General features: G+C 50.6%; 1 protein-coding gene across 1 annotated transcript; it reads left to right on the top strand.

The window, feature by feature from the left end:
• Window positions 1-51,033: 51,033 nt before the first annotated feature.
• Window positions 51,034-104,520, top strand: MDGA1 (MAM domain containing glycosylphosphatidylinositol anchor 1). The gene is made up of 17 exons (XM_060164166.1): window positions 51,034-51,149; window positions 79,584-79,723; window positions 84,125-84,299; window positions 85,399-85,595; window positions 86,361-86,493; window positions 86,735-87,004; window positions 88,902-89,231; window positions 92,118-92,411; window positions 93,237-93,521; window positions 95,154-95,305; window positions 96,142-96,319; window positions 96,563-96,586; window positions 97,584-97,736; window positions 98,092-98,226; window positions 102,874-103,004; window positions 103,223-103,331; window positions 104,049-104,520. The coding sequence occupies exons 1-17, from the start codon at window positions 51,083-51,085 to the stop codon at window positions 104,138-104,140; spliced, it is 2,865 nt and encodes a 954-aa protein (XP_060020149.1). The 5' UTR covers window positions 51,034-51,082; the 3' UTR covers window positions 104,141-104,520.
• The last annotated feature ends 38,062 nt before the right edge of the window (window positions 104,521-142,582 follow it).

The following is a 142,582-nucleotide window of genomic DNA, read 5'->3' as shown; positions in this document are numbered from 1 at the left end:
AACTCACAGAAACAGAAAGCAGGATGGTGGTGCCCGGGGCTGGGGGCAGGGGACAGGGGAGATGTTGCTTAATGAGTACAGAGTTTCAGTTTAGAAAGACGGAAGTGTTCTGGAGACTGGTTGCACCATAATGTCAATATAGTTAACACTACTGAACTGTACACTTAAAAGTGGTTCAGATGGTAAATTTTATATTATGTCTATTTTGCCACCATTTTAAAAAATATTAAAAAATAAAGCTCTCAAAATTCGAGACGTTCTGCGGAGTCAAGGGGCGCTCGAGGATAAATGGCCGGCCCTTAATAGTACTGGCCAGGGATTGGCCTCCGGAATGAACTGGCTAGAACTTTGGAGTCTTGAGGTCAGAGAAGGCAAGATTTCTCATTTGATTCTTGAACTCTCTCCTACAACATCCCTGTAGGTGGTTTCCAGCCTGTGCTTAAACACCTTCTAGTGACAGGTGCTCACTCCACCCACGCTTAAGACAAAAGTAATGCAAGCTAGTGCTGGATACTAAGAAGATGCAGACAAACACAGAGAAGAATGTCTGTCCTCTTGTCAGAGCTCTATTACAAAGTCTGTACTTCCTTGTATGAAGCCCACACCTCTGCCCTTTTGTCCGTGTTCCAGGTCGTAGGGCCATGGGAAATGAGTGTCCCCTTCACAGGACCCCCCTGCAGGGTTTTGTCTTGTTTGTTTTGTTGTTTTGTCTTTGGCTCCATACATTTCATACTTGACTTCTTCTCCCCTCTCCAAATACTTCCAGGACACACTCATATATGGACCCCGCTCCTTTGTGTCCCGTTACCAAATGAGTCAGCACAGTCAGCACAGCACAGGAATATTCCCAAATGTCATCCCTGCACCAGGAAGGCTACCAATAAAGCAACTCATATGGAAGTGACGAATCAAATAAACATATGCACTAAACCCTACCTAAGTGGGTCCCTCACTTAATTACCCCTGAGCTGGATCCCATAAATGCCCATGGCCACTCTGATACCAGCCAACATGAGGGAAAGTGTGATGAAGGGGAAGTTACAGAGGAAAGAGACACGGCTCTTAACTGATGAGAGTTAAATTATCTATGTTTGCAAATTTTACAAAGCCATATGACCATGTGAACATTTTTGCCAATACCCCTTGGAGGAGCTTGGAAGGGCCTGTGTAAGTGAGGGGCCCTGAATCAGAAACTACATCAGCTCCATGGTGAATCCATCTCTGCCTGTGAGCTGTGAGTCCCCAGGCGGCTGGGCAGCCCTGTGGGTTTTTGAGGACCCTGACAATCCTCACTCCTGACGCCCTCTCCTCGAACCCCAAGGCTTTTCTTTTGCTGGTGAGACACAGCCAGTGCTTTCCATACTGCCTCAAAGATAGGTCTCTGGTTCCTGTCTGACCCGGTAGCAGTTTGTCTACATCTGTTTACAAGGATCCAGAACTGAGTGACAGGCTGCTGATTCCCTCAGACGGCCTGGGGGCCAGGGTGTCACGACCAGGCACTGCCCCATCCTTCATTCAACGATGAATTTGGTAACTCTTTCTGAGTGCTTTGTCTGAGCCAGGCCCTGAGGTAGGCCCTGGGGATCTGGAGAGAAAACAGGAGGGTCCCTGCCCTTGGGGAGCTCACCCCCTCCACTTGCAGAGCTGCAGCTATAAAGTTATGACTCCCAACCCATCCTGTTCCTAGGAAGTTAGGTTTTAGCCCCTGTTGCAGGGCCTTCCACAGATCCTTGACTCCGTTTCATCTTATTAGGTTTCCTCCACTTGGCCGTTCTGCCAACATCATTTTGGATCTTGCTTCTGCCATGCCCTGTCCTCTCTCTCCCTCCTGGCTTCATGTCATCCGTGAATGTGATAAGCCTGCCTGTTATGTCTTCATTGCAGTCCCTGATAACAGTGCTGGACTGCCAAGGACAAGGACAGAGCCTGGAGGCACTAGAAGTTTCCCTCCAGGTGGACACAGCTTCCTTAATTAGCATCCTTTGGGGGACAGTGGTTCAATCCACCTAATGACAGGGTCACCCAGCCATACGTGTCCATCTTGTTCACAAGGCTATCACAAGATGCCTTGTCACACTCCTCGGTGAAGTCCAGACACACCCCGGCTGACACAGTTTCCTGCCTGTCGGTCTGGCAACCCTGTCAAGAAAAGAAAAGTGGATTTTGTTCTCCAGTCACTGACGCCACACTTTAGAAAAACTTTTTACTGAAGCACGTATTCAGCAAAGGCCCCAAATCATAAGCGTACAGTTTGACAATTTTTCACAAGTGACACACAATGTAATCAGCCTCCAGATGAAGGAATGGAAGGATACAGGCGGCCTGAAGACTCCCTCATTTCTAATATTTCCAGTTACCTCCCCCTGCCAGGAGTGATCATCTTATGACTTCTAACACCATAGGTTAGCTTCTCCCATTTTTGAACTGTGTATAAGTGGAATCATATAAGATGTATTCATTTGTGCCTGGTTTCTTTTGCCCAACATTATCTGTGAGATTCCTCCGTATTATTTTCATAGATGCTTAATACTCCATTATATGAATATAGCACAGTTGATTTATCCGTCTGACTCGATGTTGGGGCTATTATAAGCAGCATGCCTATGAACACTGTTATTTATAATTTGGTGCACATGTGTACTTATATTTTGAGTCTATCCCTAGGCGTGAAACCTCTGGGTCATAATGTATGCATTTTGTAGATTTTGCCAAACAGTTTTTGAAAGTAGTTGTACCACTTTATACTCCCACTAGAAATATGTGAACATCCTCACCAACATTTGGTATTGTCAATCTTTTAAATTTTATCCCTTCTCTGGGTGTGAAGTGGTGTCTTATTGAATTTGCATTTCCCTGATGACTAATGGTGTGGAGCACCTTTTCATGTGCTTATTGGCCACTTGGACGGCCTCTTTTGTGAAGTGTCTGTTTAAATCTTTTGCTCATTTTTCTATTGGGTTGTCTGCCTTTTTCTTGTTGATCTGCTGTAGTTTCTTTTTTGCATGCTAGATGTGCATTGACTCTGCTCTTAACCTCAGCCAATTATTTTTGCAAATGAGTGCATTTGATCCCGGGAGTGAATGAGTGTCCCTTTAGTGAGAAACCACCTCACAGAGGGGCTGGTGATTCCAGTTGTCATGTTCATAATCAAGCCCCCTGTTTACTCTTGAAAAGTGGTCCAGGTGTGTGGGGAGATGAAAGGATCCAGAGACCACATGTTGAAGGGAACAGGACCCCTTTGGGGGCAGGCCCAATAGCTACGGCGGGGCGCTGTGAGGTTCCTTGTCGGAAACCCTGAGCTCAGGCACTGGCCTAACCACTTCTGAACATGTGATATTGGAGAAGTCACTTAGCCTTTCTAGGCATCTATTCCCTCCTCAGGGAAATAAAGATAATAGTACCCATTTCACAGGGTTTTCTAAGGTTAAATAAGAAAACAGTTTATCAAATGTAATATTCTATGCAAACGTTGTATGTGTCTTAGAGTTGGGAGGACCTCATGAATCTGGCTTAATATAGTAGCTGCTCAATAAATATGCATTGTTGAGTGTCTGATGTATACAAGGTTGGCAATCTAATAGTAAAGAGGCTCTGATGGCAGCTTACCTGGGCTTAAATGCCAGTTCCATGACTTACTAGCAGTGTGTCATTAGGCAAGTTGATCAGCCTCTTTGTACTTCAGTTTCCTTATCTGTAAAAGAGGGATAGGATAGTACTGACCACACAGCATCCATACGTGAATTAAATGAGATCATTTATGTAAAGACCTATACCAGGCTCATAGAAGGCACATAAATGTTAACATTACATTTGTAATCAAGACCTTACCTCTGTCATCTCACACTTTTTTTTTTTGGCTGCATTGGGTCTTCATTGCTGTGCATGGGTTTTCTCTAGTTGCGGCGAGCGGGGGCTACTCTTCATTGTGGTGCGCGGGCTCCTCATTGCGGTGGCTCCTCTTGTTGCGGAGCATGGGCTCTAGAGTGCAGGCTCAGTAGTTGTGGCACACGGGCTTAGTTGCTCTGAGGCATGTGGGATCTTCCCGGACCAGGGCTCAAACCCGTGTCCCCTGAGTTAGCAGGCGGATTCTTAACCACTGCACCACCAGGGAAGTCCCATCTCACATTTTCATCCTAATGAAGCAAAGTGTGTGGTTATCATTTCCATTTTGCGGGTGAGAAGAAGTTAAGTGAACTGCCAAAGTCACTTGACTGGTAAGTACCTGAGGTGGGATTTGAACTCAGGCCTCTGTGGATATGTGGCAGCCCAGTGCATCTAACTGGGCTGCCATCTAGCTCATATTTGTCTCCCCTACTTCCAAGGACATTAGGAAAGCCTTGCTAAATGCCTCCCTGGATTTTTCAGGGTGGGGGAGGGGATAAGACAGGCCTGAGCCCCTAGATGCCTCAAGGGTGTATTGGGTGTGCCTGGCCTGGTGTCCTGAGAGGGGATGAGGAGGTGAGGTTGGTGAGGCCAGGAGCAGAGCTGCAGAGCCAACAGGGCTGGGAGCTCTGCATAGGGGGGCTCTCCCGAGCCCCAGGCCAGGCAGCCCGGGATGGCCCCGGGGCTTTCTGTAATGAGCCTGCCACATGGCTAGACAGAGACTTATGGCTTCTGGTGGCTGGGCGGCTTCCTCCCGCTTGTCCTCTCTGGTTATTTATCACATTTGTCCCTCTGAAGAGGCAGGGCCATCGCTTACACTGTCCAGAACAGGGAACGCAATAAAACCAGTTCTACAGGAGGCCCTGAGCCTGTCCCCTTCATTGAGGGCAGAAGGGGCAGAGGGGCTCTCCAGGTTGAGGGTAGGGGTGTCGCGCTTGCCAGGAGGTCTCCAGCAGCATTGCCAGGACTGCAGTGTGGGACATCACTTGCCCGGCCACAGCTAAGGTGGCACTAACAGCATCTCGAAGAGCATCCTGACACCCACTCCCGCCACCTTGGGCACTGCCACCACCAGTAAGACTAACACCATCACTGGTGACATCACTGTCATGTGGCAGCAGCCAGCATCATTACCACCACCATCAGCACCACCATCACCACCATCATTACCAACAGGAAGGTAATTCCCAGCCTGGCTTCACTACCCACTTTAGCTTGGCTCAGAAAAACAAGGTAGTCAGAAATTTCACAGCTGTTTCTATTTCCACTCCTGACTTCCTAGAAGTCCTCCATGGCTCCTAGAAGTAGTGTCCTTCTTGTGTCGCTTCCCTGGTTTTTATGGAGACAGAGTGGGGTTGTGAGAGGAGCTTGGCTCCAGACAGACTTGACCTTGGACTCCTCTGTGCCAGTGACCAGATGAGAGGCGCAGAGCCAATCACATGCTTCCCTGTGCCTTAGTAGCCTTGTCTGTAAAGAGGGGAGCATAAAATTCACCTCACTAGGTTACTGTAGGGATAACAGAGTGAAGTGTCTGGCACATAGTAGGTGCTCAATGCATGGCACGTGAAATGATGATCACAGTTACATTATTCCTGGGTGAACCCGCTCTCCTAGACACCCAGTTCCCAAAATGATAGCCTCTGTGCGTCTGCCCAGAGCATCTCCTGGACCTCCCCATCCTGGTCACCTAACCCAGGACAGTGGCTTCTCTCTCCATCTCTCACTGCCTGAGCCAGTTTCTGTGAAAACCCAAGTTTCTCACTGAGCAGAGACGGCAGTGTCACATCTCCAGGTCTCATGGTCCTACTAGGACAACATCAGTGTAAACATTAGTTATTCACAAACCCAATTATGTTTTGATTGCTCTGACCCAAGTGAGATTGGGGTTACTCTTGATCCACATTTATTTTTTGTCACAAGCTTCCTAAGGCGTGGGGAGAAGAAAACAACCTCCTTCTTCCTCCACTGTACCCAAGCAGGAATCTTCTCCCAGGTTCCCTAATTTCTTCTCCTTCCCTGCTCCAGGACTCAGCCATACCTGGGCACTCCGCCATTAAATGGAGAGGAGGAGGGGCTGGGCCAGGGAGGGAGGGAAGCCCAAACGCCTTTGAAATTTCAGTTTTAGTGAAAGGAGCAGCTCCACCAGGGAAGTGGGTAGGAGAGGACATGAGAAGAAGTTATATCTTTGCCTAGCCGGGGAGACTGAGAGAGGAGCTGCCTGGATTTGGGGTGGGGATGGCAAGCTGACCCCCCAACACCTGGGGCACCATGTGCCCACATTCTGGGCTATGCCCTTACTGATGTGCTCTAATTTGAACTCTGGATCTTCCCCCCAAACCTGCTTCTCCGGATGTCTTCCCATCTCAGTAAATCTTTCCACTTGCTCAGGCCAAAAACCTTGGAGGGGTCCACAGTTCCCTTCTTTTGTCATTCCAATCCATCAGAAAGTCCTGTTGGCTTTACTTCAAAATCCATCAAGAGTGTGGCTGTTTCTCGCCACTCCCATCGCTCCCACCCTGGTCTAAGCCACCACGGCCTCTTGCCTTAATAGTCGTTATTATGGTCTCGACCATAATAGTCCCGAGTGGCCTCCTGTTCCATTATAGTCTATTCTCAACACAGCCACCAGAGTGACCCTTTGAAACATGTGTCTGATCAAGTCACTTCACTACTCCAAATGCTGCAAGGGGTCCCCATTTCCCTCACAGTAAAAGTCAAAGTCCTTAAAATGCCTACCAGACCTTAGCTGACCTGGCCTCCTGCCTCCTTTCTGACTTATCTCTACTGCTCTCCCCGTCACTCGCTCTGCTCCAGCCACAAAGATGCCAAGCGCAGTCCTGTCTCCGGCTGTTGCACTTGCTGTTCTCGTGCCTGGGAAACTTTCCTCCCAGATATCCACATGGAGGATTCCTTGGTCTCCTTCAGACCTCTGCTCAAATGTCACCTTATCACGGAGCCATCTCTATCTGTCAGGTCCCAGCAGAAAACAGATGGCACTCAGATTGAGATCTATTGAGGAGAGTTTCCAAAGAGGTGGGCAGGGTGTTTGGAAACCACAAAGGATAGAGCAGGACCCCTAGGCTACTAAGAGTGAGGGGCCGTGACCATCCCAAGGACAGACAACAGGGTGGGGAGGTCCAGTTGGAGGGAGGCAGCTGTTATAAAATCCAGGATGCGAAAAGGACTGAGTGGAAAGGGCAACCTGCTAGGGGCTGAGATCCTTGGTGGAGGGATGCAGTCAACCTGGATACTCCCCCTTTTCCCTCTGATCTGTGGGGCTCCCCATCGGCCAGACCTAACAGAAGCCAGAAAGCAGGGGGCCCAGGTGATGCAGCCTCACGGGGCACAGAACCTGGTGGAGAAGGGTGGTGAGTGAGTCTGGAGAGGCAAAGGGAAGGTGGTCAGGTCATTACCCATGACTGCACTATTTAAATATCACTCCCAGCACTCTATACCTCTTCCCTGCTTATTTTTCTATATGCCACTTATCACCTTCTAAAGTACATATAATTTTTGTTTGTTGGTTTGTTCATCTTCACCCATCAGATTGCAAGGTCCACGAGGAGAGGGATTTTGTCTATTTTTGCCCACTGATGCATCCGCAATGCCTTGAATAGTGCCTGGCATATCATAAATGCTCAACAAATATGTGATGAAGGAGCAAATGAGTGAATTTTTAAAAGAGGGAAGCAGTGTGGGAAGGGCCAGGTGAGATCTAATGGGGCCTGAGCTCCCTGGATTTCACCCTGGGAATTGCCATGCGTAATGGAGAAAGAATGCATTCCTTGTTCAAGTAATTGGTGGTAACTGATGGTAACTTCAAGTAATTAAACACTAATCCAATGAGTCAGTAATGTATTTATTTATGGTATCTGTTTGTTCCTTATAAATAGTGGTATTACTTTTGTCAGGCTATTAAAATCCATTGGCTTTTAAAATCCTCAGCGACTTCACTGAGGTCCCCGGAGGTTACAGAATGAGTGGTGGGACCCGAGTTGGGTGAAGTTTGAGGTTGGAGCACAGGTCACGTGGGGTGGGTCAAAGCAGGCACTGGTAAGGGGTTTCGCGTCTGGTCGGCTGATGCTGGTTTGGGGATGGGGATTAAGAAACTCAGTCACAAAACCCTTTCCAACTTCTTGACTTCCTCTTTTACTCCTCTCTCCGTCTCAAAAGTATTCTTTTTAGATTGGGACATATGAGGTCCACGGGGTCACTGGGTATAGGAGGTTATTTTTCCTCCCCTGACTTCTTTTCTAAGAGAACAGCAGTGTCCTGAGCTCTTGGACTTTGGGTCCAGCTAATTCTGGGCTGGATAAAAGGTGGAGGCGAGGAAGGGGGGATACCTCAGCCTGCAGACCCCGAAGGACCCAGAGCAGAACCTGAAGGGCTGAGAGGAGTTGTATGGGGGGTGGGGGGTGCTGGGGGAGAGCCTAAGCTCATAAAAGGCAAGTCTGAGGCTTTGGGGGTGTCTCGATGAGTTTAGGTCCAGCAGGTATAAACCTGGTCTCACAGATGGACTTGCACAGAAGGACACAGAGTGATGATACCTAGAGAAGACACGGCCTCATCTTTCTAGATTCCCAACCCACATTCTCCCAACACCCCCAAACTAGGGGTGTCAAGCCTTTGGCCAAAATGTAAACCTCTCCTCCCCCACCATATTTTGCTTTTTAGATCCTCCATGGCCACTTGGCAAATTAAACTTATTACAGGTTAGAAAAAAAATATCAAATGGGCACAGAGAAAGCAGAGAAAGAAGTCGGTGCAGGGCTGAGTGTCTCAGAGGCTATAGTACGTAAGAGATCTCCTCTCCCTTCATGAGCCTCCACAATGACTGTCTCCCTTCCCTATGCTTCCAAAGTGGCAGCAGGAAGGCATTAAGGCGCAGACCCTGGAGTCAGATGACATGGGGTCAGACTCTGGCTGACTCTACCACTTCCTTGCCCTGTGACGTGTTGGGAAAGTTACTTAACATTTCTGAGCCTCAGTTTTTTCATCTGTGAAATGGGGATAATAACAGTACCTGTCTTATAGAGTTGTTATAACATTTAAATGCACTTATGCACATAAAGCACTTAGCCCATGTAACCTGGCAGGCAGGAAGTGCTTAATCTGCCTTAGTTAGTAGAATAACTATGCAGGTGTCCCGCCACCTGTGACTCAGTTTCTGCATTCCAGTTTGGCCTCATCTCTAACCGCAAAGAATCTCAGATCCCTGATAGTCCTGACCAGTCCTAATAATTCTCCTTCCAAGGCTCAAGTGAACGAGCACTGCCCTTCTAGATCTGGAGTGGGCATCTCCTTTGTAGCAGACTTTTGATGTTGGCCCCTAAACATCAGCCAGGAATCGTCTTTCCTCTGCTTCTCCCCTGCAGCCTAGCCTCTGGAGCGGCCCCAGCTGCCAAGTGACCTCCAGCTTCAGATTTCTCACTGTCTCTGTGACTCACCACCACCACAGCCTTGCTCTGTCTTCCTGTCTCTGTCTCACTGTCTCTGTCCTACTGTCTCTGACCCTGTCCCTGTCTCTCTGGCCTGTCTCTCATTTCCCCTCCTCGCTCCTCCTTTGTTCTCTCTGTGTCCCTTAATTAGCCATATTTTGGAACCGAAGTGTTTGTATTACGTATTATTTATTGAATGGCTGTACGTTTCCTGTTCTTAATTTAAAAGGCAGATCGATAAAATGCTTTATATTCCTTGCTTAAAACAAAACAGAGCTAAGTTGTTCTTTGTTCATGTGGCTCTTTCTTGCTTATTTCTTTTTTCATTGGAAGAAAAGATTCCTCACCCCCATTGCCTTAACTGACAAGAACATTTAATTTACTCACTGGTTCATTCATTCAGTTAATTATTCAGTTAACAGCTATTGAGCCCCAGCTGTGTACCAGCTGTGGGACTCGGGGGACATAAAGATAATACAAAGCAATGTTCCTGTCCTCAAGAGGCTCCTATCTAGCTAGGGAGACTTGTTTGGGGGCTGATACATGCCAGAAAATGTTAGAGGTACTGTGTCAATGCCTGATAGCATTGGATCTGGCGCAGGGAGGGAGTGGGAAAGGCTTCCTAGGTGGAGAGCAAGTTGGGCTGAGAATTCAAAGATGGGTAGATGTCTTGATTTGAGCTTACCCAGAAGGAAACCCTAAGGCAAGGAAAAGAGTGCAAGGAGTTAATTTGGAGTGGGGAAGAGAGACCTGGAAGGAAGGGAGTCAATACAGGGTATATCAGTGAGCAAGTTATCACTGTGGGCAACTGGGCTCACTCCCTCTGGGAACTGTGAAGTACTTGTCTCAGAGTTGTCCCAACTGAGTGGTGAGGGAGCTGGGGTATTTATACTCCCATCAATTCCCATCAATCATTGGTGAGAGCCACCCTGGGAGGCATCAATTCTTCAACACCCCTGGCCTGCTGCACAGATGGCAAAGTGGGCTCTGATGGCTAGAAAGAGACTTCAAACAAAGAAGCAGGTTCTGGCTGTGGGGAGTCAGGCTGGTGTATACTGAAGTGGTAAGGACAAAGGGGTGCTGTGGGGCCCCGACATCATCTGCTACAGTGGGTGTTGGGGGAGGAGAAGGGCATGCCAGAGAGGTGGAAAATGTGACCAAGGGCAAAGGGTGTGGTGACCCTCGGGGCCCACATAGAGTTTTGGATGGTTCCAAAATTCAAGTTGAGGAAGCCTGGCTTTGCTTCCCCTGGGCCTCAGCTTTCTCATTTATAGAAAGGGGACACAGATACCTTCCCTACCCATCCAAGATGATTTGCACAGAACCCCTTACCCCAACTTGGACCCTGAAGAGCAGAGCCCAATTCAGCCCTTTCCTTGAATTTTTCTACCACAACTCCTGCCAGCCTCCAAGGCCTTGGATATGCGAGGCTATTTATGATGCCCTGTCGATATCTGTCTTGGCGGAGGAGTGTGGAGGGGGACAGATGGAGCCTGTGGTCCTATCCATCAGTCACTTGGCTGCAATCTCTAAAGAGATTTTAATTGTGAGTTCAGATTTACTGTAGCCATCAGTAGTGCCGCCCGCCTCTTTACCGGCAGAGAGCAGGGCCTGCAGGCCTGCTGGGGTTTGCCGAATGGATGTCTTGTAGCAACGCTGAGGAAATATTTGCTGCGGTGAAACAATGAGCCTGGTGGAAAGCGATTGCCCCAAATCGCCCCCTGACAGCCTGCTGGAGCTCTGCCGGGGACTCCCCGCATTATATGCGCTTTCTTCATTGAGCTGCACCCTTGTGACCTGCCCGGGAAACAAAGAAGATGGCCTCAAACTTGAACTGGAGGGAAACTGGGGCAGGGAACCCTCACCCCCCATCCTTGGGCACCCGTTCCCTGATCTGCCACCCCAGGAAGAGAAATCATCCTGAACTCTGGGGAAGGGGCACACAGAGGCTTCCCACGCAGAGGAGCAAGTTCCTAGTCTAAGCCTGGAAACCCTGTGAATCCAGCCTGTAGATGACCCTAACTGAACTACACACACACACACACACACACACACACACACACACACACGCGCCAGCAGTGGCCTCCTTGGGTCCCTACAGCTCCTCCACAGCGTCCTGTGGTCAGAGGGCATCAAGCCTCTCACCCCCTCCCCATAATGAGAAGCCTTGGGGAGAAAATGCCCCTCCTTGTCCTCCAGCTTCTGCTATGTCTAGAATCAGCATCTCATTAAGTGACACATACTGTACTGAGTCAGGTAGCAGTCAGCCAACTTCTGAACCAGGGCCCAACTTTGGTTACCTTCCCCCCACTGCCCCTGCACCCCCATACCCCAGACAATCATGAGTAGAAGCATTTGGGAGGCAGGAGGTCAGGGAGTGGGCACAGGGGATTCCGGAAGGATTCTCCATGCATCTCCTCAGGTGCCTAGTGGGCTCTGCAGCTGAGTGCTGGGAGGGCAGGATGGGGTTCATTCTCTTTCCTGGATTGGGGAGGGGAGTCACAGGGCGGGTGACCCTATACCAGGCTGACCTGGTGACTTCAGGGTTCTGTGTTCCAAAGCCCTGGCTGCCACGCCTCACCCTCATTTGTGACTTGTTTCCCCGCTTCTGAGACTGTGTCTTTTTTAATACTATTTATTTATTTGGCTGTACTGGGTCTTAGTTGCAGCATGCGGACTCTTAGCTAAGGCATGCGTGTGGGACTACTTCCCTGACCAGGGATCGAACCCGGGCCCCCTGCGTTGGGACCGCCGAGTCTTAACCACTGCACCACCAGGGAAGTCCCTGAGACTGTCTTTTTTTTTTTTTTTTTTGGTGTACGCGGGCCTCTCACTGTTGTGGCCTCTCCCGTTGTGGAGCACAGGCTCCGGACGCACAAGCTCAGCAGCCATGGCTCACGGGCCCAGCCACTCCCCGGCATGTGGGATCTTCCCGCACCGGGGCACGAACCTGCGTCCCCTGCATCGGCAGGCGGACTCTTAACCACTGCGCCACCAGGGAAGCCCCCTGAGACTGTCTTAACCGCCAGCTCCTGACTATCCGCTCTCTAGTCTCCTCCCTCAGACGGGCGGGGTGGGGTAGCCTCCTGTACCAGAAAGGGGCTTCCCGTGTCCTTCAGCAGATGGGGAACTGGCAGAAGCTGGGAGAGGAGCACTAATTCCCAGACGTCGGACCCCGCCTCCCCCATCAGCCTGGACACACAGCTCTGGCCTCCCGGGAGCTCAGCTGGTGGGGGGCGGGGTGGGGCGGGGGGCTGGGCAAGAGGAGGCAGGAAGAGACCATGGGTTCTGCCCTCTGCCCCCGCCCCTAATTGCCTCCTTCACCTTTCCCAGGTTGTGTTTACCTTGGCCTCCTCCTTGTGCCCTGTTCTCCCAGACGATCTGATTGCTGTAATTAGTTAATCAGTAACTGGCATAATTTCCCCCTGATTAATGCAGGAATAATCACCCGCCAGGGCTGCCAGCAATTTGCTTATCAGAGTCACTTTGAAACAGCTTTGAAAAAGAACGATTGGCACCTTCCTCGGGGTTAAAATTAGAGCCAGAGGAGGCTGCCCTCTGCCTTGGGCGTCTGGGATGTTGGGAGGGGCCAGCAGGGGAGCCCCCGCCCCACTCCCTGTGTCCGGGCCTGGGGCGGCCTGCGGGGCCTGTAGAGAACACGAGGGGTCCCGCGGGTCTCCCGGCCTCCCCGGACCCTGGGCAGTCACGATCCTCCGGCTGCTTCCCGGCTCACGTTAGCACGCTGCGCCCCAGGCAGCCCGCGGCCTCCCGAGCTCGTGAGGCTGCCGTTCCCACGGTGGCTTCTGGCTCCACAAATATTTGCTGAATGGATGCAGGAGAGAGGCTGTTCCTGCCTCCTGTGTGCCCGCTTCAGGGGCCTCCCGGAGACACGGGGAGACAGGACACGGGTACTCACATCATTTACAGCCACTCGGTCATTTCAAGGGCGATGGCAGTGCTGCAGGGCCCTCCAGGATGGAGCTGGTGGGTGGAGACCAGGATCGGAGGCCTGTCCAGGAGTAGGAGATTGTCGGTAAGGGCACCGGACAGGGTGATAGGACAGCAGGAGGGGCCTGCTCTAAGGAAAACCACAGCCCTCCCGCCCTTTTCTGGAGTACAGGAGTTATACTAGGTTCTTTACATACATTACTCACTTAATCCTTATGAGATAGTACATACTTAAAGCCCTTAATGAGCATGTACTATGTGCCATTTCTGCTTCTTTATTTTTATAAGTTTACTTTTAATTATGGCAATTTCCAGACATAAAGAGAGAATTGCAATAATGAACTCTTATGTACACAATATCCAGGTTCTACAACTTATTATTTTTCTAATTTTGTTTCATCGACTCCACCCTCCCTTCTTGTACTTGTTGTTCAAGTATCTTAAAACCCATCTCAGACATTATATCATTTCACCTGCAAAATGAGATGCAGATAATAAGAGCATCATCCTCACAGGGTTGTTGAAGGATTTAAGGACATTATGGTCTTAGGACATGTATCACTCAGTAGATATTTGTTATTATTATAGAAGTGGCGGAGGTGTTTAAATCTTGTCTAAGTGTGTAGGGTCTAGAGGAGAAGTGAAAGGCAGAGCCAGGGGTGTGAGACCCTCCAGGTGATGGTGCAGGGGTCTCTCAGGTCTTGGGGGTGTGGGGCAGGGGAGGCTAGTGTGATTGTTATTAATGTTTCCTGTGAGTGTAGGTCATCTGTGGAGCTGTGATAGGGGCCTGAGAGAATGATCACAGGGGATGCTGTGGCCTTACAGCTGAGCTGTGGCCCCTGCATGTTCCACTTGGCTCATCAGTTACACACCTGTCTCTCCAGCTCTCCTCTAGTGGGTGGAAGAATTGAGGGGAAGGGGTAGGCGGGTCACTAGGGGCTCTGGAGGACTAGTTCTAAGTCTCTCAGAAGGAAGCATCACAGCATCAAGTCAGGGGAAATCTGAGCGGTCCCCGAGGACCACTGGGGGCTCGGGGTGCTTTGTTGTTGGATTTGCTCCCAGGTGCACCACCGGGTAATGAGGGACATGGGAAAGAGGTGATAGAAGCCACTGTGCTGGTCGCTAGGAGCCCGCAGGCTGGTTGGAGCACAGTGAATGAAGCCACTGACCTATAACAAGACACGCACTAGCGCATGGTGGGGTGTGATTGTCCAAATCAGTTCCCAGGCCTGGCCTGCTGGAGCACTGACCCTGAGCAGGTGGATGTCCATGTGTGCACACGTGCATGTGCATGTGCACGTGTGTGCATGCATGCATGCACACACTGGACTCACACTCCTGACTTATACATGCCCTGTCCTGTACATACACTGTCAAGTCACGCCTGTCACAGAAGCTTTTGTCAGGGTGAGGAATAATATGTTAATTTAGAAATATTTCTCTGCCAAATAGGTGAGACTGTATGACATTGCATTAAAAAAAATAAACTCCACAAAAGAATTCTAAAATGGGCTTTATTTTTAAACAACCAAGCTGTTTTCTGTGCCGGGGCAGCTGCCATTGGCCAGTTTGCCGCGAGTGCAGGAAATAAGCTTGATGGGTCAGGCGTGGCAGGGGGCGTCTGTATTTCTCAAGGTGAGTCTGCTCCCCTCCCTCTCCTCCCCATTCCACAGTGTCACCCTGGGTAGGTCCCACTTTCTGCGGGCAGGGTTTGCCTACCCCTCTGCACAACATTGACACTTGGTATCCATCTACTTCCTTCTTGAAACTCACTCTCTCCATTTTGCTGACACTGAGCTCATTCACTTCTCCTCCTACCTCTTTGGCACCTCCTCTTCTTCCACTCACTCCTCCCTCTGTCCTCCCCTTAAATGCAAGCAGCTCCTCTGAGATACCATCCCCAGCAGAGTTCAATTCTGGCACCACGTGTCCCTCTCCCAACCACCGCCATGATCTCTTCAATCCTCTTCAACTCTTTTATTGCCACCAGGCTGATTCCCAAATAGATCCCTATCCCTTGTCCTGATATTTCTCCAAGGATGCCCAGCCGGCAGTTCCCTTTGTGTCCTGGACACTTCCACTAGGCGCTCATGCTGGAACCTCAAATTTAATTTGTCTCTATCAATTTGTTAGAATCTTCGTCTGCAAATTAGATTATCCTCTGCAAATCCTAAACCTTCAACCAGCACCACAGCCCCTTCAGTCCCTTTATCCAGAAACTTGGGAGCCACACACAGCCCCCTCCATAACCACGTGGATCCAGGGCGTTCCATCCTGCATATCTTTTCCTTCAACCCCTCCTCACCTTCCCCACTGGGTTGAGCCTCGGCCCTCTCACAGGGACTCTTTGCCTCTCATCTTGCTGTATCTCCCACCCACCCTCCAAGACCAAACCAGAGTATAAAGTCCAGACTACTCAGGAAGGCGTATGTGAGCTCTCCAAGTTTGGTCCCAATGAACTCCTTCCCCTTCATCTCCCTGTACTCACTTCCTTCTCCCTGAGCCCTCTGTACAAGCATCACCCTGGGTGTGGCAGCTTTCTCAGAAGACACCAGGCAGTCACATACATTTGTCCCTCACCTAGGAAGGCCATTCCCTACCCCATTCCCGACTTCTACTCATTCGATTCCTACCTACTTTATTATTTATTTTTTTAAATTTTTGGCCGCTCTGCATGGCTTGCAGGATCTTAGTTCCCTGACCAGGGGTCGAACCCATGCCCTCTGCAGTGAAAACACAGAGTCCTAACCACTGGACCACCAGGGAATTCCCCTTACTCACTTTATTAGCTAGCATTAGGTTTAGCTGCAAATCACAGGGACCCCAAATAATAGTGACTTAAACAAGATAGATGTTACTTCTCTTTCATGTGGAAGTCCAGGTGGAGCTCTGCTCCATAAAGTCCTCAGGGACCCAGGCTCATTTCAGTTTATTGATTTGTCATCTCAAGGCTGTGGTTCCCACCCTCATGATCCAAGATGGCAGCTAGAGCTCCAGCCATTACCTCTGTGTTCTCCGCAGCAAAGAGGGCAAAAGTTATGTGTGACTGCTTTTAAGGAAGGCTACCAGATGTACTACACTGTATTTCCACTTATCTCGCATTGGCCAGCTGCAAGGAAGGATAGGAAATTTAGTCTTTATTTTGAATCATGTGCCTGGCTAAAAATCTAGTCCAGAAGAAAGGGAGAGAAGATATTGGGGAACAGCTAGGGTTCTCTGATGTCATCTGACAGAGACCTATTTAAATGCCTCTCCCTTCAAGTGCCCTCTCAGAACCCCAAATGGAATTAACCACTTCTTCCTGGGCCCTTGCCTATAGTACTTACCAGAAATTCCCTCTGCCATCTATTACAGTTAGTTCTGGAGTTGTCTTCCCTTCCAGACTGTGAGCCCCTGGGGGCATGGGCAGAGCCTTCTACAACCTTGAGCCTCCTTATGGCCAGATGCAAGTAGGGCAGAGAAGGTGCTTGGTGAGTAGGTTTTTTTGACCAAATTAAGCCCTTGAGCATCTCAGCTCATTCCTCCCTGGGGACCAGGGCTTTGAAGGTGCCTGGTCATCATCAGATCGTAGTCTATAGCTGGTGCACTTGTGGAACTACCCTGTAGCTATGATTGGTTTGCTTTCATGTAACAGGGCTTTATAGACATATAACATATACCATAAGTGCCCTAAACTTAAGTCTAAGACAATAACTTTGAGTAATGAACACATCCATGTATCACCACTCAGAGCAAGAGAGAGAACATTTCTAACACCTCAGAAGACACCCTTGTGCCCCTCCCTAGGAACAGACCCTGCAGAAGTAGCCATTGTTTGTGTTTTGTGTGTGGCTGTGGTTTCATTGATGCTTGTATTAACTTCAGCAACAACTGGCTGCTTGGTAACCATAAAGAAAGCACCTATCTCTCTGGCTCCAAGTCTTCTCCTGCCTCTCTATGTGCCAATCACACTAGTCTTTAAGTTTCTTGAACTCACTGAGATTTCTCTGGCCCCAGGGCCTTTGCACATGACAGTTTATCTTCCTGGAGCACTCCACACATGGCCTATTTAATTCCCGTTTGACCTTCAGGTCTCAGCTCAAACATCATTCTTCATAAGACTGTCCCTACCTCACCAGGACTGTGTTCTAGCACTTTGCACTTTTTCTTTTGTAACAATCATCACCCTTGTAACTCTTTAATTCCTTCTGTGGCAGACACACCCTAAGATGACCTCTTGATGAGTCATATCCCTTGAGTGTGGTTGGGACCTGTGATTTGCTTATAATCAATAGACTAGGTCAAGGATTACAGGATTGTGCAGTCCCAAATCAATTGAAGTTGAATTAATCAAAAAGGAGATTATCCTGGGTTGACTTTACTTAGTTTAAAGCCCTTAAAAAAGGGACTGGAGGCCTCCCTGAGGTCAGAGACTCTCCTGCTGGACTCAGAGAAGCAAGTCACATCGAGTTCCACCTCTACAAGGAAATTAATTTGCCCTGAGGGAGCTTGGAGGCAGATGGTTCTCCAGTCAAGCCTCTGATGAGAATGCAGCCCAGCTGACACCTTGACATAGTCTGTGGGATCCTGAGCAGAGCACCTAGGTAAGCCAGGCCTGGACTCTCAACCCAGATAAGAAATGTATGTTGTTTTAAGATTCTAAGTTTGGGATAATTTGTTACACAATAATAGATAACTAAGGGAGGGTGGGACAGAGACGCAAGAGGGAGGGGATATGGGGATATATGTATATGTATAGCTGATTCACTTTGTTATACAGCAGAAACTAACACAACAATGTAAAGCAATTATACTCCAATAAAGATGTTAAAAAAAATAGATAACTAATACATCTGCCTTTACCTCTTGTAAAGGGACCTTGTCTTATCTTTAGTGTGGGTATCCCTGTTCTCTAATAATAGATGTTCCCAAACTTTCTTGGCTCATGGTATCCTTAATGTCTTAATTTTTTTTTCACGATGCCCCTAGATCAAAAGAAATAGTAACACTTCCATTTATTAAGTAGTTATAGCCAACAACTTAATAAGTATCTATGTCCTAACAACTTAGTAGCCATTTGAAGAAATAACACACATAAATTAAAAGAAAGAAAATTTTAACTTTACTCTTAACCACAATTGCTTACTAGTAGGATGTGTGCACATGTTGGGCATTGCACAACTTCTCAAACCTTGAAATCAGATTGGACACCACCACCCACTTCCTCTTTTCTTGTTCTACATTGATTTTCACATGGATGAAAACCTATCTTCACAAAGATATGACCTTGTTTTTTTTGCAAAAGACATATCTGATATAGGACTGTTATCCAAAATACACAGAGAACTCCCGAAACTCAAAAATAAGAAAACAAATGGGAGAAAACAATTGCAAACCATACATTTGACAGGGAACTCACACAGCTCAATAGCAAAAATGTATAAGGAACTCATACAACTCAATAGCAAAAAGATCAAATAATCCAATTTAAAAATGGACAAAGTATCTTGTGAGATAATGGAAAATATATATTGGTCTCTGTCCCCAGTTCCTGAAACACTTGTAATTTCCTGGGTGATAGGAGTGTCTTTTGTTCTAATGAGGTGACTCTGGGTGGGCTCCTGGATGAGGGCTGGTCACCAGAAAGATCAAGCCATAATCAGAGGCTTGGCGTTTTCAGCCCCACTCCCCCATCCTCCAGAGAGGAGAGAGGAGCTGGAAATGGAGTTAATGATTGATCTTGCCTACGTGAGGAAGCCTCCATAAATATCTTAAAAGTATGGGGTTTGGAGAGCTCCCAGGTTGGTGACCACATGGAGGTGTGGGGAGAGTGGTGTGCATGGACAGGGCATGGGAGCTTGGCGCCGCTGCCTGCACACCTTGCCCCCTACACATCTCTTCCATCTGGATGTTTATCTGTATCCTTTATCATATCCTTTTATAATAAACTGGTAAACAGTAAGTAAACTGTTTTCCTAAGTTCTGTGAGCCACTCCAGCAAATTAATTGAATCCAAGGAAGGCATTGAAGATATCACCTTTTTGAAATAAATGCAGTGCAATCTACTGTTTAGTGTGAATGAGAACTACCTCAAACTAGTAGCTTGTGTGGTATACAACAGATGTTGCTGCGTTTTCTTTGAAAATTTTAAATATCCCACAGTGCCCCTATGAATTCACTGAGGTGTCCCAAGGTACCTTGACTCACAGTTTAGGAACCGTGAACCTGATACATGGAAGGGACTCAACAAATAGTCATTAACTGAGTGACTGGCTGCCTGGATGAATGCATGAACTGTGGTGGGAAGGGAAGCCCAGAGAGGACCAAAGGGAGCTCTGGGTGGAAAGGCTCATTTCCTCTCACCTAGCACAGTAGCTCCAGAGGGCTTACAGTCAGAGTCCAAACAGAAGCAGAAGCCACTCCAGATGTTTCAAACAGGAGGAACTCAATACAGGGGATTGGTTTTACAAGTGGTGGAAGAACAGAGAAGCTGAACAAGGGATGGTGAGGTGACTCAGAGATTAGTGAGAGTAGGAAACTGCTATTACCCTTAGTCTGTAAAGACAAAAGGAGAAGGTTATTTCCAGGCCCCAGGGGAACCACAGTAGCCCTGTTGGGCAGGAGTTGCAGCCATGAAGGAGATGCGGCAGCTGCAAAAGATGCCAGATGAGGCACAGAGAGAAGGGGCACAACTGCCCTGGCGTTTCCCTACTTCTTGCCTTCCAATTGCTCACCAGTGCCTCCTATCAGCCCAAACCAGCAGGAAACCAGTTGGCATAGAGCCTGATAAATGTACCCTGGCAGGGGTCAGCCCCTGTTACAGAAAAGAGTTGGTGGGAGGATGGTTCTGAAAACAGGCCCAGGACCTGCTCAAGAGGGGTTGAATGAATTGGTTATGCAGGGAAAGAGATGGGGCTGGAAGGAGGGTCACTTTACCCAGGCCCTTAGCTTAGCTTAGGAACAAGCCAGCATCATTCTGAGAAGAGCCAGTGTATCTAGGATTGGGCTAAAGTGGACACACTATGGTATCCCAAACACTGGGGAGACTCTTCCTCCTCAAACTGGAACTGAGACCAAGCCTACATTATAGAGCTTTGGAGACAGACCTGTGGTCCACTGGCTGAATGACTTCCATCAGGTCACTCAAACACTCTGAGTTCTGGTCTCCTCACTGTAAAACAAGGGCTTGGACAAGATGATCTCTTGGATTCCTCCTATCTCCAGCATCTTTCTGTGAATGGCTAAGCCAGACTTTGAAGATGGAAAATGTCCCAAAAGGCAGCTTGTAGGTGGAGGAATGGGTGGGCAAGAAGGTGGAGCCAGATTCCACCCATTTATCTAGTAAAGCATGGGCTGGAGTCAGGGCACCAGCAGACTGCACGCATCTGAGCTCACTGGCAGGATCTGGGGAGTTGTCTTCTTCCTGGAGGCATTGCCCAGGCCCAGAAGCTTTCTCTGGAGGGAGAAGAGACCCAGAACAGTCTACCCCTTGGCCTCACCTCTTAAAGGGTGGAGAGAGCTTGGAATCTGGGAGAGGGAATCATCTAACTCTGGAGGCATCTGCAGTGATCCCAAGGAGGGAAATAGAGTTTGCAAGACAAATTCAAGGGACCCTGAAAAGTTGGAAAAGGAATGGGGAGGAGAGAACTGGACCAGAAGTTGTCAAATGGCTCATAGACCTGGAAAATGTCAGAACTAGAATACACCTGACATATTACCTACTGTAGTCCTGTCGCTTTACCAATGAGGAAACTGAGGCACAGAGAGGGAAAGTAACTTGCCCAAGACTTCTCATATATTATCAGCCAGTCTCCCGACTCTCAGCCTGGTTCTCTTCTGAACCACAGCTATCTCCCTCATCACACCAAGATCAAAACTGACTTGATCTGTGTCCCATTCTCTAAAGGCTCTTCTCTGGGTTTTCTGTTGCTCCAGAAAGTGAACTGAGTAGTGAATTTTCATTAAAACACGAGTTAATATGCGGTCCTACTAATAGAATGTCAGCCTCACAAAGACAGAGATGTTATCTGCTCTGTTTCCTACTGTATCCCCAGCACTTTAGAACAGTGTCTGGCATGTTATAGGTGCTATCTCAACGATCCCACTCTGAAATCACAGTCTGTTGGGGATGATGTACTGGTACAAAGTGTAACGAATGGTGGACATTTCAGGCTTTGGTTGTGGGAGCTGTTTGTGATTTTTTTTTTCCTGAACACCCACCCCACTGGCCCCGGTGAGACTGTTCTATCTTTCCTCAGTACCCCTCCCTCAATATTTTCATAATAGAATTTCTCCAGCTGGATCTGCTATGTCACAGAGTCTCTCCCCTCTCTTTCGCTTCTCCCTTCAGGACATCTTGTGGAACCCAATTCAGAAGGTTAGGAGAACAGTACCTAAGACCCTCCTTCCCCCTTGACCCCAGCCTGGCACCACCCTCAGAGCCATTTTTCTCAAGACGTCGGTTCCAAGCTCCAAGCCCACATTCTCAAATGCTCACAAGGCATCTCTTTCTGGTTGGTTGTTGTGGGTTGAATTGTGTCCCCTAAAAAGATATATTGAGGATACCTGTGAACGTGATCTTGTTTGGAAATAAGGTCTTTGCAGATGTGAACAATACTAGGCCCTAAATCCAGTGACTGATGTCCTTATAGAGGGAAATTTGGACACAAACACGGAGAGAACACCATGTGGGAAACCTAGAAGCTATGCCTGGCCACCTACTTTGATGGCAGATATAGGGACAAAACATTTATAAGGGCAAAGGACACTGAGAATTTCCCATGGAACATCTGGGAGCCAACTGGGATTGGTTTGTAGTCTTTCTAAAGGAATGGACCAGCAGATGCCCAGAGATTGATGGCAGATGAAATGACAGGTGGGGAGTGCCACACCCACGTCAGGTAACAAAGATAGGTGAGAAAGCCCAGCAGTGAGTTAGCAGGGGGGTGTCTTTAAAGAACCCATGAAGGGACTTCCCCGGTGGTCCAGCAGTTAAGACTCCACGCTCCCAATGCAGGGAGTCTGGGTTCGATCATTGGTCAGGGAAGTAGATCCAGCATGCCACAACTAAAGATCCTGCATCGCCACAACAAAGATCCCGTGTAACACAACTAAGACCTCATGCAGCCAAATAAATAAATAAATAAATATTTAAAACAAAAAACCCACGAAGTTTCCTGTGAGAGGAAAAGGCAGCTTTGCTCACATGCCGAGACCTGGGAGACCTCCACTAGAGTATGAGACAGTACCAGGCAAGTCAAACCTTTCCTGCTCCAGGCCTCTCCCACCTCCAAACTTGGAGGGGCAGAAATGGCCCGGTGATTGGAGGAAGGGAGAGAGGGCTCTAATGGGGAAAGAGACAAGAAGCAAGTGAAACACATCCCTCCCCTTCCCACAGTGGGGGCTGGACACCTGGGGCGGGCAGCCAAGAAGAGCCTTCAAATTTGTATGTAGGTACCTCTCTGGAAAGACGTAAACTGGACTTTAAAAAAATACCAGCTTTATCAAGGAAAATTTTAAACATATCCCCAAGTAGAGAGAATGCTATAATGGACTCCCATGGACCATTTCTCGGCTTCAGCTGTTGTCAGCACACAGCCAGTCTTGTTTCATCTGCACTCCCACCCCTTTCTTTTCCCCTTAATGAACTGGACATTTTAATTACCAAATGAAAGATTTTTTGTTACATAAGCAAATGAGAACTTTTTATTGCCTAAGAGTGGTTGTGGTACAGTGTGGCCTTGGGATAGTGGTTTCACCTCTCTGTGCTGTAATTATTGCAAGGTCATGATCCCTGTTCTTCTGACCTCATGTAAGATGCTGGACCATGGAAGTCCTCTGGGAATGATCACACACGGGGTGGATGGGAGGTGGTGACGATGACGACGAGGATTACCAGGGTCAGAAACTAAGAATGTGTGTGGTTGGAGTATGAGTGACGTGCAATTGCCATTTGGTGGCATGTGGTGTTATGTGGGTGGAGCGTGGTGACATGTGTGCTGGTGTGTAGTTGGCATGTGTGTGGTATGTAGGTGGGAAGTTGGGTGGCATGTGGTTGGCACATAGCTGGTGGCTGGGGAGAGAGATGTGTGGGTGTTGTCTGGTTCACTCTGGGCTCAGAGCGTGAAATGATTTATCTGATTTGCCCTCCCTTGTGCCTCCCCTCCCGGCAGCTGACTGCATCTCATACATACCAAGGTTCTTATCACATCAGGAATTCATAATCATCCCAAAATATTCAAAGGGGGCATGAAATATTTACACACAAGGCACCAGATGATGAAATGAAGCAAGCCCGTCCCCAGACCCCGGCAGAAATCTCTCTCCTGCAAGGACAGCAATGGGGCTGAGAAGCGGGGACATCTCCATGGGTCCCATCTCACCTTCCAGAGTTCTGGGGCCCCCAGGGCACATACAACAAGTCCTTGTTTGGTGGGGGAGAAGCAGATCTCCAGACTCCTTCCTGCTGCCTGTGTAGGCATCCCCTCTCCCACTCTCCCCATGAAGCCAAGGATGCCTCTCCTTGGCAGGGGGTGGCTGAGGGAGTGGCAGGAAAACCGAGAGGGGCTTGTCCTATATCATAAGGGCCCCAAATCTTGAATGTGGAAGCAATTGCAGAATTCACTCATCCTTCTCTCCACCAGGTGCTGCAGGAATCCTTATTTATCTGCTTGCTTAACTCCACCAACAGGGAGGTCATTACCCTTATTTAATAGCTGGTGACTTGTGGTTAGAAAGCTCTTCCTTGTATTGAAATACCTGCCAGCCTTCTTTAATCTGATGACCCTTCAGCTCCCTCTGAGGGTCCCCTTGTTCATTGCCCTGAAGTCTGGCTTCTCAGTGTCTTGAAGCCCCCAGCCCTGCCAGCCACCCTGGGATGCCCCGGAGCACAGATGGGCCCCTGAGCAGCCATAATGACCTGGTCTGTTTAATTAGCATGTGATTAGCCTAATGCATATTTTAACATCACACCAGAGCTGCTCATCAATCACCTGCAGCTGGGGACAGACGGACAGTCAACCTGCAGAGCCAGGAGGAAGAAGTTCTTCTCAGTGACTTTTCGGGGCGCAGCACCCCCAGAGGGTTACAGAGCCGTGCCATGTTAAAAGGCTCAAAGTCCTTCCTTCCAGCTTCCAGGGCAGGAGGATGATGCTCAGGCCTCAGTTTCCCCAGTTACAGCTCTACCCCGACCTGGGCCAGCAGAATCGGCTGGGCTTCCTGCTAGTGATGTTGATTCCTCAAGGACACTGTTTCCCCCATCAGCCTGGAAATCCTTTGAGGAGAGGAACCCTATCTTCTCTTCTCTCCTGTCTTCTCACTCCATCTGGAATTCCCAGCCAAGAACTAGGATCGAGAACAGAAGAACCGTGGACTGGGAGCCACCGAACGCATGTATTATGTTGCCCAAGCCATGCCTTCTGGCACAGTCTGTCTTCTGGCAGAGTCTGTTTCCATCATAGTGGAGTGCAGAGAACAGAGGCTTGCAAGCTAGATCAGTTTTCCATTTCAGCTCTGCCAGAGGCTAGCTGGGTGAACTTAGGAAAGTGTCTTTACCTCTCTGAGCCTCCATTTCCTCAAATGCAAATGGATCATAATAATACCTACCTTATAGGGTTGGTGGGAGAATTAAATGAGTTAATACAGTTCCAGCACTTAGAGATGCTTAACACACAATGCCTTCCTCCCTTCCCCCCTCCCTCCCTCCCTCTTTCTCTTCCATCTCAGACTGTCTTGAATTCACAGGTCCTTCCATGGACTCTGGAGATTTTGCTGGTGGGGAGGTGAGACAGTGGATCCCTGGAGCACAAAAGAACCCTTACTGTCAGTGCTGGGTGGAGCCCTTAGTGGGGAGAGCTGGGGTGTGTGCTGAGCGGGGTGTAGCCTTGGGTGGATGAAGCAGGGTATTCTGATTGACACATCTTCCATGAGGATAAACCAGAATGTGACACTGTTACTGTCAGACCCTGTGCAGCAGAACATGGAGGAGCCTAAATATTTCATAGTCAAATTCATCAATAATGGAGACGGAGACTAAATTACATAACTGTCACCTTTCTGTTAAATAATATTTTCTGCAGGGTGCTGGGAGGGGGCCATGGAGGCCTTTATTGCAAGTCATGAATGATTTAGGCCAGCAAATAAAAGGGATCAGGAAGAAAGAAAGGGAGAGGAATTTTCTAGGATCACCTAACTCATCATTGAGGGTGGCTGGAGGGAATCTGAAAGGTGTGAGGGTCTTGGGGGAGAGGGTGCTAGGCATACCTACAGGAAGGCTTTGGGGGCTGAGGCAGGACAGGGTGATTAGCATGCTAACCTGCGTCTCACTGTCAAATTGTTCCTTTTATATGGAGACGGACCAACAGAAGCTCAGAGACAACCAGAAATCAGGGGCTATGTCTCCTCATCGAATAGAGAGGTACTCGGAGTACAGGGGCTTGTCTCTCCCATCAGACCAAGGGCTTCCTGACAGCAGCAGCTATGTCTCCTCCATCAGAATCAGAACGCTAGTAGACAGGAACTGTGTCTCCCCCCATGAAACTGGGGGCTCCCAAGGCCAGGGCCTAGGCCTCCCTCATCAGAGAGCTCCCCAAGGGCAAGAACACTTCCTCTCCACTGTGGTGGTGGTGGTGGGGGTAGGGGTGGGCTGTGCCTCTCAGGCAGGCTCCCTGATGGCGTGGGCATGATCCGCCGTCTGCCCTGATGTCAGAGCAGGGGTTCCTGGAGGACAGGCATTCTGTACTCCCGATCAGAATTGGGCCCTGTAGGCAGCAACTGTCTGTTCCATTAGACTGGGGTCTACCTGCGGTCTTGGTCTGTGTCTTTTCCATTGGACTTGGGAGCCCCTGAGGGCAGAGGCTATGTCTCTCCACTCAGACTGGATGCTCCCTGAGGGAGGTGACTGACTTCTTTTTCCTCTCCTTCCTTCTTTGCTCAGTGGAGGAGGGGAGGGCTAAGGCCTAGTGGCCCCGTGTCTTGGGACACAGCAGCAGCAGGTGGGCCCTCCCCTCCCTGGGAGGGAGCTCCAGTGGGTATGGATGCAAACTCACCCTGCACCGTCAGCCCTCCGTGGGAAGGGTGAGGGTTGGGAGTGCGGTGCCCGCTAAGTGTATAATTACACACTACTTGGGGTAATTTTCCTCTTCCTCAAGAAGCGCACGTTGGCCCTGATTTTCTTATCTGCAGATTGTAAGCTCGTAATTAGCAGCAAATTACCCACACAAGTGACAAATTTTTGTGCTTTCAAGCAAACAGACAAAATACCCACGGTTCATAAATTGCCTCTTGGTGCAGCAGACACCTGGCTCCCGGCAATGCCCGGCCTGCCCACACGTGGCGGGGAAGGGGGTGAAGAGCTGGCGTGAAGGCCGAGGTTGCAGTCACAGGGATCAAGGGTAGACGGGCTTGCCTTTAGAATCAATCCTCCCTGCTCACTGACCAGCGCCACCAGGTCAGAATACTTGGTCTGGGTCAGCTTCGTGGTCCCTGACGAGGATGTGGAGCATGGGGTGGCAGCATCAGCCTTCAGGATAAGAACCAGGTCCCCAAACCCTCATCCTCACCCAGGAGCTCATTGTAACCAGTTTTGTGTCTTTTCTCAGCCAGTATCCCCTCTTTGGGTACCACATGCCAGCAGAGCGCTGCCTTTGACTTGCTTTTAAACAGGGATTTTTAACCTTTTCTGGGCCATGGATCGTTTGGAGACAGGGCATTTAAGGAGGTAATTAAGGTTAAAGGAGGTCATAAGGGTGGGGCCCTAATCTGATAGGACTGGTGTCCTAATAAAAAGGGGAAGAGACACCAGATCTCTCTCTCTCTCTCTCTCTCTTTCTCCCAAGTGCACCTGGAGGAAAGGCCATGTGAGGATACATTGAGAAGGCAGCTGTCTGCAAGCCAGGAAGAGAGGCCTCCTAACTGCAAAACAGCCCAGCTGATACCTTGATCCTGGACTTCCAGCCTCCAGAACTGTGAGAAAATAAATTTCTGTTGTTTAACTCTCCCAGTCTATGGAATTCTGTTATAGCAGCCTGAGCAGAGTAACACACTCGGGTTACTTCTCTGAGCCTGTTTCTTCATAGGTAAAATGGGGGTAACCACTGAGCCTCCCATACAGGATTGTAGGGGTCACATGAGATCAGGTGTGAAATTCTTATCAGTGTCCCTCGCACAAAGTAAGTGCTCGATGGCTGTGTTATTACTAACATTTTAGGATTTTGGTGAGTTACTCTCTTTGCCCTTCCTCTTTATGTTCATTCAAGTTCTTTCCCACCAGGCTCCCAGACTTGATGAACACTCATTTAATAAGATTTGATTTCCTGTGCTCCCCAATACTCTTGAACTCCTCAATACCATCCAAAAATTATGGGTTGGCCAAAAAGTTTGTTTGGGTTTTTCCGTAACATCTTATATAATATATGTAATGCCCCTACCTTCCTGCAGAGGAGATGCCTCACTGCTAGAGGCAAATAGGATCTGAAGTTACAGACTCTGTCACCCTCTCTGATCTCAGGGTCCTCACCTTTAAAATGGGGTTAATAACACCTACCTCATCAGGCTGAAAAGAGGTAGTATGTGTAAGATGCCTGGCCCAAGCATCTCTTACCCGTGGGCATAATGTAATGACAGCTGTGATCAGTGTTATTGTCCCTAGTAATCTGTTACTTTGGTAGCTCCCAATGAAACGCACCTCCAGGAATCATGGCCTGTGTACTTCCCTCCCACCCACATTGATGCTGTGCTGGCCTGAGACCTGCTTTAATCAATAGAATATGGTGGAAGTGCTTTGGGTCAATTCCTGGCCTAAACCTTAAGGAGGCCTGGCAGCCCTGGTATGCTGGAGCTTGCTCATACCTGCTTGCAAGAGCGGATTGTTAAATCTTCAGGAATTTTATGGACTGATTGACCTCATGTTGGTAGCTTAAAGTTAGTCTTGATGGAAATATTTACCCTATGGAAATTGGCAAATATTACAAAGCAGGAGCCTTCCTTCTTTTCTTCCCCCCCCTTCTTCCCTCCCTCCCTTCCTTCCTTTTTCTTTTTTCTCCTGTAGAGCCAGTTACCACCAGCACCCCACTGCTTGGCAGCTTCCACGTTAGAACCTTTGTGAACCCTGAACCACCACATTAGAAGTTCAGCCACCTTTCAGGAAAGACCATCACGTGGAAAAGCCGCATGAGGAGAGAGAGGCCCTGGGACTACATAGAGGAGAACCAAGGAACCTGGATAAATGACCCCGTCGGGTCACTCCAGCCAGCCCGCAGCCTCTGTGCCCTCCTCGCTGAGGTTTCCAACCTGTGAATGGAGAGGCCATGGACATTCCAGCCTCAGGAGACATCATCAAACGGGTCAGAGATGAGCTGTCCTGGCTGTAACCTGTCTGCGTTCCTTCTTTCTATCTTTGTTTTTGGTTTGGTTTTTGTTTGTTTTGGCTGAGTGGCTCTCGGGGTTTTAGTTCCCAGACCAGGGATTGAACCCGTGCCCCCTGCAGCAGAAGCGTGGAGTCCTAACTACTGGACAATCAGGGAACTACCTGTCTGAATTTCTGACCCACAGAGTTGTGATCAAATGAAGAACTTATTGTTTTAAATCATTAAGTCTTGGGGTTTCAGGATGCGTCCATGGATAGAACTGCTGTCCACCCTGAGGCAAAGAGCCAGACACTCTCTTCATTGTGTGGCTTTTCATCCCCTTCCACATTTCCTGGGTTCCAGGAAGCCCAAAGGAGAGGTGCCCAGCATTCCACACCCCAACAGGGGTGGCCTTATTTGCCCCTGAGTCACCCTGATCTTCCAGGGATCTCAGGGGGCATCCCCCACTCACACCCCTCCCCCACCCCATATAAACAGATAAGGAGATGTGGAGTGAGGGATTCTGCTGGGAAGGCTGGTGTGGAGCTGAGAGAGGAACAGAGCCCCCTCCCTTCCCTGTTGACATTTGAAAAGGACAAAATTAGGAGGAAGGTAAATGTTACTCTTCTCTTCTCCTGGGGATCAAGGAAGAGAGAGGCTGACCCAGGGTTCAGATTGTTTTAAGTTTGGTGAGGGCGCTGGAGTGCTGGGCATGAGGTCACTGCAGGCTGAAGGGGGCTGCTGCTGGTGGGCTTAGCATCCTGCAGTGGAGCTTACCTGGGACTGGTATGGGGCAAGACTGCCCTCTCCGTGCCATTCCAGCACCGCTGAGCCTGGGTATATCCAATGTTCCCGACCAGGGTTGATCCTACTAGTCTGCAGTGTTTCCGAATTCCTGACAGCTATTAATTTGGTGGATTTGGAAATAAGAAATTGGAATCCTGAGAATTCTTGGAAATTCCTGAAATCATTCTGTATTTTGTACTTTGCATAACAGTATATTTGTGTGTTTTTTAAAATGAGTGGCCATAAATAAACGGTGAATAATTTTTCTGTAATAGTTTCTAAAAGTTTCAGAGGTTTTTTTTTGTTTAAAAAAATAATGTTAGGGCTTCCCTGGTGGCGCAGTGGTTGAGAGTCCGCCTGCCGATGCAGGGAACACAGGTTCGTGCTCCGGTCCAGGATGATCCCACATGCTGCGGAGCGGCTGGACCCGTGAGCCATGGCCGCTGAGCCTGCGCGTCCGGAGCCTGTGCTCCGCAACGGAAGAGGCCACAACAGTGAGAGGCCCGCGTACTGCAAGAAGAAAAAAAAAAAAAATGTTAAACACATGGTTCATTATTACAGGCACACCTCACTTTATTGCTCTTCGCTTTGTTGTGCTTCACAGATATTGCGTTTTTTTTCTCTCCTTAATTTACTTTATTATTTTTTTTAAAGCATCATTATTGGAGTACAATTGTTTTACAGTGTCGGGTTAGTTACTGCTGTATAACAAAGTGAATCAGCTATATGTACACATATATCCCCATATCCCCTCCCTCTTGCGTCTCCCTCCCACCCTCCCTATCCCATCCCCCTAGGTGGTCACAAAGCACCGAGCTGATCTCCCTGTGCTATGCAGCTGCTTCCCACTAGCTATCTATTTTACATTTGGTAGTGTATATATGTCCATGCCTCTCTCTCACACTTTGTCCCAGCTTAACCTTCCCCCTCCCCGTGTCCTCAAATCCATTCTCTATGTCTGCGTCTTTATTCCTGTCTTGCCCCTAGGTTTGTCAGAACCATTTTTTTTTTTTAGATTCCATATATATGTGTTAGCATACGGTATTTGTTTTTCTTTTTCTGACTTACTTCACTCTGTATGACAGACTCTAGGTCCATCCACCTCACTGCAAGTAACTCAGTTTCATTACTTTTTATGGCTGAGTAATATTCCATTGCATATATGTGCCCTAGAACTACCATATAACCCAGCAATCCCACTACTGGGCATATACCCAGAGAAAACCATAATTCAAAAAGAGACATGCGGGCTTCCCTGGTGGCGCAATGGTTGAGAGTCTGCCTGCCGATGCAGGGGACACGGGTTCGTGCCCCGGTCCAGGAAGATCCCACATGCTGCGGAGTGGCTGGGCCCATGAGCCGTGGCTGCTGAGCCTGCGCGTCCGGAGCCTGTGCTCCGCAACAGGAGAGGCCACAACAGTGAGAGGCCTGTGTACCGCAAAAAAAAAAAAGAGACATACACCACAATGTTCATTGCAGCACTATTTACAATAGCCAGGACATGGAAGCAACCTAAGTGTCCATCGACAGATGAATGGATAAAGAAGATATTGCATTTTTTACAAATTGAAGGAAGGTTTGTGGCAACCCTGCGTGGAGCAAGTCTATCAGTGATGTTTCTCCAACAGCCTTTGTTTGCCTCATTTCTCTTTGTCACATTTTGGTAATTCTTGCAATATTTCAAGCTTTTTCGTCATTATACTTGTTATGGGGATCTGTGATCAGTGGTCTTTGATGTTACTACTATGACTCAATGAAGGCTCAGAAGATGGTCAGCATTTTTTAGCAATAAAGTGCTTTTTAAATTAATTAATTAATTAATCAATTTTTGGCTGCTTTGGGTCTTCGTTGCTGCGCGCGGACTTCCTCTAGTTGCGGTGAGCAGGGGCTACTCTTCATTTCAGTGTGCAGGCTTCTCATTGTGGTGGCTTCTCTTGTTGCAGAGCATGGGTTCTAGGCGTGTGGGCTTCAGTAGTTGTGGCACATGGGCTGAGTAGTTGTGGTTCGCGGGCTCTGGAGCACAGGCTCAGTTGTTGTGGCACACAGGCTTAGTTGCTCCACGGCATGTGGGATCTTCCTGGACCAGGGCTCGAACCCATGTCCCCTGCATTGGCAGGCGGATTCTCAACCACTGCGCCACCAGGGAAGCCCCAAGACTATATATTTCAATAACGTAGATTTGTTGCCTTCCGGATATAGACATTTGAAAGAGAAAACATTAAAAGAAAGGAACATTAACACAAAATTAATGACAAAACTCATTAAAAATTGAAAGACACAAATATTTAAAAATTTTTATTCTTAAAATAAAAGTTTTTTAAACCCACAAAACATTAATTGACCTGACAATTTTGATCTTTGTTTTGCACAAATATTCCAGACATAGAAAAAAATCCTTTGTGTTGACACTGTTGGAATTGTCAAGCAAATGTCCAAAAGCACCTTCAATCTGAGTGTCAGGATGCACATTGCTTCATATAAGCTCATTTTTTGTTTAACAATGAAAGTGTTTTGTCTGCTTTTCCTGATTTTTTTTTGCCACTGAAATTGATATTGCCTTTGCTCATTCAGATTTTAGATCAGTATCTGATTTTGCGTCTGAGAATTGTACAACATTCCTATTTCCTTCTCTTTGCATTTCTTCCACAGAGAATATTCAAGCACTGGAAGATGCCAGTGATCATGACTGGGTAGTACTTGAAGAATGTAACATTCAGATCCCAGCAAAATTAACAGGACTACAAATACCAAATTGCCAATTTAAGGGCTTATTTTTCTTCCAAAGCTTATTTCTTGGAATATCATTCAGAGGATTTGTATAAAATATACTATGCATATAAACTTATTAATATTTATTTTATTTGTGAGACTGACTCACCATTGGGAACAGACAGGGCTCCCAACATACACTGATATAATAGCAACAGCTACAAGCAAGATTGACAGATTAGATGGTAGAATTCCCACCTATGAGCTCCTGACCAAATTCCCAGAGACATTGACCTTAACATTCAACTCCATGTATTGGGGTTTTCAGCTTTTGCTTTCAACTTGACATCATCAGTTGATCCCTTCAAACCAGTAACATCTCTATTGTGGATTATGAAGCTTTAATTTTCGCAGGAGAATTATAATACTTTTTCCCATCTTTCAGTTTTCTTGACTGACTTTTCTTGAGACTTGGGATTTGAGAAAGAGAATTTCTAGAAACGCAGAAAAGACATTGCTGCATTGTAACACTAGGTCTACAGCATGGCTTGAGGGACATGAGCTTTATCCAAGGAGCGTGAACTCTTGACATGCCTGCCCTTGGATGGGATTCTGTTGCGCAGAGTTTCATTAAAGAGAGAGCTGGACTTCAGTAGAAAGAACACCCAACCTCACTGGCTCCCAAGTTCTCTGCCTCCCCTGCTGAACTCTTACAAGGCAATGTTCCCCAGAGACTTGTTTTTAGCTCCTTTCTTGTCTTCAGCTTCATGCTTATTTGGGGCACTCCATCTCTGATCATGGTTTCAATGCACTGATGAAACCCAAATTCATGTCTCCAACCCAGATCTCTCACTCTTTTACCTAAATACCCATTTGTAAGGTTTTTGCTTTCCAGCCGCATGACTCCAGACTTTGCTACTTTAGAAGTCTGAATATCCACGATAGGAATACTTCTGGCAGGGGACAAAATAGTTCCATTGAACTGAAAATTGGGTTTGTCACCAAGACCTTTTGGCTTCTCATGCTAAAAGGGGGATTATAGTGTTGACTGGGGTGATTGACCTTAATAACCAATGGGAAACAATGGGGCAGGAAGGTATATGGGGCATCTCCTAGTAATTCTACATCAAGTGATAAAAGTTAATGGAAGGGGGACTTCCCTGGTGGTCCAGTGGTTAAGACTTCGCCTTCCAATGCAGGGGGTGCGGGTTTGATCCCTGGTCGGGGAGCTAAGATCCCACATGCCTTGGGGCCAAAATAAACAAAACATAAAGCAGAAGCGATATTGTAACAAATTCAATAAAGACTTTAAAAATGGTCCACATCAAAAAAAATTCTTTAAAAAAAAAAGTTAATGGAAGACCAGAGCGACCCCAAACAAGTAACACCATCAAAGGCTCAGCCTTCTTCAGATGGAAGATTACAACTGTCCCATTACATAAAGAACCATGACCAACTGAGGTACTTGTGAAGCGCAAACAGGACATGGGATGAGATGACAAATACCAGCTATGGTCTTGTGAGTAGATGCAGAAACAAGAACTATCGTTTCTACCCGTATTGTACTCACCCCCATTTGTGATGGATATATTGATCTGCTTTTTAAAGATTTCCCTTTTTTCTCCCATCCCCATTCCCTATTATTTGTATATAGGGATTTTCTGGATGGTTATATTTGCAATTTGTTGAATGGATTATAGGATATCAGCATGGTATCATGATGGAATTGGAAAGAGAATAGACATGCCAGTTATCCTGGTGTAATTACCAATACGAATTTGGGTTGAATCCCTTTGGGCAAAAGGGTAAGTTTTCATTAGTGAGGAATAATTATGTTAGGTGGAAGCAGGTTTTGGTGGTAGTGGTGGTGGTGGATGAGCTTAAGAATGGAAGAAGGGTGTATGTTGGCCTTAGGCAGTCAGGAGGTGGATTGTAGTGGGCATTTGTTATTCTTCCTGGATGCCTAGGGCCTTTAAGCCTTCTTCCTTTGTTTGGGACTTCATATCTTGTGTGTTTGCCTTTCCCCTAAGTAGAAGCCAGAGCTCACTTTCCCAGGATGCCTTGCACCCAGTATGTAACTTAATAGCTAACGTTTATTGAGTACTTGGATTGCACCAGACACTGTGCTAAGCACTTTTCCTTCTATATCTCAATTCTCACAACTACTTTATGTGGTAAGTACTATCATTGGCCTCATATTGGAGACAAGGAAACTGAGACTGAGTGAAGTTAAGTCACTTGTCCAAGATCACACAGCTAGTAAATGGTGGAGCTGAAATTAATCAGTAAGTGGTGGAACTGGGGCCGTCTGACTATGGTGACTGTTCTAATTTTAACCATCTGCCTCCAGGTGACATCTGTGTTTGGTGAGAGAACACACAGATAAAGTCATTATAATTTCATTGTATTAAAAGTTATACTCTAAGAGCATGGAGGAGGAGAACTTAATAGAGATCCAGGAAGACTTTTGGGAAGAGATGTTGCCTGAGCTGAGTCATGAGGGATGTGGGGAACTGGTTAGACAAAGGAGGATGGGCAGGACACTCCAGACTGTGGGAACCGCATGTGCAAAGGGCCAGAGGAATGAATTGGCATGACCGGACGGGCCATATTGCAGTGTGTCAGGAGAGCAGAGGGTGGGAAAGCAGGGCCCGGATCCTGCAGAGCGCCGTGTGCTAAGCTAAAGAGTCTGTACTTGATCCTGGAGTCTGTGGTGAGTCACAGTGGGATTTTCAGTGGATTTGCAATTCGGAAGTCTCAGGCAGAGCAAGAGGGTGGTTTGCAGGGTGTGTAGGTTGCAAGCAAGGAGCTATCAGGAGGCCTTTGCATAATCCAGGTGAGAAATGAGCACAAAAGTAGTGGTGATGGGAAGAGGAAGTGGATGGAGGAGATGGATGTGAGAGATGTGGGAGGAGGTAGAAGCTGCAGGACTTGAATGTGGATTTAAAGAAGGAGGAGTTCAGGGTTTCGCCCCAGGTGTCTGCCTGGGTGATGTGGAAATGGTGAGCCATTCACTGAGAGGAGAAATGCAGGAGGAAGAATGAGGTTGTAAGTGCTAAGCAGAGAGATGGGCAGCCTCAGAGCAGCCCGGAGCTGAAGATGCAGCTAATAACAGCTAACGATTACTAAGCGCATGTAACACGCTAGGCCTGGTGTTAAGAGCCAGCCTCACAGGGACATTCGAAGGTTATGTGAATTTACACGTATGAGGAGTTCAGAATAGTGCCTCTCACAAAGTAAGCAATCTGGAAGAAACTACTGTTAATACTATTAGTAGCTTTGTTTTACAGACAGGGAAACGGGGGCTTAAAGAGGTGAGGTAACCTGTCCAAGGTCACACAGGAAAGAAGCTGCAGTCTGACTCCAGGGAGCGCCCCTGACCTCATACACGCTGTGGGTGGTGATCAGAGGAGGGGCAGTAGATGAGCTCACACAGGGGGCGCGTGAAAGGGATAAAGGTGCGGGCCAAGAGCCCGGGGAATGCTGATAAACCGTCCCCAAAGACCCTTGGCCAATTGTGTGCCCTTGGGGCCCCTCTGGTGCCTGTGCTTTAATGCATGTACTGCTCACCCCTGGATGTTTTTGAACAATACATTCGCAATATATTCCTGTGTCCCACCCAAGAACTTCTCCTTCAGTCATTCTAGGAGAGTTGAGGTCCTGGGCCAACCTTGAGAGACCCCGGGGGTCACAGTGAATTCCTTCAGCACAGGAACGATGCTTCGTGTCCTCCACTGCAATGCAGGTGTAAATGTGGTACGTCTTAAAGTGGTGAAGTTTGAGATGGTGTTGTACATGTACTCCATTAAGCTTATTACTCACCATTATCGTTATTGTTATTGAATCTCCAGGGTTTAGCACAGCCTCTAGGACTTAACAAACACTTGTGGAATGAATGTCTGAATCAGAGCACCTTGGTTCTCGTTCTACCTTCTCCTTGGACGAGTCACTCAGAGCCTCAGTTTCCTCACCTGCAGGCTGGGGTCACCAATCCCCACCTCACAGGCTTCCCAGAATTAAATGAGCGAATACGAATCTGTATTTTGAGGACTGTGGAGTGTTCTACAGATGCAGTGCACAGTCATGCTCTGCCTCCCCTCCTGGGATGCCGCTGGCAGCAGACCAGGGACAGTGATGGGGAGGCTGCCTTGAACTAGTAGGAAGCTCAGTTCCTTGTCAGACAAGTGGGGTGAGGCAGGTAGGGTAGCTGGGAGGACGTGGGTCAGGCATCGCCGCCACTGGCTTACCAGCTCCAGGAGGGATTGTTAAGGCTAATGGACTGTAGCCTCCCCAACACCTGCCTAATGGTTTGGTATCAATGGTGCTGCACCCTGGATGTATACTTGCCATTGCACATATGCATGTGTGTATATGTCTGGGGGAGGCTCAGCTATCTCCCAGAGTAAGGAGGTGGCAAGTATTAAATCTTTGAGAAGCTTCCTCTTATGTGGAATGGAGATAGTTGAAGTACTGGGAGCATTTGAGTTTGTTTGGGTGTCTATCCTGATATCTTTAAGCCAAGCATGTGTGTCTGTCTGAGCTGCTTAGCAGGGCCAGTGAGCCACGTGGGAAGTAATGATGGAGTCAGTGGTGACAGTGGGGCCAGCCTGGGGGGTGATATACCATGACGAACACTGTGGTAGCAATGGCGGTGGTGTTGAGGGTGGGTTGATGGTGGCCTCTTGGCTGCCCCTTTCACACACTGTAAATATTTAAGAAGGAATGGAGGAGGAAGGAGGAGGGGCATCCTCATCCCTCGGTATCCAACCAGCAGCTTCTCCCTAATAATCCAGCTCTTGCAATATCAATTTTTCCTTCCAGAAAGCAGTTCACTTTTGCTGTATGATTGGGAAGGTAATAGGTGGGAGCAGCACCCTGCCATGGCATTTTTATTTAAGTGGAGTGAACACACTGTACCTGACCCTTCCTCCGAAACTTTGCTGAGACTGCTCCCACCATTCAAAACACCTTCCATTCAAGGCGACATCTCACCCATCCCTAAAGGCTCAGCTCAAATTCACCTCCTTTATCACGCCTTCTTAAGTCTTGCATGATAGAATTAAATTCTCTGTTCTTGGTACTCCTAGGTTGCAAAGACAACTGTTGTAGGAGTCCTGTGTGGCTCTGAGGCCAACGAACCTGGGTGGGCTAAAGGTTACATTGGAAATTGGGTCAATGTCCTTCTCTGGTTTAGACTGTAAGTTCTTGGGGTTCAGCTTTGTGTGGCCCAGTATACCGAGGCCTGGTATAGTGGTGGGTTAGTAAATGTTTAACAACCAGCTCTCTGGGGAAAAGGCCCTGATTTGTACCGCTTGCCAATTTCCGGGATATAAATTCTCCCACCATGGCTGACCTAAAGCTACCGACGTGATGCTACTGAAGGAGCAGTTGAGAAGAGATATGTACAGTCAGCTGTGAGCACGTATGAGCTTGTTCCAGCACACAATTGCTGATTCATGCCTATGCTCCAGAAACGTCAATACCACCTAGTGCCTGGCACATAGTAGGCCTCGATACATGTTTGAATGAATAAATGAATACATAAATAAATGAATAGACTGAGAGCTGGATGAGTGGGTGGGAGGAAATCAAGAGGCTTGGGCAGTGGTGACTCATGGCAGCTTTGGTCGGGGCAGGTGGGAGGAGAGAAGAGGTTGTTCTGCTCTGGGGAGGGGCATTGGTGGCCAGCACCAGGCAAATGCAAGGTATCCCAGTCCCCTATCCAGAGGGCCTTCCTGCCTCCCCCAGACTTCCCCCAGTGCAGAGGCTGCCTTGCCTTCTCTTATAAATAACCCGTAATGCCTCTGAACGGGGTTTTCTTGCTGGGGCTTTTGTTTCTTCAATCATGACGAAAGCTGCACTGATGAGTTATTGGAAAAACCAAGCCCTGCTCCAGGTCAGAGAGGCTGGGTGAGCACAGAGGGGGAGGTGCGGAGCCCAGACGGGGCAGGAGGCTGAGCTATTCCCTGAGAGAGCTTGCCAGCTCGAGAGAGGGAATTTAAAAAGCCCTAGTGGCTCATATGTGTCCAGGGCTTTCCAGTCCACACAGACCATCTCAAGGAATCCTTCTCTGCAAGCTCCTGGGCAGGTGTCATTAACATCCCTCTGTTCCCAGGTGTTTCCACCTCAGGGCCTTTGTACCTGTTGTTCCCTCTGACTGGAACACCTTTGCTGCCAGGTATCCACTTGTCTCCCTCCTTCCATTCACTCAGGTCCTTGATTGAACTGAACGTTACCTCCTCAGAGGGGCCTTCCCTGACTACCTTGTCTAAAGTGGCACCTACCCTTGTTCTCCACTCTCTTGTCCTACTTGAATTTTGTTTTGATAGCACCAATCATAATCTGATGTCTTGGATTGGCAGAAGTAGACCCAAGATAAGGATTTGAGGGCAATAGTATTCAGTGACTCCAGGAAACACCCAGGGGAGGATGGGGAAGTGATACAGGGGAGGGGAAGCAGCCAATAAAGGGTGCAGTTATTTATCCAGTTACTGCAGAGGGAGGGGGACTGGAGCCCAACCCTGCTGGGGAACTCTGGGAGCTAGTGTGGGACACATACCTTGGGGACATCCTGCCTGAGAGGTGAGGGAGCTGGGGTGTTTATGCACCAGCTCTGTGAGTCATTGCTGAGGGCTGCTCCCGGGGAGCTGGGGGTTCCTGGCTCTTCTGGCCACTATGTGGGCAGGCAAAGAAGGCCTTGGGCAAAGGCAATTAGAAGTCAGCCCGAGGGCAGTGAAGTTAGTATAATAGGATATGGGCTGACATAACAATGTTATGTTTGTCTCATCCAGTAAAATGGAAGGGAGGGACTTTGTCATGTTCACTGGTACAACCTCTGTCCCTGGAATGGTGTCTGGTAATCATGACATAGTTATCAAATGAATGGATGCCCATTTTACAGATAAAGATGTTGAGGCTCAGAGACATGAAGGACTGTGCCCAGATTAGATTCATCCACAACAGAAGTATTTACTGAGCACCTACTTTGTGTCTAGCACTTTAATCTCTGACTCTAATCGCTGGGTTTCCCCCTAGTCATGCCCTCCCCCACCCAGGGTCATAGTGAGGGGGAGATGGGACATCCAGAACTCCATTCCACACCCCCTGGCGCATAAATGCTCCTCTGCCTGACCTGGCAGGGAGAGGCCTAAGAAGTCGTCAGTTGAAGTTCAGGCATGAGTTGTATAGCCAGGATCTACACTGAAATGTTATTTTGTAATGCAACAGGGACACCCCCATCCAGTTCGGTTTGGAAGTAGAGGTCTTTTGCGGGGGAGTGAAGAGTAGACTAGACAAGCGATGAGGAAAAAGTGACTGACTAGAAGGGCCTCTCCAGCCCAGGAAGGGACAGACATTTGGGGGTTTTTGTTTGGGGCCTTGTGTCCCTCTGGCCTGCAGTGCCAGATGGGGATATGTGTGGAGGCTGGATGACAAGTGCTGAGGCCCTGAGGGTCTCCAGGGCCCGATGTGGTCACTGAGAGGGCTGCTGTGGAGAGCTCTCACAGCCTGTCCAGGGCAGCCGGCCAGCTGAGGTCTGGTCCGGGGTTCAGGAGCCAAGGCAACAGGAGTCAACTACTATGGCAGCCACAAGGCCCAAGGCCTCTTTCCTGGGTCCCAGATTCTCCTATGACCCTGGAGACTCCCCCCACACATAACTAAGGCTGATTTCTCAGCACTCTGGCAACTGGGGAGACTTGGGGTCAGAATTTATTTGACTTGAAAAAATAAAACGGTATGACATTTATTGCATGTGGATGTTGCTGAGTAAATTCAAACCCACTCCAGTGCAGAGGGACTTGAGGGCCCGTGGATGAAGGGGACTGAGCTGAGAGGCACAACACCAGCCTCCTTTCTGCTAGGAAATTTGGCCAGGCAAAGCCAACCCCTGGGTCAGACCTCCTAAATGCTTGGAGGGCAGAGGAGACCACAGAGGAAACACTGGAAGAACTTTATTTTTTTTTTTAATGTATTTGAAAATCACATTTGTTTATTTCTGGTTATGAAAATAATACATACTGCTTAGGACTTCCCTGGTGGCATAATGGTTAAGAATCCTTCTGCCAATGCAGGGGACACGGGTTTGAGCCCTGGTCCGGGAAGATCCCACATGCTGCAGAACAACTAAGCCCGTGAGCCACAACTACTGAGCCTGCGCTCTAGAGCCTGTGAGCCACAACTACTGAAGCCTGTGTTCCTAGAGCCTGTGCTGCGCAACAAGGGAAGCCACCACAATGAGAAGCCCGCGCGCTGCGACCAAGAGTAGCCCCCACTCGCCGCATCTAGAGAAAGCCCACGCGCAGCAACAAAGCCCCACGCAGCCAAAAAATAAATAAATTTACATTAAAAAAATAATACATACTGCTTGCAAAAACAAAATGGGGGAAATAGAAGCATATGAGGACAGAAATGCAAATCACCCATAATTCCATCACCCACAATAATCATTAAAATGGAACTATCTGTCCTTCTCACCTTTATTCTATATACAGCTTTTACATAACTGAGACCATATTAATATTATTTATATGATTTATATTCTATCTATAGGGGACAAAGGTCCCTGTGCTCTGCATGGTAAACAAATAAAAAACACAAACACACACACTCACATGTTAAGTTGCACAGACAGTGGAGAATAGAGCTGGGGGCAGAACACTGAAGAGTAATAATTCCCCACCCTGCTACTAAACAGCATCATGAACCTGAAGAAGTTACTTCACCCTCTCTGTGCCTCAGTTTCTTAATCTGTAAAATGGGGTTGATGAAACCTCATTTAATTGCCTCCCAGCACTTTGGAGAGGGTCAAATGTGAAAGTTCTTTACCAACTGTAGTGGTATCATTAGGCCGTGATAAAAAGAACCAGGAGCCCTAGCTTTTGGCATTGAATTTGCTGTGTGGCTTTGAAACAATTCCTTGATTTCTCTGCTTCTTAACTACCTACTGAGTTAAAGGAAGGACTGGACTAGAATTCCTAATAATAAAAATAACTTTTAGGGACTTCCCTGCTGGCGTAGTGGATAAGACTACGTGCTCCCAATGCAGGGGGCCCGGGTTCGATCCCTGGTCAGGGAACTAGATCCCACATGCATGCCGTAACTAAGAATTTGCGTGCCACAACTAAGGAGGCTGTGAGCTGCAACTAAGGAGCCGGCCTGCCAAGACTAACACCCAGTGCAACCAAATAAATAAATAAATAATTTTAAAAGTAATAATTTTTAGAATGCTTACTATGTGTTAGGCACAGTATGGAGCACTTCATATGCATTTCCTCATTTAATCCCCCTAACAGCCCTATGAAGTTGGCACTATTCATCTTTTTTTAAAAAATTTTATTAGTATTTATTTTATTTATGGATATTTGGCTGCGTTGGGTCTTTGTTGCTGTGCGCCGGCTTTCTCTAGCTGCCATGAGCGGGGGCTACTCTTCGTTGTGGTACGCGGGCTTCTCATTGCGGGCTCTAGGCGCCCGGGCTTCAGGAGTTGTGGCTCGCAGGCTCAGTAATTGTGGCGCATGGGCTTAGTTGCTCTGCAGCATGTGGGATCTTCGCAGACCAGGGCTCGAACCTGTGTCCCCTGCATTGGCAGGCGGATTCTTAACCGCTGTGCCACCAGGGAAGCCTCTGTTGGCACTATCCTTATCACCATTTTTTTGGATGAGGAAACTGAGACACAAAGAGTTCAAGTAACTTGCCCACAGTTACTCAGCTAGTAAGCAGTAGAGCTGGGGTGAGATTAAAGACTCCTGAGCACTGCCGTCTACAGAACTCCTATGATGATAGAAGTGTTCTCTATCTGCATTGTCCAGAACGGTAGTCACTGGCTATGTGTGACTGTTGAGTTGAGCGCTTGAAACGCGGCTAGTGTGACTGAGAAACTGAATTTTAAATTTGACTTGATTTAAACTTATATAAATACTAGTAGCCAGAGGCTATGTGTTTGGCCAGCACAGCTGTATTATGTCAGCTTTTGGCCCCTCTTCTATGTGAGAGGCAGCACCAAGTAGTGGAGAAGAGTATAGACTCTAGTTTCTGGAGCCAGATTCTCTGATTGGAAAACCAGCTTTGCCACTTACTAGCTGTGTGACTTTGGGGGAGTAACTGAACCTCTCTGTTCCTTAATTCCTCATCTCTAAAACGATGATAAAACTACCTACCTACTGGGTGGTTGTGAGGGCAAGTGGCCTTTAGGCTGAGCATTTTATGCTTATGCGATTGTCTACTTACTCTTTCAGATAAGCCCTGGGTTAGGGGGTGGAAACGGTGAGAGGTGGGGCTAGACTGCTTTCAAAGGGCTGAGTGGGAAGGTCCCTCGGGGTCCCCCTTCCACGCTTACTCAGGGCCAGATGTGGCTCCCAAAGGCCCCCGGGAAGTGGCGGTTCCCCAAGGAGAGCCGGGAGGGCCAGATAATGAGGCGAGTTAATCAAAAAGGCAGCGAGTCCCCAGGGCTTGTAGTGTGTTTGGAACAAGGAGCTTGTGGGACACGGCCCGGGACCCCTCCCATCCCCTAGCGCATCGTGCTGGGGGCCAGAGGGGCTGGGGGCTGCGGTGGATTGGGAAGAGAAGGAGCGTGGTGCAGGGGGTCGGGGTGGGTATGAGGTACAGAGTAGGATGACATCAGCTTGTCCTGGGGTCGGGACAGAGCGGAGGGAGCTGCAGCTGGGCCTCCATGTCGCACCCACTGGGGGTGGGAGATGGGCGCCGTTCCTGTCATATTCTAAGTGAATGGCGCCCCCTGGAGTTTATGCCACGCAGCGGTCCTGTCCGTGTGTGTGCCTGCGATCATTCTGCTCCAGATTTCTCGCTAGCCTCACCTCCACCACCACTTTGAAGGGCTCAAAAAGAGGTGATGGTTAAAGGAAAAGGAATTTGCTGGAGAACTTAAACGGAAAGGGACCTGGGAGAATCACGGGCCCTGGCCCTGGGCCCAGCCCTGGCCCCCTCCCCTCCCGTAACTTCAGCTTCACTCCCCTCCTCCCTTTCCTCCTTTCCCCTCATATCCCAGCCTGTTTTTTCAAGCCTGAGGACATTTGATCCCGCTTACGAAGAGCTGCCCTGGAGAAGGTGAGAAAGACCAGCTCAGCGAAATCTGATGCCTTTCACTGGTGCCCTGGGGGCAGATGCCAGAGGACAGAGCCACCCTCAGCCTGGCAGAACGCACCCCCCACTTCAGGAAACTCACCTGACCCACACCTCCCCTCCTAGAAAGCATCCTAGAATGAGGCAGCAGTGGAGGGTCACATCCCCTGCCACTTGTGTACACAATGATTTTCCCAGAACGTTCTGTCCCTCACTTGCCTACTTCCCTTCCCTAAGAATTTGCTTCCCCTTGGCCTGCACATAACTCAAACATGTCTTCTTATATATTCACTATGTCTATTTGTCCCTAATCTACACATTGTCTGGACGATTTGGGCCTCCCTTCTCCTGATAATTCAGGTCTTGCCCAGAGCCTACTTCTGTTTCAGTCAGGGTAACCCGACTCAGTTCATTTTAATGAGCAGACGTTGAGTGGCTGCTATATGCTCAGTCCTGCACAGGGTGCTGTCTACGAGTGATCCAAACAGGAGCAGGACACCCACCCTGCCCTTGAGCTCACAGCACATGTGGAAACCGAGCACACCGCACAGATGCCACTCTAAGCCTGGTGTGGGAGGTGACATCCACGAGACCAGAGTAACAGGCGGGGCCTTCAGGGAGGAGCTGGTCTCCAGATGCTCTGCAGCCCCCTTAGCCAGGTGTGTCTTCCTAGGGAGGTTAGTGGAGTGAGGCAGGGATGAGGCTTCTGGCTGGGGTGGCGCCTGGCCCCCAGAGAGAGTGGGTTCTCCTCCCAGTGGGTGTTGATGCTGCATGCCAGCTTCACAGTTTCGCCTTCAAGCAGGCCGGGTTCCCAGGAGCCCAGCGAGACATTTGCATCGGGAGAAACACCCAAATAAAACACCAGGCTGCTTCCCTTGGGCTTGGTTGAGACTTGGAAGGCTGCAAGCAACCAGGCTTAGGGGTATGAAACAATCTTGCAGTAGAGCCAAGAGTCAGAGTAACCACACCTCGTGCTGTCCTTGTTCCTTATGCCATTAGCATTTACCCGTGTAGTGGGTAGTTTATTGCTGTTATCAGTGTGTCTGTTCCTGTGTCTATATCCTGGCTCCTTTTTTATGCCAGGATCTATGAACCTTTAGTAGCAGTCTCCCCACTCCAGGTGGGGGGCCTGAGGGTAGAGCTGTGTCTCCTCCTTCAGACCGGGGCTCCCTGAGGGCACGGATGTGTCTCCCCTCAGCCTGGGGCTACCTGAGGGCAGGGCTGTGTCTCCTCAGACTGGGGCTTCCTGAGGGACTTTACTTGTTGGATGTCTCCACCAGGATGCTCAGTATGATGCAGGCACAATGCCTGGATTAATAAATATTTATTGAATTAATGAATAAATAGTCAAGAGCACCTGACTTTTCCAGCCTATTCACCCCCTTCCTAGACCCACCCAGTGGGGAAGTAGAGCTGGGTAAATCAGTGCTCCTTACGCCTCCTCAGAGTGGGAAGACCATGTGTTTCCAAGCTGGTGCTAAAACCAAATTACTTCTGGTCCACTGAACTGTCAGCTCAAAAAAGTTAAAACTTCCCCTGTTCTAACATTAGTGTGGACAAAGGGAGCTTGAGACAGACCATGTGACCCTCACTTGAGAAATGGTAGCATCCAGGTCTCTGACACAGCTCATAAGGCTTTGGAGTTGAGGCACATCTGCTTATTGTGGAAATGAGAATCTGGAAGCCAGAGAGGGAAGATCTCACAGTGAGGCAGAGTGCAATCATGACAGTGGCCAGAAATGCGGGGGAGAGACTCCTGTCTCTTTTGCATCCCCAAACCCCCCCGTTCTAGGACTGGTACTTTAGTAACACACTGTTAAGCCAGTCAGTGAATGTCTCTCTGCCTCAGTTTTCACATCTGTAAAATGGTGAGGGCCACATGTCTTCACTTAAGGACCAAGTAGGATGGTGGATGTGGAATTCCTTGAAAAATCCAAATGCACAGGCACCCTTGTAGGGTTGTAAAATAATTTACAAGAGAATCCAAATAAATTGGACTTTCAAAAGTGATCATGGTTCCCATTCTCACAATCTAGCCCCATGAATTTTCATTTGTCATTTTATGACACGTATTTATTGAGCACCCACTAAGTGCCAGGCACCGTGTCAGGTGCTAGGGTTGCTGTGGCACCCCCTTCAATCAATTCCTCACACAAAGCCAGAACAAGCCTGCTAAATTAAAGTCAGATCCTGTCCCTCTTTTCTTCATAACGCTGTCATAACTCCCACCTTACTCAGAGTAAAGTCCAGCATCCTGCAATGAACGCAAAACCCAAATTACCTGCCCCCTTAACTTCTCTGATCTCAGCTCCTACTACTCTTCCCTCATCTACTCAGCTACAGCCAAACACTCCTCACCACCGCAGTGCCTTCGCACTTGCTGCCCCCTTTCCCTGCAATGTTCTTCCCCCGGACATCGGCACGGTTTGATCTCTCTTCTCTTTAAGGTCATGACTCAAGTGTCAATGGGGTCTTCTCTGGACACCTTCTCTAACATTTCAGGCCTCACATTTCCTGCTCCTCTTCCTAGCTTTTGGTATTTTCCTTACCATCTAAATACTATTTATAGACTATATTGTCTGTCTCTTCACTAGAATGTCACCTCCATGAGAGGAGGGGTTCTTGTCTGTTTTGTTCACGTTGAATTTGCAGTGCCTAGGGTAGTGCCTGGCACATAGCAGGAGCCTATTAAGTATTTCTTAAATGAATGAGTGGTGAACATATGGTCAGTGTCCCTGCTCTGAATCCTGCATTCCATGAGCAGAGAACCTGCTGGGGGTATGGAGTGAGGGGGCAGTGGAGGGGGCTACAGACCCTTTGAACAACAGAAGTCTCTATGGCCCTTCCTTTCTGAGGATGTCATTGCAGGATTGCAATATTACTAGTCTGGAGCAGCACGATTTATAACAGGAGTTAACTGCTTACTAATTAGCAGCTGGAACCGTTAAATTGGCTATTTGTTAGAGCTGGAATTAATAAACTGGTCTTTCAGTGGGGTCATAACTCTCCCCGTTCCTCACTCCTCCCAGCCAGCCTTCCCCTACCTGACCAGAAAGTGGCTTGCCCCTAGATTGAATCAATACCTCTCACTGCACGATTTTCAGAGACAATTTCCCTTGCAAGGTGATGACGCTATTCCCGCAAAGACTCTCTCTCTCTCCCTTTTTCCTCTCCCAGGCTCTGCCTTGCTGGAGACGAGCGAGTGAGCGAGAGGCGGGAGGAGACGGGAGAGCTTTCTAGTAAGGCACTCTCACAACAAAAGCCCGAAGCTGCACCGCTTGGCTGAGATCTGGGGCTCCTGGTTCCCTGGCCTCTCACGTACCCCCCCACTCAGCAGCTAGTTACTTAGTCTTCCTGGAGGTGGCAGGCTGGGCTTTCTCTAGGGCAAAATAATGGGGTTTTTCTTAGAATATCATGGGTGGAACCCAAGAGTTGGCAGTTGGGTGCTGACCATCGAGCCTCCAGACAGCCTGTGCCCAGTGGTCCGCTTCATGGATGCCTCAGGTCCAGTGGTCTAGCTCTCATCCCCCACCCCCCAAGAGCCCAATTTGGGGCCCAGAGGACTGTTCTCTATTCGAGAAGAGAATAGGAACACTTCTTGTGAAAATATTTACTAAATACCTAGGCCCTTACGTCTCTTCTGTACCGAACAGTGGGAAAGAGCAAGGCCGCAGAGCCCACTTCAGCCACTTAGCAGCTGCGTGAATCACTGAATCTTTCTATGTTATTCTATGAGAATAACAGTCCTATCTCACATAGTTGTTATGAGGATTAAATAGTTAATACACGTGAAGGGCTTAGAACAGTGCCTGGCATGTGGTGTCAGCTATTACTATTATTACTCGCTTCTCTCAACCACTCTCTGAAATAGGGACCCTACTCACTTTACAGCTGGGGAACCTGAGGCCTAGAGAGGTTAAGACTGGAGCTCAGGACAGATGGCTCCCAAGCCTAGTGCTCTTTTCCTTCTCCAGGCTGCCTCCCATTGTCAGACTCAGGGCTCTGTCAGAGGCAACAGGCAAGGCACACCTACTGGAGGAGATGACTGAATTTACAGGCACGCGCAAGCAGGCTGTCAAGGTATTTACACTGCATACAATTAGCTGCAGAGTATTCACAAGTGGATTAGCTACAGCAAATGTTCAATCCCAGCCTGGCTAGAATTTGGTTCTCTGCTCCCCCTCCCTTTTATCCCTCCCGCATCGCAACTCTTCTCTCTCTAGGCCAGTGTAGGTATTCAGAGATGGTAAATTCAAGTGACTGTCAGCTGAGTCAGTGGGGTTCCTTGTTCACCAGTAATGCACCCCAAAGCCAAAGAGGATCAATTAACTATTTGGGGTTGGACTAGCTAATTGAAAAATAGGAAGGCAGTTTCCAATGACATGGACAAGTGCTCATTCAACTCAAAATGGGCAAAGCCAAGGAGGGTGGGAATCACTGTGATCACTCCCTGAGAGCTTCCTGGAGGAGGTGACGATTTTTGAATAATGGGAGAAAGATGACAATAAAAGAAGCTACTCACCATCACACCCTCAATTGGTGCCACTTCCTTTTCAGACTGGGTGGGGGAGGTTGGTGGGAAGATACAGAGCCTGATAGCTCTGTATCTCTGTGAGGCAGAAAATGGACTTTTCTCTTTGGTTTGGGGGGGCGGTAGTGGGGAGTGAAATTTTTTAAATTTTGTTTTAATTTGCGTAGAAAAGATGGTGGCATTGAGGGTATCCTAGGTCTGTGGTATCTGGCCTATGATGGGAATCACTCATTCATTTAACAAATCTTCAGTTGGCATCTGCTGGGTGCCCAAAACTAAGTTGGATCTGGTTCACCTTATTCAGCCTTGGACCCACAGGTAAGGAAGGAGAGGAAAAAAAGGAAGGGTTGAAAGAGGAGAGATCAAGTGGAGGGTGGGCTGCAGAATAAGATTCTTCCGATAAAAGAATATGAAAAAGAATGTATGTATTGGGTTGGCCAGAAAGTTCATTCAGGTTTTTCCGTAAGATGTTATATGTATAACTGAATCAGTTTGCTGTACAGCAGAAATTAACACAACATTGTAAATCACCTATACTCCAATAAAATAAATTTTTAAAAAAAGATTCTTCCGATGGTCTCGGACTTTCCGAGATGGACAGAAGGAAGCTGAGATGTTACCTGATGGCACGAACCCCCCATGCTGCCTGGAATTTCTCTAGACACCTCCCATTCCTGCCACCCCACCTCCGAAGCTGGGGGCACGTGCTCCTGTGAGGGTTAGCCCCTGGAGGGTCAGGAGAGGAGGGAACCAGCAGGACATGCGCCTGGGAAAGGGGTGGCTTTTTTTTTTTTAATTTTGGTTTAATTTGAGTACTGAAAAATAACGTCTTTTTTGGTATACAGTCTTTGAGTTTTGACAAATGCTTACAGTCGTGGACCACCATCACAACCAAGATATTACGCAGTTCCGGGGGGTGGGGGAGGAGGGTTTGTAATCTACCCGCTTGTTAGTTGCTGCGGTTTTCCGCGCTCCCACGGGCAGCCCTAATACAATCCTTGCGCACACGCCGAGATAAATAACGGCGACAGGTGGAGCAGGTGAGATTAGCAAGACCTGGGTAGAGGAAAGCGATCGGAGGTGCGGGGGAGGCCGCCCGCCTTGCTTCCTAGCCTTTACCTCTCCCTGCCGGCGTTTGGGAGGAGCACTCTCCCCATCCCTGCTCTCGGAGGGCCGGTCTGAGGTAGCGGAGTCCGGGAGTGCGGGACCCCGCAGGTGGAGCTGGACCCTGGCTTGGCTGCTGAAAGAGAGGGCGCCCCTGGGGCGCCTGAGGTCTTGAGGGGAGGCTGGACGGAGATAGGGGCGAGCTGGGGATAATGGAAGGTGGCCTGGGGAAGCTCTGGCTGCGGGGTCCTGCGGACAAACCTGTTGGCAACCTGCGGGCCGAGGCAAGGGCAGGAGCTCTGATCGCACCCTTTTCGCCCCGGGCTCAGCCAGCTGCTCCGGCGGTGGCCCCCAAGCCGGACGCCGGGAGAGGCCGAGGCTGCCTAGAAAGGGGCGGGGCTCGGCCAGGGGCGGAGGGACTCCAGGGCCGCGCAGACAACCCTGCAGACCCACAGCAGGCGACCGGCTCGCGAGCCTGCAGGACCCCAAGAGCCGCGGGCGCCCCGGCCCCCGGCCTTTCCCTTCGACCCCCGCTTCAGTCCCGCCCCCCCAGAAGTACAAAACATTTACAAAGTGGGCAGTGCCCCGCAGGCTAGGCTAGAGTCCCTGGGGCGAACGGCCGTGCTTGCCCAGCGAGAGTACTGGGATCGGTGCACCCGGCTCGGGCAGCCGGTCTGGGTGTGCAAGGGCGGGCGAAGAGCGAGTGTGCGAGCGCGCTGCAGAGCCCGCGCCGAAACCCACGTCTCTTCGCCTCTGTCCTCGGGATAGATGGATCCATTTCTGCTTTCTGACATTTTCCTGCTGGGGGGATGGGGGGGCGGAGAGAGGGAGAGAAGGGGGGGGTGCAGAGAGGGGGAGGGGAGGGGGAGAGAGAGGGAGGGGGAAGGGGGGAGAGAGAGAGAAAGAGAGGGAGAGAGGGAGAGAGAGAGAGAAAGGCAGTCTGCTTCCCCCAGCCCTGTTTTGTTTTCTCTAATTGGTCCTGGGGGAGGCGAGGAAATTGGACAGAGGCTGGACCCGGCGAGCTGCGCTGCCTTTAATTGGCTCCTTTTTTTTAACTGGAGGGGAATCAAACAGGAGAGCGAGCGACAAAGGGTGGGAGAGCGAGAGACCGAACGAGAAGACGCGAGGAGGAGGGAGGAGAGGGGGAGGCGGGGGGAGCGCGGAATGAAAAGCTCGGAGCGGGGAAAAAGCAGCACAGCGAAGCCCAAGTTGCCGAGCGAGCGGAGCGCTTTCGCGGCCCGGAGCCCAGCTGCAGCCGCGCCCGGCAGCCCGGCCCGGCCCCGCCTGCTCTGGGCCCCTGCCGGCGGAGGCCGCCGGGCGGGGGCGGGGACGGGGACGACCAACTTGGGTCGCGGCGCATCCCGGCTCTCCCGAGAGCGCCGAGCCCGGGAGCGCCACCGCCACGGCCAGACGGCGGGAGCGGAGCGAGGCGAGCAGAGGCGGCGAGCGACTCCCGCGCCGCAGCTCAGGCCTTGGCGAGAGCGCGAATATTTTTCAAACGACTCAAACTTTCCTTCTTTCCCCGCGTTCTGGGGTCTCTCTTGGATGGAATTGCTCTCCTGATTCCCGCGGGGCGCTGGGGCGCGATTCCTCCCCGGGGTTCCTCGGTGGCTCGGCTAACTTCGCGGACCCGTGGACCCGTGACTCTCGCCCCTCCGCGGAGCCTAGCCCGCGCTTCTCCCCTGCTCAGGAGGGCCAGAGCCGGGGCTTTTCGCCTCCGAGAGGACGCCCAGCCCGGCCCCCTTGGGTCGGGCCATTGAGCCCCCAGCACCAGCCGCAGAACTGGAGACAGCGGATTAACCCCAGCGGAGCCCCGGCCTCCCCGCCCCAGCTCCGCGGAGGGGCGTCCCCTGGGCGGGGAAACGACAAGTTTGTCAGTCGTCGGTGGCCTGTTGGATCGAAGCGCCTTCGCCTCCGCAAAGGGGTCCCTGGCGCCCAGAACCCCGAGCGGACATCCCTGGGAACCCGGAGAGGCTCGGCGGCCGGACTTCTCGGGCCGGGGCGCTGGCTGCTGCGCCGGGCGCGCCGAGGCACCCGGGGCCGGGCCAGCGCCCCCTGCGTTCCCACGCGGGCAGCGGCCCCGCCGGAGGAGAAACCCAGGTCGCTGCCGCCGCCACCGCCGACTCCTCAGCCTCCTGATTTCCGTCGCCGCCGCCGCCGCCGCCCCCTCCGTCGCCTCTCGGGGAAGGGGAAGACGCAAGGGGCATCGCAGGGCCCCGGCGGAGGCGCCCCCCACCGCCTCTCGGGCTGTGCCGCCTCGCGGGGATGAAGCACGGGCCGTGAAGATGGAGGTGACCTGCCTTCTACTTCTGGCGCTGATCCCCTTACACTGCCAGGGACAAGGAGTCTACGGTAAGAGCCCGCGTCCCGCTCCATGCCGGCTTAGCACCGCGCGGAAACTTTGCAAAAGGCGCAAAGTGCGCGCTGCCCGGGTTTGGTGGGTACCCCGGCTCGGACTCTGGAGTGGATGCCCGGGTCCCCGCCCTTTTCCAGAGAGCGAGGAGATCGAGCTAGCTGCTTCAGAGCACGGAGACAGGTTGTAGGGTCTGGCATGAAGCCAGGGATGCCAGGGGGAGGTAGTACCCACTTTCCCAAACCCTGCCAGGGGCGGGAGTGAATCGGAACCCTTGAGAGCACCCAGTTGGCTCGGGAGACCCTGACAGACCGCACACCGGGGGCTGGGAAAACGACTTGCACCGAAACCTCATCCCACCCTGGCTCGGCCTCCGGAGTGGAAGCCGAGCGATGCACGATGCGGAGTTGCGCCCGGCTGGCGAGCGAGCCGGCTGTCAGTACCGCGGCCCGGCGGCTGGCTCGCCTTCCCGGCTCTCGCTGGGCTTCGCTGCTTCGCTTCTTGACAGCCCAAGCGGATGCAGGCATCCCCTAGATCCGGCTCCCAAGACCCCAGAATCCCTTTTCGGACCTCTTCTGAGCCAGTTAGTTCTTCCTGTCCCCGGTTCCCAGCTACAAAACCCCAGCCCCACCTTCCTTCTGCCTGCGCGCACACATTCAGCCACAGTCCCCGGAAAAGCAAACACTGCACGCACCCATCAGGCTACGTGTCGAAACTCTGCCTCCTGCCACGCAGCTTTGCTCCCGCGTCCGCACCCACACTCTCAGGCGCCCAGGGAACTCTGGTTACCCCTTCTTCCTTCTCCCTCGTGGGTTTTCCGGGAGAAAGATCCCGGGAGTGGGCATCATCCGTTCAGGAGGACGAGGGCTCATCCCTCTCAGGGACTTTCCCTCTGAGTTCTGGCAGCCAGCAATGCCCTGACCCACAGCACAAAAAGTCTTTGGGGCCCGATGGCCCTTACTTTACCTTCTTCTAACTGCAGGGTGGTCTGTATAGGTCACTGTTTTAATGATGTGTAGCTGGAGTGAGGAAGATTCTCTTTCCTTCTTTCTCTAGGGTTGAGGACCTAATTATTCACCTTTAGATCGGGGGAGGGTTTGACCTATTCTGTTGAGGGGGCGGGGGCAGAGGCATTGTCCCTCAGCTGCCAGCCTCAAGTGCAGATGCTAAGTGCTTCCTTCTGGGGATGCCTGTCTGAGCCTGGCAAGAGGGAGGGGTGTCCTGGGGGTATCTGGGAGGTGACATCCTCCTGGCTCTACACAGCTAGCTGGCTTGGGCTTAATTCCCTGGGGAGGCTGGCCCAGGCATCTGGCCAAACTCTGCTTCTTAATTAGTTTGTGTGTCTCTTACTGCCTGGCTCTTTACATAGGCCAGAAAGGGAAAGAAGGAGGAAGAATGCAGCAGGGACTGAGAGAGGCTGCATTGTGGAGAGGAGGGCACTGAGCGTCTTCCAAGGGCCTTGGCCTCCCCAGGGTAGGGGAAGACATCAGGGTGTACTGGGGGGTCCTCTTTCTTTTTTCTCCTCAAGGTTTCCCTACAGCTTCACTGTCTCCTTAAGAGGTGGCCTAAGGAGGGACCTGCTGAGGTCTTTGCCTTCTCACCACACCCCAGGGGCTCTGGAGAGCGATGGGGAGCCCTCCGCCTCTGCTGCTATCCTCCATCCTGCTCCCTCTGAGTGCGCTTGGGCAGATCTGGCAGGCCCATCTCCTGGCCATTCCTCTTCTCTATCCCCTCCAGTTTCTTCAACCTTATCTGGGGCTGCATGGGACCCATCTTGAAGAGGCTCCCCTGAGCCTAGCCTGGAAACCTCAGCAATGAAGGCAGGGGGTGGGGCAGTAGTTTCTGTGGACCCTGATTCAGAGTACTTTGGGGCCAGGATTTAGCCGTTGGCTTGTAAGTCCCCCTTTCTCTGTATTTTCTCCACTCCCTCGTGTGCCTGGGTCCCAGCTGCTCTCACTCAGAGCACATCAAGGTGTGTTGCTGTGCACTGGGGCCAACCCGGAGCTCTTGGGTGACATTCTTTCCACTTGCCCTTTGAGAGCATGACTCCAAGGAAGGCCTCAGGGGAACTGCAGGGTGAGAAGTCTTAATCGAGGTGGATGGAGAGTGGAGGATCTAGTGAGGAGGAGGACCACAAGAGGCTGCCGAGTTCCTTGTGACGCTAGAAGCTTTGGCCAGATATAGCAGAAGGGAGAACTATGGTATCACCGGGTCTGGGTTAAAGAAATAGTATGGGAGGGGCTTCCCTGGTGGCGCAGTGGTTAAGAATCTGCCTGCCAATGCAGGGTACATGGGTTTGAGCCCTGGTCCCGGAAGATCCCACATGCCGTGGAGCAACTACGCCCGTGCACCAAAACTACTGAGCCTGCGTTCTAGAGCCCGCGAGCCACAACTACTGAAGCCCGCCTACCTAGAGCCCATGTCCACAACAAGAGAAGCCACCGCAATGAGAAGCCCGTGCACCGCAATGAAGAGTAGCCCCACTCACCGCAACTAGAGAAAGCCTGCGTGCAGCAACGAAAACCCAACGCAGCCAAAAATAAATAAATGAATTTCAAAAATACTAGTTCTTAAAAAAAAAAATCATATGGTGAGCTAGTTCTTCTGCTCCACACCCCCCCCAAAGCAGATGAAGCAATTTGAGAAAGAGTAGAGTGTAGGGGTGAGGGATGGCCACTCATGCCCATCATTGTATGTCAGCACCTAGCACGGTGCCCGGCACACAGCAGGAGCTGGCAAGTACTTGTTGCACGAATGAAGGGCCATTGTTGGGGGGAAGTTGAGGAAATGCTTCTTGAAATTCTTTCTCTCCAAGAACCCTGTCTAGGATGGTTTCCAGCAGCGTAGTGGGGTCTCTCTGAGAGTCTCTGCTTAGGGAGAGTCATGGAGTCCTAGGCTGGCAGCCGGAGGGGACCTCAGCTTCCCTGGCAGTGAGAAGGGAGGCAGGTTTTACTCAAGGCACAAAAGAAGAAGTGTGCCGGAGGGAGGGAACCCCAGCCTGTGTGGCTGAGGGAGGGGCAGATTGACATGGAAGCTGAATTGAGGAGAGGGAGGAAGAGCAGGCTGTGTAGGATAAACCCATCAGGATCTGGCCTGGGCTGTGGGTCTCTGATGAGGCTGGTGGGAGGCAGGTGCCTGGAGCCCTATGCCTGGCTTCCCTCTGAGTGTGCTCTTGTCGTCTCTGAGGTCCGCTGTCTACAATAGGGCTGGGGAGGCGCTGTCAGTCTGGTCAGGTTGTTTTGCTCTTCTTGGGGCCACAGATGCTACAGGAGCTGAGTACTGGACCAGATGGTCCATTTGGAGCCTGTCCCCTCTTCCCTCCTACCTCCCAATCTCCTGGCCCAGTTTGTTGTGCTCCCAGTGGATCCTGTAATCTGCTTTCTGGCAAGCCAGGGGGGTGGGCTGGCCCCAGACGCCTAGTTCTGGGGCAAAGACAGTAGCTAGGCGATGGAGGAGGAATAATCTATGTGTGGATAGCATCAGAAAACACCCCCTCCTCCATCCTGGCTTCCTCTCTTCCTTCCATAGCTGCTGGACTTCCAGCCAGAGGCAGGTCAGTGGGACTCCTCTCCTTTACAAAAACACAACAAACCCCTGGATTATTTAATATGCAGGAGTGCAAATTGACATTATCCTTAAGACAGGTTGTTTGCAACTTACTGGTGGAAGTCAAAATATTTCACCAAAGGTGTCATCAGAAACTACTATCCTATGCTAATTTTTGTGGGAACATGAAGACAGATGTTGAATAATTTGACAAGAGCAACATAGCTTACAGAATTATCACCAAGTCAGGTTTTTTTCCCTCCTCTGAGGGGTGCAGAGAGAGAATTTCAGGAAGTGTGTCTCCCAGTGCCGTCTTCTGGGTGTTGATCTGAGTGTGGGCACCCTTGGGATTTTTCACTGGCATTTCTACCCCATGCCTTGAAACTGGCTGTCCCCTGGAGAAGGAAGGCATCGCATCAGAAAACTCTTGCCTCCCAGGGCAAGCAGAAGGCTTGGGGGTTTCTAAATGTCCTCAAGAAGATCCCTGCCTCTGTCCCTTCTTCCTTCTCAGTTATAGAAACTACATGAGGGAGAAAGAGGGCCTTGCGCCCACAAATCCAGGCTGTTTTGTTTGCTTTGTCAGCATCGTCTGCACCCCTGCCCCACCGAGTTTAAGTTGACCCCTGTGCTAGTCTGAGGGCTCCCAGGCCTGACGTCGGGCCAGAGAGTCCTCCTTCAGGTCAAGAGCCCCATGATGTCCCATCGTACACTGCAGGCTGCAAACCTGTGCTTCCTGCCTGGAAGGGGGCTCTGGGGAATGGGGCTGGGGGTGGTTAGAGAGGATGAGTTTGCTAGCCAGGAAGGCACCCTCGAGAGGCGGACTGGGGACATGCCAAGAGCCTACTTGTAATTGGCCAGGCCTGGCTGTGAGCTGCTGGGGCCAGGGTGACAAAGCCTCGATTAGAGCCTGGTATTAGCTCTGCTTTGCTGGAACATGGAGGGACGGGTGAGGGCTCCATAGGGAGAATGGAGGGAGCTAATCACAGCTGCCAAGGCCAACAAATGAATGATGCAGGAAATCAATACCTGGGGGCGGGAGTGGAAATCCGGGCAGTGGTAGCAGCCATGGCTTCTCCCGCTGCCCAGGAGGCGCAGGTGGGCCTGGGAGGAGTGCGACAGAGGCAGCAGTGTGAGGACCCTCCTCTCCCCCACACCCTCCCCCCTCCCCTTCGTCTGCCTTCCTCTGCCCCACTCCTCCCTTTCATCTCCTTGTGGCTGGGCTCAGGGAGGATGGGCCAGGAGATGCCCCACCTGGCAAAAACAGGGGGCCTGGGAGATGGGACCTTGGGCCTCTCAGTGCTGGAAGAGCGCTCCCCAGCTCTGACATGCCTCTGGACACCTGAACCTGGCTAGGCTCCAGGTGTGAGGGTGTGTGTCTGGGGACCCTGCCCTGTGCTGCTGGCACTGCCGCTCCAGAAATGGCCAGCAGGGGGAGGGCTTGGCTGTCACATTGCTTCTTGCCTTTCCTGGGCTCCCTTGGCCTCAAGACTCCCAGTAGGATGAGCTTAGCCTGGGGCCCACGGGAGCTCCTTAGGGCCTTCTGAAGCCCCAGGCCGCCCTCCGCCTCCTGTGTCCCCACCCCAGTGTCCCAGGGCATTCGCCTGTGGCCAAAGCCACACTTCCTGAACCCTAGGCTGGCGGAGAGCTCTCTGGTGGGGCCTGGCTGGGTTGTGTGCAGAGCAGGGGCCTGTGCCTCGGCAGAGCTGCCTCTTTGTGAACCTGGGTATGGCCCCTCTTCTGCATCTTCCTGCCCATAGTCAGAGACCCTGCTTTGCAGGCACACGTCTGCTGACGGCTGATACTAGGTGTTAAGGGGCCCCTATTGCATTTAAATGCTGATATGGAAGGCAAAAGCAATGCTTAACCCGAAGGAATGAATCTTTTTTCTTAAGCAACGCAATCTCCCTTTTCCCAAGTCTATGAGTAACACGTGTTCTCTGCAAAAACAATCAGAGTAAACATAAAAGTATAAGGAAGAAAGTAAAACTCACTTGACATCCTGCCTTGCATTCGATGATGATTCTTTCAGGCATCTTTTTGGGCAAATAGGAATGAACTTTTTAGGGGAGCATCGTTGGTTATGACGACCATATCTTATAGGTGTGTAAGTACCACGTGCATTGCCAAGCATTTTCATGTGTCTACCTCCTTTGATTCCGTAACATTCTGAGAGGTCAGAACAGGGGGTCCTATTGTCCCTATTTAACAGATGGGAAAACCAAGGTTCTAAGAGTTTAAGAACTTGCTTAAGGTTACACAGCTGGTAAGAAGTGGCTTGTAGACTCGATCCCAGTGGATCTTCTGATTTGGGGGCTGGAAAACAGTATGGTGTCCCTCTTGCCATTCATTAAATATTTACTGAGCACTTCCCTTGAGCAAGGCCCTGTTCTGAGCATTGACAGGGCTACTGAGATAAATAAGAAGCTCTCAAGGAGAAGGGGAGAGGAATCACATACACGATGGTGGTTCCTGGACGATCTTGATAAATGCCATGTGACAAGGGCAGATAAAGGGCTGTGGGAATTTGAAGAGGGAGGAAATTACTTCCAAGGCCTGGTAGAGGAGAGGGCATTTGAACCAGAAGTAGAGGAGAAGGGCATAGAAGTAAGGAGTGAGAAGGGCATCCCAGGTGGAGGACTCATTATGGCAAAGGCATGGAGCGTAAAGAACCTGGGTGTGTGGGGGGAGTTGTGAGTCGTTGATTTGGGCTGGAGCATAGGTTGAAAGGGAGTCAGGGCAGTTAGAGTTGGAACAGTAAAGGAATAATAATAAAAACTGCTAACATTTGCTGCCCAGGCTGAGATAAGGAATATGTATTGTCTTCTTTAATCCTTACCATAATCCCTTAAGAGAGAGCTACTCATCAGCCCATTTTACCAATGAGTAAACTGAGGGCTCAGAAGGATGAAGTTACTTGTCCAAGGGGCAGAGCTGGGCTTGAACCCAGATTTGCTGATTATAAAGCCTGTGCTTGTGGGGAGTAGGCTGGAATCTTGGGTTTGTGAGGGTGTTGAGCAGGGGAATGGGTTGATATGAGCCCAGGTACCTCATATCAGGCTGGGTAGCCGTGCAGCTGTGTGTTTGAAGAGGCTGCGGTCAGGCGGAGGGAGACTGGTCAGGAGATCCAGAAGTTGTCTGGGGAAGTTGTAATGAGAGCTTGATCCAGGGTGGTGGCTGTGAGAATGGACAGGAGGGAGTGGGTACAAGAACTGCAGCCAACAAACAAACATGTAAGTGAAGCCTCTGTAAGTGGCACTTGAGATATTTGATGAAATAAACATGCTCTTATTCTCCTAGAGTTTAAGTTCAAGTTGAGGGGAAACAGGCAGTAAACAAGTCAGTGAATAAGTAATGCATTCTGTGGTGATGAATTTTATAAAAAAAAGGGTAAAGCAGCTAAGGGGACAAGGTGTGGTAGGCTGTGGTTCAAGTTCATACCCATTAGTTGGGGGTAGAAGTGCTCCTTGAGTATGTGCCACCAGGGCAGAGACCTGAAGATGCCCGAGGGAGGAGGGAGGAAGCCCCGTGGATGTCTGCAGGCAGGAGAATAGCCAGTGCAAAGGCCCTGGGGTAGAAACATGCCTGGACTCCTTAGTAACAACGAGGAGTCCAGTATGGCTGGAGCAGAGTGAGCCATGGGGAAGGGAGTAGGAGGTGGGGTTAGAGAGTTAATGGGGGCAGGTTGTTTGCAGCCTTGAAGGCTAAGTAAGGACTTTGGATTTTTTTTTAATTAATTAATTTATTTAATTAATTTATTTTTGGCTGCGTTGGGTCTTCGTTGCTGCGCACGGGCTTTCTCTAGCTGCGGCGAGCGGGGGCTACTCTGTGTTGTGGTGCGCAGGCTTCTCATTGCGGTGGCTTCTCTTGTTGCGGAGCACGGGCTCTAGGCGCGCGGGCTTCAGTAGTTGTGGCACGTGGGCTCAGTAGTTGTGGTTCGTGAGCTCTAGAGCGCAGGCTCAGTAGTTGTGGCGCACGGGCTTAGTTGCTCCGCGGCATGTGGGACCTTCCTGGACCAGGGCTTGAACCCGTGTCCCCTGCATTGGAAGGCAGATTCTCAACCACTGCGCCACCAGGGAAGCCCAGGACTTTGGATTTTATCCTGAGAGAGGTGGGGGCCATGGGAGGGTTTTGAGCAGAGGACAGACATGAACTGACACCTTTTTAATAGAATCCCTCTGGCTGCCATGTAGAGCATAGACTGTAGGAGGTTGGGGATGGGGGAAGGATCCAGTCAGAGACTGTTACAAAAGGCGAGAAGTGAGACTGTACAATCATTGGGTCCTGACAGTATTTCAGAGCTTGGGCAAGAGATGGGAGCTGAAAACGGCTCTGAAGTTTGGTGTTGGGAGGCTTGGCACACAATGGCAATGAGATGGAGCGAAGGCCATGGGAAGTCAGACAGGTCTGGGGCAGTGGAGTGAAGCAATTAAATGCCTGGACTTCTGGGTAAGGAACCCGTGTTTGAACCAGCTGTGAGAGCCCGAGAAATTACATCTGCTTTCAAAGCCGTGGCTCTTCTGCTTGTCAGATGAGTTTGTGATAAGCATGCAATAAGCCGTACCTGGAAAGCCCTGAGCACTGTTCTTTGCACTTAGCAAGGTGAATAGTTTTATTTGAATGACAATGCCAGTGCAGTTTTGAACTTCATGGGATTCTGGTGCTGGGATGTCTGGGAGAGATGTTGATGCACATGAGTGGCGGTGCTCAGGGGAGAGATCTGTTCTGAGTGGTGGACTTGCACATCTGGATTTATGTCTACACAATGATGTGAGGTGAGACCACGAGGTGGGATAAAATTGCCAAGGAAGAGAGAGTAGAGTGAGAGAGGAGAGTGGGCTGAGACCAATGCCCTGGGGGTGGGAGGAGAAAGAGGAGACAGAGCAGGTGGCATCAGGGAGGTAGGAGGAGACCCAGGAGGGGACAGGGACCAGAAAGGCAGGGAAGGGATGGAGTCCATGGGAGGAAGGGCCATCTGGGGACTGGGAGGTTGGTGGGGATGCGGCTACAGCACAGAGCGGGGCTCCTTCTCAAGGGGACTTCCCAAGGAGTCCCCTGGGGATTTTGTGAAAATGCAAATTCTGACTCAGTGGGTCTGGAGCTGAGCAGAGATTGTGCATTTCCAACAAACTCCTGGGTGATGCTGACGCTGCTAGCCCACAGATTGCTCTTTGAACAGCAAGGCAGACGGGGAAGAGGACTGGACTCAAATGGGAAGACTTGGGTGGGAGGGTCAGTGGTCAGCTTGCTGCCTCTGAGAGAGCCTGGCCCAGGAGCCTCACCTCTCTGAGCTCAGTGTCCTTGTCTGGAAGGCTGGTTCAGGCGCTCCCACCTCTTGGGATTACAGAGGAGCCGAGACTGATAGCACTTCGTAAACTCTAAGGCAATCTATGTGGACTTTGCTTCATGAGAGCAGAGGAGATGGCGGGCAGATGGTAGGGAGCCCTGGGTGTGGGTGGTGTATGGAAGCAGGAGGTGCAGGCTGCGCTTTTGAGAAATGTCGCAGGCCAGGGAGGGCTGGAACCGCAGTTCCCCTACCCAGGCCGGGCCTTCTGCCTGTGGGAAGCTGGGGCTGCAGGGGTGGGTGACCTCAGTGTGTGTGTGTGTGTGAGAGAGAGAGAGAGAGAGAGAGAGAGAGAGAGAGAGAGAGATGCGGGCCGGCGTGAGGCCGCTGCTTGGCCAGCTTTGGAGATTCCACCCCAGGCTCTTCTTGGTTCCTTTCCAGTCCCAGAAACTCAGCAGGGATTGACTTTGATTATCTGGAGGGTTGGGAGCTGTGTAGAGAAGTGTTTCTCAGCCCAGCGGGCATGTCAGAACCACCTGGAGAGCTTTTTCAAGAACAGATGCCTGACTCCACCCCCAGACCTCCTGAATCAGAAACTCTGCAGGTGGCATCAAGGCAGATGTGGTCAGAAGCTCTCCAGTTGATTCTCAGGCACAGCTGGTGTAGACAGTGCATCTGAATGAGTCAGGTCCAAACAGATGCCTTCTTCCCTTGGGCTTTCTGAGGGCATTTCTGGGTTTTCCAGGTCACTGCCCAAGCTTTGTTTCAGCCATGCTCATCTAGACCCTCGGGTCTTAAAAAAAACGCACTTACCATTTTTTAAATTATGAGCCAGGGGACTTTCTAGTTTAGTAGTCTAACTGGAAAGGTCAGGAGCTTGGGAGAGTAGCCTCTCTCACTCTGCTTCTAGCCAGGGAATTTCCAGACCTGAACCTAAAGAGACCGAAAGAAACTGCTCCAGAAATGTTGTTTTCATTGATTTTCAATAGGTAAATTCTGTTACCTTTTTGAAATGTGGCCCTTTTGTTTATTCTCTTCTCTTTTTGGTTTAGAGAAAATGAAAATTTCAGAGCGGGGCCCCATCGTAGCAATTCAATTCAAATGTAAACCGAGCAAATGTTTAATGAGCAGTTGCTAAGTGTCTTGGAAGGGAGGTGGGCGCTGTGACTGCAGGGAGGGCTGAAGGATACCTGCCCCCAAGGAGCTCGCAGTGGTGCGGGAGAATTGCAGGCTTTTCCAGCGTCCTCATTTTCCAGATGGCGAAGCTGAGGCTCAGCTGGAGGGACTTGCCCAAGCCCCTGAAGTTAGCAGGTAGTGGAGTCAGGATTTGAACTCAAGCCTGCCCGATACCAAGTCTGGTACTTGCCTACTGCCCCCCGTGTGAAATTCCTGAGGGCAGGATCTGACCTATTTTTTTTTTTTTCCCTAGACTGTGCTGTGGAGAATGGGTTGCTGATGGGAGCAGCACGAGGACCCTCAGTCCTATAGCAGTTAGGAATCACATTCTGTTGCCAGAACCAAAGACCTGACTACAGAGTCTCCAACAAATTAAAGTGACTTTCTTAAGTCTAGAAGTAGGCTATCCACGGCTGCTCTGGTGGCTCCTTGGTCACTAGAGATCCAGGCTCCCTTCCTCTTGCTGTTCTGATCTCCTCACAGTGGTGCTTCTCAAACCTTGCTGCATATGAGAATTACCCGGGGGTGTTTAGAATTTGTGATGCTTCGGTCATACCTCACATCAACTAAGTCAGAATGTCTGGGAGTGAGAACCAGGGATCAGCATTTTTTTTTTTTTTTTAAAAAAGAAAGATCCCAAGATGATTCAGATGTGCAGCAAAGTTTGGGAACCCCTGCCTTAGAGCACTTTGCCTTAACGTCACCAAGGGGCTGCTGGGGCTCAGCCATCGTGACACATTCCAGGCAGGAAGAAGGGAGGAACACTTAAAAGACTGAGTCGTTTACCAGTTGAGTCAGCTTTTCCAGAAGCCCCCTCGCAATGATGTCTGCTTACATCTTACTGGCCATTCTTTTTTTTTTTTTTTTGGCTTAGTCGGGTCTTAGTTGTGTCACACGGGATCTTTCGTTGTGGCACGCAGGCTTCTCTCTAGTTGTGGCGTGAGGGCTCTGTAGTTGCGACGTGCGGGCTCCAGTTGCCCTGCGGAACGTGGGATCTTAGTTCCCTGACCGGGGATCCAACCCGTGTCCCCTGCATTGGAAGGTGGATTCTCAACCACTGGATTAGCTGGGAAGTCCCTTACTGGCCATTCTTAGATGAAGGGAGGCTGATAAATGTAGCCTTTTAGATGGACATATTCTCACCTAAGAGAATATCAGGGTTTATTTAGATAGAAGGGGAGAATGGAAGTTGGATAGGTCATGAGCAGTCTTTACCACAAATCCCCACCTCAGGATCAGTTGGCGTTTCTTGAAATGAAAGGATTTAGATGGATGTGAACAGCTGTTCTTCTCCCCACCTCACTCTACCCTGCCAGTCTAGCTCGGGTTGGGTGGGGTGCTCTGGCGGCTCTGAGTATGGCCAGAAGGAACCTTAGAGAAGACAGAGAACCAGAGCAGGGGAAAGGCTTGCTTGGGGCAACCCAGACATTCATGTGAGGGTCCAGCTTCCCATCTGCTAATGCTCGTTTGCTCCCCCTCACCCCAACACATTGTTCATTCACAGTTCCATGAGGTTGTTCATTTCCACTGGTTGGTACCTCCCTCCACTAGCAGGTGGCCCCTTTCAGTCCCAGCCGCAGGAGAGCTCTGTGGACCCTCCTGGTTTGGGGGAACCAGAAACTGAGGGACTGTGCTAGAAACCATGATCTACCTCATCTTTCTGCCTCTCAGCAAGCCCATACCCGCATGAGCCCAGGCAACCCCACTGCTGTTTGCTCAATGTCTAATCCTTTGTTGGGAAGTTCTTCTCATTGTCTAACCTTATTTCAGCTTGTTGTAACATAATCTCTTATCAGGAAGATTCAGAAGCTGAGGCCTCTGACCTGAACTTGAATATCTCCTTAGCCCTGAGGCTTTTCCTATGTGAAACTCTAAATGAAGGCACTTATCCCATCACTGAGAGGGACATCGGAGGGTAGACTTGGGGAGGGAGCTGGGTTCTGGTGTTCCAGTAAAATGCAGGGGGCCTCTGGGGAGGTCAGTTTATCTCTAGCAAAATACATAAGCCCACAAGGCAAGCTGAAGGTCTGTGCCATCACAAGACCTGGCTTTACTCTCCTTTCTGGAATAAGGCCATGTATTCCAGACACAGAGAAGGCCAGGAGTTGGAGCTTGAGGGTGTGGTAAGAAGGGAGCTCCGCTGTGATACAGTGGTCTTAACTGACCCAGAGGCACTTGAATCTCAAGGAGTTTGTGCAGGAAGAGACTGAGACCAGAGAAGGTGAGGTCAAGGTCACACATCAATTAGGTGCCAAGGCTGAAGTTAAAAGTCACGTCAAAGGACTTTCCAGCTGGATCCTTCTCATTCTCCTATATTATCCTGTGGGCTCAGGAGAAGCAAGGACACATCTGCATGGCATTTATAAGCTCCCATGAAGTTCAAAACTGCACTGGCATTGTCAGAGCCAGGAGGGAACTTAGATCAAATATAATAATTTGTTAGAAAAGAAACCTGAGGCCTAGAGAGGGCAAGAGAAGTCCCCAGACCACAGAGCAAACAGGCAGCCCAGCTTGGAATCATGGAAGGTCACAGGTAATGGGCTTAGAGGTTACCTGGCCCTAACTGGTCAGTTTTTAGAGGCAGAAACCAGTGGTCAGAGGTGAAGCGTCGCTCTAAGCTCTACCTGCCATTGAATACACCCTTCTCTCCCACTTCTATCTCCCAAGTCATATCTGGGCTCTAGGATGCCGAGAGGAGTGTGTGCGTGTGTACACGTGCGTGTGCATGTGTGGCTTAATGTGCCGGGGCAGCAGGCAGGAGACGTAAGAGGCTTTCTCCAGATCAAGCCACCCCCCTCCTTCTGGGGCATTCAGAGGACAGTGAGTTCTCGCCCCCTCCTGGCTTCCTCCAGTTCCCCATACAGCCACGGCCCCTGGCGTTGCCCACTAGCACAGTGGCCTCGGGGGTGCTGGGAGGGCTCAGCCCTGAGGGATGCCCTAATCTGCTTGAAGCACCGACACCCTGCCTGGCTCACTCCCTCACCTTCTCGGGAGCTGAGGGAGCAGGGACTGTGAGGCTGTCCAGGGCGAGGGTGGGCTGCATCTCCCCACAGTCTCCTGCCCTTCATTCTGGCGAAGCTGGGGCCGGTGAAGCCAGTGGCTCCTTCAGGCTCCCTTGCAGAATTATAGAGCCAGGGATGCGGGGCTGAGGGGTGAAAGGAATGATTGGTGGGGAGCCCTGGCTGCTGGTGGAGATCAGTGTGTGTGTGTGTGTGTGTGTGTGTGTGTGTGTCTTTCTGTCTGTCTGTGTATGGAGAACCATTGGCAGGAGATAAGCTGTTCTCACTGGGTCCCTCAGCCAGAGCTGAAATACATTCCCCAGGTCCTCTCTATGCTGGGCATGTACACTTCATCAGTATTTTCCGTGCACACATAAATATACGTGGGCATGCATGTGCTGAAAATGTCCATATATGTGATCATGCCTACAAGAACATGGGTTTATGTGCAGGGAGTCATGTATGTATGGGGGGGGACTGCAGACCTCTTTGGGGGCTTCTTTGGGTCCACCTTTATCCCACTGCTCCTCTGGGCAGCCCCTGGTCATCCTTGCCTTGGTCCCCAGGCAGGGGGCGGGAATGGGCATCCAGCTCTCTGGATCGTCAGCCCAGCGCTATGTCCAGCCTGGGTTATAACTGCCCACCACCGCTTCTGGGAGCCCTGAAGTGGGGGGCAGGGACAGGCTGAGGCTGGCCTGAAGCTCCTGGCTAATTTTCCCGGCCTCCATCGATCCAGAAACTTCTCCTGAGTCTATTAGCAGTCGGCGAGTGAAAATATCCCCCATTTCAAGCCCTGACCTGCGACAGGGAGGAATCCATAGCAATTTGTTCGGAGGAAAGCATTTCCCTCTGATTTGTATTCCAGTTTATTCCAGGCAGGAAGGGGGCCAGGGTGGGGGGACGGGGAGCCCTGGCACGGCCAGAGCTGGGCCCAGGCCATCCCCCTCAGCCCCCCATGCCAGCCGGGGTGGCAGCTGGTACTCCCTATGGCTCCTGGGGGTGAGGGCTGAGGAGGGGAGGGTGGGCCCCAGCAGGGGGATGGGAAGAGAGACCCTTCCCAGCAGGCCCTGCTTGGCTGGAAAGCTCAGTTGTGGATGTGGTTTTCACAAAATACAAAGCTGCCTGCTTGGAGCCTCTCTCCCCGCACCGGGGCCTGTGCCAGGCGTGCGCTCACCCGCTGTGCCCGTGCCAGGGTGGGGGCTGGGCTGAACGCATGGGCACAGTGGCCCCAGCTGGGCTGAGTGGCAGGGGGGCCTCTTCTTCTCCTGAAGCCCTCCCCAGCCATCCTCGCAGGAGCAGAACTGCCCAGGCTCAGAGGGGAGCTGGCACCTTGGACAGTCCCCTTGCAGGGCAGGGGGCCCCTCACGGCGGGAGCCCTGAGCACATCTGCCTGACACAGCGCTCACGCTTCATTCCTGGCCTGAGCAGACTGGAGCTCACGGGTGTCCTAACCAGGGAGTCTCTTTTGAGCACCTAGGATAACGATAGCTCTGGCTGACATTTATTAAGTACCAACTACTTGCTGGGCACTGGGCTAGTGCTGCCAAGCACCCAGTTTGGGCAGCGTCCAGGCGTCCTCCTGCACCTCACTTTCCTCAACCTTCTGCATACTTCTGTCACCTCCCTCAGCTGTCTCTGCTCAGTGTTTTCAGTTTCTCCTGGGAATCACTTCCTCTGCAGCCCCCCCTTTTCCAAGGGCCTCCACAGACAGGCCAGCTTCCTTTCTTTTGGATCACTTTCTCTGGCGCCACCTGGTCTTCCGCTCCCCGCCAGGGCCCAAGTCTCTGCAGAGGTGGCTCCATGGCAACCAGAGAGGAGGATTCTGGGAAGGGTCAGCCAAGTGGTCCTGCAGCTTTGCCCCCAACCCCTGCTCTCCACTGTTTCCTTCCCTCATGCCTCAGTGCCCCAGGGAGGAGAGTAACCGGAGAAGTTCTTCACACCAGGGTGTCAGTGACTAGCAGCTCTCAGGTCAGCTGTGCACATGACTTGCCAGGCTCCATGACACCCCCGAGGTCTAATTTCAGAAGCAAGTAACTAAATATATCAAAGTCATCTCTCTCGCTCAGGTGGGAGTGTGGGAAGCAGTGTGGCCTGCAGGCTCGTAGCAGAGGCTTCTGCCACAGGTCTGGGTTCAAGTCCTGCCCCAGTCACTCACTGGCTGTGTGATCTTGGGCAGGGTGCACTCTGTGTCTCAGTTTCCCTGTGCGCAAGCAAATGATAATAATAGTGCTCCCCTCAGGGGGCTGTGGTGAAGAGGAAACGGGAACTTGTGGAAAACCATTCTGAGCCCAGTGCCTGGGGCTTTTCCGAGGAGGCACTGCTAAGTGAGTGATTCCAGCGCCCAGGCCTGCTCAGGCCTGCTCTGATGAGTCACAGAGGCTGCCACCAGGGAAGTGGCATGTGAGGCTCTATGTACAGGCATGTGACACAATATTGGAGGAAAGGCTGAGACCCTGGTCCTGGAGAAAGTGTGGCAGAATTCCACCCCTCCTCCCATCTTCCTCTTGGGGAAATTTATAGTAAGAATGTTCCCTATGAGCTACTTTATGAGTTGGGAGACAGGTGTGTTTTGCACCCAGCCCTTTACTGCTACCCACATGGCTGCCCATTCCAGACCTCACTTTCCTCCTAAGAGGCAGTGCCCCCCACCTCCTGTCCTTAGCCCCCAGGAGCCTCCTAATGGCAGTGACTTTTCTGTCCCTGGTTGTGATTGAACTTAGGTCCAATTGGCCTCCCCCATCCACAGATCCTTCACTTTTCTCCCCCAGCCGACTGGGTTTCAAGTCATTTACAAGTTGTTCAGAAACTTGGCGTGCTGAGATCCTACAGTGCACGCCACTTATGTGGATTCTTAAATTTCAGCCAAAGAAGGAGAGAAACCCTTCAGTGATGGAAGAAAAAAATAATGAGAATACTTAGCAGGGGGGCAAGTATTACATTTCCCAATTTATAAATATACCTGATGCTAAAAGAAAATATGTTCCCAAACTTTATGCTTCTGGAATTGACTCTTGAAAAAAAAAAGAAAAAAAAGATCGGTCATCCCTTTCAGAAATTTAACGTGCTTTCCCTCCCAGGGGTGTTCTCCTTTTGAAAGGGACACAGAAAGAGAATGCACAAGTGACTATTTATTTATTTATTTATTTATTTAAAATTTTTATTTATTTATTTTTTGGCAGCATTGGGTCTTTGTTGCTGCACGCGGGCTTTCTCTAGTTGTGGCGAGCAGGGGCTACTCTTTGTTGTGGTGCGCGGGCTTCTCATTGCGGTGGCTTCTCTTGTTGTGGAGCGGGGGCTCTAGGCACGCGGGCCTCAGTAGTTGCGGCACACAGGCTCAGTAGTTGTGGCGCACGGGCTTAGTTGCTCCGCGGCATGTGGCGTCTTCCCGGGCCAGGGCTACAAACCCGTGTCCCCGGCATTGGCAGGCAGATTCTTAACCACGGCACCACCAGGGAAACCCGCAAGTGACTATTTAATATGCTGGTGTTGATGAGTGGTATGAAGAACACACAAAGCAGGTAAGGGGATTGAGAGTGATGGTGGTGGGGGCAGGAAGGCTGTCTTAAAAAGGGTGGTCAGGGAAGGCCTGTCTCAGAAGAGAGCTGAAGGAAGCAATGGGGTGAGCTCTGGAAATCCGGGGAAGAGCAATCCAGCAGGGGGAGCTGCAAGTGCAAAGGCCCTGAGGTGGAAGTGGGCTTGGTCTGCGTGAAGAACAGCAAAGACAGCAGTGTGGCCGCAGCTGGGAGGAGGACACATGCAGGGTGTGGCAGCCTATTGAAAAAGCTATGGCTTTGACTCAAAGTGAGAGGAGACCCACGGTAGGGTTTTGAGAAGAGAAGGGACAGGGTCTGACCTAATGTTGTAAAGGGATCCCTCTGGCTGCTTGTGGAGAACAGACTGTGCCAGGCAAGGGAGGAAGCAGGGTAGAGCTCTCTGGAGGCTGCTGTAAAAATCCAGGCAGGGCATCGTGGTAGTGGTTTCTAAGACCAGGTTGATGTTTCAGGGGTCAGATGCAGGATCAGTTCCGAAGGTTGAGCTGGTGGATTGGGCATGGGATGTGGACGGAGAGAAGGCAGGGATGACTCCCAGGTTTCTGGCTGCCAGTGTGTTTTCAGTGACGGAGGGTGAGGAATGGCTCTCAGGCCTTGGGTGTGTGGCGGGGTCACTAAGTGCTGTCCTCCTGAGGTCAGTGGGTGTGGACAGAGGCATAAAGTTAATCAGGCCCTTGCATCTCTGATCCCTGGTTTTTAAACCTTCAGAGGCAATCCTCCTCCTGCCTCCTGAGCTGGGGTGAAGGTCCAGCCTGGAGGAACTACACAGGGGCAGCTTTAAGAGGTTTCAAGCCGTCAGGTTGTGACCCCCATAATTCTAACCCCCAGATGGGTGGGGTAATGCTCAGGAACCCACAGTAGCCTGGAGTGGGGGTGGGGGGGGCAGAGTGCTGCCCAGCCAGAGTGGCGGTGGTAAGCTCTGCAGAAACACTGTCCTTCTGTCCTGGTATCTAAGGCCCCACCTGCTGTTAAGCTTCAAGATTGATTTTGCTTTCAGGGTTGTTATTATCCACTTAAACAACTTCATAGGAAAAAAACGGAACCTAGTGACCATCAAACATTAACCATTCATTCTAAATTCCCTGCCCACACCTGTCAATATATTTTTACATAGCAGTAAACAGTGGTCCATTCGGCTCTCTTGGCTGACTTTATCTCCTACACACATCTCCTGGTATTGACTGAGCCCTCAGACCTGTCAGCTTAATGGCCGCAGGGCACCCCCTGCATTGATGCGCTGGAGTTTGGTCACCATTTCTCCAGTGCTGGGCATTTGGGCAGATGCCAATTTCTTCTTCTAAATAGCTCTGCCGTGAATATCCTTATGTGAATTACTTTTTCCTTTTAAATTATTTCCTTGGGGCCTATTCCCCCAAGTGAGATTGCCTAATAGGTCATAGGATAGGAACAGTTTTATGGTTCTCATTTCGCACTGCCGGCCCGTGCTACAAAAAGTTTGAGCCGGGCTTGTGCGCAGCCCAGCCACAATGGATTTTTTTTCATTTTAATTTATTTTCCCTGGTTTAATAGGTGCATTATGGCCTGCTTCTTAACTTCCAGTTTTTACTTCCAGAAGTTATATTTGGGTCTTTTGAACACCTAATAATAATAAGACCTGATCTGTGCAGAACTTTACAGTTTACGTGAGACACGATGAGCCTAATATTATCGGCCTCTGTTTTGTATGGTGAAATGGGGGTTTAGTCAAGTTAAGCGCTGGAGTGGAACTTCCAGCCAGTTCTTGCAGGTTTGGTTGGAAAGAACTCCCACCCACTTGCCACCATCCGTTCTTTCAGGGGGCCCAAGCCCCGCCCCCCCACCATCCTGTTCTTTCTGAGGACCCAGGTCCCCAGATGCTCATTTCAGCCCCAGTCCAGTGCCTCAGCCCCCTGTCTCCCTCGGTTCCCCCAGCCAGGCCTGTGTCAGGCTGCAAGCTGTGCCCTGTGCTTCAGGCTTGGGTCTCAGCTCGGGGGGTGGGAGGAAAACACTGGGCTTTTGGGTCATAGGGGCCTTTGAGGGTTCTTTGCTTTAGAGAGGCCACTGCTCCCTCCATTCCCTGGCCCAGGGTTGGCCAAGGCTCTGCATTCTGGGTTGGGGGCCTGGACCTGGCAGTGTGTCTCTGGTCCCACCCAGGGTGTACCCCATCCCTAGTGTTGGTCACTAGGGGGACCTTCTCAGGGTGGACACACCCTTAGGTATGAGTTTGTTTGTTTTTTGCGGTACAAGAGCCTCTCCCTGTTGTGGCCTCTCCCGTTGTGGAGCACAGGCTCCGGACGCGCAGGCTCAGCGGCCATGGCTCACGGGCCCAGCCGCTCCGCGGCATGTGGGATCTTCCCGGACCGGGGCACGAACCCGTGTCCCCTGCATCATCAGGCGGACTCTCAACCACTGCGCCACCAGGGAAGCCCCGTGAGTTTGGTTTTATTCTGCTCCCTTCTAACTATACTTCTAGAGCATCTACTAGGCAGCATGTGCTGTGATTGGTGGATTCCATTCTTATTGTATTTAACACTCTCAATAGGGAGCATTCTTATGCCCATTTTACAGGCAGGAAACTGAGGCTGTAGACTAGAGAGTTAAATGATTTGCCCCAGGTCACACAGCAATTATTGCAAACAATGTGAATGAGAATGCTGTGTCTGCTCCAGCCCTGCCCCTCCCATGGGCTTGGTTCAATAGGTTTGCTTTGTCAGCTGGAAGCTTGGTCACATCCAGAATTTGGCCCACTGCCAGGGTCCAGGGCCAAGTGAACTGCAGTGATGTGGTCTCCAGGACTGCAGATCTTGGTGGGGCTGCGTAGCGGGACCCCAGCAGAAAATTTTTACACGAGAAACCCTATGTCCATGGGCCCCACAGCCCTGGGCCAGGCAGACTCAGATCCTGGGTTCCAGAAACCATTCTCTGCTCTGATAGGTGGTAGCCCCTCTCTCTCTCCATCATCCTGGATGTTCTTCTGGGGAGAGCTTTCCTTCCAGTGATTACCTCTTTCTGTCCATATTGATGTTCTGGTCTCTCGGGATTATGGCTCTTGGCATCCCCCCAAAGTAGACCTCTTCATTCAGTTTTACATTTTCCTCTTACAGGCCCTTGGAACAGGTTCCCAAAGGGTCCCAGGCTATAGGATCAAATGGAAAGGGAACTGAAATTTATTGAGCACTTACTAGATGCTAGTGATTATGCTCTGTACCAAATGTGCATTATCTCGTTTAATCCTCACAACCCAGAAGTTATTTTCACTAGAGCTGAGATGTAGTATTATTCCCATTTTACAGATGAAGAGACTGAGGCTTCGAGAAGTTAACTAACTTGCCCAAGGTCACATAGTTATTAGAGGAGAGATAGAGCCCTACCTCCTGCCCCTCATATTACACCATCTGGGCAGCCCCTCAGACTTGCATTTACAGCTTCGGCTCAAGCAGTGCCCAACTTGAGGCATGTGCCTTTCTGATCTCTCTTCCCTGAGTGTCCTGCCTATAATGTTAGCACTGTCCTAGGGCACCTCATTTGTTGACAGTTTTGATCTCCCTGCCTACCAGGGAGAAAGTCCCTTTATAGTTTCCCCCAGGGGACCGCAGAGCCCCCACTTAGAGGGCTTTCTGGTGGCCTGTCCTAACATCCCTGAGTTCATTAGTTGTGTGCAGATTAGACTTCCACTGGTATGCAGACAGTGAAGATTCTATGAGAAGAACCTAGCACTCTCAAAACCTGTGTGCCTTCTGATGGGGCCAGGGTGTAGGTGCAGTGGTGCCAAACCTTCCCAGGGATGGGGGCACAGATGGACTGGCCACCACTTTCAGCAGTGCCAGGCTCTGCCGGAAGCATCAGGCTGTGCAAACAGTATCAGCTCCTGAAAATGGAACCGGGCGTTACACACAGCGGCAGACCCCGCGAGCCCTACCAGGCCCTGCCTCTGACTATGAGAGCAGAGCTTGTTTTCATGCTCAATCATGGTGACAGGCTGGCAGCCTGTGCCCTGATCTTTCAGCTGTGGATGCTTTCCACACTCAGTAACAGTGCTCTTGGACCCGGAGGTCAGAGATAGATACATACATACTCAGGCTGGGGAGAGATTTTTGAAGCCAAAGGGGAGGTCGGCTGAATGTGGATCTGGTTTTGGTAAGCAAAAAAGACGTATTGCTGAGAGCAGACTTTAATAGAGTCGGCAGCAAGGGGAGGGCAGAGGTGCTTCAGGGAGGGGAATGTGCCTGACTGCCTCTGCATCCTAGAGCCGAGGGCAGGACAACAGGTGCTCAGGAAATGTTACAGAAGGGATCCATGAATCAATGGTAAGTTAACAGGCGATCGTATGTGCCTTTGAAGGGCTGGGAGGCCAGGGAGCAAGAGGGAAGATGGAGAGAGAATCATCCTGGACCAAGGTCTAATGCCCTGAGACAGTGACCAGAGGTGGACGGGGCAGAGTGTGCTGATGCTTCCCCTCAAGATGACTGACATTAAGGAGAGGCCAGGGAGGTGGTACTGGTGGGGGGACTGGTTCAAACTTGTTTTCCCAGCATGGAATTGGCACCTCCCCTAGACTCCAGAACTCCTGAGAAGCCACCTGGCCTGCCCCCTGGCCAGCGGCCGAAACAGAGGGCAGACTTCAGCCAGCTCTGCAGACAGGGCTGTGGGGAGAGCAGGGTGAAGCCCCACTGTGGAGAGCACAGAGAGCAGGGTTAATTTTCCTGAGAGGTACACATTTGATGGCCTGTGGTCCGCAGGAGAGGTGTGTAGCATCATCTCTGGCAGAAGGAGGCCCAGGAGGAGCCAGCCGAGTGCCTGCCCTGAGAGCCTCCTTTCAGGCCCCGGCCGCCATTCTCTGAGCAGCTAATTAAAAGAGAAAAGCCTGTTAATATTTCAGCACTGTTAACTCTGCTAAATTATTAAGTGTCCATTTGCATTACATACGCAAAAGGATCGATAAACATGTGTGTACCAGGAGCTGGGAGAATGAGGGAGGAGTAGTTTCTAAGGATGCCACGTGGGACAGGCCCAACCAGTGACTCAGAGACTATGTCCTGCACCTGGAGCCCTGTGTCCTCAGCACTGTGCCCGGCACTTGCAAACTGGAAATGCATGGGGCTTAGCACAAAAGTCAGAGAGTCAGATGGACTCCAAACCAGCAGGGTGTCCTTGGGCAAGTTACTTAAATTTGCTGAGCCTCAGCTTCCTTATCTGACTAGTGGGAACAATAATAGGCTTGTTGTGGGCAATAAATAAGATAATAGATACAAAACACTCAATAAAACGCCTGCGCAGAGTAATATTATTATTATGTATATATTATTATGTGATCGTTATATCATGGTGATGGGAGGGAGACCTGAGACATAACTCCAGCTCACAGTAATCCCTCCTTGTTTCCTTTCTGCCTCTCAGCAGGCCTGTATAGGCACCATTCTTATCCCGCCTCTTCTAGACTATGCACTTCCCTAGTGCAGGGCCTGAGTGCCATAGCTCTCTGTACCCCCAGCACCAAGCTCAGCACGTCACACTTATAAGGATTTGTTGAATGACTATCTGATAGAAGGTAGGACCAGACCACAGATTCTGTTTCCATATGGCCTGGCCCGGAACACTCAGTGATGCTTCCAGGAGGTGGTTAGGGTGATGGTACTTGCCCTGCCATCCAGTAACTGGGAGATAGAACCAACTTCAGGTGGGGGAGTCGGCAGCACCCCCTTCTTCTTTTCTCTCCTTGCCTTCCCACCACTCTGCTCTGTCTGGAAGTTTCCACAGCCTGCAGACACACTTCCCCTGAAAGAGTCAGGAGGGGGAAGCAGAACACCAGATCCCACTTGGTCATGATTAACCTTTTAAAATTTAGGGTGGGGAGGAAAGCTGCAGGAAAGCTGATGTGATGGGGCTTTTCATCAAGGGTTTTCATTCCCTTTGCTGTCTGTCAGCCTTGTTTGGCTCCACATCCTACTGTTGCATCCTCGTGTACTTTGCCAGTGTCCCCCACCCCCTTGGCTCGCAGCTGGGGAGAAAAGTCTCTGATGGGGGATGGGGATCCTTGATGAAATTCCCCTTCTAGGTTCCAGTGAGAATTCTCTTCAGAAGGCCACGGAGCAAGCTGGAATTTGCCTTAACATGCGTCCTTGAGAGTTTGTGGCTTCCTCACTGGGCCTCCTGGGTGCTGGCAGTCCCCACCCCTACCTACGGTTTGGGGTGTACACTTTTGGAGGTAGAAAGGAGTGAGCGGATAGACCAGAAGCATCTGCCAGGGACTTGCCATTTCTGCTCAGTTGCCCTCCTTAGGATGCTGCCTCATTGGTGACATGTCTCATGCCGCTTGGTTACTCTCAACCAAGGGGCTGGGGAGGGGAATGTTACTTGGCTCCACAGCCATTATGCTCTGTTAGGAAAGAGCTTTATGGTCAAGTGGAAAGCACTGGATTAAACCAAGTTACATGGATGTGTTTATTGCAGGACTTTTCAGGGCCTTTAATAGTATACTCTTGTGTGCTGAGACTCTGAGAGGGAGAAGATGCAGCATCCTTATTTGGCGATGGGCTATCTGTGAGCATTTTATGGTGCACAGGTTTGGCAGACAGTGTTTTCCTTTTCCATGGGGTTTGTTGCTAAATATTGGGAGAGTGAAATAGCAGAAGTCTCATAGGCCAGAAGCAGGGAAATTGTTCCACAATCCTTCCTATTTTCTATCCACCAACGTGGCGTCAAGCAGAGATAAACAAATCCAGCAGTGCCTCTGAAATTCAAAGGGAGCGTGTTACAAATACAACTTCTGAGGCCCGCCCCTGAAGAGTCAGGGCTAGTGGTTCTGCATGGGCCTGGGAATATGCATTGCACGCATTGCAAAGGGCTCCCCTAGTGACACAAGGCGGGGGTAGTGGAGTCCGTGGAGGGCAGTGAGCTGAGTTCCAAGCTAGTGGGAAGAAGGCCTGGGTTCGAGCCCCAGCTCTGCTACTGTCCTGTGTCTGTGAGTGGACAGGGTGTTCCCTTCTCCAGGCCTCAGTCTCCTTCTCTGCCAAAGGAGGCTAACTAGGACGTGCCCTTTCTGGCTCTCAAAACTGAGGCAAGGAGCTTGCAAATATACAGTGGACCCCAGGAATGTATCAGGCCTCATCATCTGTGGCAGATAAGACATCGTCCTTTCGTGCGAAGGCCTTGCAGTCCCCTGGGGAGGTGGGGTTTTAAGAGGAGTGCAGGATCACTTACGGAATAATAATGCTGGCTGACATGCTTGACGGCTTACTGTGTACCAGACAGTTTTAAGCACTTTACCTGAGTTTACTTATTTATTCCTCTCCACAACCCCATTTTACAAATGAGAAAACTACGGCTTAAATAACTTGCTAAAAGTCACAAGGTAACTTTCTGAGAGTTAAGTGTGTAAGAGGGACGCTCAGAAAGGGCTCCATTCCATCCCTCCCCTCTGGTTTTCCGACTCCCTGCACAGTCCTCAACATGAACTCTGAACACGTTCATGAAACATCCCTAATGGTTTAGTGTCTGCTTTGAGCGGCTCCACCCCTGAGATATAGAGGGGGCCACAGAGGGTGGTCTTCTGTCCCCACCTCTTGCTCCTATTTAATCATCTCAGGAGCTGTCATTTGTTGACAGAACACATACTGTTTGGCCAGATGTTTTACATATATTGTATTCAACCCTCACACTAGCCCTGGGAGAAGGCATTATTGTTCCCATTTTACAAATGAAGAGGCTGAGGCTCAGAGAGGTTAAGTAACTTGCCCAATGTCACCCAGCTAGTGGGTAGCAGAGCCAGAAATTAGTTCCAGATTGTCTGCTCTTTCCACCTCTCTCCAGCAGATCCCTTCTCCGCCCACTCTTCCTTTTTTCACGACGCCCTGCTTTAGGGTCATCTTAGCACTTAACACACTCTGAAACCATCCGTTCATTTCTGTTTCCTTGTTTGCCATCCATCTCCCCAACAATGCTCTCTCAGAGCTGGTCTTTGTTTGCTTTTCATGACAGTCTCTCTAGCATCCAGGGCAGCGGCCTGCTTTTGTTGTTTGATAGACTGAATGAAGGGATTATGTCATGGTGCCTCTTGACTCAGGCCCTGGGCTGGTTGCCTTTAGAATCAGAAAATGTTGCCGCTGGTAGTGACTTCCTGGGGTGTGTAGAGTGAGAGGCTGAGGCTCAGTGGGACAGAACCCCTTTGGGAGTCTGTAACTTGGTGGGATCTCCATTGGTTTAGGGTCAGAAGCAGTTCCAGCCATTCCAGGGGTGAGCAGAGTCGGGAAGGCTGACTCATGTTAACGAAACTCAGTGGGGGTGACGGGCAAGTTGGAATGTCTATGCCAAGGGGGTCTGAGTGCTTTGCAATTAGGCAGCACTTGCACCAGAAGGCAAATCTGAACCGGGAAGAAGTCAGCCATGGGAAGTGGCTCCTCAGGTAGGACTCAGAGTAGAGGGAGTGGGTAATTGTAATGGTTAGTGTCCACTGAGGAAGCTGGGTAACATCAACAGACAATGCCATCAAAGCGGGGGTGGGTGCTCTTTTTGTTTTTAATCTAATTGAAGTGTAACATGATATAGTAAAATCTTAAGCAAATACCTTGATGCATTTTTACGTGTACATCCACCCGTGTAACAGCCGCTCAGATTAAGACTATGAACATTCCCATCTCACGAGATGGGATCCCACCTCCTCCCCAGAAACTTCTCTCGTGCCCTTCCCAGTAAATAATCGCCCACCTCCACCCAAGGGCCACCACTGTTTAGATCTCTGTTACTATAAGGTTGGTTTTTCCAGTCTCGAATTTCAAATGCATGAAATCATACACTATTTCCTCTTTTATGTCTGAGCTCTTTCACTCAAATTGTGCTGTGAGATTCAACAGGGTTGTTGTGTCTGTTTGTAGCTCTTTTTTCACTTCTGTGTAATATTCCATTGTATGAATGTGCTAGAATCTATTCATCCTTGCTGCTCTTGACGGACATGTGGGTTCTTTCTTGTTTTTAGCTATAATGACTAAAGCGGCTATGAATATTCTTGGACCTATTGTTTGGTTGTCACAGCACTAATTTCTATCGGGTACATACCCAGGAGTGGAATTCCTGCATCATGGGGTGGACCCTTGTTTAGCCTGAGTAGGTGCTGCCAAAATCTCTTCCAAAGTGGTTCTACTATTTTAGAGTGGGATAGTCTCAGGAGTTAATGTCATTAAAGGGCGTTAGATAATCTTAATGATGTCATCACCCATGATGCCAGCTCATAGCCCAATGTCCAATGAGGAAGAGTACCTGTCAGGTGGCCGGAGGCCTTGTGTCTGCTGGCCAGGCCCCATCTTTTCTGGCTTGGGCTGGCCAGGCCCTGAGAAAGTCCAGCTCTCCAGCTCTTTTTCAGTATTCCTTATCAGTCACCAAAGTGTCTATCATTACAACACTGCCTGGCTACGGGCAAGCCACAGTGTCCAAGATTACAGCTTATCTTCCATTGGAGCCTGTTAAATCAATGTCTTCCTTGTTGAGAGGCACCCCAGGCCTCTTGCAGACATCCATGCAGCCTTCTGGGCTTATCAACAATTGGCACACACATCACACATTGGTGGGTTTTTTCCTGAGGACCTTGGCCACAGATGGCTATCTTTTCCAAAGCATTTTCATTGCAGGGAATGATAGTTTCAGACCCATTCCCTAGATTCCAGGGTGCATCTTATACAGGGCCCACGTGCTGTTTATAAAATTCATAGAAAGTAGGAGTTGAAAAAAGACCTCAGAAGTCATCTAATACACTCCCCTCCTATAGGTGGGGAAACTGAGGCCCATGAGGTGTGACTTGCCCAAGGTCACACAGCTTGTCTCCTGACAACTAGCCTAGGTTCATTCCTCCATGGCAGCCAGACTGGACACTCAGACTCTGGGTTGGTAGCAGCTGCCACTGTTTGCAGAGACTCTCATGGTTAAACACAGCCTACATCACCCCCCAGATGGCTGCCCCGCAAACTTCTTGATGTGTGCCCTGGCTGCCTCTGTGGACCCACCTCTGTAATGAGTTCATGACTGTCCCATCAGTGTTGGTTGGAAAGACTCTGTTAAGGTGCTATTTGTGGTGATAGTAGAACACATCAGAGTTCTACTAAGCACTTCTCATTTATCCTGTGTGATGATCACATCCACCCGTGTGAGTTCTCAGGGTTGGTAGCATTCTCTCCATCTTAGAGATGAGAAAATGAAGGTCCAAAAATCACTAGTGTTTTACCCCGGGTAATATGGAATATAAAACTGCCCTATCAACCTGCAGGAAGCCCCCCTGTTTTCTGAGGGCTGGTTCAAAAGCTGCCTCTTCCATAGAGCCTTCTGTGATTCTTTCTCCAGCAGACAGTGGTGTCTCTCTCCTCTCACCTCCTCTTTACCTCTCTTAACAATGCTTAGCAACTTCACCATGGCATATTCCTATAAATTCATTCATTCAGTGTTCACTGTGTACCTGCTATATTCAAGGCTTTGCGCTGGGGATACCGAGGTGTGAAGCTCATGGTCTGGTAGGCAGAAAGATAAGAATGCTGAATTTGGTAGACACGCAGATTGATGCTTTGCTGTTGCACTGGAAAAGTGATGGATACAGAAGGAGGGAGGATGTAGGTCAATCATGGAATGCTTCCCGGAGGAAATTACACATTTTATGAAAAGGTTTTATCTCACCTCCCTGCACCTCTTTAGGGCAAGGACTGAGTTTTCACCCCCTTGTGTCCCTCGTGCCCTGGATTAGCTCTCCTGCCTCCACTCCCTCCATCCTCATATGTGAGCAGACAGGTTTGAAATTGGGGGCCTTGCCCTCCTTCCCAGAGCCCAAGTACTGGTGGGCTGGGGGCTGGTTTGCCTTCAGGACAGTGGGACTAAGACACTGAAGGAGGGCCATGAACTTTTCTGGTTCAATCATTTTCCCTTTGGGTCCCCCAGCCATATCGCAGCTCTGGTCCCCCAGCCCTGGTCAGATCCCAGCCCTGGCCACTGTGAGAGAGGTTAGGGAGGATCCAAAGTCTTGTGAGAGCTTCCAGGCCCCCGGTGAGAACTTCTCTCCCTTGGAGAGGAGGCTGGCATAGGTTCAGAGAGCAATGAGGGAAAAGTAACAGGCGGTTGGGTGAGGGGAACGTGCAGTCCCTGGGGCTGGGGGCCATCTTAGTTAGGTTCGCTGAAGGTTGAGCCTTGGATGGTTGGTGGCAGTGAGTTCAGGCAAGTGATTTGCTGAGAAAGTGCTCTAAGGACCAACTGAAAGGGGACAAGGGAAACAGCCAGGTGAAAATGTGGTTTAGTTGACTTAGTCTCAGCCTGTTCCCTGGGGTGGGGTAGGGGGCCTCTGGAGCATGAACAGAACCACGGTCACCCCAGCTTGAGGCAAGGTGGCTGGGCTTTTGCATCATGTCCACCAGTCATTGGGGTGTGTATGTATTGGGGAAGGGATGACCTCCTATAGGCATGTCTGGTCCAGGCAGCTCCCACTGGTTGAGGGCAATTCCCTGGGGCAGGTGAGCTCTGCGTGCCTAGCAGCTAACACAGCAGCTGGGAGTGGAGGCACCTGCCAGATACAGGGAGCTGGGCAGAGCACCAGCAGCCTGCACGACAGGGGGCTGCTAAGACATGATCCTCACTGGGTGATAACCACTCTGCACAGATTACAAAGCCCCCTCACAGTCCTCAGCTCATTGAAGAGCACAGATCTCTTGCAAGGGCCGTGGGATGGGGAGGAATTGCCCCTGTCCTGAGTCTCTGGCCCTTCTGGTCTGGCCCGGGGCCCTAGGAGGATTCTTTCCTGAGCTCGATGGCATCAGGCCTCTGAGGGATGTCATGGGGAAGTCTGGGCTGACCCCTCCCCCTGACACACTCAGGAGGGAGCCTCAGACCCCCTCTGGCCTTGGTGCCTCCCGTCTAAACCTCCCCATCTCCCGCCAGCTCCAGCCCAGGCTCAGATCGTGCACGCGGGCCAGGCGTGTGTGGTGAAAGAGGACAACATCAGTGAGCGCGTCTACACCATCCGGGAGGGGGACACCTTGGTGCTGCAGTGCCTTGTCACCGGGCACCCTCGGCCCCAGGTAAGCCCCTGGCCTGGCTTGAGCAGGCCCCTCCTGCCCCACCCCGCTCTGGGATCAGAAGAGGCAGTGGGAGCTGTGACTAGAGACAGGCAGCAACACGTCAGCAGAAGACAGGAGCCTGGGGCTGGGGAAATAGCTGGAAAATAAACCCTGTGGGGAAGGGCTAGAAGCTGTGGGCTTACTCACCTGGAACTATTGATGACTGAGGGCAAAAACTGAATGTCAGTTGTTCAGTTCCGGTCCAATCCCTGTATCTGTTGAGCAGACGCTCTATCAGATATATACCTTCAACCACTGTCTGAAGGCAGACCACGCGCCAAGCACTGTGCTCGTTACTTTCTCCAGCATTTTCTCTTTGGAGCCTCGCAACCGTGCTGTGAGGAAGGCATCAGGGCCTCCATTTTAAGCTGAGGAAATCGAGGTTCAGAGAGGTTGGGTAAACTCCCAAGGTGCCCAGCTCTTGTGAGGGTGGGAGCAGAATTCACATCCAGAACCAGCCTTCTCTGTAACTTGGTACACTTCCTCCTACTTCAGGGGGCTTCCGGTAGGCAAGCCCCACACTTTTGACATTAAGGGACTCAAAGCTATTAGAAAGTAACAGAAGATGCGGATCTGGAAAATCTGGGTGAATTTTGTCCCAGACGAAGTGTTTGGTTCAGGCAGGAAGTATTGGCTGGCTATCACTGAGAGCTGACAGGTGGAGGCAGGAGGGTGGGCTGGAGGGATGGGTAAAATTTGCTGGCGAGCTGCGGTGACCTTTAAAACAACAGAAAAGGTTTTGATTGGATCCTAGGAAGCACAGTGATTGCAAAATCCTTTTTTGGGGGGACAATTTTGGGAACAGGGACAGCTTTAGTAGGTTTGGTCTTGAGACAAGCAGATGGACAAGAAAACTCCTAAAGACTTTTTCAAACTGAAACTATCATCACCGCTTGCTCCTTCTTAACGGTTGTTTTTTTGGAAGTGTAAACAATGCTGCCAGTCTTCAGGTTGGTGTTTGCAGAGGTGTGACTTTAGGCATGATGCTCCCTAAAGCCAGGGAGGCAGCTGGCCCACCTCTCCCTCAGGCTGCACTGGCCATCTGTGTGTGTCCCCTTGCGCATCACGTGTAGGAGTCGTTTGTGGCTGTGGCTGTGAGTCCATGCACCCATTTTCTATTTCCATTTGTAGTTTCATTATTCTTCCTGCTACCTAGGCTCAAACCCTTGGGCTCATATTTGACTCAGCCGCATATCATTCCCCACACCTAGCCAGGCTCTGAGGCCTTTCTTTTTACGTCTCTTGCATGGGTCTCCTTCTATTCCTCATTACCCCTTGAGGTCAGACCTTTAGCCTTGTCCCTTGGACCACTGCAGTAGACTCTAACTGGCCTCCCATTCTCCTACATCTCCCCCTCCAATCCATTCCTGCACCCTGCTCCCAGAATCATCATCCTTAGACCTGCTACATGATATCACTCCCCTGCTCAGAAACCTTCGATGACTCCACGTTACCTACCAGACCCAGTTCAGGCTCATAGGGGTGGAACTAAAGACCCCCCCACAATCCAGCCCCCACCTGCCTGTACTGTCTGGTGTCCCACGGCCATCCTCCTCACACCCCGTCTTCAGTGAACCTGTCCAAATACACCCTGTTCCTTCTTGCTTTAGCCACTGCTCTTTACCTGTCCTGAAATGCCTTCTAGTGCCTTTTGCTCATTTCATTACAATAAATATTTATTGAGCACCTGCTATGTGCCAAGTACTGTGATGGGTCCTGAGGATACAGCTGCAGTTCCTGTTGTCATGGAGCATCCAGTCTAGGGGTGGAGCAAGTATCATCCCATAGCCCAGTTTGTTGTCAGATGGAAGAATGAGTGGGCATGGAATTCCCTACTCCAAACTAATAGCAAGAGAGAGGGACTCTCTATGGTTAAAATGAAGAAGAAATCTATAGCGATGGTAGTGAGCAAAAGCTGAAGAAACTGGTACTTTGAGGGACTTAACTGCATACTCACCTCAGGGGTAGTAGTATTAATACACACATGGGGGGTAAGCGCTGAGGCCACAGGCCCATCTATGACTGGAGCTAGAACTGGACTTCTTACCTAAAGCTGGAAGCTTGGTAAGAGTGATACCACCTATGAATGGGGACCAGAAGATCTCTGCCCCATAGCCCAGAGTCACAGCAGGGAGCAGACTTTCTGCTTCAGGGTGTGGGTGCAAACAGAGTCACCTATGAGGGAATAACCCTAATCCGGTCTGTGTCTTGCACTATCCAAGTGGTGAGGAGACCTTAAGCTGAGAAACTAATATAAAAACTGGGACTTCCCTGACGGTCCAGTGGTTAAGACTCTGTGCTTCCAATGCAGCGGGTATGGGTTCGATCCCTGGTCAGGGAACTAAGATCCCACATGCCGCGGGGCATGGCCGAAAAATACCCAAACTGGTTGAAACCTGTGAATGCATATATCTTGGGCATAGGCAACCATAAAGCTACACCACAGACAGGTCTGTCAGTGCCCAAGTGGGAGTTCTGAGGAAGATAATTCCTACTGAATACAAGCCCATGGGGTGAAATTTTAAAGCATATCTAAAAATACAGTGCCAGGAGAGCCAGTCCATAGACCCAAATAATTGAACAATTCACATCTGAGAAAACAGAGATGATAGAGCAATATGAAAGGATCTTTAAAATAAATGTGTTTAAAATGTTTAAAGAGATAATGGAAGGAATAGAATCTATAAGATGGGAGATTATAAAACCTGATCAGTTAAGATATGGAAAAAAGCAAATAGAAATCCTAGAAATAAAAAATAATAGTCTTTAGAAAAATTTGGCCTCAATACCATAGAAGTAGCTAAAGAAGAAACTGGTGAATTGGATAATAGATCCAAGGAAATCAGCTACAATGCAGTCTGGAGAGGACAAAGGGATGGAAAATGTGAAAAGGAAGTTGGGAGACATGGAGGATAGAATGAGAAGCTGTAACAAATTTAGGCATTCTACAAGGACTAGAGAAAACTTAGAAGAGGCAACATTTAAAGAGATAAAGCCTGAGAATTTTGTAGAATTGAAGAATGGTATGAACTCTCAGATGGATAAACCAAGTCCTAAGCATTTGTAAACGAACTCCATCTAGATAAATCATGGTAAAACTGCAAAATGTCAAGTACAAAAAGCAAAAACATTTTCATGGTCTTGTTCTTTTTCCAAAGCACCCTCTGATCTACGTCTGAATGTCCTGAAACTGCATGTAGCCTTCCCCAAGTTTTGTAACCCCTGGGTCCATGAGGGTAGAGTTGAGGGTGGTGAGGAGATGAGAACAGCAGTGACACACCGTCACTCCTGCCAAATTCTATTGGTCACACAGACCAGCCCTGGTACAAAATGGGAGGAAAGTACAGAAAGGTGTGAATACCAGGAGGTGGGGACCACGGGGGGCCATGGTGGAGGCTGGCTATCACATAGACCTCTTTCACAGATGAGAAATCTGAAGCTAGGAGATGAGTAACCTACCCAAGGCCACTAAGCTAATAAGTGGAATAACAAAAATTTAATCAAATTCTTACTTTTCCAGGAATGAATTATATACTCATTTAGTCTTCTCAGTAAGCCTAGGAAGGGAGTAATATTTCCATTTTACACATGCGGAAAGGAAGGCAGGAGAGGTCGGGTAACTTGCCCGCAAATCCATGATGCTGACAACTGCACATACTGCCTTTTTAAAAGCCTCTTCCACCTGACCCCAGATTCCCCAGGCTCTTCACTGAGAGGTCCTACCTCCAGCGTGCATTCCCACGAGGCTGTTTGGGTTAGTTTTGCAGGCCTGTGTATGCCTTATGTGCACTCGTGGAAAAGTATGGGGGTGGGCGGGGACTCCCCTCCCCTTCCCCCTCCCCTTCCCCCTCCCCTTCCCCCTCCCCTTCCCCCTCCCCTTCCCCCTCCCCTTCCCCCTCCCCTTCCCCTCCCCTTCCCCCTCCCCTTCCCCCTCCCCTTCCCCCTCCCCTTCCCCTCCCCTTCCCCTCCCCTTCCCCCTCCCCCTCCCCCTCCCCCTCCCCTCCCCTTCCCCCTCCCCTCCCCTCTCCCTCCCCTCCCCTTCCCCTCCCCCTCCCCTTCCCCCTCCCCTTCCCCCTCCCCTTCCCCCTCCCCTTCCCCCTCCCCTTCCCCCTCCCCTTCCCCCTCCCCTTCCCCCTCCCCTTCCCCTCCCCTTCCCCCTCCCCTTCCCCTCCCCTTCCCCCTCCCCTTCCCCTCCCCTTCCCCTCCCCTTCCCCCTCCCCCTCCCCCTCCCCCTCCCCTCCCCTTCCCCCTCCCCTCCCCTCTCCCTCCCCTCCCCTTCCCCTCCCCCTCCCCTTCCCCCTCCCCTTCCCCCTCCCCCTCCCCCTCTGTGCGATCTGACTCTGCCCTGCCTGGCTGGCCCAGGTGCGTTGGACCAAGACCGCGGGCAGCGCGTCGGACAAGTTCCAGGAAACATCGGTGTTCAATGAGACACTGCGCATCGAGCGCATCGCGCGCACGCAGGGCGGCCGCTACTACTGCAAGGCTGAGAACGGCGTGGGCGTGCCTGCCATCAAGTCCATCCGGGTGGACGTGCAGTGTGAGTCGGGTCTGCCTCTGAGTACCCGGGCCAGGGGCCTGCTTCTGGGGGCTCAGGCTGGGAAGGAGGAGTGGGGAGAAGGGTAGAGAAGTGGCACCTCCGTGGAGAACAACGGTAGAGACTTTCTCTTTTCCGGGATAGAGAAGGGCATCCCTGATGTTCCTTTGATGTGCACTACCTTATACCATTCACCCATCTCTATCTTTAATCCCATATGAACCTTGCAGCATCCCTGCAAAGTGGTCAGGGAGGGCAGGACATGTTGGATTATACCCATTCTACAGATGAAGAAGCTGAGACTAAAGGCTTGTGACTTGCTCACTGCATAGGTCTCTTCTCATTATGGTCCAGTGTCCTTCCCACAGTACCTCATGTCTCTGCTTTTGTCCCAGGGAAGCTCTGAAACTTCCCTATCCCAACACCTGCAGGACCAGGCACCCCTCAGTCCTTGCTACAGGTTGAATGGGAAGCCCTCAGTCCCTGCCTGCCATCCACGGATATTCCCTTGACCACTCAGAGGCTATCTCCCTTCTTGCCATCCGCCTCTGTGCCATCCAGGCTGACCTAGGTACCAGAAGCTGTGGGGCCAGGCCCAAAGGTCTGTCTGCCACCATCTTAATATCTACAATGAACCTATCCATTAAATACACCCCCTGCCCCAAGTGGGACCTGATAGAGTGGTGGAACCCCAGGCCCTCTCTTCTGTCCCCCTTCAGCCACCCAGGGGCCTGACAAACCCTGGGGCTGAGGGTCGTTTCTCAAGTTATTGCAGCTGGAAGGGTCTGGCAGGCATGGCCTGATTTCCAGTGTGCAGCTGCTTCCTCCATTCCATGATAGGAGGGTGAAGATAGACACACACATACCCCCGCCCTCCCCACCCCCCAGCCAATGCAGGTCCCTGGGGCGGGACTGCTGAGAAGCCAACACATCCAGTCCCCTGCCTCTGACAGGTTGCTCAAGCTTGCAGGGCTGGGAGAGCATCTTGCTCTCTGGAAGCATCCCATGAGGGTAGCTTAATTTTCCCTGAGAGCTGCCAGGGGCCCAAGCCTTCCACCTAGGGGGTCACGCATCTGACTCCACTGGGGCTGTGCCCTTGCAGACCTGGACGAGCCAGTGCTGACAGTACACCAGACAGTGAGCGATGTTCGAGGCAACTTCTACCAGGAGAAGACGGTGTTCCTGCGCTGTACGGTCAACTCCAACCCACCTGCCCGCTTCATCTGGAAGCGGGGCTTGGACACCTTGTCTCACAGCCAGGACAATGGGGTCGACATCTATGAGCCCCTCTACACCCAGGTCAGGATGGGCGGCAGCTGGCTTGGTCTCCTCATGGCTCACCCCACATTCTTCCTCCTGCACCCCACAAGGGAGGGGGCCAGGGGGGCTGAAGCCTCACCATCTGGAGTTCCAGGGACTGCCCTTACTCCAACAAGTTTCTTCTGACATCAGAAGCAAGCATTCTGATTGGGCTTCAGACCACCTGGGGCAGACAGAATTGAGACAGAAAGGTCAGGAAGCAGTGGTGAGGACAGGAGAGTCCTCAAGGCAACATGTCCTCTAAGAACTTTGCCAGTTAGGTGAGGCACCTCCTGGGGCAGACAAGTCATCCCTGCCTGTTGCTGGCTGTCAGGGTCTTTGGAACGACGGGCAGGCACAGCAGGAGTTGGGGTAGAAAGATGAGTCACTTCCCATGGCTCTCCTGCAGTCCTAGGAGATGGTGATGAAGCCATCCTGCAAGAGAGTGTTCAGAGGCAGCTTTCCTAGGTGGCTGTCAGAACTCCACATGTAGCCATGGCCTGTAGGGCCAGCCCTATATTTGTATGGGTAGTAAGACAGAGCAGGATTCCCTCGTTACCCTTCCATTTCCTAGAATGGGGAAACTGAGGCCTGGTCCTGACCAGTGTGTACCAGGACACCCTCAGACCCATGGAAGCCCAGGGTATGGGGAGTGTGCCATCCACCCCAGGCTCAGTCCTGAATAGGAATTTGCTTTAGCCTCTGGTGCTTGGTGAATGTGTGTGAGACCCAAGCAGGCCCCTCACCCCAGTGGTCACTGCCCAGGGGGAGACCAAGGTCCTGAAGCTGAAGAACCTGCGGCCCCAGGACTATGCCAGCTACACCTGCCAGGTGTCTGTACGCAACGTGTGTGGCATCCCGGACAAGGCCGTCACCTTCTGGCTCACCAACACCACGGGTACAGGCACTTCCCCGCCCATCCCCTTTCCCACCTGGGCTGAGTCCTCAACCAGGAGGTGGTGCCCACCTCATGCAAGACTCCAAGCACATCACCACGAGTGTTTCCCCTCCTCCTTCCTGCCTGCTCCTTCCCTTCTCCCCCTGCAGGCCTTCCCTGGCCCCCATTCCCTCCCTGATTCTCCTCCCCCACATCTGGCCCTGCCTCATGGTCCCCTAAGACCCCATTCTTGTCCTCCTAGCACCACCAGCCCTGAAGCTGTCTGTGAACGAAACTCTGGTGGTGAACCCTGGGGAGAATGTGACGGTACAGTGTCTGCTGACAGGCGGTGATCCTCTGCCCCAGCTGCAGTGGTCCCATGGACCAGGTCCACTGCCCCTGGGTGCCCTGGCCCAGGGTGGCACCCTCAGCATCCCTTCAGTGCAGGCCCAAGACTCTGGCTACTACAACTGCACAGCCACCAACAATGTGGGCAACCCTGCCAAGAAGACTGTCAACCTCCTGGTGCGATGTACGTGGCTCCGGAGGGGTGGAAGGAAACTTGGGAAGCAGACAGGGTCCCTGTACCTTGGGAACTGAAATGGGAAAGGCGCCTGTCTGCTTCTCCTTGGTAGGGGAGGTAGGCTGAGAAGGCAGGTTCCAGGCACTATGATTTCCCTGCAATTCAGGTGTCTGCCAGCAGATGGCAGGACTAAAATTTGCATGAAGTTTTATTTACAGTTTACAATCAATACATTTTCAAATATAACCTCAACAACCCAAGAAGTAGGAAGGGCTGGTGTTGATTACCTAGTTTTTTTTTAGACTGGGAAACTGAGGCTGCAAAAAGCTACATGTGGACATTCCAGACTCTAAGAGAAAGTTCCTGACTTTCTCCCTGTACAATGGTTTCTACATGATTAATAGAATTAAAGTGAAAATAACACACATTTCCACATACCTCATATGTAAATCTTTATTAGCAAAGCATTTCAGTGAGTATAAAGATAATTACTAAATGTAAAAATGATTAAAACTTGGAGCACAATATAAAGAAGTACAAATACTTTCCTAACTAAGTTTCAGCCTCAGTAATTATCATTAGCTGCTCGATAAGATCTTGATTTTACTACTCTGCTTTAAGGAGGAAACTTTAAATTCTTCTGCTTGTGCAGCTTTAGGTGGTTGTTTTAAAATTTATTTAAAAAAAATTTTTTTTAAAGATCTAGGCTTGTTTCCAGCTCTTTAGCACTTGAAAGTAAAGTACAGCTTCTGTCAAATTCAATTGAGCATCTTCTGATGAACACTCTTCTTTGTTCATCTGTCACTGACCAGTCTCTCCCTGACTCTCCTCACCAAGAGAAGCTAGCTCTCTATGACTTTTTACTTAATTATGATTAAGTAGTGAGAAAGATAATAGTCAAACTGTGGTTATCTAATGACTACTGTTTCCTTTGATGGTACTTTTCCCATCAGAAGATTGTTCTTCTCCACCTGATCCATATGCCCTTTAAAACCTGGGTTGATAAAATTGCCATTTTCATCAAATACTTGTGGTCACCTCTCGGGGTGACATACAGCCTGCTTCACTCAGCCCAGTCCTGATTTATGGCTGTTGTAGCAGAGTCCTTTCCAATGAGCACCTAATATTAAGAATTCTGTCTAACTCTTGGCATACATAAAACAATTTTTAGATTTTTAAAGGAGGCCAGACCATTTTCTTTCTAAACTCTGTATTTTTATGTAATTGCATGTAAAATGATTGTATTGGTCTCTTTTTTTTATGACACAAACTTGTTGCAAAGAGCTAAACAGCACAAAAGGGCAAATTAAGAATTTCCCCTCAAATTTCCCTCAGTCCCTTTCTCTAGATAGAACCAGTGTTACATTCTGGTGCCTCTTTCCAAAATTTGTATTTTGTATATTCTGGGTTTAAAACAACAATAAAAATAAAGCTGCGTAGTAGTTAAGAGCACAGGCTCTGAGTGTGAATTCAAGATTGGCTATTTACCAATACTTCTTTGAGCAAGTGAATTAAACTGTCTGAGCCTCATTTCCCTCCTTTGTAAAATAGGGAAAATAAAATGCCTCCCTCAAAGATTGTGGGATGGGCTAAATGAGGAAACCCACATACAGTGCTTAGAACAGGGCCTCTCATAGTGTATGTTTGGTCAACAGTGGCTGTATTGATTACTAAACCCACTTTTCTACAGCGAGCTTTTTTTTTTAACTTTTGGAAACACATCTGAGAGAGGAGAACAATTTCCAAGCAGAAAAAGTGATGGTTTCTCCTGGGAGTGGGATCGTAGCCCCCAAACTCCAGGAAGGCCAGTTGGAGGGTAGAAGCTGCATCTGGGTGGGGGTGGTGAGACAGGGAACCCTGGCTTTGGGCCAGCTCCAGCCACCTTTCCCTCCCCATCCACCCACAGCCATGAAGAATGCCACATTCCAGATCACCCCAGATGTGATCAAAGAGAGCGAGAACATACAGCTGGGCCAGGACCTGAAGCTGTCATGCCATGTGGATGCAGTGCCCCAGGAGAAGGTGACCTACCAGTGGTTCAAGAATGGCAAGCCAGCACGCATGTCCAAGAGGCTGCTGGTGACTCGCAATGACCCTGAGTTGCCCGCTGTCACCAGCAGCCTAGAGCTCATTGACCTACACTTCAGCGACTACGGCACCTATCTGTGTGTGGCTTCCTTCCCGGGAGCACCTGTGCCCGACCTGAGCGTCGAGGTCAACATCTCCTCTGAGACAGGTGGGCAGCTGGAGGGGGGCAACAGGGAGGTATGAGGGGGCTGGAGAGACCCACAGAGGGGAGGTGGGGGCAGCAGCTTGGGAAAGGGAGGCCACAGTGAGGAGGATATCATTTGTTCATGCCATATGCATTTATTGAACACCTGTTATATGCCAGGCATTATGCTAGGCACTGGAGTAAAGTGGTGGGCAAAACAGGCCACATTGAACTTAGTAGCAAATGTTTTTCAGATCATCCCACAAATAAATGTATCACTGCAAACTGTGATGCGTGAGAGTCAGGAAAGAGTTTCCTAAGATAGCAGGTTTGATCTGAGATCTGAGGGAGAGGCAGGATTTTAGTAGGCAAAGGAGAGCAAAGGGAGGGTGGAAGAGAAAAGCAGGCCAAGGAATCAGCATATGCAAAGGCACCGAGGCAAGAAAGTTCATGGAGCGTTTGGCGCACTGAAAGAAGGAGAGTGTGGCTGGGAGAATAGAGTGAGATGAGAGTGGAGAGGTTGGCAGGGGCCAGATTTTGCAGAGGATTTGGGTCTTTATTCCAATAATAATAAATAACGATAATGAAATAATGGCCAACATTTACTGAGTGTTTACTATGTGTTCTGATGATTTTATATTTATCTCATTCACCTTCATGATTTACTTTATGGGGTAGATGGTTCATCTTCAGTTTTTAGAGATGAGGAAACTTAGGCTAAGAGAGTTTAAGAATCTTACCTAAGGTTACACATCAATAAGTGGTGGAGCTGGGATTCAAACCCAGGCAACCAGACTTCAGAACCTGCTCTCAGCCACCCCTGAAGGGTTTACACTTTGAAAATTACAAGAGTTTGGAGGGAGTGACTTTGGAGAAGGTCTCTGGAATCTCATCTCCAGCCCCCAGTACCTTGCACTGAGTTGCTGGCTGACTTTGGCTAAGCCTCTTCAACTCTCTGGGCCTCAGTCTCTCCTCTATGAGACATTGAACCAGATGGCCTTGGAAGCTCTTCCCATCCTGACATCTGAACAGGGAGAGGCCAGGCATAGCTGGAGGTGTCAGGAAAGGCTTCCAGAAGGAGACAGACCTGAGCTGGGCTTTGGGAGTGGACTAGGCCTCCACAGATTCCACAAATCCATTTTGCAAATCACAGAGCCACGTCTGGGGTGAGGAGCTGGGGACTCAGACACGAATGCCACAGCCCCATCATCAGAGCTCACTGCCTAGACAGAGAGATAGACCTGTTGTAGAAGGGTCAGGCAAGGTGGAGGAAAAGGAAGGACAAACCTTAGATAAGACTCAGGAGCTAAAGGTGGGGTCTGCAGAGCATCTGGGGGCACAAGAGGAGTACCAGGCTGCCCGGGGTCATCAGGGAAGGCTTCTTAGAGGAGCCATTTTCCATGTGAGCATTTGCTCATGCTCAAGCCCATGAGAGGAGGGACAGGGAGCCCCCCAAGGTGTATGAGACTTGCTGTGTCCAGGAAGTATGTTCCTTACAAGTGGATCCCACAGCTGGAACACAGGATGGGAAAGGAAGATGAGGCTGGGGGTTGACAGAGGCCAGAGCACAAGGGCCTTGTTAGAAGAGCCAAGGAGTTTGAGCTTTAACCTGAGGGCAGTATGGCCTCAAAATGGGACAGCCCTTTATCTTGTGGGGGCAAAGAAGGGTTGGGAGCTGGGGTGTTTTAGAAACAGGGAAATCAGCGGGGTACAGGGCCATTTCCTTCATTTCATTCGTCAGCTTGATGCCTAGGACATAGAAGCTTTTTAAGGACCTGTGGAGACGGTTTAGAATTAGAAAAATAAATTAAAATTAACTGGCTCCAAAATACAAAGGGAAAACTGCAGAATTAAAGCCAATAAATGTATAAATGTTTACAGAGTATAAATTATGCTAACTAGATAACTGGACTTCAGCTTGCCTTGTAGAGTTATTTACGATTTATATTTAATGTAGACATTTAATTTGTTTGATGTGATATGGGATGGGACCCATGGAAGTCTTTAAAAGACCCTTAATTTGGGCAATGTGTTGGGTTGGATTAGGTTTGGCTGTGAATAACAGAAAAAAACCTAAATAATGGTGCCTTTAAATGAGCTAGATGTGTATTTCTTCTTTATGTAAGAGTGAGCAGTCCAGGCTGGAATAGTGGCTCTGCTCCACCAAATCCTCAGAGCCCCAGGCTCCATCTTGTCTTGCTTTTCTGTTATCTTTAGCATGTGCCCCCTCGTCCACGATGGCAGTGCCAGCTGCAGCCATCAGTCTGCATTCCAGCCTGCAGGGAGGAAGAGAGGCACTGCCTCTCCGTTTAAAGACTCACACCATCTTGGCCAGGATTTAGTCACGTGACCAGAGCTAGCCATAAGGCAGGCTGGGAAATACAGTCTTTATTCTGGCTGTGTGTCCTGCTAAAGCCCAGATATTCTTTCACTTTGGAAGAAAGGGTAAGGATGTTGGGGGACAGACTACCAACCTGTGATAACACTCCAGAAAGAGAAGATGGAGGCTTTCACTAGAGCAGGGCCAGTAGGCAGGAAGGAAGGGATTGAGGGAGAAGATATTTAGCAGAACTATTTAAAAAGTGGAACCCCCCCAAATAAATAAATAAAAGGTGGAATCCCCCAAACTTAGTAATGTTGGGGATAAGGGGATAGAAAGAATTGGCCTGGACGACTTCAACACTCTTTCTGAGTTGGGAGACCTTGAGGTAGAGACCCAGGAGGTGGAGAGGATTTGGGGAGGGGAGTTCTGCTTTGAAGATACTGCAGGATCTGTGGAACATCGGGGATGGGAAAGGAGGCTCGCACTTAGTGGCAGGGAAGCAGGAGCCCCAGAGCAGAGGCTGGGGGATGGGGGGGGGCGGTGAGGGGAAGCTCTAACCCCGCTCCTACCTCTTCCCTGCCCCGCAGTGCCTCCCACCATCAGCGTGCCCAAGGGCAAGGCCGTGGTGACCGTGCGCGAGGGCTCGCCCGCCGAGCTGCAGTGCGAGGTGCGGGGCAAGCCGCGGCCGCCTGTGCTTTGGTCCCGTGTGGACAAGGACGCTGCGTTGCTGCCCTCGGGGCTGCCCCTCGAGACCTCGGACGGGAAGCTGCGGCTGGAGCGTGTGAGCCGCGACATGAGTGGGACCTACCGCTGCCAGACGGCTCGCTATAATGGCTTCAACGTGCGCCCCCGCGAGGCCCAGGTGCAGCTGAACGTGCAGTGTGAGTCCCACCACCCCACCCAGACTACCGTCCAGAGCTGTCCCTCCCGGTTTACAGTCAGGCCTGCCCCCTCTTCACCCCTTCACCCACCCTAGTCCAACCAAACCCCTCTGCTGATACCCCTAAACCCTCCTTGACACCCGTGCTCTAAGACATGGAGGTCCATGACTCTTGCCACACTTCTACTCCATCTTCATTCCCAGGGACCCAGTGAGCAAAGAAATAACTGATTTTGCCAAGTGAAACTGGGAGTTTGAAGGAGGAAGGAACCTTCAAGGGAACACACTGCTTCTGATAGTATAATGACGAGAGTTAACTTACCACGTGCCAAGCACTGAGTGTTTTAATGCCCTAACTCATCTAGCCCTCCACTGTCCTATGTATAGATTCTGTTATTCACCCATTTTTACAAATAGGGAAACCGAGTCACACAGATGTTAAGTAACTTGCCTAAGATCTCACAGCTAGTTAGAGGCAGAGCTGGGGTTTGAACCTAAGCTATCTAGCTCCGGAGATCATGCTGTAAATCCCGACGTTATGCTGCTTTTCATTACACGGAGGGTGAGGGGACCATTTGAGGCATGAATAGAGGCCCAGTCTGGGAAGCTCGGCTGGGAAGGAGTAGGTATCTGCAGGTCGGGGAGGTATGAGTGTGGCTATTTTGTATGTTGTAAGTATGTATCCGCCCTGAGACCCTTCCAGGATGCTGGGGGGTGGGGGGAGGGGTGGCGGGAGTAGGGGCGAGTACGTCGCCTCCCCATGGGGCCGCTCCTCAGACCCCACTCGGTGGGGAGAGGCCCCGCTGACCGCCGCCCCCGCCCCCAGTCCCGCCGGAGGTGGAGCCCAGCTCCCAGGACGTGCGCCAGGCACTGGGCCGGCCAGTGCTGCTGCGCTGCTCGCTGCTTCGAGGCAGCCCCCAGCGCATCTCCTCGGCTGTGTGGCGCTTCAAAGGGCAACTGCTGCCTCTGCCACCTGCCGTCCCCGTCGCCGCCGAGGCCCCCGACCACTCTGAGCTGCGCCTCGACGCCGTCACCCGCGACAGCAGCGGCAGCTACGAGTGCAGCATCTCCAACGACGTGGGCTCCGCTGCCTGCCTCTTCCAGGTCTCGGGTGAGTGTCCCGACTGCCCCGCCCCAGCCAACCCCGCCCACCTGGGGCCAGGCTCCGCCCCAACCCCAGCCCTGCCCAGGCTCCGCCAGGGGCCCCGGCCTTTCCGGCCTCACTGCGCCTGGTTTAGGGCCCTGCCTTTCCAGGACCCGCCCATGCTAGGTAGAGATCCCGCGCAGGCCTCCCGGATATAACCGGGACGTTCTCTCACAGCCCTGAACCCTCCACTTGCCCACTCTAGGTCTAGGCCTTCCCCTTTCGAGGCCCGCCTCGACTTGGCCTAAGCCTCGCCTGTTTCGGCTTTGCCTGGCTCCTGGCATCTGACAGGCCCGCTCCCTTCACCAGGCCTAGACTTCGCCCCTCTAGCCCCAGGAGCACCAGGTATGGGCCCTTGCCTTTAAAGGCCCATTCACACCTGGCTTACGCCCTGCCTACGTGAGCCATAGGCTCCACCCCTTCCAGGTCTCTGCTTCCGCCTGTTTGAGTAGCAGGCATCGCTTTCCCTCCAGCCCTGTCCACGTCAGGTTTAGACCGACCCGCTCAAGCCCTGGGCACCGCTGCATCTCAGCCGTCACTTCTCAAGCCCCTCCTCCTTCGTCCTTGGCCCTAGAGGCTGCAGATAGGAAATCTCTTCCTGACTGCGGGCCCAATGTGAGGGGCCTGAGCTGTAGCTTAGAGGAGGGAAGAAGCGCCTCAACAGCTTCTCTGAAACGTCGTGGGTGGCGCTGGGCCAGCCAGCACACATTTCCTGAGCTGTCACTCTAGAGGTTCAGGCCCCTCGGTGCCCAGAAATCCCTTTCAGCCCCATCTCTTCATGTCATTCAGGTGGGCATTTTGGGGCTGCAGATGGGCGTGGGTGGGTCAGAAAGGAGGGAAGGTCGTGGTGAGAGTGGAGGGGAAAGGCCGGACCCACTCCTTCTCTTCCTCCCTTGGAGAGAGCCGGTACCCTGTCAGAAGCAGCACCCCAGAGGAGAGCCCCAGGTGTGCCTGTCCCCCATTTTACTGTGCCCCCGCTCTCCCAACAGCCTCTGACTGACTGGGTGCCCCTTAGCTCTTGTTTGGATCTCCTCACTCACAGTGGGGGGCTAGGGCCACAGGTCACTGGCCACCTACCCAGCCCCTCCCCACCTCACCCAGCCCTGCCAGCCAGAGGCCCCTGTGACATTTCCCACCTCCTTCCCCCTCCCCTGTTCTCCCACACTTTCCCTGTCTCCCCACCTTTTGGCCGCTCTCTATCTCTCTTCCCTTCCTTCTACCCCAAAATCCATGACCCTTCTTGGTGTCTTCTATCCAATTCTCTTCCCCTGTGTCTTCTCTAATATCCCTTCTCTTTGTCTTAACCACATTTCTCTTTTCCATCCTTTCCTTGGCCTTTCCACTCCCTTCTCACCAACACCACCTCTTGGATTCCCAATCTCCCTTTCCTCCATCTCCCACCTCCCCGCCTACCCCTCGTTCTCCCCGATCTCCTCTTCTCCCACCATCTCCTCTCCTCACAATATTCCTTCTTTTTGTCTCCCCCCTGCCCCCGTACCACGCATCCTCTTCTGTCGCCCTCTCCCGCACCTCCTCTCTCTCTGTCTCTCCTCATCCCCTGCCCCTCACGGCCCCGTGCCCCCCTCCCGGCCCTCTCAGCCAAAGCCTACAGCCCGGAGTTTTACTTCGACACCCCCAACCCCACCCGCAGCCACAAGCTGTCCAAGAATTACTCCTACGTGCTGCAGTGGACCCAGAGGGAGCCTGACGCTGTCGACCCTTTGCTCAACTACAGACTCAGTGTCCGCCAGGTGGGCCAAGGGGGACAGGGGCTCAGGTGCAGGCTGGCCCTGGGAATACTCATCAAGCCAGGGGGAAGGGGTTGGAGACACATTGTCCCTCTTAGAGATAACTCTTCAGAGCCAGGGAAAAAGTGTTCTGGACACAGGAGCTGGGACGCTCTAGGGACCTGTCCCCTTTGAACCCATGCTCTGGGCACAGCCCTGAGAATTAGGCAGGGGTCTGCTGGGTTCATGTGGGGGAAGGCGGGTAAAGCCAGTCCTGCTCACAAAACAGAGAATCTACTCTTATATCAGAAGCTTAAAGCATGAGCTTAAGTCTCATCTACAGGGTCTCTAGGACGCAAGGCCAGAGCCACTGTACGAGTCTCGAGTCCAGTCTAATTGCATGTGGTTCTGCCCAGACTAAGGGGTAGTTGGGTGGGGGGTAAGAGTGTGACTCTGAGGCAGACTGCCTAAGCTAGAATTCAGTTCTGTATTAACTTGGGCAAGCTACATCTGTTTGGTTTCAGTTTCTTCATCTGTAAAATGGGGGTAATTATACTATTCCAACTGATAGGATCATTCTTTTGAGGATTAAATGAGTTAGTAATTGCAAAGCATTTAGAACAGTGCCTAGCACACATTAATTTTTCAATACGTGTTACTATCACTTATTATTAAGACAGCCCTGGGAGGTGGGCATGGAAGGGGTGATTGCTCTATCTTACAGATGAGGAGACTGAGGGCCTGGCTTCCTAGTCCTTTGCTCTTTCTGCTCCCCTGCACTGCCCCCGAAAGTCACACCAGGGCCTGGGCTGGTGTTAGGTGGAGGGTGTCGGGCATCTGGGAACTCCCTGTATCTACAGTTGAATCAGCAAAACGCCATGGTGAAGGCCATCCCGGTGCGGCGTGTGGAGAAGGGGCAGCTGCTGGAGTACATCCTGACGGACCTTCGAGTGCCCCACAGCTACGAGGTCCGCCTCACGCCCTACACCACTTTCGGGGCTGGAGATACGGCCTCCCGCATCATCCACTACACAGAGCGTAGGTGGTGGTGGCTGTGGTGGTGGAATAGGTGGGCCCATCTCATGCCCAGGGGACCCCTCCATATTCCCCACGTGGTTCCTGAGCTTGGGGTTCTCCAATGTGCAGTGTCCTACCTTGTCACTGCAGGCCAGGAGCCTCTGGCCCCCAGGCCTACTCTGGGGACCCTGTTCCTAAGCCCACGCACCCTCTGCACAGCCCCACACCTTGGTTCTGACTTGGTTTTCCTGCTTGCTTTCTCAGCCATCAACTCTCCCAATCTGTCAGGTGAGACACCCCTACCCACTTCCCCTTCCCTTTAGGGACACAAAGGCTCCCCGGGTGGGAGGGACCCCAAGAGATAACCCAGAGAGAAAATAGTGTGGAGGCCAGAAGTTGGCAGAAAAAGCAGAAGGGAGCAAGGCTGGGCTTGGAGATATTTGCATCCAGGATTTATTCTGGGGCTTAAAGGCTTGAAGTGCGGGTGGAGTCAGGAGGACGTCTCTCTAACACAGGGCCTTTTGTCCTCACTCAGCACCATTCACTGTCCCAAAAAGAAAAATGGAAAGACCAGGCTAATCCACATTCTCTGTTCCCTGGGGCAGAGGTCCTTAGTCTGAGATCCGTGGACCACCCCTACCAAGGATGAGGAGGGTCCATGAAACTGGACCCTGGAAGGGCATACAATTACTTCTTTATTTTCCCTAACTTCTAGAAATTTAACATCTTCAATGATGAATGTAGGAATGTGGTATAATCACTACCTGTGACTCTGTCATCAGTGGAAATCCAATGTTTTCACATCACCTAAAAGTTTTTGCAGCCATCTCTAAACATCATTTCCATTTATTAGTATTTCAAACTACAGTAGTTAGACCTAACACTGGATACTGTGATTTAATTAGATAATAGAGAAGCCCACTTACTATTATATCACATATTTATTTTTTAAATATTTTGATAACTGTATTTCAATATAATTGATTTCCTTTGTAACCCTGTGTTTTTCATTTTATGCACCTAAATAATTATTCTGAGATGAGATTCTTAACTTCACTAGACGCCAGAAGGGTTTGTGGCACAAAAAAGATGAAGAGGTCCTGTTCCGGGAATAGATTGGTCAGGGGTTCCATTGCCTGGTTTCTGAAGCCCTGGGATCCTGGGCCCGCTGCTTGGATGCTTGGGAGCTGTCTCATGGGTGACCAGGAAGGCAAAGCTGGACCAGGGGACTTGAGGAGGCTGACTCTCTTTGTCTCATTCCCTCCCAACTCTGCCCTGAATACAGACAACACCTGCCACTTTGAGGATGAGAAGATCTGCGGCTACACCCAGGACCTGACAGACAACTTTGACTGGACCCGGCAGAATGCCCTCACCCAGAACCCCAAGCGCTCTCCCAACACTGGTCCCCCCACGGACATAAGTGGCACCCCTGAGGGTGAGGACATGGCCTGCTGCTAGGAATGGAGAATAGCTTCAGGGAGGGGTCTAGCCCTGGGGAGCCTGGTCTGAGAGGAGACACAGCCCCGGCCTTAGGGAGCTCCGGTCTGAGAGGAGAGAAACAGCTCTGAGCTGCTAGAGGATTGGGAAGAAGAGAAACTGCAGCAGAGCTAAGCACTCACAATTGCTGGCCCAGACTCCTGTGTTGTGCCGTGAGGCAGGGAGGACTGGGTGGGGTGGGGTGAGGCACCTGGGATTCAGGCAGCTGATACTAAGGCCAAAAAGGAATCAGATGGAAAGAGGCCTGGGAGGGGTGAGGGGGAGGCTGTTGGCACATCTCGCCTTCCCTGCAGGCTACTACATGTTCATTGAGACATCAAGGCCCCGGGAGTTGGGGGACCGTGCGAGGTTGGTGAGTCCCCTGTACAACGCCAGCGCCAAGTTCTACTGCGTCTCCTTCTTCTACCACATGTACGGGAAGCATATCGGTGAGTCGAGGGACCAGGTAAGCTGCACGAGTGTGTGCTGGGGCAGGGAGGGGTGTCCACAGGAAGCTGGGGACTGGCCCGGGTAAGGCCTGGGCATCCCAAGTTGGCTGAATCACAGATCCTTGTAGGGAATATGAGCAGAATCTGGGCAAGGGGGAAGTCCAGAGCCAGCTTGTCTGAGGTTTTGAGATGATCAAGACTTTCTGAGGGTGCAAAGAAAATGGATCCACCAGGATGAGTCTTGGAGGGGATGGAGAAATCAGCTAAAAGGTTGCATGTACTGAGTGCCTGCCAGGTGCCAGGTGACATCCTGGGTTAGGGATGCATCTGTGGTCTTATTAACCCTCACAACCACCACGTGTGAGAGGTGTTATCATATAGACCAGAGAGGTTAAGCATTTGCCCAAGATCACACAGCAACCCAAGTCTGTCTGACTCTCCCAAGCCCTAAACACAGGGTTGGAAGGGAGCTGCTCTGTGAGCAGTGAGGGGAAGTACTACTTTGTAAGCATGACCATGAACCTAAGGAGTGCCCTTTGGGAAGAGATGGCACTGGTAGGAGTGCCACATTAGTCAATGAACTCATCATCAGCCATCATTTCCAGAGCTCCTGCTCTGTGCCAGGCATCTAGTGCTGCAGCGAACAGGATGGACAAATCCCTCATCCTCTTGGCACCTACAGTCAAGTGGGAGAGACAGACATTAAATAATTAATTGCACCAGATAGGATTTGGTGACCACTGTGATGTGTGTCTGCAGCAGAAGGACGGAGGCCAAGACAGCTGATAAAAGGAAGAGCCGACTGACCCTGGGGGCTGGTTATGGAAGGCTCTGCTGAGGAAATGACAATTTTAATTTTATTTATTTGCTTGTTTGTTTACATATTTATGGGAAAGGTAATGTATTTTGCACAGGTCAGAAGGTACAAAAGCGTGCATAAGGAGAGTCCCTCTCCCATCCCAGTCCTCCTGCCACCTAGAGTCCCTTCCCGGAGGCAATGAATGTATTAGATTTTGGGGCAAACTTCCAGAAATGCTTTAAGCATGTAGAAGCCAGTACACATATATTCTGTTTCCCTCCATTCTACACACACTGTTCCGTGCCTTGCTTTTCCCTCTAAACTGTGCCTCTTGGTGATCAGGCCTTAACAGACCATAGAAAGCTTCATTGTTTTCCTCAGCTACCTGGTAGAGGAAGTGACTTTAAGCAAGTGTGGACCTAAAGGCTCATTGTGAAGTGTCCACAGCTAGAGTGATGGGTCGGGCCGAACTGATGAACTGGAATGAGGTGGGATGGAACCTTCTGCATCCACTGGGGTCCCCCGGGCCATCCACACAATCCAATTCACCCATGACCTGGGTCTGGACTTCGTGAGAAGCTTCCTGTGGGGTAGGTGGGGGTGAGGGTGACCAGGACCTCCCTGCCCAGCTAGAGTAACCACTTCAAACCAATCCTGGTTTGCCCCAGCCTTTCCCACTTTTAACACTAGAAGTCCCACATTCCAGGCAAACCAGGACAGTCGGTCATTTTATCCTCAGCTCAGGAGGGGCACGGGAGACCCAGCTGGCAAGAAGAGCATGTTGGACACAGTAGGGCCCTGGGAGATCACGCCTTAACAGCTGGGATGCCCAGGTGCCTGGGAGCAGAAAAAGCCCTGAGGGAGCCGTCCGTGCTCCAGAGCTTGCTTGGTGTCCCCCAGCAGGTGGGACAAACACCAGTCGCTGAAAGCTTCTGGGAGGCAGGTTTGAATTACACCTGAGGAAGATCCTATAAGTATCAGATCTTCCCAGCACAGGAATGGGCTATCCTGTGCCTGGACAGGAGGACTGTCCAGCAGGGGTGCTGTGGAGGTGACCCCTGTCCCAGGTCATGTTACTCCCCTGCTCGGCCCCCTTCCATCACCATCTTCTCTAGGCCTCCCGTACTGATCTGCCCCTGCCTGCTTCTCTGACCTCATTTTCTGCTGCTCTCCCCTGACTCTACTCAGTTCAAGCACGCCGGTCTCCTTGCTTTTCTTTAAGTGCTTGAGGCCTTAGAAGCCTTTGCTTTTGATATTTCCCCCCGCCTAGAATGTTCTTCCCCTCCCCTCATTCAGGCTTCCTTGGAGAGGTCCCCGACAGCCCCATGTAAAACACCTCTGTATCCCTTTCCTGCATTATTTTCTTTATAGTGATTACTGCCAAAAGAGCATAAGCTTCGGGAAGCAGAGTTCTTTATCTGATTCACGGATGTGTCTCTGGTGTCTAGAATAGTGCCTGCTCAATTAGATGAATGAATGAATGATGGGGAGGTAGGGAGGGCTGGGCTTGATGAACCCTGAGATAACTTCTTACCCTGAGAAGCTTCTTTTCAGTCAGTCCTGATGACAGTGATGGAAAGTTCTTCACTGAGCATTCAAATATCGAGAACAGATAGGAATTTGATGGGGACTTTCCCTCAGGAGCCAAATAGGGCGAGAAGATATGAATCCCAGTAACTGCCACATTGTAGAGCAGGGAGTGGTCTGGGCATGGGGAACTGCAGTTTAAGGTCTCAGAGTTCACAGGAAGCACAGAGGGCTCCCAGCTCAAGCCTGGGAAAACTTCTCGGAGGAGGTGACATTTCAGACAGGGCTTGAAGCACAAAAAGGATTTGGTCAGGGGAACATAGTAGGGGAGGGCATCTCAAGCAGTGGGAACAACCCAGGCAAAAGCCCGGAGTCTGGAAAGCTGGGCTGTGTCCAGGCTGCAGCATGTAGCTCGGTGTGGCTTTGGAAGTGACAGGAAGATAGGGAAGAAGGTAGTGAGCAGGCACCCTTAAGGCCCTGGCTGACCCTGTGAAACGCTGGCAGGAAGAGGGGAGATCTTGGAGCTGGTGGGATGATCAGGGAAGGGGGCAGAAATTCAATTTTGGTTTGAGTAGTGAAAAGGTGGGGTTCCCCCATTAGGGTCCTTGGGGCAGGGTGGTGGAGGAGGAAGAAATGGTTTGGAGATGGAGGTTGGACCCTGGAGGTTGGGGGATTGGAACCAGGGAAGATCTTCAGGAAGGGGAAGAGAGGGAGGTCCCTTTGGGGCTGGTGAGAAGCCCAAAAGTCTCTGGGGCTTGGGCCCTGCCTAAGCCAGTGTGGCATCTCCCGGCCCACTGGGTGCTGGCTTCAGCCCTCTCAGGGCCCCATCTGCTGGTGAGGGTTCTCCACATGCCTTGAACCTTTGTTTGCTCCTCCCCCAGGCCTGGGTCTGCTGCTGGGGAGGGGTGGGTGTTTCTTGCTGTCCTGGTCCCTCCTCTCCCCTCCCCTCCCACCCGACCTGGCAGCTCTGGGCACCAGCTGTCCCCAGTCCTTGTGCCTCACTGGCTCTCCTAGGTCCAAGCCAACTCCTTTAATCTCAGGCAGGTAACATTTGGTGGCCCTCCCCCTCTGGGGGTCCGTCTATCTGGTGTCACAGATGGTGTGGCTTTGTCTGGGGCAGTGCCATGGAAATGCCAGCTACGAGGTGCTGTCTAAGATTGATTCCCCTTCTCTCTGAGCCAAGTCTTTATATCATAGGAGGCTTGAGATAGGCTAGAAGAGCCGGCGAGGGGGCATGACATTGCCTGGGTGCTCTTCATCAAGGCCTGATCCCTTCCTTCTCTTCCATTGCCCCTCAGCATCTCCACAATCCCAGGCCCCTGGGTCTGCGGGCGAAGGGGCTCAGCACCCCTAGGCTAATAACTCCAAATTTTCACATTTTACCACAGCTATGTAGCACATATACTAATATCTTTCTTTGAATCAACTCACTCCTTTTTTCTTAGCTTTGTCCTAAGCATCAATATTAGAGAAGTTGTGGGTTTGAAAGGCTAGCTTTATTCACCTCTTAAAACATATATATAAGTATGAAATTTTTCATTGAGGTATAATGGACATTATATTAGTTTCATATGTACAACATAATGATTTGACATTTGTGCATATTGCAAAACAATCACCACAATAAGTCTAGGTAACATCCAACCATCACCAGAATCTTTTTTTCTTATGATGAGAACTTTTAAGGTCTACGCTCTTAGCAACTTTCAAATATGCAATACAGTATTCTTAACTGTAGTCACCATGCTGTACATTACATCCCCAGAACTTATTTATTTTATAACTTGAAGTTCGTACCTTTTTAGTCCCTTCACCCATTTCACCCACCTGCCACCCTCCAAGTGTTAAATTTTTAAAGTCCGTTCCTGTACCTCCAGAAATCATTGCATGTATCGTGTACCACCAAGCGTGTGCATTACGTGCTTCGGGAATCCTGTTCTGTGTTCAGATATGGGCCCCAGTGTCCTGGGACAACTCCCCTGTCTAGAGGGGGGAAGGGTGCTGTGTGTGGGTGTGTTTGTTTGTGTGAGTGAGTGAGTGTGGGGGGGGGGGGAATTAGCTGATTAGGAAGGAAAGGAAGAAATGAAAGAGAATTTGCCAATCGTCCTGATAAGTGGAAGCCCTGCTGCCCTGCTGCTGTCCCCTCTCTTTCCCATGCTGAGGTCCCCTCTGGGATAACAGGACACCGAGCCAGTCTGCGATGGGGAGAATGTCCTGCCCAGCGGGGACTGTGCTGCGGGCAGTGGTAGGGAGTTGAGCCTGGTGAATGGGGAAAGGGGAGGGTGCCCCCTCACTGCCCCCTCTCCTCACACCCACCACAGGCTCCCTCAACCTCCTGGTGCGGTCCCGGAACAAAGGGGCACTGGACACGCATGCCTGGTCCCTCAGTGGCAATAAGGGCAACGTGTGGCAGCAGGCGCATGTGCCCATCAACCCCAGTGGGCCCTTCCAGGTGAGTCTGCTGGGCCCAGGGCTCCTCACAGCTCTCCAGGCCCTGGGCCATCGCTCCAGCCGGGGAGCCCTCAGGAGGGCCCAGGGCTTGCTCCTGGGAGCTGAGGAGAAAAGCTTGCAGGGATGGGGGGCCTTCCAGGGAGACGGAGGCTAAGGGCTGGGAGTCTGTGGTGCAGAACCTCCCTCATCCCTGTTCCCTGCTCTCTGACCCCACCCCAGATTATTTTTGAGGGGGTTCGAGGCTCGGGCTACCTGGGGGATATCGCCATAGATGACGTCACACTGAAGAAGGGAGAGTGTCCCAGGAAGCAGATGGATCCCAATAAAGGTGCAGGATGGAAAGAGGGCGGGGTGCTGAATCTCTGGGGGACTGTGTGGGTGGGTGCCTGTGTCAGGGGAGGCGTTGCTGTCTGAATTGGGGTTCGGAGTGGCTGGGTGATGGGATGCATGTGCTGGTGACTGTGGGAACAGCTGCTGATGTGTTTGGTACCCACCTTGGGCCCCACCCTGGCTCAGGCTGTGGGCCGTATGGAGGACAATGAGACCACCAGACCTTCCTGTGAGCTTACTAAGTTTACAGTAGCAGCGTCTGTGTCTGGGTACATCCGTGTGTGTGTGTGTGTGTGTGTGTGTGTGTGTGTGTGTGTGTCCAGGTGTGAATGTGTACCCCTTCCCCTCCGCCACTGGGGGCCAGGTGTTTGCAATAATAACAGCTGGAGTTTACCAAGTGATTACGATGTACCAGGCAAGGTACCAACACCTGTATATGCGTGATCTCATTTATTTCTCACAGTCCTCTGGGTGGCTCTTCCTATTAGACTCATTTTACAAACGAGGAAACTGAGGCCACTGAGATTGAGTGAATTGCTCTGTGTCTTATTTAGTGAGCCACAGAGCCAGGATTTGGACCCAGCAGGCAGAGCACACCACCTCATGTCTTACGAGTGTGTCTGTGAGCACAGAGAGGGGGCAGAGGAACAGCCCTCCCTGGCCCTGCTGAGCTGACCGGAGCCCTGGCCTGTCTCCCTTCTCTTTCCCGTCACAGTGGTGGTGATGCCGGGCAGTGGAGCCCCCTGGCAGTCCCGCCCACAGCTCTGGGGGCCCATGGCCATCTTCCTCTTGGCGTTGCAGAGATGATGAGCGCTTCGTGGCCCCCCCACCCCGCCCCCGGCACACCAAAGTGTCCGCATCGTACCAAAGACTGACCCCATGCCAGCCGGGGTGCCCTGGGGCAGAGCCGCCCGCCAGTGAGGGGGCCTGCATTGGCTGTGAGGATGAGCAGAGAACAAGGACAGCGGCCCAGCACTGAGGCCCCGGAGACGTTTGTTCGACACACGCACACACACACCCACGCTCACACACACAGAGATATATTAAAGCACAAGTTTCTATCTGACCTGCCAGCATCTTCTTTGCTGCAGAGACGGGACTCGCCTGAATGGCATCCACCACTCCAGGGACCTCGGCGCCACACAGGCCTTGTCCTGGCTGCACCTGCGGTGTGTTTCTGACCTTCCCCTGTCCCTGACTCAAGGCTGAGCTCAGCCCCGTGGCTTTACCAGAAGGAGCCAGAAGGGGAGCAGACACAGGAGCCCTGCCCTTGGCTGGACTCTGGGGCCCCCTGGAATGGAGGAGGCCGGGGTCATAGGGGGCCAAGCGGGACTGACTCTGCGAACGACAAAGGACATGAGGCACCAGCTGCACACAACTCTGTTCCCAGAGCGAAGGCCAGAAGCTGGAGAGCCCAGGCCACCCACATCCCCTGACCCATTCATTCCTGGGATGTCATATCCCGCCCCTCACTGTGCCCCCTTCGAAGGGACCTAGCGCAGGGTCTTGGGCCCGGACAGTCTGGAGACTGACCCCTTCCCCACCGTCCCCATCCCACTGCACCCCGCCCCACAAGCAGCTGTATTCCTGAGAACACAGTCCCTGCCCTGCTCGGCTGGCCTAACCTCAGCCCCCAGCTGAGCCAGGGGGGAGGGGTGGTGGCCAAGCCATTTTCTGGGGTGAGGCTTGGCTCCGAGAGGGGCAGAGGAGAAGTCCTGCTTTTATGATTTCCTGCCCCCATATTGGACATTGATCTTAGGAGTAGAGTGGGACCTCCATTTCTTATATACTTGCCATGAAGGGGTGCTGTGGATGGGGGGTGTGTAGGGGGCTGTCCTCCTCCACTGCAAAGCACTGTCTAATAGGTTGTTCCCTTCCCCGCCCAGGGTCAGTGAAGGAGGAGGGGTTTGTAGGGCTGGGGATGGTATGTGGGGCAGTTGCTGGTCACCATGTTCCCTGGGAGCTGAGCCTTGTGCCCCAAAACTGGGAAAGGGCTCCGTGTCCTTGGTCCTGGGTTGGGAGACTGAGACGAACATGATGGGACCTAGACCTCCTCCTCACAGTCATCCCTGAGCCCCCTGCCTAGCGGTCCATGGGAGAGAGGAGGCCCAACCCCTTCCAGGGTGAGTCATCACGTGTGTGTGCATGTGGCTGTGTGGGTGTGCACGTGTGAGCATGTGTGGGCCCATCTGTTGTCTGTATACCACTGTGGGTATATCTCTAGCAGGAGTGTGTGCAAACATGTATCTGCGTGTGCAGTTATCCATATGTGAGGCTGGGTCTAACCCCCGTCTCTTGTGAGTGCCTGTGTAAGTCAGTGTGTCCATCTTCATTTGTGACATGAATGTTTGTGGAGTGCTGGCCAAATATGCCACTTCAGCCCTGTTCTGTAGTCTCAAGCTGCCTGCTACCACCTGAGTTTCTACCTTTTATCCCCTATGGGTGACAGAGAGCTTACAGATGACCCTATGGAAATGAAGGCATCTTTGGTGGACGTGTCACAGGGCTCCTCCTGGAGCATTTGGTGGGGACAGCTGCAGAGAAGAGGCAGCACTGCAATGCCAGGAGGCAGGCAGGAAACCAAAGTAAGCGCTGCCCATCTCAGCTCTGCCAGGCTGGTGTTATCATCATCACCAACAGCTGGTGGGTGGCCAGGCCAGGGCTGGAGTGGGGACTCCTGATACCCGACCAGTGTGGCTGCCTTACGGGCCCAGCCAAGGCCTCTGTCCGAAATGAGTGGCTCCAGGTTCCCAGAACGTGCTGCCATTTTTCTGCGGGTATTGTTCCTTAATTGTCCCATCTGTGCAGGGTCTGTTGTCCCAACTAGACTGTGAGCTCCTCCTCTGAGCCTTCCAACCCTCCCCTGACCCCATCCCACCCTCATGCCCAGCACAAGTGGGTCTGTTATGGAAATCTCTTAACGGGCTTTGCCTAGCGGAATGGATTATAGAAATCAGTGGTTCCCAGCAGAATAGAACCACCAGAGATTCTTTTAGAAAGCGCCAATGGTTGGGGCCCTCTCCAGAGATTCCGGTTTAATCGGACTGGAGTGCAACCTGGCATCAGAAATGTTTGAAAGCTCCTCAGGACCCTAGAGTAGGAACCACTGGCCTGTCACCTGCCCGGTGCTTCCCCGGGCCCTGGCTGGCATGGGTGCTGGAGATCAGAGCGCTTCCTCCTTGGGGCTCCATGGTGCCCCATGCCTACTGCCCTCAGATGACCTTTGAATACATCTGTCCCCTGCTCTGGCTGCTCCATAATGGAGACCCTCTCTCCCTCGTTCACCTCCACATCTGTAAAGCTGGATACAGAAAAGGGAGTCAGCATATGTCAGCTGAGCTGAAGCACATACACATGGCCTCTGAGTTCTGGTCTGTTTGGAGAGAGGGGACATGGTCATGTGGACAGAGAGTGCGGAGTGGGGGAGCACCAGGGAGCACTTCCAGAGGGAGGTCGGGGTGGGACCGGGGCAGCCCTGACTCCAGGGTGGCTTGACCTGGGCTCACAAAGTGCCCGAGGGAGCCGCTGAGATCCTTGGTCCTTGCGTGTGTCTGCATGTGTCAGCAGGTCTGCAGCGGATGTGGGTGTCAGTGTGTGCTGACATTAACAGTGTGTGACGCGAGCACCTAGGGGGGTGCTAGCCTGTGTGTGTGTGTGGTGGGGGGTCCTGCAAGGAATGAGTGTCTTTGTGTGTCCCTGGGTGACTTGTGAGTCAGTGTTTGTGTGCCTGTGAGTCAGCACCTCTGTGTCAGCATCACCTGTGCCATGCGTCTTTGCCAGTGGGTATCAGTGTCCATGTGTTGGTTGGTGGCCCATGAGGACCCCCAGCCCGGGGGAGACCAGCCTGGCTGGATCCAGTGCATCTCCCCAGTGGCAGTCTCACCCTCTGGGTCAGGGTGGCTGAGGCATTTTGTGGCCTTAAAACAGGGAGTCCAGGGTCGGCCCTCAGGGTGTTAGGGTCCTCTACCCCTGTCCCCTCCAGCTTGGTGTCTGGCGGACAAAGGGACTCCTGGGGCCAGGTGCTGTATAGGTAAGAGACAGGGAGCCTCAGCTTGGCTGTCCTGCCCCTGGAACCATAGACGGCCACCCGGGGTGCCGAGCTAAGCCTGCAGACTAAGCCCCCTGCTCCTGGGACGCTCCTTCCGCCTCTGCCCTCTCTGGGATAGCTCTGACTCTTCTTTCTCATTCACTTTGCCCTCTCCCTATGCTCAGTGAAAGCCCCTGGCTCAGGCTGTCGGTGCTGGGACGGGGCATAGAGATCCTAACTTCTCATGGTAAGAATGAGAGTTAAGCCCAGAGAGGGGGAGGGACTTGCCCCAGGTCACACAGACAGTTAAGGTGGAGCCAGCCTTGGAAGCCAGGTACTACAGTCCTGGGGTTGTCACACCTCTGGCCACTGCTCATGCCAGGCAGCAAGGAGGAGCTTGGTCAAACATCCCTCTCTCTGGGTGCCGGTACGGATGTTACAGATGTTACTGGGCCCTGCACTGGGAGAGGTACTGTCTCCCTGCCCCCAGTTCTGGCCCCGCATCCCAGGCCACGGCCCCTCCTGCCCCAGGTCAAGCCTGGGTGCCACACGGAGGCTGACGCCCTTTGCCCACACTGGCTGTGGCTGCTGCCCTCCCCCAGGCTCCCAGATGAAAGGGACTCTCTTTCCCCTCCCCTCTGTCTTCACATGAGCCTGGGCTGGGAATGAAGGTCAATGCGTCCTGGTGTCCTTATCCTGTTGACTTCCCCCTAAGGACCAGGGGATCCTGGGGGAGCAGGGCTAATCCTTGTGTTTTCCTGTCTCTGGACAGCTCAAGGGGGACGGGGGTATTTTCAGGGTCCTCAGGAATGGGGTGGGTGAACCTGCAATGGAGGGTCCCTGTAGGGCCACTGGATGAGTTTCTGGGTTCAGGGGAGCCCTCCTCAATTCCAAAGGCAGGATAGCACCCCCTCTCTGTTGAGTCAGTGCTGCTGTGTGTGTGCGTGGATGAGATGTGTGTGTGTGTGTGTGTGTGTGTGTGTGTGTGTGAGAGAGAGGGTGTATGCCTGAGTAAGAGTGTGTGTGTGTGTGAGGGTGTGTGTTAGGGCAGAAGGACCACTCTTTCCTGGGGATCCCTTGACCCTTAGAGCTGGAAGGGACCTTAGAGACCATTTAATCCAGTGTCCCCACTGTACAGGTGAGAAAGCTGAGGTCCAGAGAGATGGCCCTTGCCCACCACCAGCCCCTCCCCTCATGTCACCTGCATTCATTTCCCAGGGGCACCCCTAGGAATGCCCTCGCTCCTGGCATCCCCCCACAGATGCTCACATCATCACCATCTCAGCACAACTCTGCTGGCCCCTCTGCACCCATGGCCTCCAAGCATCCTTCCTGCCCCAGGGTAGCCAGCTCACCAAGGCCTTTACCTCCAAACCAGGAGAAAGGGCAGGGGAAGGAGGGGACTGCTCCAGCCCTGCGGCCTCCAGACTTGGGAGAAAGCCAACCCCTCCGTGCCCAGGCCCACCCTACCACCAAGGTAAAAAGCACAACCGGAGACCCTCATTAACGGGTGAAAGGGACTGGGGTTGTTTTAGTCACATGACCCCATCCTCACCCCTTTGCCTTGCTCTCTGTCTCCGCCCCAGCCTCTGCCCCCTCTTTGTTCCCCTTTCCCCCCCACACCCCCCAGATGTAACCTCTAGTTGCGGACGCGGTTGTTTCAATCAATAAAGCTGCGGTGTTCTAGCGCTCCGGGTCAGGCGGTGTGTGTTGGCGGCAGGTGGGCTGGGCCTGGAGGGGGTATGGGTGAGAGCCTGGGGTTTCCCCTCAGGCCCCTGGAGGGAGCCCTTCTTCCCTTCGGCCCCAACATCATGGCTCCTGCTCTGTGGCGTGGACAGTGGGGACCTGCAGCCTGGTGCCCAACCCAACTAACTCCTAAATGCTGCCTTCGTGGACGCTCCTGTTTAGTGGACGCAAAGCTCATAGTTGCACTGGGAAATGTATCCTTATGAGCACAATTAATGCTGTGAGGGAAATTGGTGCTCTGGAAAAAGGTAAGAGGAGGGTCTTATCTGGGTTGGGGCTCCAGGGAAGTCTTCTCTGAAGAAGAGACATTTAGAAGATACCTAAACAATGATTGGAGTTAGCCTTTGGGGGGCAGAGGGAATCTTCCAAGCAGAGGAAACAGAGTATGCACAGGCTACGGGGGGTGAAAAAAACTTAGAAGGCTCAAGGAAGAGGAAGGAAGACAAAGAAGGAGGAATAAAATTGATCCACTACCTGTAAGAACTCTGCCCTTTCCCTTCTCAACACCCAGCCCCACCATCCCTCCTATACACTTGTACTGCCCACCCCAACTCCCAATCTCTGTTTCTGTCCTGGCCCCATAAGCCCCACTCTGCACTCTACTTGGCCTCCCTTATTCACCACCAGTTAGCTGCCCACTTGCCCCCAAATCATTTTGTGCCAACCTTTCCCTTTTCCCAGACCTCTCAGAATGCTAACATTTCAGAGCTGGGATGTCCTTAAAGTCCCTTATTTCAATCATCTACTCCTATGCTTTCCTTGGGAGAAACAGGCTTGCCAAGATCATGGGGACAGGCAGTGATGGGGAACGTTCACTTCCCTGTGCAGGTTTGTGACATGACCCCAAATCAAGGGCAGATGTGTCATGATATGAACTACCGGGAGTTCAGGCAAAGAACAGGAAGAGACTTTATCGTGTTACTCGGTAGTAACAGGTAGGTAGAGCAGAGAGTTTCATTTCCTTGTTCAGATGGGCAAACTGAGGGTCAGAAAGGTGACAAGACTGCAGGCTCCATGCCCCACCTTTGTCAGCTCACACCTTGGGTAACTTGTTGCTGCCACACCTGGGATTTCTCTTCTGGAGCTTGGAGCCCACCACTGCGTTGGGTTGGCTCATTGGGCACCAGGAAGAGAGACTCACTCGACCTCACTCAAGTACAGGAGCGTTACTGTGAGGCTCTATGTAGTGAGGGGGACAGACTTTCTCAGAAAGCCAAACACAAGAGCCATAACAGGGATGAATTTCTTAAACCAGATGGGTATTCTGCATTCAAGGTAGTTTTAGGAGTTTATGGCTCCTCACCTGGCAGAGTAAAGATGGCCACAAATCTTTTGTTATCCTACCTATAGGGAACAGGACTCTAATTCCCTTCCCCTTGAATCTGTACTGGTCTTGGTGACTTGTTTGGCCCATAGAATGTGACATTCTGAGTTGAAGATGCCTTGCAGCTTCAGCTCAGGCCTCTTGGAATGTTCTTTCTGGGAGCCCTGAACCAGCATGTAGGACATCCAACTCCCCCAAGACCGACATGCTGGAGAGGCTGCGTGAAGGGCTCTAGTAGACCATCCCAGCTGAGTCCAGACCTCCAGCCGTCTCCTGCAAAGCACCGGACATGGGCATGAAGTTGCCTTGCACCCTCCAGACCAGCCCATCCACAAGCTGAACACCTCTGTTGATGCCACAGGGAACAGAAGTATTGCCCAGCCCAGCTTGCCCAAATTCCTGACCCATGAAGTCATGGGGTAAAATAAAATAAGTGTTGTTTTAAGTCCCTGAGGTTAGAGATGGTTTGTTACAACAGCAGTCGCTAACCACCCTGGCGTGACTCAGCCACTTTCCAGCATCTGCTTCTTTTTACCCATGCAGTTCTCTCCTGACTCATAGTGTCTGCGCTTTCATGACTTCTGCTTTCCAGACATCTCCAGCTCTAAGTCTCCCTCACAACCTTCCAGTGACAGCTCCCAGCATTCACAGACTCAAGTTCTCGAGAGAAAGAGCCCACTCGACTGGCCCACCATTTTGTGCCCGGTCATACGTACATCCCTGGGAAACCTGTTGATAACTTGCCCTTGGGTTAAGTGCCACCCCTGATCCAATCCACTGGGTTGGAGGAGGGGGTCATGAATATAAAACATGGCTGCCTGTGGGCCACTGCTTCAGAGAGACTGTGCGTGGACCCACTTCAGAAGGGCAAGGGGCTGGCAGGCACCATAAACGTACTTCCTTGGTTCTTCCCTCTCTTTCCTCCTCTAATGATGATCTATTCCCAGGGGTACAGTTATGCAGGGTGTGCACCATGAAGTTGATCCCATCCAAGGGCGGGTCTCAATGCAAATTGTACAGGTGGGTCAGGTAATTTCCAGGAACGGAGTCTTGTGTTATGCACTTGTGGTGACTCAGATATTTTTACTTTCGTGTCTACAGATGAGGAAACTGAGGCTCAGAAAGATGCTGTGGTTACCCAAGCTCATACAATTAGGAAGGGGAAGAACCTGGAGACGAATCTAGATTTTTGACTTTTTTTTTTTTTTTTTTTTGCGGTACGCGGGCCTCTCACTGTTGTGGCCTCTCCCGTTGCGGAGCACAGGCTCCGGACGCGCAGGCTCAGCGGCCATGGCTCACGGGCCCAGCCACTCAGCAGCATGTGGGATCTTCCCGGACCGGGGCACGAACCTGTGTTCCCTGCATCGGCAGGCGGACTCCCAACCACTGCGCCACCAGGGAAGCCCAAGATTTCTGACTTTTGGTGCAGTGTTTGTTTATGTCAGCCAGATCCTCTCCTCTTCCTCCCCTTTGGGATCATTCTGCTTTTCTCACCGGTTCATCCCCAGGAGCTGGGAAAAGCAGGGCCCTTTCCTGTGTGGCCCTTCACTTCAGATGGAAATTGTTCCCGGGCCTGATTTTCTATTTCTAGCTGCCTGACCTTTTTGCATATGTCCTTTGTGGAAAGCTGCTATAATACCTTTTTAGAAAGAGGTTGGGTATAAATAAATCCAAGAAAAAAGCCGAAACTCTTCTTGAACTCACCCCAACCCCGCATGGAGGTATCCCTCCATACTGCTTCTTCAACTGCCTGCTCCCAAATTCACCTTTCCTGGGCATGGAGCCCTGTCAGCACCCAGCAGGTCTCTGTGCCCTGAGGTCAACTTGGCAGGCCCCCCCCGGCAAATGCAAATCCTACCACTCCATCCATCACCCTGTCTCTCTAGTAGTTCTGGTCTTTAAAAATATTTTGAGTTTCCCATTTCTCTGAGGCCTCCTGAGGCCAGCCAAATCTCGGCCGAATGGACTCAGCACTCTGCAAGGCCCCATTCCACCTACACATGCTGTGCTAAGTAGAGCCCCACTCTCAGTGTCCCCACCTCCCAGGACACCCACCAATTCACTCTCGACTGTGAGGTGGTGAGAAGTAGAGTAGAGCATGAGTCAGAGAGGCTGCGAGTGCCAAACATCCACGCAGTGAGCGTCGCTGCTGCCATTTAGAGATGTCTATAATGTATTGTTGAGAGAGAAAGGCAGACTAGAAAAGAGCATGCTTATTACTCTGGCATTTTTTTATGTAAAAATATCTGTGTGTACTCGTGTGTGTGTGTGCATTTTTTTTTTTTAAGTCCAGAAGAATATTCACCAGGTTATCTGTCGTTCTCTCAGTGGTGAAATTTCAGATGCTTCTGACTCATATCTTTAGACTTTTCTGTATTGTCTGAATACTTTTACAAGAACATGTATTATTTTTAATAACCAGGAAAAAAATCTATTTTCTCGAGAAAAGAAAAGCCAGAGGTCATCAAGGACTATAGATTATACGTAAAGGTCACTTTCTGTTCTTAGCATTATTTTTATAACTACACATCACAAAGATTGGGAAAGGGCTTTGAACTTACGCCTCGAAATCTTTTTCCTGCTGATGTATTCAAATAAAAACAGATAGTTGGAAAGAAAGGGAGAAGACTTGGCCTGCATTGATCGGGAGTGAGGAGGTGGGATGTTAAGCCAGGTTTTGACTAAGAGAAATCCCAAGGAGAAAGAATAACACTACTCGCAGCAACAAACACTAACATTTGAGGTATGCCCAAGCCCTGTGCATGTGTGAGTGTGTGAATGTGTGCATGGGTGTTGGCACGTGGGTGAGTGCGTGTGCATGCCCTCTTTTGGACGCCGTGGTGTTGGCAGCCCCCGTGCAGTGCTGGCATCTCCCTCCCTCTCATGAATGCAGGGCCATTTAATGAGGCTTCACTCCAGCCAAGGTGAGTGTGTGGACAAACACACCCACTGGGCGGGGGAGTGGGAGGGCTGGCCTGTGTGGCCTGGACAGGACCTGGAGGGGATGGGCAAGAACTGCCTCTGGGCCCTTCCCAGACTCCTTCCCGACCCAGGTGGCAGAAAGCCCCTTGGGAACTCTCAGACCCTTGACTAGAAGCATCCAGGCCTGTGCTGATCTCTGCCTCAAGACTGGGGTCAGAGAAGGTGTCCTGCTTCCACGGGAGAGAGGGAGAGAGAGGGGTTGAGGAGAGGTGGAGAGAGACAGAGACCGAGCCCAGGAAGTAGAAAGAGCGCTGAGAGGAGGGACAGGGATGCCTGGACTCAAATTCTGGCTTGTGACCTCCAGTAAGCCAGCCCCATCTGGGCCTCCGTTTCCCTGTAAATTGGGGGACAGGATGGGGAACTTTAAACTTAAAGGGTCTTCCAGCTCTGGGATTGAATGAAGTGAGGGGTTGGGGTGTTCCTGAGAAAGGGGGCTCCCCCAAAGGGGTCAATGGGAACCCCAACGACATAGCCCTGTTTCTGTTTGTGAGACTGAGCACCTTTCTGTCTATGTCCCCCTTCCCAGCACTGGGGACCCCTGTTACCCAGGCGCACCCCCAATCCCTGAACTGGGCCCCACCCCTGCCAAGGGGCAGGCCAGGTCCTTGTGGGGCGCTGGCGGGCAGATGCCGGCTGTGCCAGTGGTGTGGTGGGAGATGAGTGGGACCCACTGGGGTCTGGCTGAGACCTAAAGCAGGGGGTCTTAGCAGGGTGGGGTGACATCAGTGTTGAGCCAAAGACAGAGGAGGAAAGAGGGACAGTCCTCAGGGAGGATGGCTTCCGAGTGGGAGGTGGCTACATGTGGACTTGGGGGTTTGGGGGATGGCAGCTACGAGGATGCGGGGAGGAGCTCCTCCCCTCCATGGCTCTCTAGAGGCATCAGAAAAGCCCTCTTCAGCCTGGCCTTTCTACCCTGGTGGTGGGGACAGCATAGTAAACCCAGAAGTCTTCCAGGAGGTCACTGGCCAACCCTGGACATCCTCTCCTGGAGTGAGGGTGGAAGTGGGTGGGAGGCAGGACCTAACTGGGTCTCAGAGATGTCCCTTCACCTCTTCACCCTAGGTCCAGAGATGGGGACAAGATGGGGGAGAGGGGTGGTGAAAATTCCCCATTTCCCCTCCCGCTGAAATGGGAATCTGAGGCCCTTTTTCTTTGTCTAAAACTTGAGAAGCAGAGCAGGTCAATCTCCCCCCCACACAGGCTGCTACCGCTGTGGGGACTCTGGCAGGAGGCAAGTGCAGCGTCTGGTGCCTCCTGGCCTGTGGAGAAGTGATGGTGGGGTGGTGAGGTGGGAGTCCTTGTCTCCGACACTCTGTCCAGACCCCCAGTCTCTGAGGGAGGTGAGCAGCCTGCCTCTGTGGGAGCCCCCTCCGCTGTGGCCTTAACCACACCCCTGCTGGTACACAGTCACCCCTTTGGAAGCCTCCAAACGTCTCTCCTCTTGCCTCTCTCTCACCTACCTGTCACCATGGGGACAGCCTCCAGGGCTGGCAGAGGTGTCTGCTGCCACCAGACCTGAGCAGGGCCCGGCCCCTCGTGGCTGGTGAGAACTGACTCAGTCTGGAGATTCAGCGCTGAAGAGGACCTCTGGTCACCCCCTCCACGGCTGGCCAGAGTCTTCCCTAAAATACCCCTCCAGCCCTGCCCAAACTGTGCCAGGGCCAGGAGCTCAGTACCTTGCAGGCAGGTCACCCCCTCTTGGCCAGCCATTGTCCCCTACCAACCCTCTGCATCTTGTGTGATGGTGGGGGGAAGGCTGTGGCAGAATGGGGTGAGGGCTCTGTTCCCCACTCCAACATTTCAGAATGGGCTGGGGAACCCCAGGCTGTCTCCCTTGAGTCACTCCATTGAGGCCGTGGCTCTGCCTTGAGAAGCGATGTAATGCCCAATGGGAGGGGCAGACACTGGGGTCCTGGCACCTGGGTTCTGGCCCAGGTTTTGCCATGGACTTTCTTTAGTTCCTGTCTCTGAGCCTCAATCTTCCCACCTGTAAAATGGAAGGAGTTTGGATTGATTGATTTTCTTAGGGTCCTAAAGCTCTGACTTCCAGTGTTATTTGCTATTAGGGTAAAGAATTGGGCACGAAGGACCATCACTCATAGCCAGAATCATTGTTTGTTTGTCTCTCTGGGTTAGCAGAGGATAGATTCCTGCAACACACATTTAATCTGAGGGCCACTGCCCACATCTGGGACGCAGCACCCTTGTCTGTCCCCCAGGCTCTGTCCAGGTTCTTAGGTTTGACTGAGCCCTGTTCCCATTTCCAGGAATTACATCATCTTCAGGCCAGGGTGGATTTCTCTCTCTCCCCTGTTGTCATGTGGGTCACCCCGCCCAGCTTCCAGGTTCCCTGTCCACTCTGGATCCATCTTGTCATTTCTGAGCCTACCAGCCTCTCCACCCACTCTGACTGCAGAAACTCTGACCTCCTTCTTTCCTCTAAACCCAAGGAGAAAAAGAGTGGATATATGTATTTGTATGGAAAATTCACTTTGCTGTACGCCTGACACTGGCACAACATTGTAAATTGGTTATACCTCAATTAAAAAAAAACAAAACAGGAGCATCTCTATCCCTTTCCCTCCATTGTCTGCTTCTCCCTTCTTGGATTCTGACCCTGAGAGGACATAGTAGCATTTATTTTTACTACGTAGTATTTGTTCATTTATTCACTCATTCACCCACTTAGTCACTGTTGCAGACATTGCTGGTTACTGATGTCACAGTAACTCCCTTCTTTTTTGCCCACCTCCCACCATAGAGCTTGAAAAACTGAGGTACTCATTTCTCAGCCTCCCTTGCAGCTAGAGCTGGCTTATGTGACCCAGTTATGACCAACAGATACAAGAGGAAGTCTGCTGGGAGCTTTTGGGAAAGGTTTTCCTCCCTGTTGAAAGAAGGAAACTCTGGAGAATAATCCTATCTCACCACCCTGGCCCTCATCCCGCTTCCTGCCCGTGGGCATGATTGTGTGAGCTCATGATGCCTGGCACAGTGGTAGCCACCTTGTGACCATGAGGCACCAAGCACAATGATAAAAACCAACACTCTGAAGATGGTGGAGTGGAAAAGTAGAATGAACCTGGGGTCCTTAATGATTGTCTGAGCTGCTGAGTCATTCCTGAAACCACCCCATGACCCCTTCATACTACTTGTTAAGTAAACAAGTGTCATAATTGTTAAAGCTTTATAAATATTATTATTATTATTTTGCTGTCACCATAACAGCACAATTTAGACCTTCATTCAGTTGGTCATTTGCTTACTCACAAATTCACTCATGCATGTATTCACCTTCTTACTGAATTGATTAGGATAGTGGTTCGGATGTTCTAGCAGAGACCCCATGTAACAGTGGCTAAGTTAAATAGGAATTGATTTCTCTCTCACAAAATAGTCTGAGTGTAAGTAGTCAAGGGCTGGGGTGGCAGCTCTGAGATGTCAGAGACCCAGGATCCATCTAGCTCATTGCTTCACCAGCACTGGGGTGTTCTTTTGTCCACATGGTTCACGGTGTCCCCACTGCATCACATCTCAGCTTGCGGGAAGGGAGAAAGGCAAGAGGGCCTTGTTCTCTCTTTCGAAGGTGTGATCTGGAAGTTAACATATCCCACACTTTTTTCTTCACATGTCATTGGCCAGAGCTAGCTACAAAGTTCTGGCCCGTCCTAGCTACAAAGGAGACTGGGAAACGCATGCTCTATTCTACATTGCTATGTGTCTAGCAATAAATTATAATTTTTGTTTTACTGTAAAAGAAAGTGAGAAAAGATATGGGGGGGCAATTAGCAGTCATTGATTTTTTCACTCATGCATTCATTCATTCACCTGTTCATTCATCAAACATGTATAAACACATACTTTGTAGAAAGCACTGTGCCATGTGCCAAGGCCCCAGATTTCAGGAGCTCATGATCTAGTGGGAGAATAAGGCAAGTCTAGACATTCACATCCAACACTTTTGTGAGCACCTCCTCTGCCCAGACATGCATCCAAACCAAAAAGCAAAGAGCACCAATGACATTACGTTTGGGGGGCTGTGTGTTGGCCCACCTGTCCTCTCACGTGGACTACCCCTACTGAACCAGTGATGTAGAAGGAAGGAAGGGAGAACAGTGACGATGGCAAGTGAGAGCATGTCTCTCAGAACAAATCTGTGCTTAGAAAAACCCTTCCTGGGGACTTCCCTGGTGGTCCAGTGGGTAAGACTCTGTGCTCCCAATGCAGGGGGCTTGGGTTCAATCCCTGGTCAGGGAACTAGATTCCACATGCGTGCCACAATTAAGTACGCGTGCCACATACTAAGAAGTCCATGTGCCACAATAAAGATCCCATGTGCCGCAGCGAGACCCAGCACAACCTAAATAAATAAATTAATTAATTAATTTTAAAAAAATCCTTCTTAGGTTCTAATGAGAATCCTGCCTGCTGAAATGTGAACTCTCTCTTTGTTCTTGGGTGTGACAGGCATCAGTACTGCCATCTCCCCCGGGCCCCCTTCTGATGCCTCTGAAGATAGGCTGTCAGTCTCCCACGCTTGGGGTTTCAAAGTGACTCACTTCCTTTGGGAAGCAGAGACTCTGTGTGAATGGTCCTCACTCTGTGTTTGGCACTCCTGGGCACCACAGGAATTCGGTACATGGATGAAGAATCAGGAGTGTGTGCTAGATTGTATTTTGCAAAATTGGCCTCAGCAATATTTCTTCCAGGACCTGACCACTCCTCATCAAAAGTGAATCTATTTTGGGGACTTCCCTGGTGGCGCAGTGGCTAAGAATCTGCCTGTCAATGCAGGGGACACAGGTTCAAGCCCTGGTCTGGGAGATTCCACATGCCGTGGAGCAACTAAGCCCGTACGCCACAACTACTGAGCCCACGCGCTGCAACTACTGAAGCCCACGTGCCTAGAGCCTGTGCTCCGCAACAAGAGAAGCCACCGCAGTGAGAAGCCCGTGCACTGCAACAAAGAGTAGCCCCCGCTCGCCACAACTAGAGAAAGCCCGCGCACAGCAACAAAGACCCAACGCAGCCAAAAATAAATTTAAAAATATATATATATATATGTAAAAGTGAATCTATTTTCTCTCCTCTCGAAATTGGGTAGATTGTGACTGCCTCCACCAAGAGAGTGTGATACAGCTCTGCCTGGGTCCATCTATCTGCCACTCTCTTTCTGTCCGACTCTCGATACTCTCCCTGGGAACCCATCTGCATGCTGGGAGAAAGCACAAACCGCAGAGAGGGACCACATATAGGTGTCCAGGACGGCAGCCCCAGGTGAGGTGTCAGCTGAGAGCCAACATCAGCCCCCAGTCACCTGAGTGAGTTTCAGATCATTTCACCCCATCCTTCAAGCCACCCTAGCTTGAAGTGCTGGTGGAGTAGAGATGATCTGTCCCCACAAACCCTGTCCAATTTGAAGATTCATGAGCAAAAGAAATACCGTCATTGTTTTAAGCCACTTAGTTTTGGAGTGGTTTGTTATGCAGCAATAGACAACCAGATTTTATTTATTTATTTATTTTCTTTGATTACTTAGGCTGCATCGTGTCTTAGTTGCGGCATGCGGAGTCTTCACTGAGGTGTGAGGATCTTTCGTTGCAGTGCGGCCTTCTCTTTATTTGTGGCGTGCGGGTTGTCTCTCTCTAGTTGTGGCGCCCCGGGTCCAGAGTGCATGGGCTCTACAGTTTGCGGCACGCGGGCTCAGTAGTTGTGGTGTGCAGGTTTTAGTTGCCCCGCAGGATGGGGGATCTTAGTTCCCCAACCAGGGCTCGAACCCACCTCCCCTGAATTGGAAGGCAAATTCTTTACCACTGGACCACCAGGGAAGTCCCAGACAACCAGGTTTATAACTGGCCACAAATTCTTTGCCACTCCTCCCATCAAGAGACAGAGACTGCTTCCCCAGCCTTTGAATCCGGGCTGGCTTTACTCAGTAGAATACAGCAGAAGTCATGTGCAACGGCCAAGTCTAAGCCTCAAGGGCCTTGCAACTTCTCTTCTCGCTTTCTTTTTTTTTTTTTTTTTTCCCCGGTACGCCGGCCTCTCACCGCCGTGGCCTCTCCCGCTGTGGAGCGCAGGCTCCAGACGCGCAGGCCCAGTGGCCACGGCCCACGGGCCCAGCCGCTCCGCGGCATGTGGGATCCTCCCGGACCGGGGCACAAACCCGCGTCCCCTGCATTGGCAGGCGGACTCCCAACCACTGCGCCACCAGGGAAGCCCTCTTCGCGCTTTCTTGCTGAGCTCTCCCGCTAGACGCTGGAGACAACAAGGCCCAGCTGACGGCCAGCACCAACCTCCAGACATGTGTAAGTGAGTTCACCTGAAAACATCCTGCCCCAGTCAAGCCACTGACCGCAGCCACGTGAGGAATCCCTGGTAAGAACCCAGCCCAGATTGCTGACTCCCAGGATTGAGAGTAAATAAGATGGTTCTTGTTTTAAGCCCTTGAGTTCAGCTCATACCAGTAGAAAATTGATAATATCAGCTTCCTAGTTCTGAATCAACATATGAATTGAGAGGTATTTTGAGTGCCCAGTGCTGTACCAGGTGTGGGCACAGGTAAAGTGGATGAGATCGTTGACCCCAGGAGTTGACTGCGTAGTTGAATGTCAGGGAAAATGAAGTCTCATACTGGAGAAGATTGCTAGCTGACAACCCAAACCATTCTCCCTCGGTGATGGGACAGTAGCCCAGCAGCACATGGCTGCCCAGCTGCACATTGTTCTCAACCTCCCTTGCACCCACGAACCATGGGACTAAGCTCTCTCTGTGAGATGTGGTGGGAAGTGATGGAGGCCATCAGACTGCGAGCGTATAGTCAGGGTCTCCACATCCCCTTTAGAGAAGAGCTTCTTACCACCCTGGCACTCAAACTGCATCGAGGAAATTATAATTCTCTTACTTGCATTTTGGATTCTCTGTTATAGGAGTTTAGTTTTATCCTATTTAATAAAACCAGCCTCTCCCGCAAGGCGGCCTGCGGCAGCCCAAGTCTAAATACTTGGAGCTGGGTCTGGCAATGGAGGTTGTGGGAAAGTGGGTAATGCTTCCTTCTTAATACAGTGTAAGGTCCATAAGGGCAGGGCCTTTATTCTTTTTCTTTAGACTTATTTCTTCAATCCAGTGCTGGAAATGCAGCATGACACCCAGTAGATGCTCAATAAGTATTTGTCCAATGGGTAAGTGACCCAAGGAAAAAATAGTATTTCCTAATCCAAGGACAGTGCTTATATGGCCTCTTCAGACTGGGGCTCCCCGAGGGCGGGGCTGTGTCTCCCCTCAGACTGGGGCCCCCTGAGGACAGGGCTGTGTCTCTCCTCAGACTGGGGCTCCCTGAGGGCGGGGCTGTCTACCCCACCCTGTCTGGAAATTATTGAGTGCAGAATTTTGTCTCCCCGTCATACTGGGGCTTTCTGAGGGCTGTGATGTATCTCTGCCCTAGACCAGGGCTTCTCTAAGGCAAGGCTGTGTCTCTTCCTCCCGCCCAGGCTTCTTAAATCTGGAATCCCCTGAGGCAAGTCTCCTGGTCCCTTTATTTTCTCAGGACCAGAGCCGTGCCTGGCTTCTGATACCAGTGCAGGCAAGAATATTTGGTCTTCCCCCCTGCTCCTAACCCCCTCTAATTTGGGCAGTGACTGTGACAGGGGCTGCAGATGGCATCCAGTGATGGCAGAGGGTGGTTAAGCACCCTTGGAATGAAGCTTAGCCTCATTACAGCTTGTTGGAGAGAAGAGCCAATTAGGGAAGCAATTTTCCTTGAGCAGTCTGGAGAATGGAGTGAAAAGATATGCAGACAATAAACCAGCAGCCTCTCCTGGGCTGGCTCCATGGAGGCCCCTGCCCACCCCCTTGCCTCCTAGGAGTGCCCCCAGCCACTCAGTTGTGGCCAGTGGGTAGAGAGGGGCAATGACACCCCACCTGAGGTCAAGGTTCTAGAGTACTTCATGACCAGCCCCACCCCCACCCCATGCTGCCCTCCACTAACTTATCATAGCAATAAATATACACTCTCAGCTTCTGAACTTCATGCTCATGGCATTGGGGAGTTTTTCTTGATCACTAATCAGCCTTCTTTGGGGCTACAGTTTCTTTTCGCTATATCCTTTGTGAGGAAGGAAAACAGGAAGTACTCTGAGGACATGCCCAGAGGCCCTCTCACCTCCCCTTCTCCATTCACAAAGTCCTTGTCCCTTTTGTTCTCGGGCAGATTCCAGAACGATGGTTTCCTGGGAGTTCTCTGTTGGCCAGAACTACTGGATGGGGAGCAAATGACAGAAACCCAGCTTAAATGACTGAACTAAGGGGAAAAAAACTAAAAAGGAGGGGGGGGTACTTATGAGAAGGATTCAGAATATCTCTCATAATCAAGGGAAGGGAGGGCCGAGCAGGCAGGAGAGCCTTGGTGACAACTGGATCCCAGGACTCAAACGCTGCCAAAACTTTCTGTCATTTTTCCCTCTGGTTTCTACCTCTCTGCCTGTTGACTGAAGTCTCTCAGACCCTCTTCCTCCACATGGCAGGCACTGTGGCTTTCTCCCTCGTGTCTCCCAGCTTCAATTTGAAGAATCCCAGGGAAGAATTCTGATTGGCCCTGCTTTGGACACAGGCTGACTCCTCAACTGGTCGTCTATGGCCAACGGTGGGGGGAGGTGCCTGATAGATGCTTTCTACCAGGATCTCAGAGCTGGACAGGTGGGGTCCATCCCCCAGAAGAAGGGGTATGCCAGTCCCAGGAGAGTGGTGGGTGCTGGGAAGACCATATAAGAATTATCAGTTAGGAGAGCACAGCTGTCTCCTTCCCTCACAATGTGCCTGGCAACTTGTCAAATAGTTTATCTGCCTCATCTCCTTTATTTCTTGAAACAGGCATGACATAAATTCCTATTATTATCATCCATGGTATTCAGATGAGGAAACTGAGGCTCAGTGAAGTTGAAGTTAAATCACTTGGCCCAGGTCACGCAGCTGTTAAGTGAGAGAGCCACAATTTGAACCCCAAACTTTGGGTGGCATAAGTGGGAGAGGAAGGAAGAATCAATCCACATGATGAACTGAAGTTGGACATGTGAAATAGAACTTCGAATACCAGGAGGTCTGTGCCAAGTGTCAAAGCAGAGTCTACACAGAGCTGAAGGAAGCCAGATTCCATGGGGCAGAGTCGAGCAGGCTCTAGCAATCAGGGTAGGCTTCCCAGAGGAGGTGTCATTTGTGAGCCTAGCAGGATGGTTTGGGCTGCTCCAGAGAGTGAGCAGGCAAAGAGCTGCAGGTGCTGGCAGTTGAGAGTTGGGCTGGTGCCCATCCTGCGGCAGCACAGGCCTTAGTCTTGGAAGCCAGCCCTTTAGCTAGCTGAGCCACACTGGAGGAGCAGCGCCTAGCACAGTGCCAGGCACAGAGTAGGCACTCAATAAAGAGTGGTAACTATTACCCAGACTAGGTGGTGACAACGCTGCCAGGACTACTCTGTCAGCCTGATGATGAATGGAGACCATGAGAGAGAACACTCTAGACTACTGAGCACCTACTGTGTGCTACACACTTTACCACATTCTGCAGAAGGTAAATCCTGAGAGCAGAGATTTTGTATGTTTGTTTTGTATGTGTCCTGCACATAGTAGGGGCTCACTACACATCTGGTGAATCTGCAAGGGGGGCCTCACAACCCCTCATTTTACAAATAGAGAAACTGAGGCTCAGAGAATTAAAGGGACTTGTCCAAGGTCACAGGACTAGAAAGTGAGGGAATCAGGTTCTGCTGATTTCCCAAAGCTATTTTTTCAATGAGCAACCCCAGCTGCTTCCCCAGGGACAGGTGGTTGCCAGGCAGAGGAGGAGGTTGGGGTCCTGCCTCTCCCATCAGACTCACTGATGAGAGGTGTGTTTTGCTGTCCCTCCACCCTTGTTGGGCCCTGCTCAGGGTTCAAGCTCTTCAGACCTGGATGAGGGCCAAAGGAGAGAGGGGACCAGCAGAGGCTTCATAGGTCTGGCCCCTGCGGGGTACCAGCCACTTCCTGGGGAGTCTGAGGGAGGTGGCCTTAGCCGCAGGGGCAGCCTGCTAATTAGGACACGGTCTTTATGACTCAGTACTTTGAGATGTCATTTTCTAGACTTGGGGTTGGGGGTGGGAGTGGAGAAGGCACACACAGGGTTGTTTTTAATTACATTTGGTTTGCTAATTTCTGATAGAAAATAAACATTTACCGGGAGCCATATTTCTTCATTTCACGCCGGCTGACTTCTGAGTTTATCAGGAGCCCAAACTGGCACCTCCAGCTCACCTCCTCGCCCCCCCGCTGCCCCCCCGCACTGGTGTCACACACCAGAGCCCAGAAGTTGGCCAGGAAGGGGGAGAGATGGGAGGAGATGGAGGGGTGGGGGAGGGCAGGCCCTGCTTCTGTGGGTGGCAGGTCCACTTTTCGATGTGGACAGAGGGGAAGGGGGCCTGAGGACGGGGAGCTCCTCACTCCTGATGCCCAGGTAGCACAGTGGCTGGAGTGGGGGCAGGGAGTCTGGAGGGGGCGTGCCCTCCCCTTCCACCCATGAAGATGATCTCTAAGGACACTTCTGGCTTCCACATCCTAGCGTGGTGATGGGTCTCTCCAAGGACTGGCCGTGGAGGGCTTTTTGGGTGATAGGGATGGCAGGGAGATTTGAAAGGTCATCCTGTCCACTGCTTGGTCTCCAGATGGGCCCATGCAAGGGAGTTGGACAGAGGGAGAAAAGAAGAAGAAGGGGAGAGGGGAAAAGGTATGGGAAGAGAGGAAGGAAGTCAGGGTGAATTCCCCAGGGGGGAGATAAGTGGTCCCCATAAAGTAAAGACATCTGCCCTTGTCTCTGCTGAGGGTGAAGGTCTTGAAATTTACAGGGGACACATAAAAAAGAGGGTGCCTCCTGATGCTGGAGAGGGGAGAGGAAACTAGAGGTCCTTTGGTTGAGGGCTGGGCCTAGGCAGGGTGGAGAGCTGGAGCAGGGCACTTTCTCAACCTCAGCACTGTTAACATCTGGGGCTGGATAATTCTTTGCTGTGGGGGACTGTCCTGTGCCTTGTGTCCCTGGTCTCTACCTACTAGGTGCCAGTAGCACTGACCCACCGTCCATCGTGACAACCAAAAATATCTCCAGACATTGGCAAATGTCTCTTGGATCGTGTATGTGTGCAAAATTGCCCCGATTGAGAAGCACTGTCTAGGAAGCCTGGGGGTGAGGATGAGGGTAGAGAGGAGCTGCGGGAAGATAGGAAGGAGCTTGTGGGGACCCTGGACTGAGAGGTGATGGGGTCCCCTGAGGGATGGGGAAGAAAGAAGGAGATTTGGAGACGAGAGAGTAGAAAGTCCCCTGCCCCCAACCTGGTTTCTAAATCCATGTTAAGCCATGATTGTTGTTTTTTTTTCCCAATTACATTTCAATTTAGCTCAATTACTTTTCCATTATTGTTCAAGCGACTCGGTTTTAATTGAAGCTTCTGGTTCTTATCTCTCTCATTCTCCCACATAGAAGAGGGGAGGGAGGAGGACAGCTGGGGTTAGAGGAAGCCCATGTTGGTGGAGTTCTGGGGGCAGTGGGCATCTTCAGCAGAAGGACCAAGGCCTTGAGGGGTGGAGCACACCCAGGCGCTCTCTGTGGCACCCCGACTGGCCAAACAAATCTGCAGGAGGGGAAAGGGAGAGCTATGATAATAACACTTGTCAAGTACTGGACATCATTGTAGCTAAAAGCAATAAGGTATCTACTATTATCAAACTCACTTTCCAGATGGGAAAACTAGGCACAGAGACATTAGAAAACTTGCCCTGAGTCACATACCTCGTAAGTAGCAGAGCTGGGAGGTAATCTAGCCCTTTGCCTCCTGAGTTTAGGTGCTTAGCCTCAGGCTCTACTCCCTGTCCCTCGAAGTTATGCCCACTGGCCCCCTCCCAGCCCCAGCCCCATCTCCCTGGAACTCCCTCCCTCCCAAGCTCTGAAGCTCTAACTCAGTTCCTTCAAGGGTGTTTGGCTTTTCATCTGTCTCTAATTTCTCCCCAGAATTCGAGGCCTGGCTTTCCCTACCTCTTCCAGGAAGTCTTCCCTGATTGCCTCTGACCTTATATATGCCCCCAGCCCCAAGCTGCCCATCATGGTGAGGTGGGGTGGGGGCTGGGAAAAGGCGATGATTTGAAGTTGGACAGATCTGAGTTAAGTGTATTAACTCACTTAAGAGCTGTGTGATTTGGGCAAGTCATGTAAGCTCAGTGAACCTCTGTTTCCTTGTCTGTAAACTGGGTATTAACAATACCCACCCCTCAGGATGTGGGTGGATTACACTAAAGGAGATGAAGTAGGTAAAGCACCAGCAAGGGATAAGAGGCTTAATTAAGCAGGATAAGGGGTTTTCTCAGCCAACCCTAATGTCAACCCTGAGACACAGGTATAGCAGGGATCAATCTCTCCGCTTCACAGAGCAAACAAATGAGCCCCAGATATGTATTCAAATCCTGCAGGGAGATGAAACAGAGACTGGGACTGGGATCTCCCTCTTAACCTTGAATTCAGCAACCCTGTGGCAGAGGAGATGAGGGTCGAGTATAAACAGCTGTGGACTTTGTGAGCCTATGAGGGTGAGGGGTTTGGATATTTACTCTTCCCCCACCTTCCTTGTTCTTCCTGAGATCCCAGTGAATTCACAGAGGGGGTGCCCGTATATAAGTGATGGAGGTGAGAGCAGACAAGCCCCCTGCCACACAGTTGTGGTGTGTACTTGGTTTTCTCAAGTAAGAGAGATGTCTTCCACTAGAAGGAATAGAATACTAGACCCAAAGTGGCTTTAAATGGTTTTTCTCAAAGAGCTAAAAGTCTGGAAGTGGTTCCAGTGTTGGTCAATGACCTGGCTCTTCACAGATCCCTCAGCTCTGCCACCTTCAGCATGTTCACAGTATCCACCTCATGGTCACAAGATGGCTGCTAGAGCACCACATCACAACTTCCAAAGACAGCATCCAGAGCTGCAAGGAAGGAGAGAGAAGAAGGGGACTCCCCTCATGCCCTCTCTCCTTTCATCAGGGAGAAAATTCATTCCCAGAACTTGTCCCGCAGATTTCCCCTATGTCTTATTGGTTAGGATTGAGTCATACATACAGTCGTCCCGAACTGCAAGGGAGTATGGGAAAGTCAGCCTCTGGCACCCTTACCCCAAGGGTGCACCCTTCGGGGTGGGGCTCCAGCTTGATGTAGGGGGGGCCTCCTGGAAGATCCCCCCACCTGGGCCTTGGCGGACTTTGACTTCTGTGCCTCTCATCTGGAACATCCCCTAAACCAAAGCCCAATGAACAGTGTCTGCAAAGAACCTCAGGATAAGCAGCGTCGGTGCTTACCTCTCGGGTTATGAGATTTCATCCCCACATTAGCTTGGTATTCCCTGCTGTCTTTTCATCTTTTTTGAAACTTTTAAGTTTACTTCTTAAAATGGATTTTTCCAGTGCTTTTTGTTGTTTTTAGAAGAAGGGTTGATCTGAAAGACCTAACAAGTCATTGCCTGGAACAGGAACTGCGGTGTCTGACAAAGAGGAGTGGTCTGTCACACCTGGTTTAGACCAGTGACTCACGCCAGAGGCTGGGCACACTGCTGAGCCCCAGCAAAGTTAGGGTTCACTGAGAGAAGGAGAAGGGGGAGTGGCTGCAGTGTGGGCCATCCGCAGCCCACACCAAAGCAGTGATAATTATGGCTGAAATCCCGAGGGCAGGGCCCAGGGGACAAGAGAGGAGGCTTGCCTGTGAAATGTGCCTTTTTGTCTGAACTTGGAGACTTACTGATATTTTCCTCCAACAATTATTTTATTTTTTGAGACAACAACAAACTCACAGAAGAGCTGGAAGTATGTTACAAATAACTATGTATTTTCTGAACCATTTGAAAGTAAGTTGCAGACCTAACGTCCGATCACTCCCAAATACGTTACTATTTCCTACACACGAGAGCATTCTCCTGCATTGCCACAATACGACCATCAAAATCAGGAAATTAAAATGAATATATTACTACCATTTGAGCCTCAGACTCTGTTCACGCTTTGACCACGGTCCCTATGATACCTTTTATAGCATAAAGATGCAGTCTAGAATCACGTGTTGTATTTAGTTGTCATGTTTCTGTCACGTGAAGCTTCTTTCACTCCAAAATGGTTCTTTGATTTTTCCTTGACTTTTGTAACTTCAACATGTTTAAAGATTACAGGCCAGTTATTTTGTACAATGTCCCTCAATTTCAGTTGCTTTCCTCATAATTAGATTCAAGTTATGCATCTTTGGCCAAAAGCATCAACAAAGTGATTCTGTGTCCTTATTGCATCCTATCAGGTTTCAATATGTACAATTTCTGATAACGTTCACTTCCAACAAACATTTTTTGAACATGTGTATATAAATCATTGTCTTTGACTTCTCAGTGTCCTCTAGCTGCTGTCTGGACCCTCACACATAAAAACAAACTGTGCCAAATTGCATGTTTCGAGAAATTCCATGGTTTATTCATTCAGGGGAGAGAGCAATCACGGAGAGCTTCAAGGAAGAGGTTTTGTATGGCCTCCAAGAATGGGGAGGATTTGGCAGGGACTGAAGGCAAGCACTCCAAGGTAGGAGGAAAAGTATATGCAAAGACTCAGAGCTAAGAAGAGTAAGGCATGTGTGACAGAGACAATGTTATGTATTCAACAAAGCACTGTCATTTCTCTCTAGGGTATTCAGAAAAACTACATTTCCCAGACACAGACACCTTTGCAGTTCAGTTGGCCCATGTGACCGAGATCTGGACAGCAGACTATGGATGAAACTAATGAGCACTGCTTCTAGGCTTCCCATAAATTCTTCTGCTTGATCCTCCATACTCTTTCCTCCTCTTGCATGATAACCTTGGAGTCTGCAACTTGAGGATAGCGATGTTACCAGATGAGAGAGCCTGGGTCCCTGAATAACTATGTGGGACAGAACTTTACCTCTCACCCATCAGATTGTGACATGAGGGGGAATTAACCTTGCTTATGATAAGTCACTGAGATTTGGGGGTTATTTATGACAGCAGCTGGCATACCCTGACCAAGATAGTATGTGATGGAGACCTCAAGGAAACCAGTCTGTTTAGCACAGTAAGCATGTGTGAAGACTGTGAGACAAGATGAATCCAGTTACTAGTGGGACCTTGAATGTCAGGGTAATAAATATGGAATTACTTTCAGTAAGAAATAGGGAGCCACTTAAAGTTTATAAGTTGGGGAAAGACATGAGAAAAGTAGTGTTTAAAGGGGAGGTGGTTTGTAGGATAGCTTAGGTTGCAATGAAAGAAGAGGGAAGGCTATGTAAAGCCTCTTGTGGTCATCCAGGTAAGGGGTGTTATTAAATGGGATTAAGTTCAGATTGACAGAAAACCCCAAATAACAGTGGCTAAATCAAAGTGAACATTTATTTCTTTCACATAAAAGAAATCTTAGTGTATCAGTCCAGGGCTGATCCTCAGACCCCTTTTGTCTTTTTGCTCTGCCATCTTTAGTAGATGGTTTCTGTGTCATGGAAAGAGATGGCTGCTTGGGTACCAGCAGCGAGTCACATCCACTTCCTAGTCAACAGGAAGAAGAAAGGGGCAAGGAAGGGAGTGCCCCCTCCCTTCGAGTACACTCCACAGAGTTGCACGTATCGATTCTACTTACATATTCACCACACATAGCAGCAAAGGAGACTGGAAAATTTAGTTTTTATTCTACCTGACTCCAGATGCCCAGCTAAAATTGGGAATATGAGGAGAATGGATTTGGAGGGATAATAAACAGTCTCTGCCATGGGCGTGGTGGTGCCTAAGCCCCAGGGGTGGTGCTGAGATTGGAGAAGCAAAGGGAGGACCAAGAATGATGAACAACTGAAACAAACTGTCCTGGGTTCAAATCCTGGGTTCTCCATTTTACTTGTTATGTGATTTAGTCAAGTAAGTTTCTTAGCCTAAGCTTTTAATTAGTTAAAGAGAATGATACTACCTCCCCCATTGGGGGATTAAATGAGATATTAAATGCAAAATGTCTGGCACATAGAGGATGCCCAATAAATGGTAAATTAATTTAGCCCTTGAGAGGCAAGAAAGGACTGGGAGAAGAGGGGCCAAGGGGAAAGAATTAGATCATAACATCGTTCATGCATCCACTCATCATCTCTTTATTGGCATGCCAGGTACAGTGCTGGACTCTGGAGATAAACAGGGGACAAGGCTCTGGCCCCTTTGAAGAAGTTCCCCACCCATAGAGACAGACAAGTAAACAAGCGATTAAATCATGATAGAGTGGAAAGCCCTGCCTCACAGCGTCAGCCAGGTTTACAGCTCTGTCTTCCTCCTCCCCAGGAGAGTGGTGGGAGCTCTCCAAGGTACTGGCTTGGGTCCGCCGCTCCTGCCGTGCGGGCCCTGCCATCAATCAGGGAGCGTCATTAGCAGGGGAGAGTTCTCCTATTCTGTCTCAAAGTGAGGGGAACGTTCCCTGTGAGCACACAGGTGGGTTAGGAAGAGCCTGGGTGGGGAAGAGGAGAGACCTGGGTGTTTGCAGCAGATTGTGTCTTGGGTTGTTGTTGGGTGAGTTACGGGCAACCTGGTCCTTAGAAGTAGACTGACAAAATGACTGCCATCGTGAAGGGGGTCTCTGATGGTGCAGTTTCAGACATCAACAAAAGGAGGTGGGTGTTTCCTCTTTGATAAGATTTTGAGTTCTGGTTCTGAGGAGATGGAGTAGGCATATCCCCACCTTGTCTCCCACTGCATAAAACTATAAATCTTGAATTCTTGGAGCAGGTATCAAAGGATTCTGAAAAATAAGTGGTGGCAGGCGGATTAAGGAAGAATGACAAGTTTCACCCCTCTGGTATTGCCCATCCTGGACTTAAAGGCAGCCTGAAACTCAGAAGTGCTCACTGGGTATGGACAGAAAGAGCTCCATGAGAAGCTTTCTATTTCTGGACCAAGGAGTGGGAAAGGGGACCCCTATGGGTTATTGAGAGTAGGGGACATCCCCTGTTGCTTTTATTTTTTCCCCCTTTTTTCTGGCCCAAGCCCCCAGGCAATACTGTGGTGGCAGTGGTGATGGTTGCACAGTGAAGGAGATTTAGTCAGCAGAGCAGGTGTCTAAATCTCTGAGAGAGGGAAACACTTATCTCTCACCAGAGTAGCTGTGATCCCAGGGGCATAGGGCGAATCCCCACTACTTTCTTCTTCCTCTTTGTTCTCCCGTTACTTGTTCCTGTGTGTGAATCTCAGGCCTCACCTCTGAGCTGTGTATGCCTGGATCTGATGCTAAACAGCTGATCCAGGCTTTGAGAACTGAGCTACAGTGCAGATTACCACCTAGATTTCAGACTGGCCAGTGGGTGGCACACACATGAGACTGTTCCTCAAAGCACTGCAAACACTTTGAAAACTAAACTGGTATTGGAACCACACCCCACAGAAGGCAGGGCAGAACTTGCAGCCTAAACCTAATTTGGTTGATTACCTGCTAACAACAACAACAACAAAAAAAAAACCCAACACACTTCTTAGGATTTAAATAAGATCCAAAATAGCTAGGATAAAATCCAAAATTGCTTGACATGTTAAGAACAAGGAAAATCTTAACTCACAAGGGAAAAGAAAAGGAACAAATGCCAACCCCAAGATGACACAGATGTTGGATTATCAGAAAAAGACTTCAAAGCAGCTGTTATAACCATGCTCCAAGAAGTCAGAGTGAACACTATTGAAGTAGATAGAAAGTTAGAAAGACTCAGCAAAGAAACAGAAGATATAAAGAAGAAGAACCAAACAGAAATTTTAGAACTGAAAAATACAATAACTGTATTAAAAATTCACTGGATGGGCCCAATAGCAGAGTGAAGATGACAGAGGGAAGAATGAATGAACTTGGGTGACTGATAGCTATTCATTTTGAAAAACAGACAGAAAAAATTTTGAAAAAAAGATGATCAGAAATTCAGGGATCTGTGGGACAATACCAAAAGTTGAACATTTGCATTAACAAATTCTGAAAAATCGAATTCAAAGTATGTTTTCTGACCATAATAAACTAAACTAAAAATCAATAACAGAAAGATAATTGGAATATCTCCAAACACTTTGAAATTAAACAACATACTTTTAAGTAACTCATGGATCAAAGAGGAAATCTTAAAAAGAAAATATTTTGAACTGAATGAAAATAAAAATAAAACATATGAAAATGTGTAGCATGCAGTTAAAGAAATGCTTAGAGGAAAATTTATAATATTAAATACTTATATTAAAGAAGAAGAAGAGTCTCAAATTGACAATCTAAGCTTTTTCCTTAAGACACTGGGTGGGGGGACAGCAGGGAGTACAAATTAAACTCAAAGTAAGCAGAAGGAGTAAATAATAAAGATCAGAACAGAAATCAATGAAATTGAAACCAGGAAGAAAATAGAAAAGAATCAATAAGATTAAAATCTAGTTCCTTGAAAAGATCAATAAAATTGATAAACCTATTGCTAGATTGACAAAGAAAAAAAAGAGAAAAGATGCAAATTACCAATATCAGGAATGAAAGAGGGAATGTAACCACCCATCTCACAGACATCAAAAAGAGAATACTGCAAACATCTCTATGTCCATAAGTTTAACAACCTTGGTGAAAGGTCAGCAAATCATGGCCCATGGACCAAATCTGGCCCAAATCTGGCCCACCTGTGTTTTTTTTTTTTTTTTTTTTTTTTTTTTTTTTGCGCGGGCCTCTCACTGCTGTGGCCTCTTCCGTTACGGACCACCGGCTCCGCTCGCGCAGGCTCAGCGGCCATGGCTCCCGGGCCCAGCCGCACCGCGGCATGTGGGATCCTCCCAGACCGGGGCACGAACCCGCGTCCCCTGCATCGGCAGGCGGACTCTCAACAACTGCGCCACCAGGGAAGCCCTCACCTGTGTTTTTTAACTAAAGTTTTCTTGGAACATGGCTCCACTGGTCTGAATAGTACCCCACGCTCAAATTCATGTCTACCTAGAACCTCAGAATGTGACTTTATTTGAGATTAGAGTTTTTGCAAGCGTAATTAGTTAAGATGAGGTCATACTGGATTAGGATGGGCCCTAAATCAAATATGACTGATGTCTTTATGAGAAGAGGAGTGGATACAGGAAGGAAGATTTGGATACAGAGATACAGAGAGCCATGGACGGAAGAAGGCCAGGTGAAGACTGAATTAAAGATGGGAGGTATGCAGCCATGATGCTTCTTCTGGGGCTGGAAGAAGCATGGAATGATCTTTCCCTAGAGGCTTCAGAGAGAGCATAGCCCTGTAACACCTGGATTTTGGACTTCTAACCTCACAAACTGGGAGAGAATAAACTTCTGTTGTTTTGAGCCACCCATTTTGTTATGGCAGCCCCGGGAAACAAATACCACAGCCATGCTCATTCATCTATATATTGTCTATGGTTGCTTTTATACTACAGTGACAGAGCTGAATAGTTGTAACAGAGTCTGTATGGCACAAAAGCCAACCATATTTTCTGTCTATCCATTTACAGAAAAAGTTTGATGACCTTTGATGTAGACGAAATAAAACAAGTCCTTAAAAGCCACAATTTACCAAATGCACCCAATAAAAAAAAATAACCAGAATAATCCCATACCTATTAAAGGAATTGATTCATAGTTTAAAAACTTCTAAAAAATCTCCTGGCCTGAATGGTATCTCTAGTAAATTCTAACAGACACTTAAAGAAGAAAAAACACCAATTCTACACAATCTCTTCCAGAGAACAGAAAAGGGAAAACTCCCCAACCCATTTTACGAGGTTAGCCTTGTCAGATTGCCCAAAGCAGATAAAGAAGAAAACTACAGACCAATATCCCTCAAACAAAAATCTTAAACAAAATACTAGAAAATTGAATACAACAATACATATAAAAAAGTATACCCCATGACCAAGTGAAGTTTATTCCAGGAATAAAGCCAGACTGGTTCAATATTCAAAAATCGGGACTTCCCTGATGGCTCAGTGGTTAGGAATCAGCCTGCCAATGCAGGGGACATGGGTTCGAGCCCTGGGTCGGAAAAATTCCACATGCCGTGGAGCAACTAAGCCCGTGATCCACAACTACTGAGACTGCGCTCTAGAGCCCATGAGCCACAACTACTGAAACCTGCACACCTAGAGCCTGTGCCCCGCAACAAGAGAAGCCACCGCAATGAGAAGCCTGTGCACTGCAACGAAGAGTAGCCCTCACTCACCACAACTAGAGAAAACCCGCATGCAGCAACGAAGACCCAACACAGCCAAAAGTAAATAATAAAAAAATTAAATATTCAAAAAGCATTCGATGTAATCCATCATGTTAACAGACGAAAGAAGAAAATCCACATGATCATTTCAAACTGAGATAATAAATTTACGTGGTTTTAAGCTGCTGAGTTTTATGATAATTTGATACTCAGCAATAGATAATTAATATTAGCAACACAGTTAATATTAATATTAGCAACCCGTCTATTTCTTCTGTATTTCTTCTCCCACCCATCTCATACGCCCAGAGAAAATATTTTGGTAACCTCTAGGGAACCACTATCCTGAATGTGTTATCTTTCCCATGCTTTAAAAAATACTTTTACTTAACGTGTATATACGCCCAAACCATACATGGTTTATTTTAATGTTTCTATATATAAATGGTATCACACTGTATGCAATTCCTCTGTTACTTATTCTTCTCAATAATGTATTGTGATATTCATCCATGTTATGTGCATAGATCTTATTCTTTCATCCTTACCGTTTATAGTATTCCACTGCAGGATTACGCCACAGTTTATTTATCCATTCTTGTATTATAATGGACTTTTAATTTGTTTCCTTTTTTTTTTTTTTCGCCTTTCCAGTGTTGCTGGGAACCTTCCTGTGTATGTGTGTGAAAATATGGGAATTTCTCTAAGGAGGGGAAAAGCTTGGTCTAATCCTTGGGTGTTAAGGCTTCACCCAGAGTCCATAATGAAGTGGTCACAATCCAAGTGTGTGATGAGTGTGTATTTATGAGCGTTGGGGAGAAAGAGTCATACTGTAACAATGAACGACCATGACCAGGAGTCACTGAGCCTTGTCTCTGTACCTGAACCAAGCGCTTGAAGTACTTAGCATAGAATGTCTCTGTTGGAAGGGGATTTAGATGCTATTTGTCAAACTTCCTTGGGAATTTCTGTCTCTCTCTTAACTCCTGCCTTGCCTGTGTAGCTTCTTTCTCACTTTCCCTATCCCAGTCCTGCAGCTTTTTTTTTTTTTTTTTTTTTTTTTTTTTTGCGGTACTTGGGCCTCTCACTGTTGTGGCCTCTCCCGTCGCGGAGCACAGGCTCCGGACGCGCAGGCTCAGCGGCCGTGGCTCACGGGCCCAGCCGCTCCGCGGCATGTGGGATCCTCCCAGACCGGGGCACGAGCCTGCGTCCCCTGCATCGGCAGGCGGACTCTCAACCACTGCACCACCAGGGAAGCCCCCAGTCCTGCAACTTTTGTCAAGAGCTCAAGAGAAGGCATTGGGGAACAGGTGGGAAAGGAAAAGAGAGGCCCTCATCCCCAATCTTTGCCATGAGTGAGGGGTTGGGAGCTGCCAGGGCTGAAGAAACAGTGTCAAGCCACTGACAGAGAAACAGAAGAGGCAGAAACAGAAAGAAAGGAGCAATGCAGGCTAGGGGAAATGCCCTCTTCCTCCATGGAGTTCAGGAGAACTGCCTGGACCAGCATTACCCAAAGTGTATGTGAGCATCACACGTTTCCTGAGATGCCACAACACATGCACACTCATAACACACACACACCCATATAAGCAAGCACACACACCATGCACACAGATACACATGTATAGAAACACACATACAGCACACACCCCTGTGTACACAGCAAAACACATGTGCACACAGTGATACACATATAACACATACACACACCCCATGTGTGGGTACACACACACTCTTTCTTGGTCAGATAAAAGTGGGAATTGCTTTGTCCCCTGACCCTTCCCCGTAGGTTCCCAGTGCACATCAGAATATCAAAGCCTTCTAGAAGTTGGGCATCAAAGAATCCCACTCCCTCCTGTTCGGGACCCTTCACTTGTTTCATATCATTTACTTCCTAATTGTGAGTTTTGTGTCATTATTTGTTTTTTAACATAGAAATAGTTTGTGTTTTTTTTAATTAGGAAAATTATGCATGCCCAATTGCAAAAAAAAAAAGTTTGATAATGCATTAGAGCAAACACAAAGTAGAAAGCACAGAGGGAAAATTACATTTTGGTATATATCCTTCCAGTATTTTTCTCATAAATATGCACATGCTTTTCTCTTTTTCACAACTTGTTTCTTTCATGTGATAATATGCATTAAAAATCTCTAAATGATTGAATGGTATCCCACATTATGGGTTGTGGCAGATTGTATTTTCCAAAGATGGTTAGAACAGTATCTCCCATCTCACAAGCTCCCTTCAATAAGTGGAGTCTGAGCCCCGTCCCCTGGAACCTGGGCTGACCTTTGTGACTGCCTTGACCACTAAACACTACGGGATTAGTCAAAAAATTTCCACCTTGTCCTCTTGGAATGCTGGCTTTTGGAACCAGCCACCATGCTGTGAGGAAGTCCATGGAGAGGGTCATGAGAGGAGCAGAGGCCCTGGGAACCACAGCCCCAGCTGAGCTCCTAGTTGGCAGCCAGTACCAACTTGCCAGGTGAAGAAGTCGCTTTTAAGCGACTCATCCAGCCTTAATCAATCTGTCCCAACTGGTGCCAGTAGAGAACACAGCTGCCTTGCTGAGCCCTGCCCAAATTGCAGATATGTGGGAAAAATAACTGATTGCTGTTGTCTTAAGCCACTAAGTTTTACGGTGGTTAATTACACAGCAACAGATAACAGGAACATGGGTGTATCATACTTTATGTAAGCATCATACTACATATGCATATTTGGGTTGTTTCCAATCCTTTTGCACTGATGTCCAGCTTTCTTCTTCAGTCCATCCTGTCTCCTGGATGGCTACAGCCCCTTCTTGTATGTCCAAGGAGCCCAGTACTGGGTTGGGTGCATACAGGAGGAGCTCAGTATAGCCTTACTGCAGAGACTGGTGAGGGGAAACGGAGAATCTCATGGGGATCTGGCCTTCCCACCCCTCTGCTTCTGGGCTGCAACCTGTTGTCTGCTCCTGCAAGGGCACCTCTCTCACTGCACTTATCACTGGCTCCCATGGGTCCCTGGGAAGGGCAGGTAAACATAACGGGGGGTACAGATGTGGCCTAAGGGGGTGATGGAGAACACGAATGAAAGGGGGTAATGGAGAGCAGTATTCTCCCCAGGGAACAGAAACACATCTCTGAGCCCACAAACTTCCTCTGGAGCCTGGTCTCCCAGAGTGAGTTGAGGGCAGAGTGGTGCAGAGCTGGCCTGGTGGTGTGGAGAGAGGCTGCAGGTGCTGGCCAGGCTGCCCGTAGACCTGCTGAGGGGGTGGGGAGCATGTCCTCTCTCCTCAAAGGCAGTGATTCCCCTCCACCGAAACACACCTTGCTGTTACAGGAAGGCTGGGGCACTCTGAGCTGGCCTGGGGTGTGGGCAACATCTCTGGCCGTTTGGGTCCCGTCAACCTGGGCCTCCTTGTGGCCAGGCAGAAGGGCCTGTCTTGGCCTGTCTGCACTTGCACTGAGCTGCTGAAGTGACAGCCAGTCCTGGATGGATTGGTGGAGAAGCTGCCCTCAGGGAAAGGCAGTGGGTGAGCATCCTGGAAACACAGCCACTCCTGGCAGACCACTTGCCTCTGGAATTTTAGGGGCTGGAGAAATCTCTCTGCCACTCCAGAACCAAGCCCCACCCCTGGGTTCAGTCTGCTGCTCCTTTCCTAGTTTAGGGCCTTTCCCACCCCCAAATAAGAGTTCTCTGAAGCCAGAAGGAGAAATCCGGGAGCTTTCTTCATTATAGTCTCTAAAGCCACCTTCCAGGAACTTCTATAAGCAGAGTTGGGAGGATACCTCAAGACTATGGAATCCAGGGCTTTGCCTATTTGAACGTGCACAGGAATCCCCTGGGGCCCTATTAAAATGCAGATTCTGATCCAGTGAGTCAGGGGTGAGGCCCGAGATTCTGCGTTTCTAACCATCCCCACACGATGCTGATGCTGCCGGTCAGTGAGCCACTCTTTGAGGAGCAAGGCTCTTGTCCACTGCTTCAAGCTCAGGGGCCCAAGGAGGCAAATGGATGGGCTCAAGGCCGCACAGTGAATTAGAACGTGGGCCCCGCCTTGCCCCGCACTCTGCGTAGTCCAGGACAGGTACAACACTCCTCAGCTGCCCACACCAAAGAAGCAGCTCCGGAAGCACCCCGCCTTCCCCCCTGCGATGGCCAAGCTGAGGATGTAGACAGGCGCCTGCTGTAGGGGTAGCGCAGGCCAATGGTGGGAGGTGCGCTGGTGCTGAGGGGCCCTCTCTACCTCCAGAAGCGGAGAGGCAAGTCTCTCTGCGCACAGGACACCACGTCTGGGGCACCTGCTCTGCAGCAGAGAGGAGGTGAAATAGCCTAGAGGTGGCCTCTCAGCCCCAGTGTCAGCCCACTTACTGTGGCACATACACACTCACACCCCTATCGTTAAATCACTCAGCGGCCCCTTGTTGATGAGGGACAATCTCCCACTGTTCACTCTTGGCCTAGCTGCCCCGGCACAGTCTAAATGCTTAGGTAGGAAGAAAGTCCAGGCCCCAGGGCGGAGGGATAACACGGAGAGTTTTCTGCTCCAAGTGCATTCAGGGTCTACCGAGCCCTGTGAACCGGCCCCTGTGAATTGGACTGAGGAGAGAATGCTGGGGAGCCCCCAGTCTGAGGGAGGGGAGCCCCCAGTCTGAGGGAGAGGAGCTCCCAGCTTGCCTGGTTGTCACTCTGCACAAGGGAAAAACTAAAGACGCTGGGATATGAAAGATCCCTGGTTCTCGACCTAAGGTCTACGGAGATTATTGTAACTTGTGAGAAACCATTGATTTCTGCTTCTGCTGGGAATGTACTGAAATGGCAGGAGAACTGGAGGCAGGCAGCAGGAAAGAGTTCCTACCCAGGAGAAATGAAGGCACTGGGACGGTGGGGTTTGGTCCCGGGGAGATCTGCCCAAGCTGCAGGGCCTCTCCCCTGACTTCTGGATGTTTACCCTTGAGGCTCAGTTGCCATCCCACATGGCGGAAGGGGGAGGGCCAGGCCACTTTTCAAAACTTCTTTATTCTGAGGAAGTACTATCCTTGAAAATGAAGAGTGTCTAGCAAGAACGCCTGCCCAGGTGTTCAGGAAATAATAGGACTCCCTCCACTCCCCTGAACACCACTGCCCTCGTCAGCAGCACCCTAAGTGAGAAGGCCCCTCACCATTTCCTCCACCACCAGCAGTGCGATGGCCAGAGCTCTGGGCTACCACCAGGAGGCCTAGGTTCAAGTCCTAGCTCTGCTGGTTTGCTGTGTGACCCCTGGCAAGTCAGTGAACTTCTCTGAGTCTCATCCATCACAGAGGGAAGAGAGCCCAGCACCTGGCATTGTTGTAAGGGTTAGATGAGACTGTCAGTGAAAGCAGCTGGTAGGCCGAAAATCACTGAGAAAGCACAATGGCCTACTACTACAGTTTAACTGTTATCACGTACCTCACTGTGGTGGTAGCACCCTGGGTCTCCGGTCAAGTGTGACATGACAGTTGCCTGCCCTCTGGGGTTGCAGAGTCCAAGGCAGGAACACAGGCCTTAATGTATGGGTTCCTCTTAAGAGCCAAGGCTCATCTTCGGGAAGCCATTTAGAACCCACTGGGGCCCATCCCCAAAGGTTCATGCAGCCTGGCCAGATGGATGGGGGGGGCCTGTGGAGGTCATGTCACTCTGCCTGTTCAGCCGGTCCCCCAGGCCCCAGGAGCTGACAGCCCAGAACACTGAGCATTAGCTAGTCATGGTTCCTCTTTTTAAAAAAACACAACTCTATTAAAATAACAGTGTGATTTTTTTTTTAACTAAATTGATTGATTGATTGATTTTTGGCTGCGTTGGGTCTTCATTGCTGTGCGTGGGCTTTCTCTAGTTGCGGCGAGTGGGGACTACTCTTCGTTGCGGTGCGCGGGCTTCTCACTGTGATGTCTTCTCTTGTTGCGGAGCATGGGCTCTAGGCACGTGGGCCTCAGTAGTTGTGGCACACAGGCTCAATAGTTGTGGCGTACAGGCTTAGCTGCTCAGCGGCATGTGGGATCTTCCTGGACCAGGGCTCGAACCCATGTCCCCGGCGTTGCCAGGTGGATTCTTAACCACTGAGCCATCAGGGAAGTCCCAAGAGCGTGATTTAGTTAATTATCCTCCATAGTAAGTAGGTAACTGTAGAAATACATTCATCCAGCTCCCTGATGCTTGACTGAGTTTCCTAAAGTCCCTCTTTGCTCTTGTCACTTCATCTTCTCCCCTAAGAGCTTTCAGTGGCTCCCAAGATTGCGTAGGCTAAACCCCAAAATCCTAGTTCTGAGATTTTGGGACCTCCACCATCTGGGCCCTCTCTACACCCCTGCCTCGCTACAGGACTCTACATTCTGGAAAACTAGGCTGTCTATTCCCTGTCCTTGTCTCTGTCTTCTTCACCTTAGCCCCTTAAAGACTCTAGTCAAATCCAGTTTCCTCCACAAAGCCTTCCTTGATTACTAGAGCCTAGAGTTTCTTGAAGTGGCTTACACCATCAGCATCAGAATCACATGAAATGTATAGAAGGCAGTGTTTGTTTTTTTGTGTGGTACGCGGGCCTCTCACTGTTGTGGCCTCTCCCGTTGCGGAGCACAGGCTCCGGATGCGCAGGCTCAGCGGCCATGGCTCACAGGCCCAGCCACTCCACGGCATTTGGGATCTTCCCAGACCGGGGCACGAACCCGCGTCGCCTGCATCTGCAGGTGGACTCTCAACCACTGCGCCACCAGGGAAGCCCAGGCAGTGGGTTTTAAATGCTGATTTATGGGCTCCACTCTGGATCTATTGGACAAGACTCTGTGGGGGAGAGGATGTCTGGGACTTTGCTCATTTAATAACCCACACCCTCACCCCAGCATGTGCCACTGCCCCAGCTTTTGGTAGACCTGTCCTGCTGAACCCCTGTAGCACTTGTCCTGGACCTCTCATCTAGATACGCCACTAGCAGAAACGTGATGGACTAGACATGCCAAAGGGCTCTCTGACTATAAAACACTCAAATTCTTAATAAACCATATGTAACGATGTGGGACTTCGGAGAAGTCAGGGGACTCTTCAAGACTGCCCTGAGGGAACATGCTGATATTAGCTCCACAGCTGGGAAGGCAAGGAAACTGACCCGGCACTCTTGCTTTAAGTACAGACTTGACCTGCAAGAAAAAAGAAAAAAAAAAGTAGAGACTCAGTGCTTCAAGCCCACATCCCCTGGCTTCCAGAAAAACCTGCTGCAAATCCTCTCTGAAAGAAAATATATCAACTTAGTCCCCAAGGATTTCCACAGATTAGGGTTAGGAAAAAAAAAATCTCATGATCAAAGTTCACCAAACACTTACAAAAATGAACCGTCATAGTGAGAGCCAGCAGAAACAATAAGCAACAGATGTGAATTCCCAAGAAGTTCAGATACTAGGATAATTAGACACTGGTTTCAAAAGAATAGCATAAAACTTTTTTTTAATTTAAAGTTGAATGGCAAAGACAATCATGCAACAAAAGTCTAAAAATGGCAAGGCAATTTTTTTTTGTGAGGGGTGGTACTCAGGCCCCTCACTGCTGTGGCCTCTCCCGTTGCAGAGCACAGGCTCCGGACGCACAGGCTCAGCGGCCATGGCTCATGGGCCTAGCCGCTCCGTGGCATGTGGGAAGAGCATGTGGGATTTTCCCGGACCGGGGCACGAACCCGTGTCCCCTGCATCGGCAGGCGGACTCCAACCACTGCGCCAGCAGGGAAGCCCAGACAAGGTAGTTTTTTTAAAGGACTGAATTCACCTCAGTAACTTTTTGGGTTAACTGACTTCCTGCAGATGGCCCTTGGCTATTAAGAGAAACTCACTGACAGAATATCAAACAGAAGGAGAAAATCCTAACAGCCGCCAAAGAGAAGACAGACCTCATGTCATGCCTCCTTACAATGTCAGTTCCCTGTAGATGAGCATGTACCACCTCTTCTGCCAGACCCAAGTCCCATAAGCCCCGAGCCTCTATCGTCATGAGCCCAATTTAACCACTGAGTTTCAGGTTTTCCACTGGTAATAGATTGAGGGGGTTGGTGGGTTTGGTGGGAAAGAGTCCTGGCTTTGGAGTCTGGTGGTCCAGGGATAAACTCTAGCCCTGCTACTCACTGCCTGTAGTCAGTTTTGTTTTCCTGGGGTCGATGCTCACACCTAAGTCTTTGGCTTGTGTGTTGCTACTGAAGTTAAAAAAAATGAAAAGCAAGATAAGAAAACACCCATGGAAGGATTCCTATTTTTTGAAAGATTTACTTAAGTACCTACTCTGTGCTCATTCTTCAGACATTCTCTCAGGAAGCCCTTGCAACATCCCTGGGGAGGGGACCATGGGGCCAAGGCAAGGGAAAATCACCCCTCAGTTCATGGTGTACTTTCGTGGGTCTGTGCAAGGACCCCCCCATCTTCATTTTCTTTTCTCTCCTTCGTCCCTAGCCCCCACTCTCATTCACTGCCTGACACCAGCACACATTCCGATGCACTTGATGTGTCTTTGAATATGTATGTCTATCCTTGTTAAATATGTAGTATTGGTTTGCCTGAGAACGTGTTTCTAATTTCCATATATGATATTGTGCTATGGACCTTAATTCTGTTTCTTTTTTCCCACTCAACAGTAGATGTTTAGTATCTATCCCTGCATCTGTCTGTACATCTAGCATGTTGTTTTTCATTACAGCTTAGCATTCCATGGTGTCCCCACTTCACAGGTGAGGTAACTGAGTCTCAGAGAACCTAGACAACCTTGCCCAGGGTCACACAGCTGGTAAGGAACTGGCCTTGATTCACAGATTCAGAGAGAGATGCTCATTGCCTCTTCTCACTGGGTCCACTGACCTCGCTGCTCACTGCAAGGGGAAGGTCCCTGGCTGGGCCTCCACTGGCCTCCAAAATACCCTACTCACCCTGGTGCCTGGGTTCTGGAAGGCCCCATCCCTTCTTCTAGAG

Source organism: Lagenorhynchus albirostris, chromosome 10 (assembly GCF_949774975.1).
Source record: "Lagenorhynchus albirostris chromosome 10, mLagAlb1.1, whole genome shotgun sequence".
Taxonomy (NCBI): domain Eukaryota; kingdom Metazoa; phylum Chordata; class Mammalia; order Artiodactyla; family Delphinidae; genus Lagenorhynchus; species Lagenorhynchus albirostris.
The sequence above is the reverse complement of the archived record's forward strand: the minus strand, read 5'-3'. Positions and strand labels throughout refer to the sequence as shown.

Coding starts and splice junctions, on each gene's coding strand:
- MDGA1 (XM_060164166.1), top strand. CDS start 51,083: ATGGAGGTGACCTGCCTTCTACTTCTGGCGCTGATCCCCTTACACTGC. Junction 89,232..92,117: donor CAACATCTCCTCTGAGACAG/GTGGGCAGCTGG, acceptor CCTGCCCCGCAG/TGCCTCCCACCATCAGCGTG. Junction 93,522..95,153: donor CTGCCTCTTCCAGGTCTCGG/GTGAGTGTCCCG, acceptor CGGCCCTCTCAG/CCAAAGCCTACAGCCCGGAG.